Below are 144,179 nucleotides of genomic sequence, written 5' to 3' on the forward strand. Positions count from 1 at the left end.
ACTGAAGAGCCTATTTCAAGTTCAGTATTGATTTCTCAATATAAAAACACCATGAATTTAAGTTTATTCCTCTTTTTCTGATCTTACCATTCCCCCTAGCATGTAAAGGTACTTTTCCTTTCTAATAAGTTTTTCAATTACCTACACCGAGAGAGGTTTTCAATCTTTAATTTCTATTTTCATACCAGTCACTTGAGTTCGTTCTAATAGCATTATGGCCATTCGGATGTTTCGATTCTATCCAGTTCACAAGTCTAATAACAGAATTACATTCGTTAAGTTTCACTCATTCTCTCTAAATACTTGCTGATACAGGATGCTGCTGAACCTGTTCTATCTTTACTCATTTCATCTAACTTTTAAAACACAGTTACATATTTCGAGGTTAAAAAAAAAGAAGAAATAAAGTGAATCAGCAATTGTCATAAAACAAGTTATTGTGGCGTTGGTTCATTCTCTGAAATAACTTAACAGTACTTTGTGCTTGGCGGGGGGAGTGGCAATTGACTCTCGACATAAACAAATTTAACGCTTTGCGAATGTATGAATAGAAAGACCATCTTAGGCTGGGACCACTTGAGCAGAATATTTGCGGAACGTCAGCTGCGAAGTAAATGGATGCGCCGGTATGGCCCATGGTGTAGATACAGCTCTCCACACGATGCGCAACGTCTGCAGGTGGGGAATTTCGCCGCTTTCCAACCGGATCGCCCATAGCGACACGGCAGCCGCAGTGCTGTAGGCCACGAGAATCAATTGGCCAGTTCACACGTGCGGTGCGGTGAGTGTGTGAAGAAGAGCCAGCTGACGGGAGTTTTATGGTTATTGTTCAGTGTGTCGGCAACCTATGCAGTATATACTAATGCGTGCAGAAAGCCCAGGACATTTTGAAACGAAATATTTACAACCATGGTTCAAATGGCTCTGAGCACTATAGGACTTAACATCTATAGTCATCAGTTCCCTAGAACTTAGAACTACTTAAACCTAACTAACCTAAGGACATCACACAACACCCAGTCATCACGAGGCAGAGAAAATCCCTGACCCCGCCGGGAATCGAACCCGGGAACCCGGGGGCGGGAAGCGAGAACGCTACCGCACGACCACGAGCTGCGGACTACAACCATGGTGCAGCTCCACAATTACAGCAGATGCAGTCTCAACAGTATCGGCCTGAGAAAACTGATATCTATAGAACAATGGCATCCGGTTTCTCCAGCATTCTTTGAATCTGCTTCTGAGTTAAGTATTTTTACAGGAAAGTCAGCTAACAGAAGTTAGTATCCTTCTCTTTCTCAATATACAATCTGTCAATTTAATGTAAAGTTAATTGGTGTTTCTTATCTAGAAACAAGACAAATTTAAGAGTAACTTCAGTTAGTATCAGCAAAGAAAAGAAAATTCAACTTGCAAATTTATTTGCCTAATCGCTACCTGTTTCAAAAAACTTATCGTGAAAGTGTTATTAAAATAGTAATAGATATTACTGTGTTCTTTACGTTTAGCTGCGAAAACTTTTGCCAGAGGCAGAACAAAAAAGCACTAGAATGCGCTTACCTTAAAGTTATAGCTAACATTTTCACTGAAGGTACAGCTGGTCTCACGTTAGTTTCTTGCTTCTGTAAAGCATTTCTAGGCGTCTGATGCGGTTTATTGAAGCTCATGAATGACATTCTGCGGTAGTTGTAAAATTTCAGTTCATCCTCTTGTAGCGCGTTAAACAAAACATAAAACGCTCTTTGACGAAACGATCTATTCACTACTGAATGCACCCAATTCTTTCGGTGTATTTTTCTTTTTACAAAAGTTTTTAACCCTGCGAAAACCATTAGTGGTACAGTGTCCAGCATCCATTGGGGAAAAATGCAGCTACTGTTTCGCCTTCTTGCGGTTACGAAGTGAGCTGTGTTAATTCTAAGAACATTTCTCGCCGTTCTAGAATTAAAAGAATATTTTTCTTTTCGTGCACTGAATTTCTGTTGCCATTTAATCAGAAAGTAAATTATCAGGCCATCATTCTCATTTTTTCTTTAAACTTCCATTTTTAAACTTTATTATGAGTGTATTTACTGAGTGTTACACAAGTAAAACTGTTACTGCAGAGAGAAAGAGTGACACACAAAGTATATAGCTATCTCTGCCCCTGGAGCTGCGAATGTCTAACTGTAAAATGAAAAACTGTTAATGCAACGTTAACATAAAGTGTGACTGTAACTGACTTCATAAACGACAAGCGAAAGAGAAACATGGCACAACAACGCATAGCCAACAGCCATAGCCTCGAGTATGGCTCATCTTAGCCCGTAGCGGCCAAGCGCCAGTACACATCACTCATTTACTCGATACAGGAAAGAAGTATGGCTCTCCGTCCAGAGTTAATAATAATTTCAATATGTTAGCTGCATATCACACGAACCAACATACACCTAAAATGCACCGAAAGTGAACTGCTTTCACCGCAAACTGTTCGAAAGACGCGCGACACTTATTTTTGGAGTATCACGATGACAATGAACAATTACGGAAAGAAAACCAGCTCATTATCATGCTGCGATATAATGCTGTAAGGTGTGAAAATATAAAACAGAACACACCCGACTCCCAAAACTGCAGTTTTTAATTTCTTGCACAGGAAGTAAGAATTTTAATGACACTCTAAATACCTAGAGTAATGTAGCATTACTTCATTTACACAAAACGAACTTTTTAGAGGCACAGTAGACTTCTCGATATTTGGCTTTCCGTATGTCGTTCCGCAGTTAGCTGCATGGCTACAAGACTGTGTGTCTCGCCGCAGCACGTCTTCCGTTGTGGAAACACAACGATCATGTGGCCCCAGCTTACACACACTTCAAAAAAAGTTTTGCATCGGCCTCGAATCCGCGAGTTCCGGAATCTGTACAGAAAATTGGAATAGAGATCAACATAAACATCATTTCCTCCCATTTTATTGCTCATGAAAACCACACATTGCATGTTGTACCACCATACAGGGAGATCTTCAGAGATGGTGGTTCAGATTGCTGTACACACCAGTACCTCTAATACCCACTGATGCGTGCCTGTATTCATCGTGGCATACTATGCACAAGCTCATCAAGGCACTGTTGGTCCAGATTGTTCCACTCCTCAACGGCGATTCGGCGTAGATCCTTCGGCGTGGTTGGTGGGTCACTTCGTCCATAAACAGCCCTTTTCAATCTATCCCAGGCCATTTCGATAGGGTTCATGTCTGGAGAACATGCTGGCCACTCTGGTCGACCGATGTCATTGTCCTGAAGGAAGTCATTCACAAGATGTGGACGATGGGGCACGAATTGTTGTCCATGAAGACGAATGTCTCGCCAACATGTTGCACTATCGGTCAAAGGATGGCATTCGCGTATCGTGCAGCCGTTACGGTGCCTTCCATGACCACCAGCGACGTGCGTCGGCCTCACATAGTACCACCCCAAAACAGCAGGGAACTTCCACCTTGCTGCACTCTCTCGACAGTGTGTCTAAGGCTTTCAGCCTGACCGGGTTGCCTCCAAACACGACTCCGACGATTGTCTGGTTGAAGGCATAAGCGACACTCATCGGTGAAGAGAACGTAATGCCAATCCTGAGCGGACCATTCCGTATGTTGTTGGGCCCATCTCTACCTCACTGCATGGTGTCGTGGTTGCAAAGATGGACATCGCCATGGACGTCGGGAGTGAAGGTGTGCATCATGCAGCCTATAGCGCACAGTTTGAGTTGTAACACGACGTCCTGTGGATAAACGAAAAGCATTATTCAACATGGTGGCGTTGCTGTCAGGGTTCCTCCGAGCCATAATCCGTAGGCAGCAGGCAGCGGTCATCCACTGCAGTAGTAGCCCCTGGGCGGCCTGAGCGAAGCATGTCATCAACAGTTTCTTTCTCTCTGTACCTCCGCCATGTCCGAACAACATCGCCTAGACACTTCCCTTGTTGAGATCCCTTCCTGGCACAAAGTAACAATACGGACGCGATCGAACCGCGGTATTGACCGCTTAGGCATGGCTGAGCTACAGACAACACGAGCCGTGTACTGCCTTCCTGGTGGAATGACTGGAACTGATCGGCTGTCGGACCCCCTTCGTCTAATAGGCGCTGCTCATGCATGGTTATTTACATCTTTGGGCGGGTTTAGTGACATCTCTAAAGAGTCAAAGGGACTGTGTCTGTGATACAATAACCACAGTCAACGTCTATCTTCAGGAGTTCTGGGAGCTGAGGTGATGCAAAACTTTTTTTGATGTGTGTAGTACGATTGCAGAATTGCAGACCATCACTGGAAGCAATTTCATCAAATATTTATGAATATGCCTACAGAGCGATCTGACGGGCAGCTACCACATGAAATTAATGGCAAGTAAAGCAGATTTCAGAACGATATTCATTGGATGTATCCTGAGGAACTGTAGTTCATCAGCAAAGGAAGTAGCTCACAAAACACTCATTCGACCTATACTTGAGTATTGTTCGGCAGTATTGGATCCGTACCAGTTAGGACTGATAGAGCAAATACAGAAGTTCCATATAAGAGTAACATGTTTCGTTGCATGTTCATTTGGTAACAGTGAAAGCGTCAAGGACATGTTCAGCCAACACCATTGGTAGACCCTACAAGAGAAGCGTTCTTCGTTACTTAACTGTGTGCATTTAAAGTTCCAAGAGCGTACATTTTTAGGAGTGTTAACAAATATATTAATTTCTTCTACTTGTACCTCGCGAAAAGCCAATGAAGATAAAATTAGAGATTTGAGCCCATGCGAAGGCTTACCAGCAATCGTTCTTCCCCCTGTTCGTAGGCGACTGGAGCAGGAAAAGGTGTAAGTAACACTGGTACACATGGTATCATCCGCCGAACACCGTAAGGTGGATGTGGAGTATAGATGTACATTTAGATATACTGCTGAGGAAAAGAGATCAACTGCCATCTGTTGGGTAGTAATTTAGCTATGAAGAGAAAAAATGGTAGGCTAGACGTGATACAATTTTTATACGAGATTTAACGAACACTCTTCACCAACGATGCAGGTGAAATCAATTTTCAGCTTACATTTCTTGAATCATATACGTTCTATGGAAATGATAGAAGACAATTTAGAAAACCAGCATTTAGCTCTTAGAATTTGACTACCAAATATCCAATAAGAAACAGAAATTTACAGCTGACGTAGAAATAAATCTGAGCATTCGTTAAATGAAGAAATCATCTTCAGAGATAACCATGCACATGATCTTCATTTTGATTTATTGTAAGACATGTTTTTCTCTTAAGTTTTGACGGTTAATGAATACCATCTTGTTTTCCTTTTATAATGTTTTAGCCGACACATAGATAAGGTTTCTTTTAATAGCGAAATTTCCTGTATACATCTGCCAGTAACATACGCTGCAATGTAGTTGTAACAGCACGACAGTATGTGCTAGTACCTTCACATAACGACTATTCTTCTCTGGTGGATCACTGAAGTGGCTGTTATTCTACCACAATGAAAATTTCCGATAGTCACTGGAGCGTAGATCTCATGTTTGCCACGACTTAAAGACACTGGTTGTTCACCCTAGATAAATCAGGAGCATCTTAGCATCGAAGATCTTTGCTTTATCTGTCACACACGTCCACAGCTGTCGGCACAGAAATCACTGAGCAGCAGTCTCATGCCCATTTTAGCCATAACCAAGCATTCACACTTACAAATGACAATATTTACCTTAGCGTTAGTCATTAACGACTGACGTCACCATGGTGTTGAAACAAGAACATGTTATGGGTCTTCGCTAACGTCACTAAGCAGAACACGCAGATGGCGTCTTTCCTGTCCTTATTCTCCCCTGAAAGCGTTGTGAGGTATCACACTTGTTTTTAGGTCTTTCATTCTATTTTAAAATTTAAGACGCTTCAATTAAATTGTTTTTATGTTTTACTTGTACCGCATCAGGCTCCTATGATATCTCTACTCCATAAGACGGTTCGTCTTTGCAGCTTAACTACATAAAAACCCCTATTCTTGTTTCTCGTCACCTATATTTTGTTTATTCCACGCAGCTTGTTAGTACCTAGTATAAGATATTATTAATTTTATTCTTATATTCAACAGTTTAACTGAATATCGTATAACTGAAACCTATCTCCAGGGATAAAGTAAAATGGGGGTGGAGCTATTTCATATTTAGACTTTTACACTCAGTCAACGTAGTTCCATAGAACTATAATATTAAAAATTATTGGAAGTTCAGCATTGCATTACTACGCTAGATACTCTACTGACGAAACAGAATGCTTAGGTCAAAATCAAATGGCCTCATTGCCTGCACACGCATTTGGTATAAACGGTGTATTCACTGTTCCACGAGTACTCTCCACACCATAATGAGAGTTTCACGGTCAGACAGTCGGGTCCTTCAGAATGAGGGCACTTGCCGCGAAAGGCAGAGGTCCTGGGTTCGAGTCTATGTCCGGCATACAGTTTTAATCTGCCAGGAAGTTTCATGTCGGGTCCTTGTTGATGAATATTCCCTCTACGACTCAACATCATCCTCTCAAATTCTTTTGTGCAAAGAACTCTATGGCGAGCATATAGATGGGCACTTCGTGACTTGGACGACTCACCCGGGACTATCCGAGCGGTCTCAGGCGCTGCAGTCATGGACTGTGTAGCTGGTCCCGGTGGAGGGTCGAGTCCTCCCTCGGGCATGGGTGTGTGTATTTGTCCTTAGGATAATTTAGGTTAAGTAGTTTGTGAGCTTAGGGACAGATTAGCGTAGCAATTAAGTCCCATAAGATTTCACACACATTTGAACATTTTTGAACTTGGACGACTCAGTTTGTCGTAAGTTTTTGCCCATGCTGATAAATTTCCTTTAATTTGAGTGCTTCGTGTAGTAGGGTACCAACAATTTTTTTCGTTCGCCACCAAACCTATTCACTGATAGCCGTATGGAGGGGTGGGGGTGCAAGTGAATGCATTCATCGGTTTCCCTATTAAATTTCGAGCATTCAACCACGCCCGCTCGGTCTTTTATGTCCGAGGATCGCGCCACAGCATACCCTGGCACAGATACACACGCGCCAGAAACGTTGACTAGAAGCAAAGAAGTGCACTACATATACTCTTGAACTGAAGATGTGGCTACGCTGTCGGTCCAGGCTGGGAAGTCGATATACCACTGTGACCTACACTATGGAGACGTATTTGCAGGTTTATTAAAGATCGCCGGATTCCATTACTTGTCCAAGCTAAAAGCGCTATCTCCAATAATTAAATTTTTCACTGAACGAAATTCAACTGCTTCTTTCATCACCGCGTCTCAAAGAAATGAAGTAGGGGCTAAAATTCCGGCATTTTTGTACTGCATAGAGTGACCGATATCAGTGGATTGCTCCGTCACAGGCGATTTATTGAGTTGTAAGATCCGAGTGCACTTACAGGTTCCGTGCATCGTTTCCGGAATGTACATGTCGCATGTCCGAAGTATGTGAGGCCACATCCACAGTGAATCTTGTTGGCGCCAAACTTCCGGAGCATCAAATTATCTTTAATGGAACCCAAGAGTGCTGCTGTCTTCAGCGAAGGGTGAAAAATCACTTTTACATGGTGTTTGCCTAGGATGTGTCCTAATTTTGGCAATAACTTTCTCCCTCATATGTCAGGAACGCCATGGATTTAAATCTCTCTATCTCATCTTTTACATTCCTTGTATACAATTTGGTTTATTCGTAGCGCCTTACATATCTGCTATGGAGAACACCCCACCTGCTTCAAAAACCCGTTTGCAGAATCTTTATCTCTTGTTGGCAAAAGTTTTGATACAGAGGGCCGGGCGATGTGGCCGAGCGGTTCTAGGCGCTTCAGTCTGGAACCGCGCTACCGCTATGGTCGCAGATTCTTATCCTGCCTCGGGCATGGATGTGTCTGATGTCCTTAGGTTAGTTAGGTTTAAGTAGTTCTAAGTTCTAGTGGACTGATGACCTCAGATGTTAAGTCCCATAGTGCTCAGAGCCATTTGAACCATTTTATATAGAGGTTTCAACATAGTTCAAACAGTTTATGACCTCAACATACTCTTTATTTAACAATGAATTTTTTAACTGACTGACGATGGCCCATTTGGTTGTGGCAAATTTTGAACAAAATGCGTTGGTTTCTCATAGTTTGAAGATTACAGTATTTTGGGGATATGTTAACGGCACATTTGTAATGTGACCTCATGGTGAAGATAAATCAGAAGAATTTTTAAACCATTAAATTCCATCTACGGACAAATCAACTTAGCATTCAAAATCGAAAAGTTGCGTTGCCTTCCATTTTAGTATGTTTTGGTTTGGTGCAAAATGATGAAACTTCGGTACATGCAGTATAGCGGCAGCCGACGCATATGGATTTACATTTACATGCAGATAGCTGCAAGCATCCTTACCAAAGGATGTGTGAGTAGCAATGCTATGAATGTTCTGCGACAGGTACAATCAGCACAGTCTCACTGTCTTGGCGTACTTTTGTGCACTTTCACCTTCAACACACTCATTGACCTTCAAGGTCATGGTGTAATCATCACATGATCGTCAAGGTCATCCATGACCGTCACTGAAGAAGTTGAACTCATCATACCACCATCGTGATCAGTGACATCATCATCCTTATCAGTGGGAAAACCACACACATTTCTCTCCTTCCCTCCTTATCTATAATGAGTCTTAGCACAGTATTAAAATGAAAACACAACAAAGTTGGCGGAAACAGTCCAAGTGTGTTAACGGAAAATTTTAAATCCACCCCTCCTCCTCCCCCTTCCGCCAATCTCGAGCCAATCATAGGGCAGTATTAAAAAATGCAAGAAGATGGAAACAGGTGAATTCTGAGCTATATCCCCGTTTCCTCTTCTCCTTCCATCCAATCAATGTGTGGTATTACAAAATGGCAGCAGACATGTATTAAAAAATGATGTAATATCCACTTGAACGTCAAAGATATGCATTATTTTCAGCATAATAAATGTTCATATTATATTATTTACACATACATATACACATCTCACACAATATTAAAGAGAAGCCATTGTGAATGTTATGCATTATTTACCTACACATGTATAAATCTGGAATAATGTTAAAATTACTCCAACGTCTAAGATACACATCGTGTACGTGCACACGCATGTCTCTGTATTTAATATGTCAAATAATGTAGTCTCTAGTAATCTTTTCTCTTTCTTTCTCTCTCCCTCTCTCTCTCTCTCTCTCCCACACACGTATAACTGTATTTCACAGTGTTCATATAACACACATGTAATCCCCCTTTATTTCTTAGTTCAAATATACTCCGCATGCCTGTGATCTCTCTCATGCAAAGTAAACGTTTCCCTCTGTTTCCTACCTTAAATTCTACACTTATTACAAACACGTGATCTCCCACATGCAGAGTAATCATTCTCTCTCTCTCTCTCTCGCTCTCTCTCTCTGTCCCTCTCTCTCTCCCTCCCTCTCTCTTCCTCTCTCTCTCTCTCTCTCTCTCTCTCTCTCTCTCTCTCTCACACACACACACACACACACACACACTCCCACACACACACACACACACACACACACACACACACTCCCACACACACACACACACTCCCACCCCCATCCCCACCCCACACACACATATGCAAATACACACAGTAATGAATAGTGTACAATGCACTGTAAATGCTCAATATTGTATAATATTGTAAGTTCATTCAGCAGGCTATGTGGATATGGTGTGAGAAATGTGTTGCAAATAGAATTGGTAGCAAAGAAGTAATAATTTCAAGGTCATGCATGACGGGGCAGTTTTTCACGCATTTCTGTGTTTCTGACGTCATATATCCTGAAACATGTGTAGTACGATACAACTTCCAGTAGTATACGTAAATACTATTTGCAAAATGTGTTTGGAATACAGACAGTAATAAAGAAGTAATAAATTACACCTCATGATTGGTGCGACAATTTTTTGAATTAACAGCAAAAATGTAGTTAGGAGTAAACTTCTTTCCTTACATAATTTTGCGGGCATTGTCTGCGATGGAAGGATTCGTAAAGGTTTGAAACTGTGTGTAAAATTTGTGGCAAGTCACTAAATGCTTCCATTTTCAAATACTGTATGAATAATTTCTGGGTATTCACGCGTCATGGGCTACACTTCTTTTTCACCACTATTTCCATTCCTTTTATAGGCAGGTGGTTCTTACACCCACAGTATTGCGTGTCAAGTTTGGTTGGTACCAACCAAGTGGTTTAGGAGGGGATGTGGTACGTATACTATTATATCCACTCGTCTAATATAGACTACCTAGGAAGCTGTTTCCTCGGATCGCTAGACAACAGTTCAAGCAAATCGTATTAATGGAGTTAATTACGCTAAGTTAAATTGACAGTACATAGCTTTGCGTGTTCACAAAGGTGTGTCGTAAGCAAATGGCGACATTCAAATAATCAATATCCTTTGGTATATTCAATTTCAATCAAGCAAAACAGTTCAGTTGATAAGTCACTGCTGTAGAGTTTGTATGACGGCTCTTCTTCCACTCCGGCTGCGGTTAGGCTGCGCGGTGCTTAAATTCTCTTGGCGGAGGTGACGCTCTTGTTTTGGTGTCGTCCTAGCCAGCGTACTATTGGCTGAGGTCGTCTCACGGCCCTCTCTGCTCTTCCGTTCTTCATCGTCGTACCGGCGCTTGTCGTTACGCCGGAACATTCCTCCTCACCCCTCACCCCCCCCCCCCCCCTAAAATCGACGGACCGTCGGAGAGTAGGGACCGCGACAACGGGAGGCGGGAGTGTGGATGCTTCGCTGGACCGGAAGCTGTGGCTGCTGGGGGCGTCTAGCTTCCGGTCGTATCCCGCCACGCGGCCTTCGTTCTGGCGGAAACGTCCCACGGAAAACGACCAGAAGGGTACGCGTCCATCTCCTGAGGGCGATAACCAGATGTAGAAGGCGTCGGCTGCTGTGGTGTGGGTGGGTCCAGCTTCATCGGTAGGACGAGAGAAGGCGGAGGAGGCGAAGGCTCCGTCTCCAGGGATCGGCCCGTGGCGTTCTCTGGCGGCTGCTGCGGCCGCAGTGTCCTTGGGATCGTGAATCTGGGGGAAGAGACACAGATGGATCACCGTGCATATTACAGTGGCGGAGGCGTTTGTGATGTCGGCGCTGCATTCCGTCTCTACCTGAAATAAGATGTATGCAAGCTCCAAGTCGACGGACGATTTCGCCTCGCGCCCATCGTCTACTGCCACTAAAAATCGTGTAAAACACAATATCATTTTGCGCGAAGCGATACTTGAGGCCTTCCTTCTGCGCCGTACGCGTAGGAGGGTGGAACAGGTAGAACAGTGTCCGATGGTGGTGGCCGTGGAGCAATTCATCCGGTGATGGTCCATCTCGTGGGTGCGTACGATAGGAGGCGAGAAACAGTTGAATGCTTGATCCCTGGTGTGTGCGGAGCAAAGTTTGGCCATCTGCTGCTTGAAGGCTCTGACAGAGCGTTCCGCTTCGCCGTTTGACTGTGGATGGAACGCTGCACTAGTCAGATGCTGTATGCCATTGCGTTCAAAGAATGTTTCAAATTCATGTGACGTGAACTGAGGGCCGCTGTCCGACACTATTAGTTCAGGTAGAACTTCGAGGCAAAAAATAGAGGACAACACCTGGAATGTGCTACGTGACGTTGTAGAGTTCATTGGCAAAGCAAAAGCAAGTTTGCTGTACGAGTGAACCACAATCAACCAACGAGTGTTCCAAAAAGGTCCTGAAAAGTATATGTGCACACGTTACCTTGGTGATTGCGACTTAGGCCAAGCAGTGAATTTTTGTGGCGGAGCGGATTAATTTTCCGCACATGCGTGACACTGTGACGTCATGTGTTCGATTTGGGTGTCCAAACTCCGCCAAGTACAGTGTCGAAGCGCTAGCTGTTTCGTATGAACAATCCTCCAGTCTCCTTGGTAAAGTTACTGCAACACTTCATTTTGCAAAGCTTTAGGGATCAATACACGTGACCGTCCACTGTTATTTTTAATAAGAATCACACCTTTCTGTAAAGCGAAGCTATGCCGACGTGCAAAGTATCGGTGCACTACAGAGTTCTTATGCTATGCAAGGAACGAGGCCAAGATGTGGGAATGTATTTTAGCAAAATGTTCAAATCTGAATCAGCTTTTGTGGCCTGTGCTGTTGTCTTGTAGTTCAGCGGAAGGGATTGAAGCAATTCAAAATTATGAGCATCGATGTTACAACAAGATGCAGCAGAAGCGTTACAGTTTCTATCAGGGCCAACCGGAAAACGTGAATGTGTGTCCGCATTACTATTTTTAGCTGTAGGACGATACGCAATCTCGTACTGGTATTCAGCAACAAGAAAGTCCATCTTTGCAATTTTTGAGCGGTTTGTACAGGAACAGGTTCCGTCGGAAGAAACAAGGACTGAAAAGGCTTGTCATCTGTTACTAAGTAGAATTTTCTGCCATACAAATAGTGGTGGAATTTGGTGACACCATACACAACAGCCAAAGCCTCTTTCACAGTCTGTGAATAGTTACACTGAACTTTGGACAACACTTTTGATGCAAAAGTGATAGGCCTGTCTTTATCACCAATTCTGTGCGAAAATACTTCACCGATTCCGTAAGAGGAAGCGCCAACTTGAAGTAAGACTGGTTTGTCAGGAGCAAAGTGAACTAAGCGCCGGTGACTGAGCAATGCATATTTAATCATACAATGTAAGCTTTCACGGCCGGTATTGTCTTCACTTAAAACTTCCGGGCTGAAAGGCCGTGGTCGAAGTATAAAACTGTCTCCTGATGTTTCGTCTCCGACTGTGGGAGACATCCTCGGAGGTAAACCGGCGAACTGCGAAGAGAACTCGAGGAAGCGCTGATTATATAGGCAATACAGAGGGCGCCACTGTCGATCACGTGACGTCGGCTATGAGATTACCGTCATAGCCGATGTCACGTGATCGACAGTGGCGCCCTCTGTATTGCCTATATAATCAGCGCTTCCTCGAGTTCTCTTCGCAGTTCACCGGTTTACCTCCGAGGATGTCGCCAGCAGTCGGAGACGAAACGTCAGAAGACAGTTTTATACTTCGACCATGGCCTTTCAGCCCGGAAGTTTTAAGTGAAGAATGCATATTTAAGTGTTTGGAAAGCTACTTGGCACTCATCTGTCCAAACAAAGGGGACGTTCTTGCGACGCAAGCGATGCAATGGAGCTGCGATTTGTGCAGCATTCGGTATGAACCGAATACAGTAGTTCATTTTCCCTAAAACTGACTTCATCTCTGGGACATTGCGAGTAACTGGCAAATCTCGTATGGCCAAACAAAGAGACTGAAGAGGATGTCCAAATAGTTTGAACATTTTGGCACTTGTGCAGTTCGCTGTTCCAAGTACCGTTGGAAAATGGCGGCCAAAAGGCAAGCACAAATATTTAAACAAGCTCAAATGAGTAATCAGTACACACACATTTCGAGATTCTTCATCGAGCTGTATTTGAAGGTACACGTCGCGCAAATCAATTTTTTAAAAGTAGCGGCCAGCGCCTAGTCGGTCCATGAGATCTTCTGGGCGTGGCAAGGGGTAAGTATCAACCACAGTTTGTGTGACTTAAAGTCAACACAGAGGCGAATGCGACCTGAAGATTTGGGGAGAAAACCAGTGGACTTGCCCACTGACTATCTTCTATGGGCGCAATAGCTCTGCTATCTTGCAATTCTTTAAGTTCAGCAGCGACTTTGCGCCATAATTCATTGGGAACAGTCCTCGCCCAGAAAAATTTCGGCTGAGCATTGTCTTTCAGAGTAATACGTGCAACAAAACTGTTTACCTTGCCTAATCCTTCAGAAAAGAAATCTGAGAATTCTTTCAGCAAGCTTTCTACGCTGTCTTTTGCAGTGAATACAGACACTGACAACACATTGTCCTGAATGTTAAAGCCAAACAAATCAAAAGAGTCAAAACCAAATATGTTCTCACACTCGCATGAATGTAGCACTAGAAAAATCACTGTTCACATATGCGAGCGATACATGGCAGGCAAAGTACATTTTCTGAGAATGGGAATGTCTTGTCCATTATTAGCTATCAAGTGAGTGCTAGTTTTAGATAGGCTTGTGGAGCCTAACAGTTCATATGTATTACGATTCAGCAATGTAACAAAGGCACCCGTGTCCAACTGAAATTTCACACGTTTTCCACAAAGAAGCAAATGAACAAAAAGTTAGTGGGACTTGCGTAGCACTGAACAAACTGCTCAATTGCTACTTTTGAGAATGCCTTTAGCAGACTTTGAATATACTACATTAATGACATGGTACCTGTAACTGAATTTTTGTGAGTGGGCCGAATTCTTATAGTTGTTCCATTGCAAATACACGTATCGTAAATGTCTTTTCTCACCACAAGCGTAACACTGTGCTTGGTGAGAGGGGCCGTCTTGGCGTTTGTGCCGTGTATAGTACTGAGGGCATGGCTTAGTTCTGTTCGCCCGCATAGCCGCTTCTGTAGCGAGCTGCTTACACTGCGTGGATAGTTGTTCATGCGGCGTGGCGAGCGCAAGCTGCCTCTGCCGAATGGGCCGGTCGCTAACAAGGGACGCAACCCAACAAATTGCTGGCTGCTCAAATTTATCGGCTGACAGGGCACCTGAATCATATTGATCTAGTATTTGAACTCAAAAAATGTCTCAAATGACTTTGAGCACTATGGGACTTCTCGTCTGAGGTCATCAGTCCCCTAGACCAGAACTACTTAAACCTAACTAACGTAAGGACAGCACACACAGCCGGCCGAAGTGGTCGTGCGGTTCTAGGCGCTGTAGTCTGGAACCGCGAGACCGCTACGGTCGCAGGTTCGAATCCTGCCTCGGGCATGGATGTGTGTGATGTCCTTAGGTTAGTTAAGTTTAACTAGTTCTAAGTTCTAGGGGACTAAAGACCCGAGAAGTTAAGTCCCATAGTGCTCAGAGCCATTTGAACCATTTTTCAACAGCACACACATCTATGCCCGATGCAGGATTCGAAACTACGACCGTAGCAGCAGCGTGGTTCCGGACTGAAGCGCGTAGAACCGCTCAGCCACAACGGCCAGCGTATTTGAACTACTTGCTGAAATGATGGACGGACTCTTTCAAAATCTGTTCTATGAGACTGACATCAGTGACATTGTACACGACCACATCATGCAACGTAATATCTGAACACAACATCTGAGCACAACAAGCACATTTCCTAGACATACCCTGCAAATCTGTTACCCACTTGGGATAAGTTGGTTGTGACAGTTTTTTTGCAATTAAAGAATTGATACCTAGCTATTACCACATTCACTTGTAGGTCATAATAATTAGTTAGCGAATCTGCAACCTGATCATACGAAAGTGCACTCGGAGTAGCGTTAGGAAATAACTTCTGTAGGTGGTGGAACACTGCACCTCCTACTATAGACAAGATACAGGGGAGTTTCACAGCATCTGGTACAATGTGAGCAATTTTGGGGGCTTCAAACTGTTGCAACCACTCGAGCCATTTCTTGTCTTCTTCGCGAAACTGGCGATAAGGCGGTATAGCACTGGGAGTGGGTGTTACTTGTGCTACATTAGTAGTTTGGTTCTCCAGGAGCTGCTGTAGCATGTTTAGGAGCGAGGATATTTGCTGGCTCTGAAACTGAAACATCTGCATTAGCTGCGTTGCATGTAATGCTTGCAGCTGTGACGCCTGAGCAGGGGGGTGGGATAGGTGGTATGGGCATGTTGGAAGAGACAAATGCAAGAAACAGACAAGGCAAGCAAGAAAAATAAGTAGAAAAGCAAAGTAAATTTCTGCAACGCCCATCTGAAAACACGGATTAGCAAAACCACAATAAAAGACTGTTAAGGCAAGTAAACACCCCTGTAAAGAAAAGACAAGAGAGAATTAAGGCGCCAGCAAAACACAAAAGAAAATTCCGTGGCCGCCAGGCACTGGGTTCTTCTTATAACTCATCGCCAATGCAGTGTCCTGCCCACTCGTCTAATATAGGGTGCCTAGGGAGCCGTTTCCTCGGATAGCTAGACAACAGTTCAGGCAAATCATATTAATGGGGTTTATTAAAGAAGTTAAATTGACAATACTTAACTGTGCGTATTCATAAAGGTGCGTCACAAGCAAATGGCGACATGCAAATAATCAATGTCCTTTAGTATATACAATTTCAATGCAAGCAAAACAATTCAGTTCATAAGTCACTGCTGTAGAGTTTGTATGACGGCTCTTCTTCCACTCCGGCCGCGGCTAGTGGGCATGGTGCTTATATCCTATTCGTGTGGATGCCGCTCCTGTCTTGGTGCCGTCCCAGACAGCGTGCTATTGACTGACACCGTCTCACAGCCCTCTCTGCTCTTCCATTCTTCATCGTCGCGCCAGCGCTTGTCGTTACGCCAGAACACTACGTACATACATATGTGTATGAATGTTTGGTGTCAGAAGAATATTTAAGACCCATTAACACGTAACACTTAACGCATAATGCTTAACGCATAGCACCTAACACCAAATGCTTAGCGGCTAATGTTGTGAGGAGTGGTATAGTTATAGATGTTTGCTTGTAATCGGTTCAGTCGTGACTGAGCACTGGAGTTGTCGACATGTCTCTCAATTCCATTGGACAGAAGACAACTTTTAAGAGAGAGGTGTTGAAATTTCGAGACAATATCCATAGCAAAGTGGTACTGCAGCCAAAAAGACAAGTTGAAACTACTGACTCTTGCAAAATACTCCAGTACAAAGTATTTATTTAAACCATTCTGTCAACCTCTACAGGATGTTAATCAGAAAGAAGATAAGTCAATCTGAAGCCGAAGAATCACTGTATTTATGAAAGCAGAAGAAGAAGGTGAATACGATGAGAAAGATGGTGATGGGGGTGAAGAAGGGACGGAGGGTCAACTGACAGTATCTTTTTTTTGCTGATGCAACAAACAAAACGCGTGATACTGCATACGACACTAGATTTGACCGAATGCCAGAGTGTGAATAAGTGATGATTCTCTGGCGAATGCTGATGGAAATGATTTAATAATTTACAATGTAAGCTCTCCGGGAATGAGAGGATTATATAAGCTATTGTTTAAAATTCAGTCTCCTGAAAAGAATTACACATCACGAGATTTTCAAGCCTAACAAGGCTCATGACAAAAGTTATCTCGCCTGCAGACAAGTAAATTCCATTAGAAGCTATGAATGTACGCATATTGTTAAGAACAAATTATACAGAATTGGTGGGTCATTATTGGGAGGTGATGATATACATAGCAGCATGGGAGAGAACGCAGTTTCAGACTCCAATCCAGCTGTACCTTATATTCGATAAAGAAAATTGGGCCAGATTTAGTCAGAGGACAAGAAGGAGAAGCGATTCAACACACACTCACTCCAAATATCCATCTGACCTGTTTCTCAGAGATTAAGTCAGCTATTCCGAAAGGAGTCAGATGAAAACGTTGAAAACGATGTGTTTATGAATTCGGAAAGTAGAGAAGAAGAAAGGGAAGGAGGAAGAGAAGGAGGAAGAGGAGGGAAATAAGAAGAAGAGGAGCATGCTTACGACGAGGAAGATGGAGATCACGATAGAGAAGAATAAGAGGATAACGATTGCAAAATGGTCTCCATCAAATCGATATCACAGTTAGACCCAAATGAAGGGATGGACCGATTAGTGCTTTTGCTAGCTTCGAAAGAAGCAAGTAAAAATTCACACGATACTAAAACTTTCTGTTGAAGTAGGACATCGCGAAGCATTGACTGTTGGCTGAAGATTTTCGATGTCTGACGAAAATATTACAGTGAAAGACTAAATTCGGAAACATCTCATGTAATTATTGCTTTGGATTTTGCAGCACACATTGGATTTTGGGGGAAAGATCATATTCGATTCTGCTGAAAACTGAACGACTGCAAAATATATCTACCGTCAAGAATCTCGACCATTAGTCCCGCTGAATTCAATGTTCTCGAGAATTAAATGGTACAGACCAGGTAACATCCTATACAACATTTTACAGGAATCGTTATGCACATCATAAAGGATTTTAAGTTTTACTTACAATGTTTTATATATACCGAGTTATATATATATCGAGGGCTGCAATATACTCTACGGGGTGTTATCCGGCCTGGCTGATTCAGCGGTCATGCTTTGTACAGTTTCGGCAAACATATTTTCGGCGTATTCAAATTTCTTACGAGAGCCCACAGGAGTGATATTACTCTTAACGTCGATAACGTTCCGAATACTGGTACTCTTTAATTGTGCATCTATATTATGAAAATGTAACGATTATGAGTATGAAGATGCGTCTATACTGACGTGAAAGTGGTAGTTGCGAATGAAGCATCTTCATTTAGCTACGCAGCTTTTGGAAACACGTGATCGTTCTTGTGTTTCTTAATTTTTATGATTTTTCCGATAGTTTAAATGCTTTTTGAGTGTTGAGCGTTTTACTTTCATCCACAATAATACATTCGCTGCCGCGAGAGTGCTTTACAGATACCAAACACTATGTTGTTTTTGAGGTGCTCGGTGGATATGACTATATTTACTACACACAACTATTTATTTGCCGCTATAGAAGCTAGTCGACTGCTACGTTAAAGATACATTATTCATAATGTACGATGTTTCTAGCAAAATACTATGCAATGCCCTTTAAATTTCATTAATGCATATTCTACATTTAAAATTTGGTTGTGTAATGGAGGTGTTTCTTATGTCTACTGAGATTGCAAGGAATACTATTTGCAACAGACAGATGAAGCTGAAAGATGAAGAATGTGCATTAAATTCATATGTTTCCACTGCATGTAACAGTATAAATTGTGAAACTTACCTGCAAAAGTTTTATGTAATGACATTACAATTTTTTTATGTGTTGTACATTTTTCCTTTCATTCCCTCAGTAACTAATTATAATGATAAGACAAATGTGAGGAGACGGCCGGTGTGGCCGAGCGGTTCTAGGCGCCTCAGTCTGGAACCGCACGACCTCTACGGTCGCCGGTTCGAATCCTGCCTCGGGCATGGATTTGTGTGATGTCCTTAGGTTAGTTAGGTTTAAGTAGTTCTAAGTTCTAGGGGACTGATGACCTCAGATGTTAGGTCTCATAGTACTCAGAGCCATTTGAACCATTTTGAACAAATGTGAGGAGATAAGACAGACAGAGAAAGAGAGAATGATTACTTTGCGTTAGAGACGGATCACATACGTGTACAATATTTCTAATGTAAGAAATACGTAGTGGTTATATGTTTGTAAGGTTTACGGTATTTGGCGAATGAAATACAAAGATATGTGTGTGGTGAAAAGACAGAGACTGAGGGAGGGATGATTACTAGAGATCACAGCGTTTGACTTATTAAACACAAAGATACTATATATTTCTGTACCTGTGTAATGCATGTCTTACACCTTCGAGACATTTTTCAGCTTGAATAACTGATACAATCTTGCACTGTCTTTAATGAAACCGTAAATCTGTCGGCACAGTGCACCTCACAATGATACATTGGCATCCCACCGTGGATCTATCGTGTAGTAACAGGTTCAGCAGATGCATATGTGTACTTCTTTGCCCCCGATCAACGTCACTGGCGCTTTTGTATCTATGGCCACAGGCGCAGCGGCCCATTCCGTCAGTATCAAAGGACGGAGCCAGTGCTGCAGCGTCAGTCTTCCGGCTCGCTGAAAATGGCCGAAAGGTGTACAACCGATATATTAGAAGAATAAGTTTAATATGTGTGGTTTCAAGCTCGAAATATACTTGAGCAGCCAATACGCAGTGCAAATATCAGGGTCATATTCACTGGTTGTTGTGGTAGGATGGGGGAGAGGAGGGCAAGAAATGTTCACACGTCGTTCAGTGAAATTATTAAACTAATAAGTATATCAATAGTGTTGTTCTATAAAGATAAATAATTCAATAGTACTAAAAATCATAAATATTGACCAAAGTTGATAACTCTTGCTTCTTGAAAGCAAACTCGACCCTTTAATTTTGATAAAAACTTTGCATAACTGAGAATTTATTTCCTCTAGTTTTCTCGGAGGCAAATTAGAATAGTAATTTTTGATTTACTGTAGATCGGAAAAAAATTTGGCTATTAATAAACCTCTTCCTATAATTATAATTATTATTGTTTTAGAAATAATGTGCTTCGCATTTAATAGGAAGAAGTATCCCAAATTCTTTGACAGCGAAGAAGGCATTTATTCTTGTTTCTTTTTAGACTCCCAAAATTTTACATACAATTTCCGAACTTAACTTTCTCCCTACAGATATGGAAACAAATTCTTACATGATAACCGTCAGATTAATTTTTCCAGTTTTTTCTTGATGAACATGAAGAAGGAGTTTGTGGGTGAGTCTCGGCGATGATATTGTTGATCTCAGGAAAGTTTTAAGTCGTCGCAAGGCGGTGAAAAGAACATCTCAGAGAATGCTGACTAACCAGGAACTGTCATAATCAGCATGATCAGGTAAATAACTTCCTGAAACATTTATTTAACTCTATCACGTTCAGCAATGTGTTCGTTTCCAATATTTTCTGACTTACATTGTTATACACCAGTGGCGCATGAAGCCTATAAAGATCGAATTGTACTTTGTGTGTACTCCAAGTAACTTTTCTAAACTTCGAGTAGGTGGAGGATCTGTTGGAGAAGACGTAACAAGTATTTGTTCCCTATGGGACACTCGCTTCGGATCCTCTTAGACGAATCTTCGATCAGACTCATTCAGACATATATCAAGAATTTCGAACACATCTTTCTTCTAACAACAAATCAAACGCTTCGGCAGTCCTATGGTTCACAAGTGTCGCTTTTAGAACGGTTAACTAAATATGCAATAAAATTTAGGTTCTGTAGCGATATGACCAGTGCTTCGCGTAGTCAAAACACTTTAGTAGCGGCCGTCATAATAGAAATAGTCTTCTCGAACCCCCGCAGGGCTGACTCTCTTTTGTATGTAACTGACCACTGTGCATCCTACACTACGGTTACTGTTTTCTGGAGCTGGTCATAGTTTTCCCTGAATCGTTTCAAAGATCTTACCCTTACAGCTTATCGAGTCGACACACTGATATCAGACGTTGAATTTCGGCCTGAATACGTGTTGTAGACATTAGATTGTAGCACGACATCAGCATGCACGTTGTTCCTTTTTATGGATTCCAGGAGCATACACTGACGGGAAAAGATCGCAGCACCACAAAATAAATAACGTAGAGTAATGAAATTTTGGGCATACATTTATCTAGGTAATATATTCAAATGATTAATATTGCAAGATCACAAGTTAACGTAAGCGCGAGATAAGCTATTGAAAATGTGAAATGCTGGTACGTTAATAAGCTGCATTACTACCAGAATGTGGAATGCAAGCATGCAAACGTACATGCGTTGATTTGTACAGAAGCCGGATGTCAGATTGTGAGATGGAATCCGATGCCTATTACACGTGGTCGGTGGATAAAGGGACGGTTCATGCTGGTTGCGGACGACGCTAGAATTGTCGTCCGACGGTGTCCCATGTGTTCTCGATTGGAAACAAATCTGTTGACCGAGCAGGCCAAAATGTCGACATTTTGTAGAGCATGCTGGGCTACAACAGTGATATGTCGGCGAACATTATCCTGTTGGAATACATCCCCTGGAATGCTGTTCAGCCGGCCGGTGTGGCCGAGCGGTTCTAGGCGCTTCAGTCCGGAACCGCGAGACCGCTACGGTCGCAGGTTCGAATCCTGCCTCGGGCATGGATGTGTGTGATGTCCTTAGGTTAGTTAGGTTTAAGTAGTTCTAAGTTCTAGGGGACTGATGACCTCAGATGTTAAGTCCCATAGTGCTCAGAGCCATTTGAACCATTTGAATGCTGTTCACGAATGGCAGCACAACGAATCGAATCACCGGACTAACGTACAAATTTGCGGTCAGAATGGGTGGGATAACCACGACAGTGCCCCTGCCGTCATACGAAATCACACCCCAGACCATAGTCCGCTGTAGATCCAGTGTGTCTACGAGGCAGACACACTGGTTGCAGGCGCTGAACTGGCCTCCTTCTAATCAACATATGGCTATCAGTGACACCACGGTGGAACCAGTTTTCATCAGTTTTCATCACACCTCCACCCCGCCCTCCAATAAGGTTTCGCTTGACACCACTGAAGTAGCAAACGGTGGTGGTTTGGGCTCAGTGGAATGCACATTACAGAGCGTCTGAATCGGAGTTGTCCTTGAGGTAACCACTTTGTAACAGACCGTTGTGGAGCTGTGGCCCCAACAGCTGCTCACACTGCTGCTACAGATACTATACAAGCCATACGCCGACCACGTTAGTCTTCCCTGTCGGTAGTGCCACGTGGAGTCCGGTCTTCTTGCAGCCGTACTTTTCCGTGACCATCGCCGCCAGAAATAATGTACAGTGGTAACATTTCTGCCAAGTATTTCTGCATTGTCGCAGAACCAACATAAAGCTTCTTGTAGCCGTATTACACGACCTCTTTGTGATAATGGCGTCTTTGTCGCCTTGAAGGCATTCTTGACTAACTTCAAGTAACCAGGTAAAATCTCAAAGGTAAGTAACGCTCACGAACGGAACAGTGTGTTTTTAAAGCAAACATGATTTGCATCTTCATGATGGCGGTGCTAGCGCCATTCTTATGCGACTTGCGTGGTATTTAAATAGACATCACCTTTCCGACGTAGAAATACGCCTATCAACTTGCGTTTAGGTCGCACAACTCCTTGGTTTTATGATGTTTCTCTCGTCAGTGTATTACAGACCTGTTTCACAGTTTCCAAGATATAGCACACTGGATCTCAGCTTCTAGAAACTTGCAAAATGCAAACTATGCCAACAGCTCTTAGGCTGATCTTCACACTCTTATTCCAATCGGACACATTAATTGGATCATCGAAAGAGTGGGTGCGTAAAAACACGATTCTTAGTGAAATTCATAGAAGGATGTATTTGTTTCCAGAATGTGTGCCCTTGAGTCCGCTGATCAGTATGAACACAGAAAAAGTTCTTTCATTTCGAGCGCCTCAGTTCGACTCAACGTACAGATAGAGTTTGCCGGTCGTTGTCAGCCATGTATAGTCACTGAATCTGCCATAATTCCATAAAATGGAGAATTCCTTATTTCCTGCACAGTGTCTCGTGTGAGCCATAATTCCTAGAATTGCGTTACGTCTCGCTGGCTCCAACCAAATGTCGCGGCGATTGTGCCGGAGCTTCCCTTGTGGTAGATCGCCCTTCCTCTCATCTAGTTGCACCATGTGGTTTCCAGAGAGCGTTTAATGACCTTCCGGTGTTTGTTCTGTTCGACCAAGAATCCTGAGTGAACTGATAATCAATACTAAAACAGTTCTAACTGATCGGCTAGCAACCCTCGCGCGTGATGGCCTACCAGAGGTGTGCTATTTTCATGTTGCTGCCATTGCGAAAGATCTGCAATGAAAACGTCTCTTCTCGTTTATTGATAACTTATATATAGCTTCTAGCCAATCTTCTTTAATAAAAGCCGCTTCTTTCTGTGTTCTTCTATAGGGCACTGTAGGTTAGACCTAATGAAACCACAGCAAGGAACACTGTCACGGCTTTCTTCGTAAAGTGGCCACGAATAAGACATAAAGAGATCGGGTAATAGGGCTACAAGGAGCTGGATGTTGGTTCTGCGATACTGCAGAAATACTTGGCAGAATTGTTACCACTGTACATTATTTCTTTCATTCGTTCGCAGATATGTATGACAGGATCAGACAGAATATCGTTGTAGTTATGACAGCTTCGAGGATGCGACAGTTTGGTTCAGGTACAAGCAAAAATTTCCATCAACCAAAACACTGTTCACTTATTAGCCAGCTTACCTAAAGTAAGTCGAAGCGTAAATAATAATTATAGAGTAAATGTATAAGGGTATGCTGCTTAGGAGTCATAGGCAAGCCAAGAACAGCGAGTACCTGAGTGGAAATTGCAGTGCAGAATGTGATGCTAGAACCTACGAATTCAGCAGTAGACATTGGCAACACACTTCTACTGCAGAACTCTAAGGGACGTCATGGATGTCAGCCGAGTGGTTTGGTGGTAAATGAGGAGCAGAATCTTTTTCAAGGGACTGTGGGTTCACCATTTAATGTAACTGAAACAGGTAATCAGATATTTATTAGTGAGGATATAAAAACAGGGAACGAACTATCAAAAGCAAATGTTCAGAATTTAATCTGCAGAAAATGCTGCAAGCTTCTATTTTTAAAATAGATGAATCTTCAAGGTTTACTAGAAAAAAAGAGGTATCTGCTAAGGGTATCATCGAGAAATGTAACACCAAAACAGATACAACTAACAACAAAATAGAGCAATCTCATAGGGATTCTAACGCAAAGCTTCAGGACCTAACAAAAGCCATGTAGAAAGGTCGTGAAGGGACTACGAAAAATCTTGCTAATGCCATGAGGAGTTGGTCGACAAGTAGATCGAATACAAGTGAAACGATTCAGGTGGAGCTTCTGAAAACGCCAGTCACAATAAATATGCTATTAACATTCAGCAAGCTACTGTCAGTGATGCCACTGATGAATGTAACACAACAGACTCTGATTTAAACGGTAAGGAAGCCCTAGATGAACACGTTCATTTAGAAGTAAATGTTACAATCAATTTAGATGTAAAACTGAATGTAAATGATAACTAATCACATATAAGCAGGTCCAAACCACACCATGTATTAAATTCTATTAAGAAACTGGGTGTTAGTATTGGAAACGAGGCAGCTGCGAAACTAGCTATTGTTCTGCAAGAGATCAGTGACTGAGGTAACATAGACATGGGATTTTCTGTTGAAAACGTAAATGTAAATTTAAATTAAAAACTGAAAAGTGGGGCTAAATTAAATAATGATCGTGAAATTGTCAACCAAATGGCCACTATAAGAAAACAGATGCTCTTTGCAAATTTGTTACTAAAAGAAAGGTACATAACATTAGGAACCATAGGAAGAAAAATGGAATTCATGCAGACGCTGCATCAGGGGATTTCTTCGTCAGAGAAAAGAACGAGAGGTAAGATAGAAGGTAAACGAAAATGAGAACGTAATCCATACCTAAGTAAGCAACGTCCCTACAAACGTGAATGGAAGGTACGGTGATGTGTGCCCCAGGAAGGAAAACAAAGGAGTTAAAATTTTCAGGACTGTAGACAAAATAATGATTGCGCCAAAGAAAACACTGATAAGAATTTATGTTGGCATGATGAGAAACAGTATAATGATCATGACAGAAAACAACTTGATGAGAATTCAAAATTTCCTCTATTAAATATTAAGACATAGCAAATACTAGGAGGAGCCTATAAATGATCAGAGTGTTTAATACAACAATACCTCTTTCAGTAAACCAGTTAAATCAGTAGGTAAATGAATATTGTTAAGCTACCGATTATGTGCGAGCAGCTAGCAATGTTTACAAAGTATGGAAAACATTTCGGCTGCGGCCCAATCTCGCCAGAAGGTGATACGACGCACTTAGATCTTGTTTTCCTGTTGTAGACGGTTTTCCAATGCTCTCGAATTTCACTGATTTTTTGAGATGAATCATTTCAGAGTATTTGATTGTAATTGTTTTCTGGTATTTACTAATAAATGCGTCGTAATGGAGTCCTGGGACTTATTTCAAGTAAATCACGTACGCACAGTTGCACGTACAATCAGAAGTGCCCTGCTTCTATCTTCTAAACAATCCAGTGCGCTATAATAAATTCTTCAAGATACATGGACGAGAGATTCACAGAGAACATGTAGGAGGAAATCCTATATGCCGATTCATTACGATAATCCATGAAAGAGTACGCTTAACTAGCGCAGTCTCGAGTGGGAACGCATGACCACTTCACATCACCTACACCATGTTTTATAGGCTTGTGGCTAAACTGAGAAACCTTTATGGAAGATTGGTACAGCTAAGGGGCTTGCACAGTGGATACTGTATGCAATCTGTACTCCGAATAGAATCGGTAGTAAAGAAGCAATAGGTCAAAACGTCATGAATAACCGTAGGGTATCGCTGCATGAATAGCGAAAATGTAGTAAGCGCTAATCAATTCTCCTTTCATCATTTTGTAGGGGATGTCTGCGGAAAAAAGTTTCGTTTTGAAATTACATTTAATGTTAGTTTGTAGTCGCTGAGTGCTTTCATTCTCAGCTACTCAATGAATGAACTCCAGGTTTTTGCGATCCATCAGTTACGCTGCCTCAGAAACACGGAATTTATAACTGTAGTACTGGTCGTATTGTGTCAAATTTTTAACATAAAATTATACCTCATAATCAGTAGATTGTAGCAGTATTTTATATTTCTAAATGCAGTCAATAATTACGAAAGCGAGAAAATCATATCTTCGTAGCTCCTGGAAGCTATTAGATAGGGAACGTACAACTGAAAGCGGGTTCCGGATTTTGAGCTAGTTACCTAGTAGTATAGAAGCCCTACTTTTAGACAAATCATTTGACCTTCTTCCAGTTTTCTGTTATTTGCAAGTTCTGTTCTGAAAGCATGAGGTATGATATCTTTAAATATCGACCGGTGTTCACTTATTATTAAGAGCACATACTCGTAGATGAAGAGAAAGCAGAGAACTTTCAGCGTATGTTATAATTTGAAATTTATTTTAATTTTTTCATTGTGAAACAAGGAATTCCACAATTTTTATAACAATGTAACTTTTTATGCCCAGAATACTAAGGTCTTCAAATGCGAACTTTCTGACACTCCATTTGCGTAGGCAGTGGCAGCTGTTCTTGGCATATTTCAGTGTTTCTTCTAACCACTAGCTATGAGTTTTTAGGTATGCTGATTACTTTCGAGCATTTAATCTGTGTTTTGCAAAACTAGACCTCATGTTGGCCACTTTCATATTCCTTTTGTCGATTATTCACTTTTCGTATGACTATAAAAAATCGGGCAAATATTTTCACTCGAATCAGTAATTACGTTTTTTCTTGATTATCCTGATTACTTTCAAGAAATTATTACTTTTTTTGCAGAATTAGACTTCACGCTCGTCAGTTTGATACCCATTTGTCTATTTCCACTCTTCGTTTGGCTATGAAAATTGGAACAAAACGCTATTCCTTAATTTCTATGGAGTCTTGTTTACGCTCCGCTCAAACATTTGACAAAAATATATAAATTATGGAAGTTGCGAAATTAAGGCAAAACATTTGTCGAACTACTTATTTTTAATGTAATTCAAAGAAGGCTTCTAATTTGGAATTTTCTGTTGCCTTGATCACGCGTATATACGCAGGATTACTAGTTTCGACAGGACGAAGCTGTCATCTTCAAATCTACAGAGTACAGGTTATGAAATTATGCTTTGCCATAAACCACAAGTTTTTGTTCGTGCAATGGCAACGGGCTCAAAATAAAAAAAAGAGTTAAACATTAAAAAAACGTATCTGTGTCTTAGTTCCAAAACAGTGTCACACAAGTGTTGCACATCAAGAAATGCCACATGTGTCTGGATTGGCTCTCTGGTTGCAGTGTCAGGTATTTATTTCATTATATTTAAAGGTTTCGACAGTTTAAATGCCCATCCAATTTCGTCTAAAGACAGAAATTGAAAAATATAGGACAACAAACGGCTTAAAATGAAAGGCCACGTTCTGGCCTCCCTATGACAAAACGGCGCGAGCATGTCGACCGGTGCCCAGCACGAAAGCACTCTGGAGAGGGTTTCTGCCACGGAAAGCAAAGCCATATCGTCCCACTGCATTCAGAGAAACGTTTTCGCATTTGTGGTCGGTTCTCGCCTCCCCCCGGCTCGGTGAGCTTATTACTGCTAAACGGCGCCTGTGGCTTCCCACCTCGAAGAAGGTGTCTGGCAGCGCACCCAGGCGCGCCCGAATGGAGGGGGAGTGTGTGTGGTGTGTACTCGCAGCCGCTGCGAGGGTGGTAATGGCCAGTGACGGCCGCGTGTGTGCTCAACAGCAGGGGCGGGTGCGGGTGATGTATCACGGTGAATCACTGGGCGCTCTCGCTTCTTTACAATCACCAGCCCGCACTGGCCTCGGGAGAGCCATTCCTGCACCCTCGCACCCAACGCCACGCGTCAACTGCCCGCCCCATGAAAAATGCAATTAACCTAATCAACCTCAGTGGTGGCGTTGGAAGAAGGGCGAGAAAGCCGGAGGAAGGAGAGGAAGATGCGCAACTGGGGAAAGGGAAGGAGATTCGCCCGCTGCCCCTACCCGCCGCCCGGAGACAAACGGCGACCCGCCGTCGCGTTTCCGATGAAATACATTCGTCTCGATCCGCGGACCACACCCTAATTCGGCTCCTTACTTCCATCTGAGAACGTAATTTTCGAGAACGCGTGGTGGAACAGGACAGTCGTTCTCCGTGAAAAACTTCCTTTGTAACACTGCTAAGTGAGTCGATGCACGAATGATTTGCTGCCATCTTGGAAAAACGATAACCTGAACGTAAAACTAATTCATACCTACACAGAGGAGGCTACACAAAAGTTTTCATTGATTTAAGAAGCTGATCTCCAAAAGAAATTTGTTGTGAGGAAGCTATTGGTATATACTCTTGGAATAAATCGAGCCTAGTCTCTTTTTAATCGCTTAATTTTTATTCAGACTGGAATTCCAGCTCGAAGATACACTTCCGAAAAACTCAAAACATTTTAAGAGAAGAGAACGGAATTATCATACTTGAAAGACGACGTAATTCTCACTGTGACTGTATATGTGCATAGAGTGATGTTTACTTAAAGCACTGTTAGCTGTTTTCAGCTAGAAACATACATTGATATGACGTTCAGAGAACTAATAGGGCATCTAAACGTCCAATGATTCGACAATCGGCGAAATATGTGTTCATGAGTCCTGAAAACTTGGCGTAGTACATGGTCTCGCTTCTTCTCACGAACTGTAGCGCATTTAGGTGTGAAATTCGACAAGAAAATATAATTAAAATGAGAATACGTTTTATACAATGAAACTGGGCGTACAGAATAAGAATTAAGATAGTTTAAAAATGTTAAAAATGAGATAGCATTGTCATATTAGTAGAAATTATTCCTACATTTGCATAAAAATACGTAAATCAGGTAAATTCGAATTTAACGGAACATCTTCAGCTAATTCATTGCAATTTATACCTTTATTTGATGTACTGGACATGTCAAAAAATTTCCGTTTATTATCTAACATTTTCCTCCCAAAATTGAAAGACGTATTTCATTACATCGTATTAATATACTAATTGTAAGGGGCGGTAGAATTAAATGAGGGAATCACATTATACTTGTTACATCGGCTCGCAGATGTTCTTACGTGCAAATCTCGTACTGGAATATAAGGAAACCACTGCATACAAAAACGTGTGTATACAGAAGAGTCCACATTTAATTACATCGTAAATAGCCCTATATATGTACGTACCCATATACAGAAGCTGGGCTGTGTATCATAAAAATATAAGCTGGGTATCACATACTCAATCCTTTAGATTTCATGAGTTACATATTTTGAGATGCCGTAACTGAAAAAAAAATTGTATCATGTGACAACAGCTAATCCACAGTGTGTAATATACACGAAAGACCATGATCGTTCCATTGTTTGTAACCTGCTGGCTAGATGAAGTGAAAACGTAATGCCTTGCCTTACAGCAAAATCACCATTTATTCACACAGCTAAAATTAAAAGTGTTATTTTAAATTACACGTGCTATCGACACATATTACATTTTCTGGGACGAATTTTAATCCACTCGTTTTACCTCTCAATTCTGATGAACTTCCAGGTCGTCTTTGTGAGGCCGGTAACGTTGTTTAACCATTTATTTGCATTTTGTCCGGGTGCTCTGACCACAGTTTCGTTAAAAAAGTTCATGATCGCTGCTATTCATGAATTATGTAAGGAAAAGCTTTAATCCTCTTCGTATAAGCAATGTACCTAGTTTTCGATTCTTTTTAGTGAACAAAAATTTTCGTAATACAGCCAGACCGACAAAGGATCCATATACTCGCTGCTATGCCTAGTATTCTGTTAATTTCGATCAGTGACTCTCTCTTAACAGGAAATAAATTTTAGCAGGAGAAACCACTTCAACATGTTTTTGTAAATCAGTGGTTCGTTATTAGCAGACTTCAACTGTTTTGTAATCCCGAAAAAAATGCGTTTTACAGAGCGTTGTACGCATTTTAAGTGTACATGGTTGCACCACACAGAACATGGTCTTCTTTTACGCTTACTAAATAGCTGCTGCTGTTTCTTTAATATATTTATATAAGCTAAGAAATTACTAGTATTTAGACTATTCAGTACCCTTAATGTGGCCATATTTTCCACTCCCCCTTCCCGCTCCCTATATGATGATACCACATAAGCGATAACTTCGTGCACTGTCGCGAGATTTCCTCTTCCCCACCGCAGCATAATCAGCCACTTGCAGTATGTATAAAATGGCAGGACATACAAAATAGCACAGTTATGCTACTGTGTTTCCCTCAACCCTCTGACGTCATAGGCCCTTGCGCTAAGTAGAGAATTGCGGGAGATTAAAGGACATAAGAAATAGAAGGTGGACAATTCTTGTGTTGGTGGGAAATTAAAATGTGATCCATGGTGTCAGGCCTTTCGATATGGGTGCATCTACCTGCTCAAAATGGGGGAGGAGTTATTGCACTAAAGCAGTTTCTGTCCGATAAAATTAGTAATGTTTTACATAAGCTTAAAATCTACACTGAAGCGCCGAAGAAACTGGTATAATGGTATAGGCATGCGTATTCAAATACAGAAATACGTAAACAGGAAGAATACGGCGGCAACGCCTATTCAAGACAACAAGAGTCTGGAGCAGTTGTTAGAGTGGCTGCTGCTGTTACAATGAGAGGTTATCAAGATTTAAATGAGTCTCAACATGGTATTACAGTCGGCGTACGAGCGATGGGGCACAGCATCTCCAAGGTAGCGATGAATTAAGGATTTTCCCGTACGAGCATTTCGCGAGTGTACTGTGAATATCAGGAATCATGTAAAACATCAAATCTCCGCACATTGTTGCGGCCGGAAAAAGATCATGCAGGAACGGGACCAGCGACAACTGAAGAGAATCTTTCAACGTGACAGAAGTGTAACCCTTCCGCAAATTGCTGTAGATTTCAATGCTGGGCCATCGGCAAGTATCAACGTGCGAAGCAGTCAGCGAAAAATCATCGATATGGGCTATCGGAGCCGAAGGCCCACTCGTGTACTCTTGATGACTGTAGACATAAAGTTTTACCTGGTCAAACGACTCTCGTTTCAAATCGTATCGCCCGGATGGATGTGTACGGGTATCGAGACAATATCCTGAATCCATGGACCGTGCATGTGAGCAGGGGACTGTTCAAGCTGGTGGAGGCTCTGTGATGGTGTGGGGCGTGTGAAGTTGGAGTGATATGGGACCCCTGATACGTCTAGATACGACTCTGGCAGGTGACATGTACGTAAGCATCCATTCATGTCCGTGTGCATTCCGATGGACTTGGGCAGTTCCAGCAGGACAATGCGACAATCCACACGTCCATAATTGCTACAGAGTGGCTCCAGAAACACTCTTCTGAGTTTAAACACAGTCGCTGGTCACCAAACTCTACAGACATGAACATTATTGAGCACATCTGTGATGCCTTGCAACGTGTTGTTCGGAAGATATCTCCACTCCCTCGTGCTCTAACGGATTTATGGACAGCCCTGCAGGATTCATGGTGTCAGTTCTCTCCAGAACTATTTCAGACATTAGTCGAGTCCATGCCAAGTCGTGTTACGGCACTTCTGCGTGCTCGTGGGGCCCTACACGATATTAGGCAGGTGTATCAGTTTCCTTGGCTCTTCAGTGTAATATGTATTTCAATACCAGTTACCTTAAATAGTTTGCGCAATGAAACTGTTTCGAAATGACATAGGAAATACTAAGTCATTCTCCTCGCATATAAAGTATACCAGCGGCAAAACACAACCAATTCGATCACTGCACTGTACGACTGGTGATATTACCAATGACAGCGCCACTACAAAGGGGTTGCCAAACACGGTTTTCCGAAACTCCTTCACCGAAGGAGATGCAGTAAAAGTTTCAGAATTCGGATCAAGGACGGCTGCCAACCTAAGCAACTTAGAATTAGATACCCATTCAGACAGAATTTTCATAGACTGCTTTATTCTGTGCCAAAAACACACCAAAGTTGCTGTCGTGGTCAGCGCCCACAGTCGTTCCCTTGCCCAGATGGCCGCCAGATATCTTGGTCTCGGAAAGAAGCCTCTGCATTGCAGTCGGGTGTGGTTTAAAACAGGCTGTAGCAACATCATCCCCTGTCAACAGATGGCAGGGAGGACTGTCAAGTCAGGACTCTGGCCTCGGCGGTGGGAGGCTGTGGTGGCACCGGGATGGACGCCCATGCTGCTGTACTGATGCGGTGTACCAAGGTGTGCACAGTAGAAAAGGGGCTCCAGTATGGACGGCGGCGTCAACGTCTTGTGGCGGTGAAGTGTGTCTGCAGAAGAGATGGCGGACGGCAGCGATGTTTCCCTGTACAGAGCAATGAACTGCAACAGAGTTCGCCCAAACAGGCGATGACGACTGAGCAGTTAAATGGAACAGATACGAACAATGCCCCTCGAGGCACACGGCCAGTACGAAATGCAAATCAGCCAGAAGGTGGCCAGCTGTCCACAAGGAGCCAAGTAAACAGCATACAGACTTAGCGCTGACAGCGGACACACAACCACAGGAGGCAGCATCCGTCGGCAGCAGTTTCTTGAACCACTTCTGAGCGATGTCTGGAGTAGTCTTCCCACCGTTGCTGGTTCCTGTCACCGGCTGATGATGCCTGTCTAGAAGTGGTGATTACATACAAGCCTGGTAAGCTAATGCTTCTGAATCGGCAGCGCTTTTGCTCTCTAAGTCATAACAAGACCCAGACGCAAAATGAGTCCCTTGAGCGGGCATGGCATCAATGCCCAAGCTTCTCTGTGGTACCGGCAGCTTCGCAGTTCTGGCTGAGTGATAATTTAGGCTCACAGGAACGGTTTTTACAATGTCGGCATAATCCGCTTACAGCGTCTCACGCAAAACTACCTAACAGGTAGCTTCTTGTTTCTGCCTGGTGTGGTGTCCACTACAAAGTCGGTCATCGAATCTTTGTGCATGGACAGACGGAACGGTGGCACAACAGTATTATCGCAAAATAGTGGAGAGAACGTCAGGGATATTATATGCGAGTTACGTTACCAATCACTAAAACAAAGGCCAAATGATTGTTGCAATAAAATAATTGAAATCAGAGCTCGCACGGCAAGATTTAAGTGTTCATTACTCCCACATGGTATTCGTTAGTGGAATGGTCGAGAAATAGTCCGGAAGTGGTCGTATCAACCACTTCCAAGCAGTTAAGTGTGAATTACAAGGCCATGTTCTCATGCTAACTCCTACGCTCGATAGTTCTGTCCTTCAGATTTAAAGTATATCACAACTTTTCTCGATGAATGTGGCGCTGCATACCTTCAGCAGCCTTCAGACCGCACCACAATCACCGACAACTGAAATGGGAACATACCTGTTAACGTGTAAAATGGTTCAAATGGCTCTGAGCACTATGGGACTTAACATCTGAGGTCATCAGTCCCCCAGACTTAGAACCACTTAAACCTAAACCACACACATCCATGCCCGAAGCAGGATTCGAACCTGCGACCGTAGCGATCGCGCGGTTCCAGACTGAAGCGCCTAGAACCGCTCGGCCACATCGGCCGGCGTTAACGTGTACTTTATCCACAATGACAGCACTGACGCGTCGTGACTTAGACTCACGACAGACCTGTGAATCATCCAGATCCATGACCGCTTAACGGTCGCCAACGATTCGGGAGATAATTGCAGGCAACCAAAGACTCGTGTGATAGTTGTTCATTAAATAAGGCACGACAAGTTTTTCTCGCAATATATTAATTATTAAGAGAATTTATTCATACCAATCAACATTTCTTTTACACGTAATATTTTTCTACATAGTCCACATCACGATCAATGGCATCACGCAAGCGTTGTGTAAGAGCATGTATTCCTTTTTGGTAAAAGCTCGTTTATGATCTCGTAGACATGTTTTCTCAAAGTTCCAACAGCCCAGAAACGGTTCCTTCGCTTTTTCAGAGTCTTCACATGTGTCACTGAAATAATGGCTGACCCTTCCGGAGACACACACATGAGAATGACACCATCCCAATCCCAAAAGTCTGTAAACATGTTTTTTCCAGTAAAGGGAACTGTCTCTAGTTTTTTTAAAATTTCGGTGATAGTGCTTGATACCACTCCAGTGACTGCCTTCTTTGTTTCAGGCTAAAAGTGAAGCATCCAGGTTTCGTCGCCTGTAACGAACCGTGGCAGAAAGGCCTCTTCATTGGCCTCAAATTGCTGTAACACCTCAGATGAAATCGGTACTCTTTGTATCTTGTGGCTTGTTGCGAGACTTCGTGGAACCCACCTTGAGTACACGTTTGAATATCCGAGAGTCTCAGCCACTGCACACTCACTTCCCTGGATCACCGATAGCTGTAGAGCCAGTGTGACGATCAGTACGATAACTGAATCCGCGTGATTCACCATCTCGGGAGCAGTGGACAGGACGTCCCGAACATGGCCGACACTGGAGCTCTGTTTCTGCATCTCCTGACGTTTTAACCCTTCTTACCAGTCTCCCAACAGCAGTCCTATTAACAACATCACCATCATACACTGCAAACTAACGCGTAAGGATGATCACCACGTTTCCTTTTTCCACAGTGAAGACTCAGTTGCATCACGTTGCTTGTAATAAGATTCTTACGTAGCCTTCACTTGGATAGTTTACTACGGCTCAATCATCTGTCGGAATTGTTAGAAACTTCGCACACATGCAAACAAAACATCATATCTGAAGCACCTAAAAGGACATTTTCCTGTCTATATTAAAGGCTGTAAAAATATTTGAGGCATTACTTATTGGATGAACTTCATGGGTACCGCTGGATGGTGTTCTAGATGTTGCCAACATGATGACCAAGGGAGCAGACCAGTATCATCATGTACCCAAAGACAAAATTCAGGGACGATGGAATGGTGCATACTCTAGCACATGGTATCCGGGAAGCTTCAGGTGAATAAATGGAGGCACACGATTGGACAGAACGTTCCTATATTGTCCGACTAGGTGAGATGATAGCAGTTGGATAAGGTCCAGCAATTAGTTCTATGGAAAAGTCCCTAGAAGATAATATCTTCATCACCTGCCAGAGATGTGACGCTTTGAAAAGTGGGATGCATTGCCTCATGTAATTTTCCATGTTTCCCTACGCCATCTAAACCATACTGAAGTGTATCAAGTTTCATCAATTCAGGCGACTCCTTTTCCTTGCTTCTAACACCCGTTGGCTATGTTCCTGCACCCATGCTAATCTCTGTGACTTGTGACGAGCAACGTGCAAGGCTACGTGGATATGGCGGTGGTTTCTACTACGATCGCGAGTAGGTGTTTCTGGATGGAATGGTTGCACAAAGACTGTTTTTGTCCAGTATCAAACTGATGACTGAATCGTTCCGCTGTAGCTCTCTCATACCGAAGTTACAATATGCGGAAGTCACTGGAAATTCCTGATATCGAAATTTTGTTTCACACCGTGAATGACAACGCAGTTCACCGCATTCATTATACATCCTTGATGCTTGAAAAGCCCGGATTAGCCGAGCGGTCTAAGGCGCTGCAGTCATGGACCGTGCGGCTGGTCGCGGCGGAGGTTCGAGTCCTCCCTCGGGCACGGGTGTGTGTGTGTGTGTGTGTGTGTGTGTGTGTGTTTGTCCTTAGGATAATTTAGGTTAAGTAGTGTGTAAGCTTAGGGACTGATGACCTTAACAGTTAAGTCCCATAGGATTTCACACACGTTTGAACGTGTGCCTGCCCAGTGCCTGCAAACCCCGGAGATGGAGTGGTTGACAAGTCGAGTATTAATGGTCTTACACCGATCATATCACTGATACAGCGTCGGTTGCCTGTCGTGCACCAGTACAAGGTCATACCAAATCCTAGACAATATCGCAACTTAGCTATTTTTATCGCAGTTGAGGCAGGAGCTCTCTCACTCCAACGCGCTAACGGTTGTAATTCAGTTAACAAAGTGTGTAATTATCTTTTTTAGAGAACTATCCGTGGTACTAATCATTGGAATATTAGCCAAATGTGGCTCTCTCGCATGCGAGCCTATAGGAAACTAGTATATAATTGGTACAGGCTGCTTCACGTACGATGCTCGCGCTGTCTCCGGCTTTGAGCAGGAACCAATACTTCCACAGGCAGGCTATCGTCGCAACATGAGGCTCCGTTCGTTGCTCGGCCAGTGTGGTAGTTTGCATATTGGTCTTAACCAACAATGAACGAGACGAGTGAACAACACCTTTGGAATTAATTGTGAGAAAATTGTTCCCCAATCGAGCAGTTCATACTGGTGTACCAAACGCTTCCGCTCACAGAACTTTGCAACAAGTCAAACTGCAACCTTAGCAACATCTGAGCAATTAAGATTGCATATTTATAGAAAGGGTTTGACATGGTGCTCCACTGCAGATCTTTAATGAAAATACAAGAATATAGAATAGGTTCCTACAGACGGGGCTCTTAAGTAACAGGACTCAGTACGTCGTCCTCGACGACTAGTGTTCATCAGAGAAAAGGCTATAGCTGCGAGCGCTCCACGGAAGTGTGATAGGACCGCTACTATTTTCTGTGTACCGGTTGTTTGTTGATGATGCTGTGTTGTACAGGAAAGTGTCGAAGTTGACTGACTGTAGGGGCTACAAGATGAGTTAGACAAAATTTGAAGTTGGTGTGATGAATGGTAGCTGGCTCTCCATGTAGAAAAATGTAAGTTCATGCTGATAAGTATGAAAACAAACCCGTAATGTTTGGATGGAGCATTAGTAGAATCCTGCTTGACACAGTCACATCTTTTACGTACCTGAGCGTAACGGTGCAAAGCGATATGAAATGGAGTGAGCATGTGAGGATTCTGGTGGCGAGGGCAAATGGTCGACTTCGGTTCATTGGAAGAATTTTAAGAAAGTGTGGTTCATTTATAAAGGATACTGCACATAAGATGTTAGTGCGACCTATTCTTGATTACTGCTCGAGTATTTGGGACCCTCACCAGGTCGGACAAAGGGAGATAGTGAAGAAGCAATTCAGGGGCGGGCTGCTAGATTTGTTTCCGGCAGGTTCGAACAACATGTAAGTATTGCGGGGACGTTTCGGGAATTCATATGCGAATCCATGGAGAGAAGACGACATTCATTCCGAAGAACATTATCGAGAAAATTTAGAGAAACGACAGTTGAAACTGATTGCAGAACGATTGTGCTGCTGCCAACATACATTTTGCGTAAGGACCTTGAAGATAAGATACGAGAAATTAGGGCTCATACGAAGGCATATGGATAGTCGTGTTTCTCTCGCTGTATCTGCGAGTGGAATGAGAAAGGAAATGACTAATAGTGGAGCAGCTTACCCTCCACCGCGCATCGTACGGTTGCTTGCCGAGTATTTCTGTGCATGTAGATGTAGATACTGCGACTTGACGTCATTTCTGCACCTATACTTGTAGTAATGACGTCGACCAACAATAATGTAACTAGTCAGTCAATACACAGCGTTACTTTTTAACGTCTACGACTGAGCTTTCGGACACCTTTTTCAGCAGATGCTACTGTCACAGCAGTCTGAAATGCTAAATGGGGCAACAATTTTCTTGTGCATTTTTCCCAGTACACGCCTAACACGTTTTTTCTCGGTTGAAGCAGATACGCCAGCTGTGATCCTCGAGTAACTGTCCCTAGCTTCATGCAACGACTGCAGTCTGCCTACCGAGTATTTGGTTCCCATACAAAACGGAAGACTGCACCTGAAGCATCGTGTAGCTTTATGCGGCGTATGGTTAATGTGTGTTCCAACCTTGCCAGTGTGGATGACATCAGAATTTTGTGAGAGGATTCACTTAATCATTTACGAAGATGTGGAACATTCATATAACCTGTACACTCAATTACTGAACATTCTCAGTTTGTCCGAAATATCTGATTTCCACACATTCTATTGGTCATTTTTGCGGTGTAGGCCGACATCCCGTCGACTGCACTTTCAAATACGTGAGGCACCACTTAATCCGCCATGTCTCCCACAGTCAACAACGTGGCACGAGGGCGCTGCCACGGACGATTACGCCGCAGACAATGATACGCAAGCATCATCTCCGGAGCTCCAGCGGTAGTTCGAACATTTATGAACTGAGCCCATTTTGTGTGTTTGCCTGTTGAATAACATTTACAGAATTTCAGAGTGGCTAGGGCTTGTGATTCGCTGAATAGTTATTGTGTCGAAGAGTGATAGAATAATAAATCTTTTTATCTATATGTATTTCGGCATTCATATCTACTGTTAGCAGCTGACGCTACAACTACAGCAACAAATTAATGTATTATTTTTACTATTTGATATTAGATATAGAATAAATTAATATCTGAATGCTATGTTCAGGAAAAGCATCTGTTCCTCGTTCCTGTATCCACTGAAGGACAACACAGCGTGCAGGACAGTTGTAACAGACGGGCGACGAGAAAAAAGAAGTGGCACAAGGAGATTTGGACACATGAACAAGACAATGTTTTTCGTTCAATTGAATTCTCTTTTGTGTGTGTGCGTATATTAAGTTGAAATACACAAGGTGAAATATTTAAGCTCAGATGTTTGAGGAATCATGGCAAACAAGGTAGAGCTACATCCCAGTGATGAGCAACGTCTAACATCTCCAGTTCAGTTTCAGAGTCAACAAATAACAGAACTGCTGTCAGCAGTTTCGTGCCTTATACAGGAGCAAGCAGTCCAGCAACAAATGACACCACAAGCTAAAGAATGAATTCAGCTGCGCCTTCGCTCTTTCGACAGTTCGTTGAGACGGGTACATGAAAAGAATACATAATATAGCTGCATCAACATTTCGAAACCTACAAAATCACACGTGAGTCGCGTTGTGAATGTTTTTTTTTATGTGTACGAGGGTACAGCTACTGCGTCCTAGTGAAATTGATTCCTCTTAGTGAGCCCCAAAGACAGCCCTACGAGGTCATAATTTCAAGGTTAGAAGAATTTTTAAGGGGTAAATACGTGTTGCTGCTGTACAGTATAGCCGGCCGGTGTGGCCGAGCGGTTCTAGGCCACTACGGTCGCAGATTCGAATCCTGCCTCGTGCATGGATGTGTGTGATGTTCTTAGGTTAGTTAGGTTTAAGTAGTTCTAAGTTCTAGGGGACTGATGACCTCAGAAGTTAAGTCCCATAGTGCTCAGAGCCATTTGAACCATTTTGTACAGTATAAATATTTCCACACCCAACGTCGTAGTGTTCAGTCCAGTATAGAGTGGATTAAGGAATTGCAGGTATGGCTAGACACTGAAAATTAAGTAATGTCAGTGGCACAACTTATCAGAATCAAATGCTTCTCAGTGCTGAAACTCGGCATCTATCAGACCAGAAAGTGAGAATCGAAATCCTGAAGCACCGCAGCCCTAGCCTCACTGAAGTGCTCATAGTTATCGATGGATGCAAAGTTCAAGAGTTAGCTGAGCAAGATTTGTGTACCAGCTATCGCTCCACTTGAGGCAACAACACGTGCCGCAGCTCTCGCAAGCCAGCACCGCCTAAACTAGGCTGGACACACTACGTACAGAGTTTGCTGCGCCGGCGCAACGCTAATTACACTGCCTCAGCTCCCCGCAAAGTGAAGTCATATGTGAAATGCTATGTCACCCAGGACCGGAAAAACTGCTTCTTCAGACAAATTTAATGCAAGTTTTGTCATCGCGTGGGACATACGAAATCGCTCTTCCTGCAAAAGACTAGAATGCCCTCCTCCGTTTCACGCGGGAATAATGCAAATCACGAACGGATGTAAATCAGTGACATTTCATGTTCAGATTCTGCGCCTCCTCCTGCTCAAAAATCAGACAAGCGAAGACGCAGAAAACGCACACACCAGCATTTAATGCCAATACACACACTTCAAAAAGGCTCTCCCAATCTCGAAGTTCACGAAAACTCTCTGATTCGCATGTGGAAACAGTAGACGCAGAAAATGCACACACACGCATTTAATGGCAGTACACAAACTTCAAAAAGGCTCTCCCAATCTCGAAGTTCACGAAAACTCTCTGGTTCACATGTGGAACAGTAGGGCGAGGAGGCGTTCGGCATTTGCCGCTATCTGGTCGGCCACACTTACGAATACGCGCGCCGCCAGTTACGCCGCCGCGTTTCCTATAGTCACCACCGCGGCAAGAGGCATTGGCAGCGGGGCGGACGTCCGTGGCAGCGCCCTCTTGCCGCGATGGTGACTGTAGGAAACGCGGCGGCGTAACTGGCTGCGCGCGTATTCCTAAGTGTGGCCGACCTGATAGCGGCAAATGCCGAACACTTCTTCGCCCTACTTGAAAGGTACGGGGGACGGCGTTGGCGGCAGCGAGTCAAGGTGGACAGGAGGAGACTTCCATCGATGAGACGACCGCTGGTGGAGGCACCAGCTCGGTAAGCGGCGTGGGAGGCTCGGTTGCGGCGACGGATGTGGCTGCGTCACGGCGGGCGGACGTCGTGCAGTGAAGATATCTGAAATAGTTTTATCTACGGCGGGATCACTGCATTCACGGATCCGTAGCTGATTTGGTGCTGCTGATGCGTACCTACGCTGTCGCCGGTAGCATATTGAGCCCTGCCAGTGGATATGAGAACAACGTCGAGTTCCCATAAATGTGGCTTTTTGAACACTCAACATTGATCTCTGACTTTCGGGAGAAGCTTTGTGGTGAGGGACGAAGAAAATGCAGCAATGTCCGATGGCGTCTCCGTGCAAACGTTCTGCCGGTGAAACGTCAGCAGCAGCCAAAGTACGATGTGAACTAAGAGACATCAGTAAGGCATCGTCACGTGAATGTGAACCTGGAAGTTTTGATACTTACGTCTTGAATGTTCGAAATAAGCGTTCAGCCTCGCCGTTAAATTGAATTGTTCTGTCCTGACCAGCTGTATTCCATTGTGTTTGCAAAATTGTTCAAATTCCTTGGAAGAGAAAGAAGATCCATTGTCAGAAGCAACTGTTTGTGACATGCCTTCGAGAGAAAATACTGAAGCGAGAGCCAGCCATGGCGACATTAACGTTAAACAGGCTATCCCTAAATGTTAGGACTAGAATTACATTAACAGTCGACAGTCCTAACTGAGTCCTTTGTGATAGAAAACCAATGCTCAAAAATGAAAGTTTAATATCTTATTTTGCCATAAAAAGCTTGCTTCTAATAGTAACAACTGCAGGCCATAGCTCCAGTTCTAAAGTTACAACTGCCAGTCGCAATGCACACAATACAGTGGCACATAAAAGCTTACGGTACCGACCTGTTCTTGTTTCCAAACGTGCAGCATGGTAACTCGATACTGAGGTGATCCAGGCTCGGAACCAACCTACATGGCGGGTTAACGATGCTTTTATGGTACACTAGACTACCATGCATTTCGTTTTAGGCGGTTTTCTATGCTCGTTTAGACTATAACAGTTAAAGAACGGTTACATAGGAAAAACAGATTACAAAATTCAGAGATATATGTCGCTCACGACTTCTCACCCGTAAGTAAATCAACGCTTGAGGTGACAGGAGAGACCCCCGGCCACAAAAATAAAATAAATTTGTCACATCACGAAAAACACTGGACCCCATGCTATGGGGAGAGAGGTAAAAGGTAAGTACCTTTTCTCAAACACCTCCTTTTTCTTTCGTACACTGACATTAGAAGTTAGACCCTCACTGACCTGATCCTCTTCAGTTTCTAACTGGGCTTCATCCTCCAACGAAGTTACGTAACCTCATAGGACAAAATCATTAGTACTGAGAACCAGCATCAAGTTTCCCATGGGAGGACCTCTGCTTCAAATCCAACGATTCCGTTATCTGTTGCTAAGGTAATCACAGGTGTTAATATCATAGGGAGATTTCGCACTGTTGTGTGGAAACCACATCCTTTTGCGCACAACAAGATGTACAGTCTCCAACAACTGCAGCTGAAAATCTCTAACAGAACAGTATGTAATATACACCGTTCGAACGGCGTGGCGGCAAATAAGCTTCTATTAGTTGACCTTGTATATTTCTGGATAAAAGAAGATAGAAAATCGATGTCGCTGATTTCAGATGTGGGTTTATTATTTTTCAAGGCAGCACCACCGACGTCTCTCGCCTCCGACATTATTCGTTTCTGACAATACTTTATTTGAATTGGTTTTGAGTATTGCAGAGCTACTCTTGTTTACTCACACATCAAAATTTTACATATTCGAGCTCTCTCTCCGCCTCTTCTTATATCCCTGCCTCTCAGCATGAGTCATTTCATTACAAATGAATATGGAGAGTTCGTCTAGATGTACGATCTGCTTACGTTCATAATGTATTGTAGAATGATATTAAAACATACAAAGTATAAATACGTACCATATGTTTTATACGAAAAAATCTTAATAAACTAGTAAAGATACAGTCTCTCTGTTGTGGGGGAACTAGACATCATCAGATTTACACCATAATCGTCGAAATGAAGTTCGACGATAATTTCTTGACCTTAATGCCGTGTTCACACTGTATGGTCCCTTATGCTTGCCCTGCTAAGTTTGGAGATGGGTTGCCTGAAGTTTAATTCCATCACAGAGTCCAGCATAGCTAGAGCTGGCTGCATTCGCGCTGAGCTGTCCAGGACCATATCAGGCTGTCAGCAATGAGTCCCAGTCGTCCTTTAATCGTACAACCGTGCACCGGCGACAATTCCAAGCAGAGAGACACCACACGGGTACTACCGATTCCATAACATAATGCGGAGTGGAGTGTAGAAGTTCCGATTCCCAACGCTAGTATGCTGTTGTGACGGACTGCAGCCTCAGCCCGTATGACATGAGTTAAACTTAAGGTAAACAAGAAACACGCAGTTAACACACTTGTACTTTATTCATAATTCACCTAAGCTAAAAGTAATCCACAACCCCCATTTGCGTTCTGCATGGAAACTGAACAATAAGGACATGCAGATTCGTCCTTCTGGTGATGAATACTTTGGAGCGACCTCTGAAGTAAAAAATAAGTAGGTTGAGCTACTACGCTAGCAAATTCATCAGAAAAATTTGTTGTGAGATGTGTGGTCGCTATTTTACTGACTGTAACATTACCAGCCGCCCTAGCACTATTGTGAACTCGTCATTCTTTTATGTAGCAGATTTGTACCAACAACATTTGAGCTTGAAACACCCTAATACTTAGTCCACTAAATTTCGGGCATACAGCCACACAAATAAAATTTCTTCCACTGATACTTCGGCTGCGTATAGTCCGGCCATGTTCAGAGGATTGCCGGACGATACGCGGCCGAAATATCAGTGGAAAAAATTTTGTTTTCGCGGCTGCTTGCCAGAAATTTAATGAGCTATCCATTACGCCGCAAAATGATCGTGAAAAATGCACCCTTATACTTATTTACAAGTCGAATTTTAGCCATCAAAAACGCTACAAATGCATATAACGAGAAAGTGTGATGTACTTACGAGAGAAGCGGTTAATAATTATTTTTGCGCAAGGTACTGTATGACGAGAAAACTCAACTACCTTCACAATAGACTGCAGCGCCAACTGACGGCACATGAATCTAGCCATTGCGTGCGGCACAGCAGAGACAGTTACCTCTATCTGGTGGATGGAATATGAATGCTATACGTCGTGAGTACAGCCAGAGGCCTAATGAGAATGACATGTGAAAGCTCTTGCTGCTGAATAAAGCCGTGTATGATTCATCCGCTTATGCCACTTCAAGTCGCACTCCAACTCATATCACGAGTCGCCGTTGCATAAAGGCTCACTTAATGGTGTCTACTTCTTTCTTCCCGCCCTCTTTGCAGTTGTCCTGGCCAATGACTTCCACAGGTTAATTATATACAGTATGCAGAGAAAAATAATAAAAAGGGAAAAAAATTCCTGGCTCTATAGAAGGAAGCAATAGTAGAATCATGTGTATTGCTAGCATACCTTACGGAGGTGACATTTCTCAAAAAATAGCAAAACTTACTGTGGTCACATAAAGTGAAAGTAGGTTTATCCACAAACAGCAAGCTACAACAGTAATTAGTCAACATATTAAACGATAAAAAAGATAAATTCTCAGACTCACGAGTATACAAAATAATTTGTAAAACTGGGTGAAGCTACTAAACAGGACAAACTGGCAGGAATTTTCAAAATTAGAAATACTGACAGCATCAACTGTTACACACATAACCAGTTTACAAAGTTAGCAATATCCACACACTTGACATACATTCGAAAATTTAGAAGGAGATCGTAACACATTCTACCACTTCCAAAAATCACTTACGCTGTATTAATGAAAGAACCTGAAATTATTGTACACCACAAAAAGGAAGGGGAAATATGATAAACTAAACAGTGAATCAGTTAACTTCCTCAAATATTTCTCCTGCACATAACAACTGTATTTTTCATAAATATATACATTTTCTCACTAGAAAATATCATCGATGATTCAGTAGTTAATAGTGCAAAAATTCTATTTATAAAAATAACCTACAGCACCTCTTTTCGTATGCAAATGCTTTCCGAGACCATACTACAGTAAAATGTTTCTAGCATGATTTGACTACTAAAACGTGCAGTGTAAATGATGGTTTGTGGGTGTGCGGTATTGTGTGATATTCTGTGTAATGGAGGAGGCACAATACCTGTAATTATACGAAGGTTGACTGAAAAGTAATGCCTCCACCATCGTAACTCTTCAACAGTTGTCAGCATTGGTATGCGGCAGGTACTGGCTTGTTCCGTAGCCTCTTCTATACAGCTGTAGTTTGCGGGATGCCTTAACACTGAACGATTATGTTGTTATAGTGTAAAGTATGGAACACCGCGCAGACGGTCGGTCAGTGCCATTTAAGCAACGTGCAGTCATTGAATTCTTGACAGCAGAAGGTGTCACCCCAAAGGGTGAAAGCAGTTCATCGTGATTGTGTTGATATGAGTACTGTGCGTTGCTGGGCGAGTAAGTTTAAGGATGTTGAGGGGAGAACATCTGACCTGCGTGACGAACAAAGAGATGGTCGTCTTGTGACAGCAACCTCCGAGTTTCACAAGCAAAATGTTGACAGATTGATTCAGGACAATCATCGTATTACTCTGAGAGAAACTGCAAGCCCAATCAGCATTTCACAAGAACGTGTTGGTCATATTATTGCTTTGTTTGGCAAACCACAGACTTCACATGCCACCACAGCAGAACGTCACAGACTGACCCTCACCACCGTACAGAATCCTCCATACAGTCCAGATTCAGCACCGTCTGACTTCCATCTGTTCCCGATAGTGAAAGATGAGCTGCGGGGACATCATAGTGCTTCTGATGAAGACGTTGAGGGAACTGTGAGACTGTGGTTGCGGAAACAGAATGTAGACTTCTTCCGTGACGGCTTCAGAAAAATTGTTCATAGTTGGCAGAAATGTATCCAGTTGTATGGTGATTGTGTGCAAAAGTGAATATTCGTAATTATAGATCACATTCTCAGGATTATTTCTGCATTTGATTTATTAAAATATTCCGATCCAAACACAATTAACGAAGGTGGAGGCATTACTTTTATTCACCCCTAGTACAAACAAAAATACCTTTTCTAACATTAACATTTAAAAACACTCAGAGGTACATTTTGTCCGATTCTCTGACTGAATTATAACCTAAAAAGACGCGAGAGCCGGAAAATCACACACATAAATATCAACAAAAATATCCATGTAAACAAATGAAATTGAAAATGAGAATAAATTCTCGAACCATGTTGTGATAAGCATGAAAAAATAAGTAACTTGCGCAGTTTTTGTTATCTAAATCATGGATGATGCAGTTGAAGGCTTTTCTGAAACATCGAATATGATGAACTAATTAAATCACTGAGTGTATTTTGAATGATATGTGGCAGTACTATCCACCGAATTATCACGTTAAGGTGTTCCCATTTCTGCTACACATCCGAAACCACAATTCCTAAACTTCGAGTTCCACATATATTTTTGACGAATACTCTTGCAAGTGATACAACCGTTTTTTAACATTTCCAAGATATCTAATTCTGCTGTCCGCGTCTCCTGTACTTTACGAGGCCAAAGAATGAATCAGCTCTAGCTGGAATGATCATAATCGTAACAGTTTGATATATTTCACGCAATTTCGATGTTTAGCGGTACTACATCTCTCTAGTACATTATGTTTACGTGTTTAGCTGTTGTCAGTTGTCTGGAAGTCTCGGAGTTAAAGTCCGAACTTGAATAGTGTGCTGCACTAATGTTGTGAGCAAGAACAGAGCACTGGATCCCCACAATACCTCTCTCTCACACACACACAATCAATAGAGCAGTACAGCACTGGTGTGTAGGACAATTTCAGTCATCCTTCTGTACAGGAAAATGTTCTCTAAAGTTCACACAGACGTGTGAGTCGCTGTAGCTTAGTTGTTATAGTACTGGCGATTGTAGTAGTAGTGGAAGTGGTAGTAGATTCAATAAATGCAAAAAGTAAGTCTCATGGTTATTCCATATTGCAATAGGTTCCTAACTAGCAGCAGGATTCTCAGCCAGTCGCACGAATACACACACACTTTTGATTTTCGCTGCAGGAATGCCTTGGTGTAAAGGAAAATTGGTATCGATGTACACGAAACTTTAAACTCCTACCATCCCTCCTAAAATCAGAGTGTGATATAAAGTCGCATTTTTAAGAGACTCCTTACACAATCTCTATGTGCTTTACATTGTACGTACGATATCTAACATTTCTAATAAATTTCCATCCACCACTCATGCACAGCGTTCAGATTTTCTAGCCATCAAGGAACACTGGAGAGGCACACAGAGCTGTTTCCAGACAAACTCCATGATACACGCACAGCTGTTTCCAGAGTTTGCGTTACCACTACATCCATTACGAACACTGCTAGAATAGCATAGCGCAGCAATGAATGTAATGCTACTCTCTGCACCGTTAAATTTGTTGTTGTAGGGTAGTTATCAGAGTGAGAGTTCAAAGTAGTGTTAATTTATGAAAATACATGATATCCCAACATGAAAGTGCTGCTGTCGATTATGGCTGATATTATTTATGTTAGAATTCAGCCCAATAACGTTAATGTTCAACTCTCAAGTGCTGATCGTGTTAGTGGTGTGTAAGAACCATAAAAGAACAGTGAAAATATACATCATCAACGGGAATACCATACAGTGCACTCAATCTCAAAAGCCCGGTGCGTTTCAGTAAAAACATGCAGCACATAATATCCTTAGGTCTACAGATGTTATGAAATCGTGTGGGGAAACCTTGTAGAGTTCACCCATCTGAAAACCTGAGAGATCTCAACCACAAATTTCTAGCGTGATACTCACATGTGACATTCCAACCCAGAATACAACTGAGCAGCGTAAAGTTATTTATATGACGTCGCCCTACAGGTACTAACCCGCATAGTGCTAGTTCTGAGTATAGAATATAAGATGGCGTTCTATACCGTCTTCGTCAATGTTAGAATCCAAGCTGGCTGGCCTGGGGATATGAGCACAGTCCAGAATAGTTGTTGCAATTGCCGTGGCACTGCAGTCGTCTAGCACAACTCTCATCCTCAGTGTCCAGTCTTAGCAGCCATCAAGCAAACCCACCACCTGTTCTCTGTAAATCTCAGTGAAAGATTGACCATCATCATGAGGCATTATCAGAGATCTTCCACCTTTAGGCCGGAGAAAATGACTCGCACACTCGATTGAAGGTATTGAACCATCCCTCTCCCAATGTTTACTTTTCATTCTATGTGTATGTGTTTGTATGTGTATTTCGTGGTTTTCTTTAATTTATCCCTCAGTTCAAAAGCTCCATGATGCAGACGATGCAGTGCCTCACACATTTGAACAGCAGCAGCAGATATAAAGCTGCTCCCTCATGCAGCTCTCAGCACGTTGTACTGCAAGTCAAGTACATTTGGGCAGCAACAGAAATCAAGTGAGCATTCGGACAAGCTCTCTGACGCAGATCCTGAGACTCTGGTGTGGACATCGAGTCAGCCCGGAGAACTCATTCCAGACATTGAGTTTCCACTATTTCCATCGCCTCCACCACCAAGTCAACAAGCAGACAAGCTCTCCAATGCTGTGCACAGCCTATCAGAGCACGACATGGAATAGTTTCCAGACATTTTACTCCTACTATGTCCAACATCTGTACCACTCATGAACCCTCAGCTAAGTTGTTACAGCATGTTGTTTTTCAACACTACTTATCAGCTGACTAGTGAAAGTTGCAAGACTGTTAATTTCGATGTAGTATCTGACACAGACAGTGAGATCAATAATGCAACGACCTGAAATACATTGTGGATTGTATGACAGCTACTTACAGTCCATTCCCTTCAGATATCAATATCTTCAGCAGCAAAATTGCATTCGTCGCCAACTTTTTTGGAGGCTATACGATGAATTTAACGTCTTAAGATCCAAAACAATGTGTATATCTAAAACATAGAAGTGTCATAAACCTGTGTAGGCTATACGATGCAGTATGGATCATCACATAGAGACTCAGTCACTGATGAAGGTACGGTAAACCGCTCTTAGATGGTATTGCCAAGCATCTATTGGAACATGAATTTCACGATAAGGATGAGTAATTATATGTGTATGCAGGGTGTCCCATTTATCTTGACCACCCAAAATAATTGTCTGTCCAGATGCAAATTACAAAATGTTTCAAGCAAATGTTCTTTAGCCGTCAGGGGGACATAAATCAGCATGTTTGCCTTCGTTGCAGCTTTGTTTTTTTACAAAGACAGGAAGAGCGGTATGACTTATTTAAATGGGACCCTGTATTTTTAATTCGGTAATTCATTTCCTCTCCTAAAGACCTGTTCAAAAATGTATCACAGTGTACCATCCACTGAAACACAGCGTTATTAATTACATAACACAACACTGACTTTGAACCTGGGATCACAAACTAGTCCACATGCTGGAGTTGTCAGAAAACAAATGAAAACCAAGTAAAAACGTAACGTAACTCTCCTGTATCATTCCCTAGGAGTAGAACATTCAATGTGCTCAAAGTTGGACCCTGGAGACCGATACACTGGTGCACTCGTTGAATGACTTCTAGTGTTGCCTGTTGAATAGAATTACAAGCAATAACGGTACGTTACTGCATGTCCTCTGGAGTTGTTGGAATATCGCGACAGACAACGTCTTTAATGCATCCCCAAAGAAAAAGGTCCAGAGGATTTAAATCAAGAGACCTGGCAAGTCAAGTAACTGTTCCTCCTCGACCAATCCATCTGGCAGGATACCTTCAGTTCAGAACACAACGTGCGCGCAAGGCATTATGTGCTGTACATCCATCATGTTGATACCACATAAGCATTCTGGTTCTTAGCGGCACTTCATGCAGAAGAGGAGGAAGAATTCGTTTGACGAAGTTCGCATACGCCGTGCCGTTTAAACTACTATTGATGAAATAAGGGCCAATAATTGTAGTACCAAGTATCCCATACCATGCGTTAACCCTCCATTGACGCTGATGTTCTACCTGTCTAAGCCATCGTGAGTTGTCGCTGGACCAATAATGCATGTTCCTTGTATTTACCTGTCGTTTGTTTGAGAAGGAACATTCATCGGTAAATAGAACATTTGGAGAAAAAGTGCGGGTTGGCTAGGATTTGCTGCTGTGCCTACTTACAGAACTGTACACGATTCTGGAAACCATTCCCATGAAATTATTGAAGTAGGTGTACATGGTAAGGATGGAACCGGTGACGAGTAAGAATACGATGTACACTGGTTTTAGGAATGCCAATCTCGTGTTCAAGCTGTCGTGTGCTCACATGTGGATTCATAGCAACGGAAGCGAGAACAGTAACTTCGACAGATTCGTCTGTGCGAGTGCTACGACGGTTGCGTTGTCGTGGGTTGAAACTTCCCGTTTCCTGAAACATCGTAACAAGACGAGAATAAATCTGTTGAGAAGGTGGATTCTTGACAGAATATCTCTCTGTACAGTTCCGCTGCATGCCTAGCATTTCACCTACCTTCAACAACAACAATAATAAAAGAAACGGTATGTCGATGAGTTTGTAGGAAGGACAGCCTTTACTGTATGCCTACTCTACACAACTCTATTTAAAAGGACTAAATTACTGTACAGTACCGCCCAACATTGAAAATAGGTACGAAATTCTTGTCAGAACAACACATTTTTTGTGTAAAAGTAACTCAATTTCAATTAATACAGCGAAGCCGGATACCAGTGTGGGAAAGAATGACAATTTATTTATTTAATTGATCACATGTGCACTCCCTCAAAATAAATCCCTACATCCAGTTTGGTGAGATCTGTGAAAGGAATGAATGTATGGTCGTCTGATAACCACAGATAGTAAATCGGAATATATTATCATCTTTGAGTCGATCCTTTGGCTACCTTTGGTGAGACCAAAGAGATGGAAGTTACCAGAGCTTTGAGCGTCTGAAATGTGGCTGACCAATAAGGTAGCAAGGTGCTTCTCCCACTTCGAGAGAGGTGCGAGAGAATCAGAATACGGCCATGTTTCAGCACTCTGCCGCTGAACCTTCTGCTGTAAAGACCTGTTTTTTTTGTTGTGCTCCGGAATGAAAGAGTGGAGGCATGGTATGGATGTGGAATATTTAAGAGTAGTTAGAATTAATAATTTCTCTTTCACAGGACCTTTTGTGGGGAAAATTACAAAGTGAGGCAGGTAAATTTAAGGGGATTGTAGTAAACCAACGGTCACAAAGAGCCCACGTGTAGATATAAGTTGAGATACTTCCGTGAGCTTAAGCTGAAATATTTAAGAATTAATAGCGTGTGTACAATAAGCTGAAATATTTAAGAATTAATAGCGTGTGTACAATAAGCTGAAATATTTAAGAAATAGCGTGTGTATCATAAGTTGAAGTATTTAAGAAATATCATTCCGTGTGACGCTGAATTTAAACTCTGAGAGAGAATCAAGGTGAGTCGGCCGTTTTTCCAGCAACGCCACATGGCTTGCATTGCACAGGAAGACGTGCGTTTATCTCCAGAGTTCACATTAGGAAAGTAGAAATTACAAAGTGGGGCAGTGTCGTGTGAAACTGGGATAAATATTGATTGAAGTGGGAAAGCGGAAAGTGATGAAGTTGTAACCGTTCTTTGTGTAATATTTCATATTGTTGTGTTGTGTATGTCTTGTAATTTGGGTATGTGTGTTTTGCATGGGAGTAGCAAGGTAGTTTCGAAAGATTTGTGGGTATGCCTGTTCCTTCTGTATCGCTCGATCTGGAGGAAAGTTTCGTGAGGATTATTGTGAGAGGCGAAGTGTGAGGTATAATAAAAGATCCACCATCCGATCCAGGGAGTGCACTGTTGCGGTAAATAGATTACGAGACCATAGTATAGAGATTCACTAACGTAAAGCCATGCCCACTGGGCGGAATTTCTCATGTGATTTTGTTGTAGGTTGTAGAATTTGTGTGTTTAGGAATAAATCAAATAGTGAAAAGAAAGAGATTGGTGGCCTTTTTTCATTAAATTGCATGTTATTGTAATGTCCCGAATTTATATAAAAGCCGTTAAATCAAAGACAAAAGGTAAATGTGGTATTGCCAGTGCGTAGTGTACAGTCAGAGTTCTATAAATCACTGATAGTCAGATGCGTGTTTCCGTTGCGTATTATTCATACAGGAGGATAATTTGTAACTAAATAGTAAGATACGAGAATTCATGTTGCTCGATAAATTAAGGAAGATTCCACTCGCTTGGCAAACCACTCATCTTGCAGGCCTGACTGCTTGATGCCACAGTATGAGAAAGGCAAGTGGGTGCCTCTCATAATTTCGACCCTGCCAGGATTCCGTTTTTTGCCACGATAATTTTGTTGCCAGGATATTTAATTTGTTGCCAGGATTCCTTTGCCAGGATCGTTTTTGTTAGGATATTTTGTTGTTAGGGTTTGCTGTTAAGATTTTTTTTTATGGAATGTATTGTGATACCGTTAAGAAGTAAAATTTTTTCTGTTTGCAAATTCTTTCTGGATTGGTGAGGATCTTTGATTTTATTTTATGTAATTAATTGCTATATCGCACAAGGCTGGAAGATCGTTTCATAATTTTTTTTTTGCGTAATGTCCGTAGTAACTAGGTCGCAGTCAAAAAGTGTAGCCACCATGGAGAATAGCGATTCTGGGGTGGACGTAGCAGTGCAGCAGGAAGTAACTGTTGACCATGGGTTAATGAGCGAGAAAGACAAACACTCCGAAGGGGCTGTATTGTTCAGTGGACCGCTGCAAGGGGATCCTATATGCGGCGGGCTTTGTCCACAAACGCGGGCTTTTCCCGACGACGCGGGCGAGCCGAGACTAGGCCAGGTGTGCGGTGAAAGTGCAGCTACCCTTAGCGAAGCTACGGTTTCTCAGGCGAACGAGGTGAGCGCGTCGAAAGTAAGAAATAACGATGTGATACTGCAGTTTTTACAAGCGATGAGTAGGGAGACTAACGAAAGATTAGAAGCAATCAATAGAGATAATAAGGAGAGAGATAGGGAGGCTAAGGAGAGAGATAAGGAGACTAAGGAGAGATTGGAAGCAAATAAGGAAAGATTGGAGGCAATTGATAAGGGAAATAAAGAGGCAATGAGGAAGCTACACGCAGTTATCGATGAGCGTCTGCCCGCAGTTAATAATCGGTTAGATGAGGGGGAGGAGAATCTGGGTGCGTCGAAGCAAGTACAGGATGCTGTGAAAGAAAAAGCCAATAATTTGGAGGTACGAATAAGGGCAATAGAGAGCGATATTACAGAACGTAGGGACGTGTTGCCGGATGAGCGAATCAAAGAAGTTGTGGTCAGAATGAATACGATTAGTGCAGAGGTAGAAAAGATTAGTATAAGAGGCGAGACAGGCTCTGACAGTACGCAGCGAGAAGTTTATGCCAACCAGGGGGAGATACAATCGCTATTACAGCTTAAAGAGGCGGAATTAGTAATAAGTAGGAAACATAGTGAAGAACTAGCACAGTTGCAATTAGCGTGCAGCAGCGAAGGTGACACATCACCAGGTAGAGTGGAGAGGGAGATTGAGATAAACTCGAAAAGCGAAAATAGGCAGAAAGAGCAAGACGAATTCACAGAGTCAGAAGAACGGTTGTGTCGGATAAAACAGGTGGTAGACTCAACTGGGTATAGTCCAAGGCTGTCTCAATTTCAAGATTCATTACCTTCATCGTGGGGACTGCTCCTCAAAACGAAGTTTGTGTATAACCATTTGAGGGACGAGGCTAGAGCGAAAATGCAGGAAGTTATTAAAGACTGTAGTAGCTATTTAAATGAATTCTGGTCGCAAAGTAAGCAGGACCAGGTTACGCAAAGCATATTGATGATGCGAAATGGTAACGAAGGTGGTATAAGAGATCCAGTGTCGTGCTATCAGGAAATCCTGAGACGAAATAGGTATTTGGATGTGACATACGAACCTGGGGAGCTCATTAGGATCTGTAGAGCGAAGTTGCCAGTGAAATTGCGCAGAGATATAGTGATAGCAGGCAGAGGCTTAGACGATTCTGCGTCATTTCAGCACTTGTTACAAGAATTGGGTAATGAGAGCAATATCGTGAACGGAGACACGACTCATAGGTCAGACAGAGTCGAGGATAGGAACGGCAGAAACTATCAGAATGACAGGAGAGCATGGAATCCTGGTATTTCTTTCTTGTCGTAATAGATTGATGGATAGGAGAAACAAATCCAACATATCAGCCCTTAGCATCTTGCCTTAAAACACATGCAGCTGGCACTGAAAATTGTCTATGTAGCAGACATACTCTACTGATATGTAGGAATGCAAATACCATACTTCTGATCAGAGAATAAACCACCAGTAATGGCATCTGTTAGGCTGGTCTCTCAGAGCAAAATTTGCAAATTTTTATTTCGAACTGTAAAGTAAAAGAACTGTTTCTTCAAAGAAACCAGTTGCTAAAATGTTATGTAATAATGCCAAGGAGTCCAGTATAATTACTGCGATTTTACTATTGCAGGTACTTAACACGTAATGTAAAAAGTAAACATTGTGATCTGTATGGAATAGGGTACGTTTATACTGCTGTTACAGGTAACATCAGTAATGTGATCGAAGTTTTTAAATTAGATGCCATCTGATCTATAGTATGTCATAGTCGTGGTGACAGTTATAATTAGGTGCTGTGTATGGTTGTTCGGATTCTGGTGTTAGTGAAAGAGGCTACTAGCACCAAAGTTTCTAACACTTGGGCTGTCCCATTTCTCCCAGCTTGTATATTCTCTGCATACATTTAATTTTCATGTAAGCTTAGATTCCTAACTAGCAAATTCTTTATAGTGGACCATTCAGAGCGAGGCGGATTGTCCATGAAAATGCTGTACTGATTGAGACGATCAAGGGAAAACAGTCTCGTGGGCTTCATCACATTTCTAACATCAAATTATGGAAAAGTTAAGGATAGATCTAAAGTAGGCAATTTATGGTAGATAGTCAGTGTATTTATTTGTGGTGTGTAACGTTGTGCAGGGTCAAATCGAACATAAGAATTTTCAGGCGGGATGTCAGGAAGTATGACGGAATAGACTGGTCAAATGAGTCATGAACAGGAGTCGACAGAGTGGTGTATGTACGTATTTTTTGTCGTATGAATAAGGATCAAGCAGAAACGACGTGATGATTTGTGAGGGAATAAAGATGGTAGATAGAGAAGCGACGTGATAAATAGTAGTGGATAAAGGTGATAGGTAAGGGAAGAAGCGGCGTGAAGCAGTGTGATTAATAAATAGAGATTCGACGTGATGAAACAGTGGTAAATAAAGGTGAGTAGAATTGAATAATGTGGAGATGTCTTAGATGTATGTTACAGAGAGACCTGTGTATGCTGCAATAGAGATTGATGCGAATGGCGAAGGAAGACCAGGAAATGATGGAGTAATGGACGGACGGAGAGCCGAAATACGAATGAAGAGATGAGGACAACTGCACAATGTGAAAGGACATAAAGGGAGTATGAGATCCAGATGATGAACGTTGTGGAACACTGACGTAAGATGTAATATAAGTGTAAGATCTAATTCTTAGCATAACATTTGCGATTTGGCAAAAATAATATTTATTGTTGTTGTTGTTGAAGCCTGGTACCAGGATAACTAATCAAAACGGTACCAAGAATGTGTACAGTTATTTTGCAGGTTGAATAATTTGTGTGTTTTTGTTTCTTAGATGAAATGTCGCAATTCTAAGTTGATATTTAGCATGAAGTGAATGCGGAGGTAAGCCGATGGAGAGAGGTGCCAGAGTGAAAGGACGAATTCGGAGACTGGGAAGCTATCTCCGGAACAGCTTCATGTGTTATGTGGTTGAGTATAAGGGAGCAAAGGTATGGTATGTTGTCGTGAGTGTGGTGGTGTTATAAGTATAAGGGAGCAAAGGTATGGTATGTTGTCGTGAGTGTGGTGGTGTTAAGGTTAACTGACTTCTAGACCTATTCTGTTAGTGTATTAATGGATTGAATGAGAAGGAAAATGTGATGTCTGGTGAGTGAGAGTCGTAGTGTAGTGTGATCAATGCGCCCACTCCTGTAAAGGGGATCCTACCGATCTGTAACTAAAACATTATTGTGTATTGTTTGATTTGGATGAACCTCGATGGCAGGTCAGGATTAGACATCATGTGGATGGTTCATACATGTCCTAGAAATGTTGTTATATATAATAAAATGTAAAATGTATAAAGAGATACTAATTTCAGTCTGTCACAAACACAAGGGTGCATTGTATGTTGTAGATATAGAGTCACCAGTTTCTAAAATGTTTGTGTTAGGAGGTTAAAGTAGTTTAATATTTAATAACCTGTGGTAGGTAATTGTGAGCTGTATAGATTATTTCTTATTTTTTTTGTTAGAACACTTTCAAGTGGTATTAATTTCAATCTGTCACAAGCACAAAGGTGCATTGTATGTTGTAGATTTAGAGTCATCAGTTTCTAAAAATGTTTGTTGTGTTAGGATGTTAAAGTAGTTTAATATTTAATAACCTGTGGTAGGTAATTGTGAGCTATGTAGATTATTCTTATTTTTTTGTTAGAACACTTTCAAGGGGTATTAATTTCAGTGTGTCACAAGCACAAAAGTTCATTGTATATTGTAGTTTTAGGATAAAGTTTCTAATACTTTCACTGTGATAGGATGTTAGAGTAGCCTACTATCTGCTATTGTAATTATGAGCTGTATAGATTGTTTATTATTCCTTTTGTTTTTTTTTTTACACTTTCATGTTTTGTATGAGGGACGACAGGTACAATGAATAGCACGAGTATGGGCTGTCTATAGAAAAGAGATAAATGTTGATGTTGTATGTGTAGAAAACTAGGGTGTATAATTTTAATGTAAGAATTTCCTTTTGTCTGTAATGTTGCGAGATGCACGGAAGGCTAACTGATTGGGTGTCGTAACGCCCATACCGCTAGCGGGCCGAGCTGACGATGCCATGGCGACAGGCGACAGAGCCGCGGCACTCCCCACTCCACTGTCGGACGGGGTACACTCCACGCGCCCGCTACAGCAGGTCAACGGCCTGGGGCGACACGCACGTACCACTGGCCATTCATGAGTTCCGCCACCCTTACGACTGGGGAAGGTATCCCGCGGAGGCAACAGCGGGTGGTTTCTTCTGCTCAACGGCGCGCGCAGCGGCGCTACTGCAGAATGGACGAGGCGCGGCAGAGCCCGGCGAGCATTTTTTTTTTTACCAGCAGCTAATAACTAGTACTGGACTGTGGAGCCGTGAAACAAGATGAGTGCGACTTTCCATAATGTGGAAAGTGAAGGACTGGTGTTTCCACGTTGTGAGTGGTGGAAAAGATTTTGTCTTTAGCAGACAGGAAGATCGTTTTGTTTTGTCTTGACCACTGAATGGTGGGATCCATAAACTTTTGGCAGTGACTTGTTAAGTGTGCTTTGTGAATTGCATGTGGGACACTTGGTATACTTAGAGGACAGTTGTCGTTTGGTGAACAATTATAGTATGAAGGCAAGAAACTAGAGTGGGACATTGACATTTGCGTCTGTAGTAGGAGACATTTCTTGAACTGGTGCGGGAATAAGTGCTGTTTGTTGAAACTTACGACTTTTAATTACACCATGAACTGAAAGGACAGAACCGTGGGTAATAGTTAGTTGTAGGGCCATTTTTTTTGGACGAACAGAATCGTGTGGATGGCACTCTGACAGTGACTATGACATTTGTGTTTAATGTGAGATACAGTTTGCTGTCCAGTGCGTGTTCAAAATGCCGATTTGAGTGACTCAAAGACTTTCGTCCGGGTAACCATGGGAGAGCTTTGACACCGAGACAGTGGTTCTAGGAAAACTATCAGCAACTTTTTGACCACAAGAAAATCACAGAATGAAAGGTTTCCGTGTGACTCGCAAGATAGGAAATAATGTATTTGTAATTGTGTAAATGTTTTTTTTATGTGTTTCATTCCTGAAGGGACAGCAAGTGTAATTGTATTTCATCAACATTTGTCTTTAGAATAGTTAGTGTTTGTTTTTTGTCTGTTCTGGGTTATCAAGTTCACGTAGCATGTTTATTAGAATATTTGGTACAATGATGCTCTAATTATAAGCCAGTGGCGTAATACTAACGTAGCGGTTCATGTAGCATTGATCAGTAAGATTGTCACAGGGGACAAGAGTTTGCATTGCACAACAAATATCGGAATTAACTGATGTATTTTGATGTCGTCCATAGTAATAATCTTGTTGGTGTTTTGACTGAAGCCACTTATTTTTATTATCACAGTGGTGACATTTCACATTAAAGTGTAACGAAGGCTAGTCGAAATGCAAGTTCTTGTCGTCTATATATGTGACAACAGAGAAAGTATTTTTCTTTGTCTTAGAATTAGTGAAATTTGGATTACTCATAAAAATAACGAAGATCCCAGTAACTAAAGCAAAATTTTATCTCAAGATTATTTTTTCATTTCTATGATGTGATGTTTTATTTGTCATGTAGATTGTTGTAAATTTGTATGTGTACGTTACTCCGGATTGTGGAGAGTACAATAATGCAACAACTGCCAATTTGGTAAAGTAACAACATTTGGTCGTCAGTTTGAGGTCACCAGGGGCTAAGGTCTCCTCCTGGTTATTTAGATGAATTGCTACGTTTGTTTTAATACAGTTTTCTTAAAAAAAAAAAAAATGTTCGGAACTACCCTCGCATTGCAAGGATAGTACCGTGCCATTTTTTTCTGCATGGGTAGCCGGTGGTGAAAGGGTACAGTACCGCCCAACATTGAAAATAGGTACGAAATTCTTGTCAGAACAACACATTTTTTGTGTAAAAGTAACTCAATTTCAATTAATACAGCGAAGCCGGATACCAGTGTGGGAAAGAATGACAATTTATTTATTTAATTGATCACATGTGCACTCCCTCAAAATAAATCCCTACATCCAGTTTGGTGAGATCTGTGAAAGGAATGAATGTATGGTCGTCTGATAACCACAGATAGTAAATCGGAATATATTATCATCTTTGAGTCGATCCTTTGGCTACCTTTGGTGAGACCAAAGAGATGGAAGTTACCAGAGCTTTGAGCGTCTGAAATGTGGCTGACCAATAAGGTAGCAAGGTGCTTCTCCCACTTCGAGAGAGGTGCGAGAGAATCAGAATACGGCCATGTTTCAGCACTCTGCCGCTGAACCTTCTGCTGTAAAGACCTGTTTTTTTTGTTGTGCTCCGGAATGAAAGAGTGGAGGCATGGTATGGATGTGGAATATTTAAGAGTAGTTAGAATTAATAATTTCTCTTTCACAGGACCTTTTGTGGGGAAAATTACAAAGTGAGGCAGGTAAATTTAAGGGGATTGTAGTAAACCAACGGTCACAAAGAGCCCACGTGTAGATATAAGTTGAGATACTTCCGTGAGCTTAAGCTGAAATATTTAAGAATTAATAGCGTGTGTACAATAAGCTGAAATATTTAAGAATTAATAGCGTGTGTACAATAAGCTGAAATATTTAAGAAATAGCGTGTGTATCATAAGTTGAAGTATTTAAGAAATATCATTCCGTGTGACGCTGAATTTAAACTCTGAGAGAGAATCAAGGTGAGTCGGCCGTTTTTCCAGCAACGCCACATGGCTTGCATTGCACAGGAAGACGTGCGTTTATCTCCAGAGTTCACATTAGGAAAGTAGAAATTACAAAGTGGGGCAGTGTCGTGTGAAACTGGGATAAATATTGATTGAAGTGGGAAAGCGGAAAGTGATGAAGTTGTAACCGTTCTTTGTGTAATATTTCATATTGTTGTGTTGTGTATGTCTTGTAATTTGGGTATGTGTGTTTTGCATGGGAGTAGCAAGGTAGTTTCGAAAGATTTGTGGGTATGCCTGTTCCTTCTGTATCGCTCGATCTGGAGGAAAGTTTCGTGAGGATTATTGTGAGAGGCGAAGTGTGAGGTATAATAAAAGATCCACCATCCGATCCAGGGAGTGCACTGTTGCGGTAAATAGATTACGAGACCATAGTATAGAGATTCACTAACGTAAAGCCATGCCCACTGGGCGGAATTTCTCATGTGATTTTGTTGTAGGTTGTAGAATTTGTGTGTTTAGGAATAAATCAAATAGTGAAAAGAAAGAGATTGGTGGCCTTTTTTCATTAAATTGCATGTTATTGTAATGTCCCGAATTTATATAAAAGCCGTTAAATCAAAGACAAAAGGTAAATGTGGTATTGCCAGTGCGTAGTGTACAGTCAGAGTTCTATAAATCACTGATAGTCAGATGCGTGTTTCCGTTGCGTATTATTCATACAGGAGGATAATTTGTAACTAAATAGTAAGATACGAGAATTCATGTTGCTCGATAAATTAAGGAAGATTCCACTCGCTTGGCAAACCACTCATCTTGCAGGCCTGACTGCTTGATGCCACAGTATGAGAAAGGCAAGTGGGTGCCTCTCAAACGTACCCGTACATAATAAAAGAGTATGGCAATTACTGATCTGCTAACTTCCATCCCCCATAGATGAGTGGCGTTTCTACCTTCTCTTCGTTGATGTACGTTCTACACACACAACTCTTCAACTGACGATGGTTGTCGGAATGACGGGTGTGCATTCTACTTAAGTTTACATTTGTCCTCTGTCAACCTCAGCACGTGGATGTGTTCCATTACCCCGAGTACCTTCACTAAGTACTGGGAGCGTCAACGTCAGTGATGTGTTACCTAATTAATAACGTTGTGTTTCAGTGAATGGTAGACTATGATACATTTTTCAATAGGTCTTTAAGAGAGGAAATGAACTGACAAATAAAAAATACAGGGTGCCATATAAAAAAGTCATACCGCTGTTCATATCTTTGTAAAAGCAAAGCTACAACGAAGGCAATCATGCTTATTGATGTCCCCGTGACAGCTAAATGGCATTTGCTTGAAAATATTTGCATTTGGACAAACGGTTATTTTGGGTGGTCAAGATAAATGGGACACCCTGTATAGGTAGGTGTATCTGTGCTATAACTAAGTCTGCTAGTGTTACTCTTATAAACAGAAATTCCATACAAACCGAGTTTAAAGACGGCTTTTCTAAGTCCATTATGGCTCAAATGGGAGTGCGTCAAATACATGATGAATTTAAAGAATATTAAAACATATATCTGGAAAGTAATGCAGAGTGATGTAAAAAACGATAATGACAATTTTTAACGATGGGGATTTGTTTACCGAGTTTCAGAAAGTACAAATTGTGTGCTAACAACTTATGAAAGTTGTATCAAAACATTTATAATAACAAATAATATTTTTTACGAGTTGTCATAAGTTTTATTCATACAGATACAACATGAGACATAAGAGTTCATATGTTGGAGAGAGAGCCTTAGTAGTTCATGTATTTGCAATGTCAGAGAAACTTTAACTGTGCAGCTGGTGAGATATCAAAGAGACTTAACACCTTTCTGGCCTTCACAGTACCTACTGCTGAAAGATTCAAAGAAAATTTTAGTCTAATTTCAAACACTTACCAGACTCATACATATATAGTTGATGGTGATTTCAATTCACCATGGCGAAAATACATGTTTAAATTTGGAGGTACGCAGAAAACATCGTCCGAAATTGTGATAAACGCATTCTCTGAAAATTATTTCGAGCAGTCAGTTAATGAGCCCACTCGACTAGTAAACGGTTGTGAAAACACACTTGACCTGTTAGCAGCAAGTAATCCTCAACTAATAACGAGCATCAAATAGGATATAGGGATTAGTGAAAACAGGGTTGTCGTAGCGAGATTGAATATTCTAACACTCAAATCATCGAAATATTAACGAAAAATAAACTTATTCAAAAAATCAGATAAAAATTCGCTTTATGTCTTCCCGAGAGAAAATCTCCACTCCCTCCAAATTTACAATGTACCGATAAGTGGAGACCAGGTGTGTCTCGAATTCAAAGAAAGAATGTCGACAGAAATAAGAGATTTATACCAAGTTAATTAACAAACGACGGAGCTGATCCACCGTGGAACAGAATAAGGGGCGGAATACTGTTGAACAAACAACGAATAAGCATGCCAAGTATAAACGAACGCAAAATGTCCAGGACTGACAACCTTTTACAGAAGCTCGAAAATCGGTGCGGACTTCAATGCGAGATGCTTATAATAGTTTCCACAACGAAACTTAGTCTCGGAACCTCGCAGAAAATCGAAAGAGATTCCGGTTTTATGTAAAGTATGCTAGCGGCAAGACACAATCAATGCCTTACCTGTACGATGGCATTGGAAGTACTATAGATGAAAGTGCTGCAAAAGCAGAGTTACTGAACACGGCCTTCCGAAATTTACCATAAGTTACTTAGAAGTAGATATCCTCGGGGTAGTGATGCAACTAGAATCACTTAATAAAAGCGAGTCTTTCGGTTCAGACTGTATGCCAGTTAGGTTCCTTTCAGAGTATGCTGATGCAGTAGCTCCTTTCTTAACACCAGTATACAACCGCTTGCTCGACGAAAGATCCGTACCCAGAGACTGGAAAGTTGCACAGGTCACATCAGAATTCAAGAAAGGCACAGGGTGTTATCCACTAATTTACAGGTCCGTATCATTCACATCGATATGCAGCAGGATTTTTGGAACATATATTGTGATCGAGCTTCATGAACTGCGTCGAAGACAACCGTCTATTGACACACAGCCAAGGACGGATTTAAACATCGTTCTTGTGAAACATAGGAAGGTCTTTGCTCACACGAAGTGCTCAGTGCTATTACAAGGGTTTCAAATTGATTTAGTGTTTCTAGATTTTCTGAAGGCTTTTGACGCCGTAACTCACAAGCGGCTTGTTGTCAAATTGGGTGCTTATGGAATATTGTCTCAGTTACGTGACTGGATTCGTGATTTCGTGCAGAGAGGTAACAGTTCGTAGTAGTAACTGATAGGAAGTCATCGAGTAAAACAGAAGTGATTTCTGTCCTTCCGCAAGGTAGTGTCATAGACCCTCTGGTGTTCCTTAACTATATAAACGATTTAGGAGACCTTATGAGCAGCTTCCTTACGTTGTTTGCATATGATGCTGTCGTTAATCGTCTACTGAAGTCATCAGAAGATCAAACAAACTTCCAAACTACTCAGAAAAGATACCTGTGTAGTGCGAAGATTGGCAATAGACTCTAGATAATGAAAAGTGTGAGGTCTTCCACATGAACGCTGAAGGGAATCCGTTAAACTTCGGTGAAACGACAATTCAGCCTAATATAAAGGCCATAAACTCAACTAATTACCTAAGAATTACAATTACGAATAACTTAAAGTGCAAAGAACCAGTAGAAAATGTTGTGGTGAAGGCGAACCAAATGCTGCGTTTTATTGGCAGAACATTTAGAAGAAGGGAGCAGACCTACTAAAGAGACTGCCTGCAACACGATTGTCCGACCTCCTTTGGAGAAGTTCTGCGTAGTCTGGGGTCCTTACCAGATAGGATTAACGGAGTACATCGAGAGAATTCAAAGAAGAGCAGCACTTTTGTATTATCGAGAAATGGCGGAGAGAGTGTCACTGAGATGATACAAGGTTTTCGGGTGGACACCATTAACACAAAGGCGTTTTTCATTGCGGCGGAATCTCCTCATGAAATTTCAACCACCAACTTTCTCCTCCGAACGTGGAAGTGTTAGGCATACGCCGACCTACATACGAAGAAACGATCATCATAACGATGTAAGGGATATCCGAGGTCGCACGGAAAGATATATGTGTTCGTTTTTTCGGCGAGCTGTTAGAAACTGGAATAAAAGAGAATTATTGTGAAGGTGGTTGGATGAACCCTCTGCCAAGCACTCAAGTGTCATTTGCAGAGTATCCTTCTAGATGTTGATGTAGATATAGATGAACTACTGTCAGCTGGTGCTTCACTGTGTTGTGAAGGTAGCTGAGGTTTTTCGTCATGAAATATCTTGCGCAAAAATGCATACTGAACACTACTCTGACAAAAGCATCATACTTTCCATCATATGTATTTGCCACGTTTTTTATTGTTACCATTTGAATAGTAAGTGAGTATAAGCGTGTTTCATTCTCATATGTTGTTGGTACATGTCACTTGCGTAATATAATGCTGAGTTTATAGTAGTTCTGTGGTGTCTCACGTTGTTACTTTCAGTAAAACAGTAACCATCCATTCTATGCAAAAAATATTCGTAGTGAAATTTATAAACTTAGTGTCTCAGCCTACTTTTATTTGTTTCATAGCCAGCTCACAAGTGCACACCATCAGCAGGTCAAATGGAATCTCTTGATGTTTCAGTTTCCATGTCGTTTGGGTTAAAGTACATATGAGTTTCCTGCATTTTTCTTGTTTCCTGTCATTTTACGTCAGGTTATGTGTCTGTAGCTTTAGTACCGTCACAACAGCATATTAGCATTGGGTATCGTAATTTCTGCACTCTACTGTGTATTGTGTTATGGAATCGGTAGCATGCTTGTGAGGTCTCTGTATACAGGGCTGTCAACGGTTCACAGTGGTGTGACTCAAGGGCGACTGGTACTGAGTGCTTACAGCCCAGTCTGGTCCTACACAGCTCAGTATGAATGCGACCAGCTTACGGTGCCACACCTCTCGGCTATTAGTGTGCTAGACTGTGTGGTGTTATGAAACTTAAGGTTCACGAAGTCCTAAATTGTTAGTTTATACTATGATGTGAGAGGGCTGCGCAAGTGGAGAGAACGTAACTTACAATTCAGAGAAGCAGTGCTCAATGGTCACACACTCCTAAGTGAGAAATAGCTAAGGGGGAAACATTTCAAGAGGGCCAGTAGACCTTTGTCTAACGTTCTTTGTCTCAGATGGTTATCTTATGTCATAGTGCCAGCACTCCAAAACTTAGTTTCTGATGTCATAGAGGCAGGGCCAGAATTCAAGCTCTTGGACTATGATCTCATAGAGCCTGTCCAAGTATTCTAAGTAAACTATACTGGATTCCGACGCCATAGAGCCAGTATTCCAGCTCAGCCATTTAGGATTATGACGCCACTGAGCCTGTCCCAGTATTCCAAGTCAGCGCTCTTGGGTTCTAACATCATAGAGCCAGAGCCAGTACCCCATGGTGAAAACAGTGTATTCGAGGCAAAATCCGTCTTTGTCGCAGTGACAGCTGTATGATTTATACGGATCTCAACAGAATGTAAGTTTATTGAGCTGGGGGCTTATTAACTTAACCAATATTTTTTGGAGAGACTATAGGCACTAACATGCGCATACATTCTCCAATTTGTGAGCAGTTTGTGAGGTTTCTCGTGTGACTTGGCGAAGTAGTTCATCATATAGAGCAATACTTTTCGGTATAGGGGCTCTCTGAGTGGACTAAACGTGTTCAGGACTCTAGAAACAGATCCTGGAGAACGTACAATTGCACGTAATTGCGGAGAAGGTGCAAAATACTACGTTTTGTACGAAAATGAAAAACAGTGCTTAAACGTTATTGCATGTGCGGCAGTCACAGACAAAGTGCCGAAAGTGGGTCGCGCCACGCTGTTGGCGCCCGGTTGCTTGCGTGGGAGGGTCTGGTAGTTCAGCGGCCGACCGTTGGCGGCAATCACGAGCCCCGCGGGGTAGTGTGACGTAAAGCTCCCGCAGCTCAGCTGCGTGGCGGACAACTGACTCGCGCGCACGAACGGTGCGGAGCTCGCGCTGCCCAGCCTAGAAGCGCGGCGTAGCGGTTTGGTTACGGTAGTACTTTTGCATTTGCTATCCCTCATCGCTTGAAGTACTGACACAGTGACAACATAGCAAGCAGCCCAAAGATCCTGGATCGTGTACGGAAATTAAGTGCAGTAAACACCACTCCGGTGGCTGACAATAGGTGATGTCCGGCGGTATGGGGTAGGTCGCAAATAGCTGCTATGCGCAACCCAGCAGAAATGGCGTCCACAACTGAAGATTACACCCCGATGTCCCCTAGTCCAAAAGTGGCGGCCATAGACAGTATAATCTCTGAATTAGGGTCACATCTCAAAGCCAAGCATTAGTCGACAAGTATACTTACTAATTTAAGTCATAAACTTTTCCCCCATTGCCCTCCAGCTGACAGCTAAAGCAAAGGTTGAATTATTATAGGAGGAAAAAAGGCGACTTTGGTCCGACCTCCAAAAAGCATCAGAACGTGCCAAAGAGATGCAAAAAGAATATCTGAAAGAACAATTAGGGAAATCTGAGACTGAAAGTAATGAACTGAGCACTCACAATAAGATACTGCAAGAACGAGTTAGGGAACTTCCCACAAACACAAAATCAAACCCAGACTCTTGTATATGCAGCAGCCTTGACATGTTCACCCAAAACAAAAGAGGCAGAGCGTATCGAAGCGGCTAAATCTAAACAAGCCACAACACTGTTCATCAAATCAACAGCCAATCAAGATGCAAAATCAGTCAGGCAAATAATGACGTAAAAGATAAATCCCAGAAAAGAGACCTTTCATATCAAATAAATTAGAACAATACAAACTGCAGTTATGTAGAGACTGCGACTCAACATGACTGCAGAAAAATTATGGAGAAAACGAAAGAACTGGGCACCATCGTATGTGAAGGTCCCAGAAAACGAAAGCCTCTAATTATAGTCCACAGAGTCCCTGACAAAATCACTGACAACGAATTCCTCGAGAGTCTATGTGAGCACAACCTAAGAAACGAAATGTCTAGCGAAGAGTTCGAGCAAGGCCTCAAACGGCTAGGGCTATAACCATTAGGTTCTCGATGTGACACAAAAACTTTATTGGTACCTCACCAAAAAACAAAAGATCTGCATTGATTTCGAGTCACTTCATGTTAAAGACTCATCGCTGTGAGTCATTGTTATAAGTGCTGCGACTATGGTCACTCCACCAAAACATGTGGAACCGAGAGGCTATATGCGCCAAATGTGGCCAAGCCTGCCACAAACAGTTAGAATGCAGGACCAGGGAACCCGTAGAACGTATTCCATATACACTCCTGGAAATTGAAATAAGAAAACCGTGAATTCATTGTCCCAGGAAGAGGAAACGTTATTGACACATGCCTGGGGTCAGATACATCACATGATCACACTGACAGAACCACAGGCACATAGACACAGGCAACAGAGCATGCACAATGTCGGCACTAGTACAGTGTATATCCACCTTTCGCAGCAATGCAGGCTGCTATTCTCCCATGGAGACGATCGTAGAGATGCTGGATGTAGTCCTGTGGAACGGCTTGCCATGCCATTTCCACCTGGCGCCTCAGTTGGACCAGCGTTCGTGCTGGACGTGCAGACCGCGTGAGACGACGCTTCATCCAGTCCCAAACATGCTCATTGGGAGACAGATACGGAGATCTTGCTGGCCAGGGTAGTTGACTTACACCTTCTAGAGCACGTTGGGTGGCACGGGATACATGCGGACGTGCATTGTCCTGTTGGAACAGCAAGTTCCCTTGCCGGTCTAGGAATGGTAGAACGATGGGTTCGATGACGGTTTGGATGTACCGTGCACTATTCAGTGTCCCCTCGACGATCACCAGTGGTGTACGGCCAGTGTAGGAGATCGCTCCCCACACCATGATGCCGGGTGTTGGCCCTGTGTGCCTCGGTCGTATGCAGTCCTGATTGTGGCGCTCACCTGCACGGCGCCAAACACGCATACGACCGTCATTGGCACCAAGGCAGAAGCGACTCTCATCGCTGAAGACGACACGTCTCCATTCGTCCCTCCATTCACGCCTGTCGCGACACCACTGGAGGCGGGCTGCACGATGTTGGGGCGTGAGCGGAAAACGGCCTAACGGTGTGCGGGACCGTACCCCAGCTTCATGGAATCGGTTGCGAATGGTCCTCGCCGATACCCCAGGAGCAACAGTGTCCCTAATTTGCTGGGAAGTGGCGGTGCGGTCCCCTACGGCACTGCGTAGGATCCTACGGTCTTGGCGTGCATCCGTGCGTCGCTGCGGTCCGGTCCCAGGTCGACGGGCACGTGCACCTTCCGCCGACCCCTGGCGACAACATCGATGTACTGTGGAGACCTCACGCCCCACGTGCTGAGCAATTCGGCGGTACGTCCACCCGGCCTCCCGCATGCCCACTATACGCCCTCGCTCAAAGTCCGTCAACTGCACATACGGTTCACGTCCACGCTGTCGCGGCATGCTACCAGTGTTAAAGACTGCGATGGAGCTCCGTACGCCACGGCAAACTGGCTGACACTGACGGCGGCGGTGCACAAATGCTGCGCAGCTAGCGCCATTCGACGGCCAACACCGCGGTTCCTGGTGTGTCCCCTGTGCCGTGCGTGTGATCATTGCTTGTACAGCCCTCTCGCAGTGTCCGGAGCAAGTATGGTGGGTCTGACACACCGGTGTCAATGTGTTCTTTTTTCCATTTCCAGGAGTGTAGAAACCGGAGAAGACAGTCTAATAAGTCAAAAGGAGGAGAGTGTCAGACATACAGACAGTTACTAGACAGGCTCATAGACAGTACTGATTACGATAATTAATCAGTACACAGTGAACAACAATGAGAATGATAATACACATGACACTACCACAAGAAAGCACAACTCTCCCTCCAGTAGAAGCAGAAACTTCCGGCGTGGCATCTCATGAGGCGGCAGCTGAGCCGGCTACCAGACAGCACATACAATTACGATCACATACCCGCACTATTACGTACAACAACACTAGCGGATAGTTACACAAATACAATGGAATATATTGACGACGTGACTTTAAATGGATCGATACATAACGAGATAGCAAAACTATTAAAGAAACAGATGTTCTACTGCATTAACTTTCAAACCTCGTTAATCCAAAGAACTGAGGAATTAGAGGATGAATTCATAAATGATCCAGAACACTCAGATAAAGGCAAAAATCATACCGCTGTATCAACAACAGCCTTCAGAAAAGACAATCCAAACACTAGACCCAATGCAAGACAACAGTCAAAAGACACAAGTATCGAAAACCAAACACGTGTAGAAACATCAAGTAAGAAGGGAAGTAAATACGATACAACCAAGTGTGAGCGCTACATAAAGCCTGTGGCTTTTGTATCAGATGGACTACTGAACCCGGGCACAATACCACGAATTCCTCTGACCAGACCACATATTACAGAATGCAATAACAACAAAACTGGCGAGAAACAGAAGGCAGAAAAAGGAGACACAGATATAAAAACATCCTCGCATGAAACCCTACTGATCCCAAAATCGCAACTGGAGACTATGAATACAAAGAAGATAATACATTATGAAAGCGAAGGTAGTGACGATGAAAACGTAAATGATGATTAAAACAGGTGTCCAATTGATACCTATAACATACATAATCAAACCACGCCCACAGGTGGAACCACTGCCACAGTAGCCAGTACTTCCCCAGTAGGACAATCTGCAATTGCACAACCCAACAATGACACCAAAGAGTAAAGCAATAAACCCCAACCAACATCCAACTCTTCTCTTACTCTTACAACAACAAACCGAATGAGATGCAACCTACACCAATGCAAGTGATTGTATCGTAACACCAGTAAAATAACAAAGAGTCTTGTACAGAAATAATAGTCGTCTACAGAAGATACAAAATATTTTTATTAGCGTTTTACGTGTGACAAAAAAGGTGATTTATGCGTGTGACGTAGTGAGGGTAGTGCAACACCAAGATACACGGCACAGGCACACGCCACAAAACGCCGACCACAACACACCACCCGGCGCCACAGTTACTTCCTAGGGTGCAGACATGAGGTCCAACGCACCCACCACGAACGGCGCCATTGCAAAAACAACCACCTCAGTGAAAGACATGTCCTCACCCAGCACCAGCCCGATGACATCTAGTACCACAAAAGCAGCCCCCATCGCAGCCAACAATACCTTTAATTATAAAGACTTAGAACTTAACATTAAGCTAAGTAAATTAGAAAGAAAGGAAATTTTACTGATAGCTCAAAGAATGCTGCTTAGGCAGCTGCATCCAAAGGGTGACTGTCTGTTTCCCAACTACGGAGCAAACAGACAGAATAACCCTTAAGACAGAAAACATACCAACTGGTCACCATCAGTTGTTATACTAAAGGATGGAAGTATGTATACGAAGTGAAGAACCATATGACATGGATAAGATTTATGCCGACCATGGCAGGACACACGGACCGACGTACTTCGACTATGCTCAAACTGGTAGCAAATGCTACGCACCCGTTAAACACCCATAGAATCAATAATAAACATTATTCACCTGAATCCAGTGAGGAGCAAGCAAGCTTTTGCTGAACCCCCCAAAATAGTTAAAGACCAAAACCAAAGATAATACTGTGTGTACAAGAGCCACACGCCAACCAAGGCAGACTGACACGATTCCCGACAAATGTGATAACCGTAACTGGTAGTTAGGACAGCAATGCAGCAGTTTACATATTAAACAAACATTTATTATATTGTTACAATAACGGAATTACGTAATGAACAGTTGGTAACAACTGAACTTTTATACCAAGGAGAAATATGGATAATTACTTCATTGTGCGCCCAATACAGTTATTCCATAGCGCCCTATGCAAATTATATAAAGCTAATAGCCGAATACGCACAAGGTAAGAAGGTTCTCGTATGCTCGGACATAAACGCCAGGTCGACCCTGGGGAATTCCAACACAACAGCCGGCCGGTGTGGCTGAGCGGTTCTAGGCGCTTCAGTCTGGAATCGCGCGACCGCTACGGTAGTAGGTACGAATCCTGCCTCGGGCATTTATGTGTGTGATGTCCTTAGGTTAGTTAGGTTTAAGTAGTTCTAAGTTCTAGGGGACTGGTGACCTCAGATGTTAAGTCCCATAGTGCTCAGAGCCATTTGAACGGAAGCATTGACCTCAACGCACACATGCTTACCGATCTCCTCACAAAAGCACAAAATACATCCATACTAAAAACACACAGCACACAACGCACACAAACATCGTGGACAAATAAACCGACTAGAGCAAAACCAGAAATCCTAAGAGCGAGACGGCTATACCAACGGTCAATTGCATACAGAGATAGACAAAGAAGACTAGAATCATGTAGGCTCGTAAAAGAGCAATACAAAAACGAATTTCTCAAAACACGTAAACAACACTGGGACAGTCATAAGGCATCGCAAATACAGACAAACATATGGGGGGACCATACAAAATAACGACTGAAAAAATAAAGAGCCCACTAGCTCTGGAAACGCTAAGACAGGATGATGGCGCGATGACAAATGAGTGGAGACAATCAGCACAATTCCTACTGCACAAGCTCCAACCTGATGATATTGCCAATTCTGACACACACCAAAAAGTAACACATCGAGAGGAACTGAATACACCATGCAAAACCGCCACAGTGACCTCTCCTCTTGCGCAAGAAGAAGTGGCTATGGCGGCCTCAGAACTGACAAACAAATAAGCACCTGGACAAGACGGAATTCATTCAGAACTATTAAAAAAGATAATTCCACAGTCCACTCTATTCCTTACAACTCTGCTAAATGACTCTCTACGGCTGGGTCATGTGCCTACAGTTTGGAAGGTCTCCAACGTAATCGTAATAAAGAAGGAAGTTGACAGGGATCCATCAGATCACAAGTCTTATAAGCCCATATGTCTGATATATGCATTTGCCAAGGTGGAGGAAAAGCTGCTGTGGCGGCGTTTACAGGCGCACAGAGCTCTCCATGACCTACGCCGACACCCATTCGGCTTCAGAGAGGGAAAGTCGATTGATGATGCCATCAACCAAGCGTTACAGTTTGAGAACAACAGGGCTAAGTACGCAATGGCAATTACGACAGACATTGTGGGTGCCTTTGATAATCACTGGGGGCCCGTAATGTTCAAGAGCCTCAGACAACTGTAGGTACCCGAAACACTACGCAATAATCTACTAGACTGCTGTAATAATAGAGTGGTCGAATGGCAGATGGGCGGCCGAAAACTAATCAAACGATTTACAAAAGGCTGCCCCAATGGCTCTATCTGTGACCCCATCTTCTGGAACATCACTATTGAACCCCTCCTGCAACTACTGCAGGGAACAAAAACGACAGATGGAGTTGTTGTATACGCAGACATTTTGGTCATAGTGTCTGCTAACAATAGGTCCGAGCTACAAGAAAGAGCAATTGGAACACTCAAACCAATATGACAATAATGTCACAACAACAAACTCCAAATAGCCGATAGCAAAACGACGTACTCTTTGCTGAAAGGGTCTCTCCAGGGAACCCCTATTGTAAAAATAGGGGACACAAACATTAAACGAGCAGTCACCACAAGCCTTCTTGGGTACACATAGACGAAAAGCAAAATTTCAATGAACACATGCGCATTGTCACAAAAAAATGCAGAGAAAAATAGTACACAAACTGGCCAGACTAAATTCAGAATAATTTAAACTCCCCTACTCAGTTACACGGACATACCACTGTGTATTCTTCGAGTCGATACTTAGCTTCGCCGCCAGCACATGAACTGACAGGTTAAGCCTATCAACAAACTGGACCCTCGTCAGACGAGGACAAAGGAGTGGCCCACTTGGATTATCGGGAGGTTTCGGCACCATCTCAGTGGAATCAGTCTGTGTGGTGCTCATAATCTACCCAATAGACAATGGCTCTGAGCACTATGGGACTCAACATCTATGGTCAACAGTCCCTTAGAACTTAAAACTACTTAAACCTAACTAACCTAAGGACATCACACAACACCCAGTCATCACGAGGCAGAGAAAATCCCTGACCCCGCCGGGAATCGAACCCGGGCTCGGGAAGCGAGAACGCGACCGCGAGACCACGAGATGCGGACCCCAATAGACAGTACGATAAGATATAGAGCTGCCACGTACCGTACTGGCTTAAGGTGAAAGGAGCGACCAGGTTCGAAAGATCACTGGGGTACCAACTGACACGAAACGCAAAACTAAAACCTTGCAGGATGGATACCTGGCAAGGTGAGTGGGACACAAGTGATAAGGGCCACAAGCTACACCAGTCCTTTCCCGATGTAAGGAAGAGATTAAAACTCAAACATATAGATCCCAGCCGCGGTATGCTCCACTTCTTAACAGGACACGGCCCTCATACCACACACTTAAACTGAGTGAGTCTGAGTCACACACCAACATGCATGTGTGGCACATGTGGGGAAGAAGGCTCTCCAGTACACATCGTCTTTTTCTGCGGACGATTGCTAACATCAGACACACAATACACTGAAACCTCAACAATATTCAAGACACCATACATGTAATGCTCAGAGACGAAGACAATTGGACCATGTTAAACACACTCACTGACGATACGTCCAAAGCGACAAACAGAAAGTATGTCCGAGCCAGACAACGAGCCTATGTGCAAAGACAGGAAGGAATCAACGGGTTGGAAAATAGTACGGATTCGGACATGGAATCAGGTGATGACACTGATCCTGACATGACCGTAAATGAAAATGAAGAGGTATCCTAAATAAGCAACACAACAGACTAAAAGTAATTGAGGTTAAAGCTTAGTTATTAGGAAACCTAGAGTAGATGTTAGATTTATATTAGAAGCTGTGACTGGCGATCGGTGGCTTGATGGACAACTCCAAGACACTCACCGTCGTACACACTTCCTGAAGAGACATTATTCCACTATCATCTTTCCAAACTTCTGTTTTTATTCTTCCTAAAAATATGGTTATGGTTTACAATTCGATTTTCAAGAATTTTGATAGTTTCATAGATGTTTAGTATCTTTTATGTATCCATCTTAAATGCAAGAATCTTTTTTATTTGATAAAAATTTTTCCGAATCCATAATATGTCTGAAAGCTGTAATATGTCATAACTTTTTCTTAATCTTCCATTCGTAAATCGCTAATTTTAAGATTTTCGTTTCTTAATTACTTTTAAGTTTATATATATTTAAAGCTACAATAGTATTAATCCTTTTAAAAAATAAAAAAAATAACAAATAAGTATCAGATTCCGTACACGTACAATTCCGTATTGTGGAAGTGCGACCTCTCCTAGTAACAAGGTGGCAGATCAATTGTAAATGGCAGCAAATAAATAATAAAAAATTAAAAAAACAATTCCATGTCTTGGATTCTGACGTCACAGAAACAGGGGTAGTATGCCAAAATCGTCATCTGGAATTCCACTATGACAAAGCATAATCTTACAGTTTTTTATTTCCCATCGATTTATTCTTAGAGCAACTGTCCTACTGACACAGGAGAAGGAAACAATCCTACCAGTTTTGGAATTTCCGCCAAATTTTGACTTTCTTGCCATCTTATACATAAGGTAATTGGCCCTTGTCAGATGTGGGAGAGGAGGACTGTGGGGGAAGGGGGGGGAGGTTTGGAGAAATCCAGTGACTCATTGATGACGTCATCAGCGACATACTTTGGGCCAGAACTGTTCCAGAATATCTACTTAAACGAAGGAGGAAGTGTATATTGGTTGACTCTTGTAGGAACGTATGATGTCACAGATGTAACAGTACAACACACCATGTTGCAAAACGCCTGTCTTGTGGGGTCTGCCCCTGAAGTTGCCTGAGCATATCCGTCACGCTTTCGTGCTTAATAAATGAACGTGCAGCTAATGGAGCTGCTCATTTTTGGATCTTCTCTATTTCCGTACGAGCTCCATCTGATACGAATCCGAGACTGACAAGCAACATTCCAGTATTGGTCGAAATAAGGCTCTGAAGTTACCTGGTTTTTAGTTGGACTACATTTCCTGAACATTCTTCCAATGAATCTCAGCCTGGCAGCTGCCTTACGTGAGATTAGTTATATGTGGTCATTCCAGTTTATATCGTTGCTCACACATACTCGTAGATATTTTATGGAGGTGACTGCTTGCTGTGATTTTAACGGTTCGAAATGCCCTATATTTGTATGACAGAAATATTTCAGTATTGAATAAATGACCCCTAAGTAAAAACTAGGACAACTTTTAGATTTTGAGATATATTTCAGTATTGAATAAACGACCCCTAAATAAAAACTGGGACAACTTTTAGATTTTGTGAAGGGCTCAGTTTCTTTTACATATGTGAATGCATTCACTAGGTGGCACATGAAAATGTTGCAAGCGGGTTTAACTGAGGCCTGGGAAGCCATAAGAATGTCATATAACGGGTGACGTAGCACAGAGAGAAGCGGCGCGGTGGTGTTATATTCCACCGCACAGGTACAATTAATAGAATGGATGAACAAGTTAGAATGCAGGGACAGATGCGTGAGCAGTAGCGCTGGCACAAAGGAGCCGGCTGCGGCTGAGCGCCAGTTGTCCACCATTAGCTTCTGCCCCCCGGCTCATCACTTCCCGTCTCCGGCCGACCAGCCCCATCACCGCCAACTAACGAATGATTTATGGCCAAGGAGGCGGCTTCTACACAGCTGCTTGATATCTTACCTGAGGAGGAGAATTTCTTACCGCCGTCTGGCCAACAAGGCCATGTCGGCAGCACTGGACGAAAGAGAGTAACGTATTATGGATGCAGTTAATCACCCAAACATACTTAGCTTTGTTGTATCGTGATGAGACGCCCATTTGTTTCTTCTGAAGCCGGGACGCCCTTGTGATGCTGGCCCGGTATTACATCTTAGACGAACAAATGGTAGTCAGATGACCAGGTATTCCGGATGCGTATATATGAAGCGGGGTACCTATAAAACCAGCATAGCTGATTGTTATAACTGTAAAGGCAAATAATACCATAATCGATAATTCGTGTATCTCTTTTCGGGACAGTGATTATGATAAATAACAACAACGATTGCAGTTGAGCGCTGCGAAGGAAACCTCGTATCATGCAACAGAAACACAGAGCGTCAGGGGCGAGTAGAAGCTAGACCCCAACAGAATACGAGTGGAGTCTCAAGGTGCGTGGGAAGTTCCAGAAGCGTGTGTAATCGATAAGACTCTATCAATATTCGGGTTGCAGTCCATCTTCCTTCCAAGGCTCCAGAAGCAAGTCATGTACGATAGGAAGCTAAAATAAATAGACTGATAACTTCGCCACTAACTCCAAAAGAACTACAAAAACATTTGTAATCCAGTGCTGATAAAGATGAAACTCAGAGACTATCACAAGTCAAGTAACCATACGGAAATCTTGTTAAGTCAATGTGTGAAGGAACTTAACTTTGTTTTATGCACATGCTGTTCCAGTCGCTACTGGGGCAACTTCTGGACTTCTCGGAGAAATGATTTACAGCTTTCAGCAACTTCATAACTAAGTTAACTTATGTCCGAATAATGCTTTACTTTTTATGAAGTCATAAGATATTTGAAGGAAAAGAAGCCAGTAATTTTATGTTTTTAATGGATCACGAGAGATTTCTTTTATTACTGATAATGGCTAGATGAACAAGATATAAAATATACACCAGCAATAGCAAGGAAAGCATTTCGGAAGAAAAGAGAAATCGGTTAACATCTAATACCAATTTAAGTGTTAGGACGTTTTTCCTGCAGGTTTTTTCTGGGGCTTGTGGGTCTGCACGAAAGTGAAGGGTGGACGATATAGTGTTCCAACCAAAAATGGAATAAAAGCTTCTGAAATATGCTACGGAAAGTGTACTGAAGGTAGCGTAGATACATCGAATAACCGACGAAACGGTACTGAATGGAATAGGAAAGATAAAACATTATATCACAACGTGATTGAAGGAAGGGATCAGTTGATAGGACACATTCAGTATCACCAAAGACTCGTTAATTTGGTGGGAAGTACGCTGGGTACAAATTGTAGAGGGAGACCAAAGGTTCACTACAGACAGCACCATGAAGGTGGCAGAAGTTATTCGGAGATGGAAGAGGCATGCTCAGGACAGACTAGCGTAGCAAGCCGAGTGAAACTAATCTTCGGATTGAAGACCACAACAACAACATGTGTGCCCACATAGGTGACATCAGTATTAACGAGTACTAAACGGAATTTTTAGCGCTCCCGTCGATTTTTAACAGCGTGAGAGCGCTTAACTCTTTTGCGGTTGCCATATAAGCTCACTTTTTGTCGGTTGGTTCTTACAGCCTATTTCCCGAGAAGGTTGCCAACTGTTGACCTCTCTCCTTATTTTCTGAAAACTGGTGAGGGAATAATCGTTGCAGTTGAACAAAGGAGAACTATATTTACAAATAGTTTCGCAAATCTGATAGTAAATGCTGATATTCTGATCTTCAGTGACTTCCCCGATCTGGATGAGGAAGGAAGGAAGGTCGACAACTAAGCCACTGGAGCAGGTGCACAATCTCGGATTTAGGAAGGCTCGAGTCGGTAATTGACAGTGTTGTTTCTGATGAAATCCTACCAATATTTAACTTAATCCATACAGAGAAATAACGAAATACCAGAATATGTATGTTCGGACGGGGATTTGAACCAGTATCCTCCCGGACAGGAGTCCAGTGTGTTAACTCTTTCAGTCTGGTTGAAAACCATCATTCCGTTGACTTACGGCCCAAGATCTTTCCCAACAGGATTCCAGTGTGTTAAATTTTGCAATCTGGCTGAAATCCATCGCTCTGTTCAGTTGCTGACCAACAGAGCAATCCTTGTCTCCCCAAAATTTAACCTCTTAACACCACTGCCAATTATATCATTAAGTGTGATTCTTGGCATGACCTGTCCTCGAAGAGGAGATGATCCGATAACTGGAATACCTGTAATGCCGTTGCGGAATTTAAAAGCACCTGCATAGTGCAGTGGAATGAATATGTTCGTAAATTCGTTAAAGGAGAGTGTGAATGACAAAACCATTTTAATATGGTTTGTTAAAGAGGAAGTCATCATCGTTCTCAGAATATCTGCCCAGCACCAGCCTTCTATTTCATATTTAAACGTCTCTAGTTTCCAACAGAAATAGCTGTTTGAATTATGATAAACAAGCCACAGCACCATTCCTTCAATCGGTGGATCTCCACTTTCCTGCAGCGTCACCCTCACGTGACTTCCTCAAAAATATGAAATGGAAACATGTCTATACGTTGCCAGAGAGGGAGAAATTGAATAGCGCGTACACATATCTTCTGACAATAGTTTTCGATTGATCTGCTCAAAAAATTAATGAACGACGTACGATCATCTTCTTGTGCTCTTTCTCTGTTATCACGAAGTATTGTACACTATAATATATTTTTCCACCGATACGAAGGACGAGTACTCAGCTAGTATATTATACAGTTAAGTCGTTTGTTTATTAATCAGTACTGAGAGATAAAGTTAATGTTTCTCTGCTTATTTTCTATGGCTTTGTTTCGGGTCTTACGGGATCCGCACAGATTAAGCCTTCGTGTTTCTGCGGTAAAATTAGCTTCCTATTCCTAAAACGTCACCTTAACCTCTCTTAGTGTGATGGAGAAAGGGGGGGGGGAGTGGGGAGGGATGGTTGTAGTGGAGGGAGGATCTTTGACGCTATGTGTCAACGGGTCTTATGGTGTTTGTTTTCAGGCGAATTTAACTAGTTGCATTTTGGGCATAAGTAGTAAAATTATCAACGACTTCAAAATTTGTTTAAGTCAATGTGAAAACATCGTAATAACATTATTCAAACTGGCTGGTTTATCACGCCAATGGTCATTACCCGCGGCTTTATAAATCTGCTTGGAATAATGCTCACTTGATTCCTTAATAAATGCAACGGGAGCTTTCTTTCGTATTTTGTGCTAATGCTCTGTCTTTACTGCGTTATGCGTCAACGTGGATTGTCCAAAGTGTATGCTGGAAGTTTAGCTGCAACGAAAACGGCAACAAAGCATTAATGTCGACTTACCTATCGAGACGCAATTAAAATAGTTCAGACGTGCAATAGATACAAAAATGATTAACTTGGCCTCATCAGTCATATTCCGTTGGTAGCTTCACAGTGCTGTCATTTGGAGACCGCTAGAAACGTTGCATTAGATCAGTTGATGAAGAGTCAAGGAAATGTCTGTGGCTTCTGTAGGGCACCATCGAAGCATTTACACGAAGCAACTTAGAGTGGAACTTCAACGTAAATAAAACGCAAATAAAGGGATTAGGTTAGTGTGCTAGAATAAAGATCAAGTATCCGAATTATTGTATCAATCTGCTCTAAGCACTTTATAGAAGCGGATGGAGACCACGCTGGGAGAAAACGGAGTGGGAAATTGACTCTGCCCAGGCAGTACACTACAAGACGAGGATATCGTAGTCTCATATACCAGATCCACTACTGCACGAAGTTACACATAGAAGTCGTGACGATATCCTAAATATTATGAATCAAGTCGCAACACTGCACGGAAATTTTAGAAAAAGCTTAATGAGAAACTCATCGCCACTAGGACTCTGTCACTAACGTTTTCATTCTCCGTCAGAGTGAGAGAGAGGGCACGTGATACATTTCGGGATGTTCTTAAGTATTCGTGTATAAAGTGAACCTCATCAGACCATTTTCGTTTTGGAAGTATTTGCGGCACAGCACGAGTTTGGATATTAGAATATTTAAAACTTGAGCACACTAAATACTATTATTGCAAATATTTCTTGTTTCTTTGTGTGTTAGCCCTACATCTTTCCACTTATGAAGCTGGTAACATGAAAGTGCATGTCACAAATTAATGAAACGCAAGAAGAATACTACACTCTAATAGTTCCATATACTACTGGAATCCTTTAGATTACACAATAAATCAAGCAAAGCTCAAAATCCATCTATTATAGGACGCTGTTGCAACGAAGTGTCTTTCTTGCTGGTAATATAATCTATCTGCCGAGGATCACGTTACTGCACAAAATATTGCATGCACCAGTTGGCTTTATGGGAATACTCTGGGTATGACAGTTGAAAATTTAACGAATCCTTTGAAAAATAAGCAATCCAACAATATGGTCGTCGTATCGCGGCAGTACCACTACCGTACGAAGTTATTGAGCAGAGTAATGAAAGCAATAAAACAGCCGAAGTTCCAGGAAACAACGAATGGAATGCGCATCCCTCATGCAATAAAAATACCGGAAAACGAACAGACCATCAAAAACTATTTTAAGAAATTAGCAAGCTTTGGCAGCGATATTTGTTTGTGATCTGTACAGCGGTCAGTAGCATTCAGTGGTTATTAAAAATTTCTTTGAGGTGTAAGTGAAACAGCGAATGCTGGATTACATGAAGCGTATCATGCAACCAAACAACGGATGCGTATCAACGCGGAGACCAGATGGCAAAACAATAGAGCTGTTTCTCTTTCATTCTTCGAGTTCTATATTATTTCAGATAGATACGTAAAACGCAGTGACTGTTGCCTTCTGTCTAGGCATTAAAAGTCGAAGTTTCTTCAATGATTTTTCTGATCCAGTTAGCCACTAGCAACTTATTGTCAATCTTTCCCAATGCCAGCCAGTCGTACTGCCAACAGGTCATAAAAAAAACTACACATTAAACATTCGTCGGCCGAAGGTCTCGAGATGAAAGTCAACAGGCAATATTTTAAGTGGCTATTAAAGCCTCAGCAATTTTACAGAGAGCAATATTTAGTATTTCATAACTGCCGTTGAATAGAAATCGCAAATCAAATTTTACCCGTTGGATTGTGTACAGAAGTACGGAAAGTAATGCTGATACCTCAGATCTCCAAACGCAAAACACAGCGTGTAAAGAATAAACAAGAAAACAGTTGTCGCTCAGTCTGTACATTCTGAAAAGATCTTTTCTGGCTTAGCCTCCTGCGTCCTTTGGTACAATATACACTGAGAGGTGAGTCACGGATATCTTCGTTTCCAAATGTTCTTTTACAAAGGAAACTCAGGAGAATTGCCCCAATTTAATACTAGTGCCGCTGAAAATATGAGCGAAATAAGTCTTGGTGGCAGTGGTGTTGAGAAATAGCTGAAATCATTAAAGCTGAACGAAGTTCCATGGCCTGAAGGGAGCTCCCAGACCTGTCAGTTTCTACACTGAATTTGCGGCTGAGTTAGCCCCTCTTCCAAGAACAATCGATCGTAGATCCCTTGATCAGAAAAACCGTGCCCAGTTTTGGAAAAAAAGCATAAGTCACACCTGTCCACAACTAGTGTACTAGAAGTGATCAACAAAACTACCGTTCAGTATCCTTGACATCGTTTTGTTATAGAACCTTAGAACATATTCTGAGCTCAAACATGATGAGGTACCATGAACAGAATAACGTCCTCAATGCGAACCAGCAGGGGTTTTGAATACACCGATCATGTGAAATCCAACTAGCAGTTTTCTCACATGACATACTGAAAGCTTTGGATCAAGATAGTCAGGTAGATGCAGTATTTCTGGATTTCCGGAAAGCCTTTTACTCAGTGCCATACCTACGATCATTGTCAAAAGTACCATCAATGGAGTATTAAGTGAAATTTGTGACTGGATTGAGAATTTTTTGGTAGGGAGGACGCAGCATGTTATCTTGCGTGAAGGGACACTGTCAGACGAAGAAAGAAATTCAACTGAGCCCCAGGGAGGACTGCTGTTCAAGTTGTATATTATTGACCTTGAAGACAATACTTACCGCGGCCTGAGACTTTTTGCAGATGAAACAGTTATCTACAATGAAGTAATATCTGGAAGACTCTGGAGAAATATTCAGTCAGACCTTGATAAGATTTCAACGTCATGCAAAGATTGACAATCTGCTTTAAATATTATGGAATATGGAATGGGATGATTACATACGAGCAGTCGTGGGTAAAGCAAGTGATTGACTTCAGTTTATTATTAAAATACTGGAGAGGTGCAATCAGCCTATAAAGGAAATTACTTACAAATCATTCGTGCAGCCAGTATGGAATTTTGCTCAAGTGTGTGAAACCTGTACCAAATAGGTCTAACACGGGATTCTGAACGTATACAGAGAAGGGCAGCACACATAGTCACAGGTTTTTTTGATCGGTGGGATAGCGTCCCACAGGCTGAAGAAATTAAGAGTCTTCTTGAAGACACACGTAAACTATCCCGAGAAAGTGTATTAACAAAAATTCATGAATGGTCTTTAAATAATGACTCTAGGTATATACTACGATCCCCTACTTACCGCTCACATGGGGATCGTGACAGTAAGATTACAATAACTACTGGACGCCCAGATGCATTCAGACAATTGTGCTTTCCGCACTCCATACGTGAATGAAACGGGAAGAAACCCTAATAACTGGTACAATGGGGCGTACCCCCTGCCATGCACCTCAAGATGGTCAGCACAGTATAGATGTAGATGCAGATTGCGATACGCTCATGTACGGATAGCGACAGTATCGCGTGCACAAAGTACTGAGGTGATTTATGTGGAAAGAGGTGGCGTTGTGGTTAGCACACTGGACTCGCATTCGGGAGCACGGCGGTCCTAACCCGCTTCCGGCCACTTAATTTAGGTTTTCCGTGATTTCCCTCTATCTCTTCAGGCAAATGAGGGGATGGTTCCTTTGAAACTTCCTTCCCCATGCTTCCCTAATCTGATGGGACCGATGACCTCGCTGTTTGGTACCCTTCCCCCAAATCAACCAACCAACCATGTGGAAAACTTCCCGACGTGATTATGGCCGCACGATTGGAATTAACAGACTTTCAACGCGTAATGGTAATTGGAGGTAGAGGCATGGGACTTTCTATATCGGAAATCGATATAGAACTCATTATTCTGAGATCCACATTGTCAAGAGTGTACCGAGATACCAAACTTCAGGCACTACCTCTCACTACAGACAACGCAGAGGTTGAAGCCCTTCACTTAACGCGAAGAGCAGCGGCGCTAGCATAGAGTGGTCAGTGCTAACAGACAACCGACACTGCGTGAAATAATCACAGAAATCAAGAAACTTTAGCTGGCAGGACATCGCCTGCAACGACTCTCCTATGGTCGTGACCATGTCGGTTGGACCCACCGTGGCCTGGTCAGTTGGTAAGAGCAGATGGCAGGATTCGAGTGTGGCACTGTCTCCACGAAGCCAGACCCAGGTTGCAATCAAAGAACTGTGCTAGCTGATGGTGGCTCCGTAATGGTATGGACTGTGTTTACACGGGATAGACCGAATTATCCGGTCCATTTGAACCGATCACTGACTGAAGATGGTTACGTTCGGCTAGTTCGAGAGCGTTTCCTGTCATTCATGGACATCATGTTCCAAAACAACGATAGAATTTTTATGGATAACAAAACGACATATCACCGGGCCACACGTGTTTGCGATTGGGTTGAAGAAGATTCTGAACAGTTCGACCGAGTTATTTGGCAGCATGGCTCAATATTTCTGCAGGGGACTACCCGTGACCTGTTGAGTCCATACCACGTCGTGCTACTGCACTAAGCTCGGCAAAAAAAGGCACTACACTATATTAGGAGGTATCCAATGACTTTTGTCACCTCAGTGTATGGTACCACAGCATTTTATTTTTCTTTGCTCCAGCTGTGTCACTGCCGAGCTGACTAGCTGGTAGTGTATGCTATACTTCGTGCGTTTGCTGTCTGTCACTTGTTCCATATTCTCAGCAATCCCAGCAGATAGTCGGCCCCGTTGAGATGTAGAGTGTTTGGTACTACAACGTCATGTGGAACAACAAATTAAATGAAACAGCTTTGTCAATTGTTATTACTTCAGATGTTTTTAATCCCATCAAAGAAAGCTTTGCATCACCTCGGTTCCGAGTGTTCCAGAACATCTACAGAAAACTGGAATAGAGATCAACATAAACATCATTTCCGCCCTTTTCATTGCTCATTAAAATCACACAATGCATGTTGTAAAACCATACAGAGAGAACTTTAGAGGTGATGGTCCAGATTGCTGTACACACCGGTACCTCTAATACCGAACAGCACGACATCTTACACTGATGCATGCCTGTACTCGTCGTGGCATACTATCCACAAAATCATCAAGGCACTGTTGGTACAGATTGTCCAACTCCTCAACGGCGATTCGACGTGGATCCCTCAGAGTGGATGGTGGGTCATTTCGTCCATAAACAGCACCTTCCAATCAATCCCAAGCATGTTCGATTGGGTTCATGTCTGGAGAACATTCTGGTCACTCTAGTCGAGCGATGTCGTTATCCTGAAGGAAGTCATTCACAAGATGTGCACGATGGGGGCGCAAATTATCGTCCATGAAGACGAATTCCTCGCCAATAAACTGCCGATATGGTTGCACTATCAGTAGGAGGATGGCTTTCACGTATTGTACAGCCGTTACGCCGACTTTCATGAACACCAGCGGCGTACGTCGGCCGCACATAATGCCAGCCCGAAACACCAACTTGCTGCACTCGCTGGACAGTGTGTCTCAGGCGTTCAACCAGACCGGGTTGCCTCGAAACACGTCTCCGACGATTGTCTGGTGGAATGCATATGCGACACTCATCGGTGAAGAGAACGTGATGCCAATCCTGAGCAGTCCATTCGGCATGATGTTGGGCTCATCCATACCGCGCTGCATGGTGTTGTGGTTGCAAAGATGGACGTCGCCATGGACGTTGAGAGTGAAGTTGCTCATCATGCAACCTATTGCGCACAGTTTGAGTCGTAACACGACGTCCTGTGGGTAAACGAAAAGCATTATTCAACAAGGTGGCTCTGCTGTCAGGGTTCCTCCGAACCATAATCCTTAGGTAGCGGTTATCCTCTGCAGTAGTAGAACTTGGGCGGCCTGGGTAAAGCATGTCATCGACTGTTCCTGTCTCTCTGTATCTCCTCCATGTCCGAACAACATCGCTTTGGTTCGCTCCAAGACGTTTGGATACTTCACTTACTGAGAGCCTTTCCTGGCACATAATAACAATGCGGAAGCGATCGAACCGCGTTACTGACCATCTAGGCATGGTTGAACAACAGACAACACGAGCCGTGTAGGCCTACCTCCTTGCTGGTGGAATGACTGGAATTGATCGGCTGTCGGACCCCCTCCGACTAATATGTGCTGCTCATGCATGGTTGTTTACATCTTTGGGCGGGTTTAGTGACGTCTCTGAACAGTCAAAGGGACTGTGTCTGTAATGCAATATCCACAGTCAACGTCTATCTTCAGAAGTTCTGAGAACTGGGGTGATGCAAAACATTTTTTTATGTGTGTGTATTTTGTGTTTAAAATGTCTTTGAACTAACACAGTGCAAAATCCAGTGCTTGAAAATAATATTGCTGTTTCTAACAGAGTTGTATTCTGTTACTGCATGGTATCACCAGCATTATCCCGGGACTTACTATTGTTGCTTTTTTTATCGATACCAATATATAGGTGCACGCTCAGCTACTTACGGCTAAATACCATGAATTTCACATTAAAATTTTAAAACCATATTTTTGTCTTACGTCGACAAAGAGCATATGATATAATTTGACAAATACTAAGTTAATAGACTTTATTCTTTGAGGTTACATACATACTCAAGACTTTACGGTAAATGATGCAAATCTCTTGAATGAACAATGCTTTGAATATGAAGACGAAGCTGATTTAACTTTCGACTATGCAACTCCTCCAATGAATGAGACATCATCAGAAGCTGATGACGATTCTCTACCCCTAAGCGAAATACGATGAAAGGACAGCATGGAAACCCAAATGTGAGTGCGTGCCTTAAAATTATAGTTAATTGCGAAACTCATAGTGCACACATAAAAATACGTAAAATACAAGTATATATTTTATTTGTACCATTCTTAGCTCATTTCCAGGTTCCAAGTAACCCTGCCGGTTCCTCCAGCTGGTAATGTACCTGAAATGAAGACACCATTTCAGATCTCGTGCCACTACATTAGTAATTTTTTATTGTTTGATGATATGGAAAACAACATTAATGTGGGCCACATTATATTACTCTAAAGTCAGAGAACGGGAGCAGAGCTGAAATGCAGAGTTAGTATTGTTGCTCCATTTCTGGGTTTTCCAAAAAGGAAGGTGTTCTGCGAACGACAAATCCGCTATCCCCTAATAGCAGATAACATGACCAGAGATCGCTTTTTTTGTGTAGGAAATATTTTAAGTTGGTTGATGATAATGCCAACTCAGATGAACAGAAAGAGAAAAATAGGTACTGGAAAATACGTGCCTTTGTTGATGGTGAGAAGAATGATTGCCAAAAAAATGGTTTAAATGGCTCTGAGCACTATGGGACTTAACAGCTGTGGTCATCAGTCCCCTAGAACTTAGAACTACTTAAACCTAACTAACCTAAGGACATCACACACATCCATGCCCGAGGCAGGATTCGAACCTGCGACCGTAGCAGTCGCGCGGTTCCGGACTGCGCGCCTAGAACCGCGAGCCACCGCGGCCGGCAATGATTGACAATCTCATCCCCGGAAAACCCATTGCTCATGTCAAGAGCAGTCAATATGTAAAGGGTAAGCCGCGTCCTGTCGGAGTCAAAATCTTCGTAACGACAGCACACTGTCGTTTATCACTTAATTCCACGCTTTATAAGGGAAAAGGAAAGGAAATAACTCCTGAAAAAGTTCCTTCTCTAGAGAATCTAGATGGAGATGGGCGAGTTTTGAAATTATCGAATGCCATGCCACCAGGCTCATTGCTATACTCACAGTTACTTCACGTCTGTGCCTCTGTTAGATTCTCTTTTGAGTTGCAGATCTGTTTTACTCACGGGGGCGGAAATCGTCTGTCCAAATCTGTTCACTTCAAAAGAGACTGTGATGTGGGAAAGGAAAGCGTGGTTTCTTATCATGTGGTAAGGAATGATGATAAAATATCTCTCATAAAATGGTTTGACAACAAACCAATTTTCTTGCTTTATCTGCCAATGGTACTGAACCTGAACTACAGGTTCAGCGGCTTTTATGAGAGGATTAGGTCTATCAGACAGGACTATAGAGAATTATGCAATGAAATGGACAATGGGCAGTACGAATCATTTTGTGCACTCCGCAGTAGCTGCTGCACGACCAGAATACAGACAGGATATTATCTAAAATAAATGAGCAAGAAAGAATATCAACAATATTACGTATTTAAATATGCTACAGCTCTACAGCTCTATTAAAACAGGCCTACTGAACTAAATGAGAGCAGCTCAGAAGAGGATGGTGGGCAGCAAGAGGCCAGACATCCGGAAGTGCCTCAGACGCTGCCACAAGTTCAGTCCAGGTCATCAAACGCTTCACACGTGCCAAATGTGAGAAATTGTCACCAGAAATGGAAATCCAAAAGTAGGTTCACAGGTTTTAGGATCTCACTTTCATTCGCTGTACGGAAAGCAAGGTATTTTTATGCTTCACAAGTGAACGTAACGGTTTCTTGAAGTTTCACAAGAAGTAATCGAAAATTACGTTAGCTGAAACTTATTTTTGCAAAGCTTGGAACGTAATTTGCGCCTTCTCTTTCACGTACGTTATATGATAGTTAAGTCCCATGGCATCAAAAAAATGATACCCTCTGCAAAAATTAATTAGAAATAAAACTTTAAAAAACTGTTTTGGGATTATTTATGCATACAGTAGCCCATAAATAGACGTTCATTAAAGTAGGAGATTACATGTGCCTTCAAGACACATGAGGTTCGTACAACTAGAAAATTTAAAAGGAGACTGTTCTGTCTGTATACAGCTGTGTCTCATACTCTGAGGTAATTCCCTGCCGGGCCATTCTAACGTAAGGTTACAACTGGTACCCCTTAGCAAATTAGGGAGGTGGCTGAGAGGGATACTAAGTGGCGTATCTTGGTGGTTAAGACAAGAATTGTGCCAAGGCTTTGGCGAGATTGGCCCCCGCCAAGTGCTCAGGCACAGGGGTTGGGGGAAGGGGGTGCAAAAACTGACAAAAGAAAAAGCGCGGTCGAAGGACGGTTTAAGATTTAACAGGGGGAGGTACGTCAGTCCACTTGTCCCACGTGTGCATATCTTCTGTCTGCTAGAAGACGTCATTCCCTTTACCTGAGACAGTAAATGAATACCCTTGTCACACTGTCATTTCGTCCTAGTAGCATCATAAAGAAATTACCACTGAACATGCGTTGAGTGGATTATGCACTAGTAGTGCACTTGGTTCACACAGTTAGCTTCTAACTCCAGTTTAACAGTTGAATTTTTGCTGCAACTTCGCCACTGTATTGGGGAAGCAAAAAAGCTACCTCTCAAAGGATTACAATTTCTGTTGATTTTGGCCAACTGCGGACTGGACTAAAACTGTTTAAACTACAGTGCTTTAAATTATTTAACAGAATAAAAACTGAAATGGATAACAGATCTCACATATAATACACCATTTCAACTCACTTTAATTTCCTCTCAGGAACGCCTAAGATGATTGCTCTTTATCTTATGCATCAGATTCTGGTGTCAAATATAACAGAAATATCAGCGCAGCTTAGCTAGTTAACGAAACAGCAGCTTTCAAATTCTAGTAGAGAGTGCTAATGAAGAGCACTGACACGGGCTTCTGTTTGGATATTTTAAAGTTTTTTCCGCAGTATGGGTTACGCTATGATTGTCGATGCACCGAAATAGCTTTCAGTACGTTTATGAAAATTCCAGTTAGTGCACTGTTTTGTCAACGGGAGTTTCAGACAATTATGAAACATCATAAAAAGCTACTTAAGGTCGAGTACAGGTGAAGCAGACTGGCAAATACAGTTATCTTGTCGATAGAATACGAGGTAGTTGCTACATTTTACTTGAATAGCAACAAATAGAAGGAAATGGATATTACAGTTATAAATGGAACGGAATCTTTGAAACGAATGACGTTCTCAACACTTATTTATGCTCTTTTCGTTTTATCTCAAACTAATAATTTATGAAGAACTAAAAAATCCTTATTTATTATACATCATACAAAAATCAATGTGCAGTTGTCGACAAAGAAAATAAATCTTAGATTATGATTTACTTCGTATTATTTTTACGTGAAATATTTTTCATCTGTTGTTGGTGTTGCGGTCTTCAGTTGGAAGACTGGTCTGGTGCAGCTCTACATGCAAGACTGGTTCGAGAAGATTTTTCGACACAAGCGACTTGTCATTTGGTGGCCTGCTTTTTCTATGTACGCTTTCATCCGTGTCAACTTTCGCATCTAACTGTGATATAAATGTATACAAATCTTGCACTTGGGCCCCACTATCACCCCTCACAGCACACAGAGGATGCGATTATTTAACCACACAGTATCGCAGCATGCCCTTGGCGAAAAAGTAACGGCCACACTTTTTCTTACTTTCAGCTGTATACAGTAACAGCACAGTAACGCCACGTTGGTTAATGTTACAAGATCAGATCAGTCAACCACGAAGAGAGTTGCCCCTGCAATTGCTGAAGAGGTTGCTACCCCTCTTCAGGAAACAGGGTAAGTCTGACCCCTTTGCCGATGTTCCTCCGTTGTGGTTGTACCTACAGTACAGTTATGTGAATAGTTTCGTCTATCAGGGTAAATCGAAAAGACGCGACCCTAAGGCTATAACCTGAAAGCCTATGAAGGGTTCGTAATGCCACTGCCTATGGCAAAAGTTGTGGTCACTATAAGAGCACTGAGACCCCAAGCTCACCGCTAGAGGACTTGGGAGAATACCAACGTGACGACACAGCGAGCTCGTGCACCCGCCGATCGTCCACTGCACACAGTGGCGCTGAAAATAGAGAAACGGAACCTTCCAAACAAGAGTGAAGGGCTGTGGTGTGTTTCGTGACAGCAGAAAGAGTGCAGCGAATCAAAATGGGTCGAGGAATGGCACAAGTGTAGAAAGAGCACTCAATACCCGTTGCAATTCCGATGGTCAATCACAATTTTCGGGCAATGGCTGCTACCGTAACTCGCCGTTCTTCAGTACGATGATATCGGCAATGTGGTGCAACGTTCCAGATTGCCCGTCGTCAGCCAATGACATCCGTAATTCCTCGAATGGCTTGTGCCACACCTTGACCCTTGCAACTGACATGTTGCGCACTTCGCATACATGCGCCATTCTTCGATGAATTTCCGTTCCTCGTGCTCTTTCCGCTGTAAAAAAACACAGTACACCCATTTGTTACCCTTCAGAAGCCTACAATTCTCTCTCTCTCTCCCTCTCCCTCCCTCTCTCTCTCTCTCTCTCTCTTTTTTTTTTTTAGTGAAGTGGTTGGTCAAATGGCTCTGAGCACTATGGGACTTAGGCTTCTGAGGTCATCAGTCCGCTAGAACTTAGAACTACTTAAACCTAACTAACCTAAAGACATCACACACATCCATGCCAGAGGCAGGATTCGAACCTGCGACCGTAGTGGTCACGCGCTTCCAGACTGTAGTGCCTAGAACCGCTCGGCCACACCGGCCGGCGAAGTGGTTGGTCGAAGCGTGCACGTCTTCGCCGTGTCGTACGTGGATGTGCGCACGCGTCCCTCAACGGTATGTATGGGGCCTCAGCACTCGTATAGGGACCACAACTTCCTCCGCCAAGCGTGGCATTTTAATATCCCTTCAGTGGTTTTCATTTTACAGCCTCCAGTTGATTTCTATTTTAACGACGTTAATACACTACTGACCATTAAAATTGCTACACCAAGAAGAAATGCAGATGATAAACGGATACTCATTGGACAAATATATCATACTAGAACTGACATGTGATTACATTTTCACGCAATTTGGGTGCATAGATCCTGAGAAACAGTACCCAGAACAACTACCTCTGGCCGTAATAACGAACTTGATACGCCTGGGCGTTGAGTCAAACAGAGCTTGGATGGCGTGTACAGGTACAGCTGCCCATGCAGATTCAACACGATACCACAGTTCATCAAGAGTAGTGACTGGCGTATTGTGACGAGCCAGTTGCTCGGCCACCATTGACCAGACGTTTTCAATTGGTGAGAGATCTGGAGAACGTGCTGGCAAGGGCAGCAGTCTCAATGCGAACAAGAGGTGACCGAGACGTGTAACCAATGGCACTCCATACCATCACGCCGGGTGATACGTCAGTATGGCGATGGCGAATGCACGCTTCCAATGTGCGTTCACCGCGATGTCGCCAAACACGGATGCGACCATCATGAGGCTCCTACGGAGCCGTGATTATACGCAGGCGTACAACCTTTCGCCTGAAACAAATCGACAACCGCGAGTGCCTTTCTTCACGGCACCAAAATTATGGAAATCGCGTGGAGAGAGATTGGGACTGTACGAAGGTTGAGTAAGGGCTTATAAGCGAAACATCTGTAACGTAGTCGAACAAATCTCGTCACCACGTGACATGCCCACATTCCTCACAGTGGGATAAATGTATTAACAGTTCCGGCTATTACTTTTGAAATAAACAGTTTACTTACTGTTCTCCTATCTGTCTCGTTTTCATTTGACTGTTCCTGTTATACAGCTCATTCAGATAATGTTTTTCGGTAACACTTAATTTTTACTAAACCTACGTGACAAGTTACAAAACAATCAAACCCAAACCTATGTAGACAAATTTGCAGAAAGACATTTTTGTGGGCTTGTGTGTGTGTGTGTGTGTGGGGGGGGGGGGGGGGGGGGGAGGGTAGGGGTGGAGTGCCATTGGCAGTTCTGCCGACGGCGAAGGACAGCTTAACTCTGGTTAAGGCACATAGCATGACAAGAAAAACTATACTGCTTGTATTTCTAGGCAAGTATGTATTACTCATGGTGTTTCATAGCATGGCTCTTCTTTGATCTTGAACTTTGCCCCCAGGGTGAGCAATGTCTATTGAAATCATCAGGTAAGTGGCAGTAGACGAGCAGTGTACTACGTACATCTGACTATGCTCAGCTGGAGGTGAAAAATTGCGTGCTATGTCCGGCATGGATGTAAAGAGACTGATGCTGCAAATATGTGTCATACAAGTATACTAAATTTGTGGTAGTCCAGTCAAAGTAGGACTTATTTGAGTTTACACACGTCTAAATTCGAACCTTTCTCTGTTGAAAAGATACTGACGGAAGTGGAAAGTGTTAAGCCATGAAGAACCTTTCTAGTATTTATCAAACCTGGAAGAATTGTTCATCTCATAACAAATATTAAATGTTTATAAATTCACTAAATTCCGAATTAATGTTCGTCATCAACACCAGTGTGAGGTGTGCCCCCCACGACACGAATAGACTGTTGTGTACGTTGGTATACGGAAGAAACAGCAGTCGAAACTCATCGTGATAAATTTATTGCTATTGCTGAATCAAATGCTGTGTCAAGTGATAAGGACCTCAGCCTCGCGGTTTTTATCAAGATATACATCTTCTCACCGCTTCCAGACATCCAATACGAGAAACCAATCAGGATATCCAGGATTCACATATTCCCTAATATGTTTGTGCTGTGAACTGTACTGAGGTGTCATGCATTTTTCTGCAGGAAATTATTACCCTTGTTATAAAGGGTACGACGACAGGGTTTACCATTTTTGTAACATACTGGTTAGAATTCAGTTTCTAGTCAACAAGTACTAAATAATTCCTGCTGTCATAATCGATAGCTCCCCGCACCATGATTCCAAGGGTTGGAGAGAGGTGGGTCTCAAGATACGCTGTTTTCCGTGGCCATTCACAAACGTCGCCTACAGACCAGTTCGAGTCAATATGATCACCACAAACAGAAGTAAGACTCTTCGATGAACCACATAGGATACCACTCAATGTCCTAGTACATTACAGCAGTAGATAAGCAGGGAGAGAACGAACGTAGACGATAATCTTATTTCAAGATCACTGTAAGGACTCCCAGTGTCAGGTTACACACTTGTGCTAGCTATACTCAAGATTAGCCCCCCACTCCCTCCCCCCCCCCCCCTAGGGCACGCCAGACAACTGATCAAGGTCACCTCTAATAAGATTAAAGCACTCCCTCCGCCATCTTGCTTTTATTATTGGAGTAGCTGAGTGGGTGGGATCATTCTGTAGCTGTACACCATAGGGAGCGGGTCAAAGTGTGCTTATTTTTAATAACAAATTAATTTTATTGTAATTACGTTAAGTCATATCAGTTGAGCTTTAGCGTGTGACTATTTATCTATAGCAAATTAAATTTAATAATAAGAGATTTTCGTCATCCGAGGGAAGACGAATGGAATATTCCAGAATTTGAAACACGAACAGCTGTTAGCATGAGTTTCTTATAAGTAGATACCTTAGGGGTTGCGAAGCATCTCAAATCGCTTGATACGGGCAAGTCTTCAGGTCCAGATTGTATACCGATTAGGTTCCTTTCAGATTACGCTGATACAATAGCTCCCTACTTAGCAATCATATACAACCACTCGCTCACCACTAGATCTGTACCTACAGATTGGAAAATTGCGCAGGTCGCACCAGTATTTAAGAAGGGTAATAGGAGTAATCCATCGAACTACAGACCTATATCATTGACGTCGGTTTGCAGTAGGGTTTTGGAGCATAGACTGTATTAAAACATTATGAATCACCTCGAAGGGAACGATCTATTGATACGTAATCAGCATGGTTTCAGAAAACATCGTTCTTGTGCAACGCAGCTAGCTATTTATTCGCACGAAGTAATGGCCGCTATCGACAGGGGATCTCAGGTTGATTCCGTATTTCTGGATTTCCGGAAAGCTTTTGACACCGTTCCTCACAAGCGACTTCTAATCAAGCTGCAGGCCTATGGGGTATCGTCTCAGTTGTGCGACTGGATTCGTGATTTCCTGTCAGGAAGGTTGTAGTTCGTAGTAATAGATGGCAAATCATCGAGTAAAACTGAAGTGATATCAGGTGTTCCCCAGGGAAGCGTCCTGGGACCTCTGCAGTTCCTGATCTATATAAATGACCTGGGTGACAATCTGAGCAGTTCTCTTAGGTTGTTCGCAGATGATGCTGTAATTTACCGTCTAGTAAGGTCATCCGCAATCTTTTCTGGCATGGCCGCTCTTGCTCGCCTAGCCGGATCTTCAACAGGCTTGCTGCTGTGTACGACGTGAGTTCCTAGAAATTTGTTTTAACATGGTTTACGTTCAGAAGTAGCAATACTGCGACCAGTCACTCCTTTATGGTAATTTATTTTCTCCTTACCGGTTTTGTGATGATTTGCTTGTCTTCTAACGGAGAGAGAAAGTATGGGTTTCACTGCATATCATTTGCGTCAGTTTCCGCTGCAAGGATTTTGTATACTACGTCTGCCCACAACGATTATGATTGTAAGACCACCTCAAGGCAAATGCTGCGATTATTCCCTAGAAAAGGCTTGACCTTGTCAGTCTTCATTAGGGAATATTCTACAAATTTCAAGAGACATTTAGTCGCCTTTGTATTTGTTTCCAGGGAACACCACAAGGAGGTAATCTCTTTTCGTCCCTATTTAAATTTATTTACAGTATTTACAATATTTACAAGATTGCTAATGATTACATTAAAACTGATTGTTGTCTGCGAGAACATACCAATTTTTGGAAATCTCAGAAGGTGGGGGATGTGTAATATTTCTGGCTTAGCAGTCATCATATTCAGGTACAAGAAGCTCTTCTTAGAGCAGTTGAGAAGGCAGCAGTGGGAAGATGACGTAATGTGGTGTGAGGTACCGATGACTCATAGTTTGTTCGGTACGGGTATCGTGAGGAAGATTGCCTAAATTGTGGTCCTTCTCCGCGACTGGCTGCTGTATTCGGAAGTTGCGCGCCCAAATGGCAGTCTTCTGTTGTTATATTAGACAAACTAGAGAGCATTTTTCCTTGCATTTCACATTAAAGCATCTCTCAATAGCTTGCTATCAGTCCATTATTTCATATGTATTAATAACCAGCTGAACAATAACCAATTGTTAAACGAAAAGGCAGACGAATCACTTCGGTGATCTTCAGATCACGCCTAACTTGGATGGCGCATGAAGAGTATCGGCGGTAAGGCCAGAGCTGGTTAGGCAGTGTCAGGGGACAGACATGACCACCGTGGTGCCGGCCGCTGTGGCCGAGCGGTTCTAGGCACTTCTGTCCGGAATCGCGCTGCTGCTACAGTCGCAGGTTCGAATTCTGCCTCGGGCACGGATGTGTGTAATGTCCTTAGGTTCGTTAGGTTTAAGTAGTTTTAAGTCTAGGGGACTGATGACCTCAGATCTTAAGTCCCAGAGTGCTCAGAGCAATTTGAACCCCCCGAGGTCGGCTTCAGTTGAAGGGGGCTAGGACGTCAAACGGGCCGACTTGGAACAGGAGAGGCACCACAGGACATTTTAATTTTCACTGTCTATATTTTTACAGATAAATCCATAAAACTTTGTCAGCATGACCAGGAAGGATTCAGAATTCACACTCATAGCAGTGGAAGTTCAAACACACAACAAAATAAATCTTTTTACATGTGAAATTTCATATTTTTTCATTTACTATTGGCTGCATTAGTTGCTACATGTATACTTTTCTTCACAAGCAAGAGAGATCCTTCGAGGAATTTTACGCAGCATACAAACCATACTTACAGATATATTAAACTCCATAATTTATTTAATTTATGAAAAAAATGAATGAGCTGTTACATTTTAAACTTCATGTTCAGAAAAAGAACTCAAATTTTATTCTTAATTATCTCCATTTTTACCACAGTTTTTAATAGATTTCAAAAATTGTAGAGTTTCGCATTAAGGAGTTTGTGTTTAATAAGCAGTGTGAGTAGGAGAATCTCTCCCACTTGTGAAGAAAAGTGTACCTATAGCAACAAATGCAGCCATAGTAAGTGAAAAAATGATGAAATTTCACATGTAAAGGAAATTTGTTTTCTTATGTTCCTGAGCTTCCAATGCTATGAGTGTGAATCCTGAAGCCTTCCTGGTCATGTTGACAAAAGTTTTATGATTTTATTTGTAAAACTATAGACAGTGGAAATTAAAATGACCTGTGGTGCCTCACCTGTTGAAAGTCGGCGTGTGACCCCCCCTCCCCCCCCCCCCCCTCGGGCCCGCCGCCCATTTAAGACATTATTAGCAGTGTATGGTTATTTGGACATTTAGACATTTAGTTAAGAACAGTGTGATAGTAATTACGGAAATATGCTGTTCATCATTTTGTTGAAGAATGGAAATTATTTTTGACTGTAAAGTGGAATTTAATTGTGCAGTTTCCTGTGTTCTGCTGACAAAAAGCGAGTAGTATCCCTTATAAACAAACTAATTGAAAATTTAATTATTTCTAAAAAATCAGTTCCTCGCTAAGATTTTGTTACTTTCTCAAGATAACTGATTCAGGACCTACGTGCTGTATCCTGCGCCGGGAACAACTATAGAAGACTTTAGGTTGGTGAACATTAATTAGTGCTTATGCATTCCACTCAAGGCGGTGAAAGCAAATTGGCACCTCGCGTGTACTGTAATCTTAGTACAAATGAGATCTATGGAAACACAGAGGAGTTGTGAAGGAGAGAAATTTCCGGGGGAAAACGTTTACAGTAAGCACGTATATATCATCCCGCCTCTCTCTTTTTCAACTTGTCGTACATGGCATCCCTCGAGGGAAAAATGAGTTTGAAACTGAAGTGCTTTGGAATTATGAGGCCAGATTTTATTAACGAGAGCTGTGAACCGAAATCGACCAGCGAACTTTGTAAGGTTCTAATGGTTCAAATGGCTCTGAGCACTATGGGACTTAACATCTGAGGTCATCAGTCCCCTAGAACTTAGAACTACTTAAACCTAACTAACCTACGGACATCACACACACCCATGCCCGAGGCAGGATTCGAACCTGCGACCGTAGGGGTCTTGTGGTTCCAGACTGAAGCGCCTAGAACCGCTTGGCCACACGGGCCGGCGAACTTTGTAAGGAATATGAAAAGTGTGAACTGTGAATGACCAGAGAACAGCATGAGAACTGTTGTAAGTAGGCTTCGAAATGTGTTTGAACTGTTTTTGAACTTCAGTTGAACTACTCGTATAATATCTGATGTCGTAAAATCAAATTTTCCGTTAGAATGAAAGTAGTGTCGGTAACTGAGGAATAGGAAGTGCTGAAGTGACATGAGAATAAAAGTTAACGATGTGTGTGCGGTCCATGGGATTACGTTATTAATCATCACTTCAAGATTCTTAACGCTCCAGACGGCGCCGACTCAAGTAGTTGCAGCCAGCGGCACGGCCCACAGGTACGGGAAGTTAACAGCATTTTCGTTGTAATCATCTCTGATGCAATTAACCTGGCTGCCGGTGGAAACACCAACATTATGAAAGCAGGCATTGTAGGCAGAGCCATCCTCCCCGAACCGATCTGGTCGTATCCTGTCGACGGAAATACATGGGCTATTCGGAAAGTAAATTCCGATCGATCGTGAAATGGAAAGCACTGTTAAAATCAAAAATGTTTCATTTTAAATAGTTAGCTACAACTTATAGCTGCTTCTCTACATAGTCACCGCTCCGACTCAGAAATCTGACGTAGCGTTGTACCAACTTTCTAACAACCTCGTTATAGCAGGTAGACGCCTGTGATTTCATGAATTTTCTACGCTCGTCTACAGCCAGTTGCCTGTGGCAAAATGTTGTCCTCATAGCCAGTGGTTCATGTCAGCAGAGATGAAACTCACTCCTAGCCAATTACCGGCTGTGATGTGTGTGATCGAACACTTTCCATAGAACACGCTACAGGAGCATCTTCATTGCCCCTGCAGAGTGCGGCTGAGAATTGTCATGAAGAACAAAACGTATTACAGTTACGTTACGTGGGCTGCATAAAATAAGGCCAAATCTCCCACCAGGCTGTCATACTTGGCGGGAAACACTACTCTCTAGGCATGTTTACGTTTTCGCTGTGTGCTCAGATCTGAAAAGAGCGACGTGGCGTGGTCGATTGGCATACTAACTACATTACCAAGCACATTTGTGCAAAACCTCGTAAGATTTTCACAGTGCTTTCCATTTCGCGACCGATCGGAACTTGCATTCCAAATAGCCCTCGTATGTCAATGGTTATGCAGGTAAGAGCCAAGAACTCCGCTCCTTTCTCTCTGGACCAGTCAGACTCAAGCTGCAACAACCATCATACTTTCAAAAATATCGCTGATGAATGAGCGAGCCCATTTGGAACCTGGTAGCCCTCCCAAATCTAAAGAGGACAGTTGTGATATCCAAGCAAACATACCTATAGTACTCTTAGTATACGTGTCTCTGTTAGAAGGCCCGTAAATCACTATGAAAAAAATCCGAATAGAAGTGCTACCAATCCTTCTGTAGCCATTACACTAGTAAGGCTAGTCTGGAATGTACTTCAAACGTGGAGAGGGGTGGCGCCATACGATTAAACTCCTTTAACCACCTACATGTGTACCATACTGGACATATCGGGAACAATTTAACGACAAATACAACATTCAAGCACGATGGCGAGATCTGCCACTTCTCCCAGGCCGAATATATACGTGTAACACGAAATGAACTCATTCAGTAATAATTTGTGACGATATAATATGACTCCTAAACTCATAAGGAAAACATCCGAAGTAAATACACCTCCCCCTCATATAAATGAAGTTGAACAATGGCCACACTGTAGCAAAGTTAAATTATTTCTGCATACGAAGTCATCGACTCACACAGGTCGCGGCTCTGCTGTCGCCAGACAACAAAATGTTACGTTAGAGAGCTGCAGAGTTCGCACGCAGACTGTCGATAATCCAAGATGAATAAAAATTTTACCGAGTCTCCAAAGATGCTCAAGGAATCGAACAATTACCATTCAAATAATAGATTCGTACTACTTGGACCTGCAACCGGAGTTAACCATCCTGGCCGCCACAGGCGCCGACACCCAGGCTGCGAACAAGAGAGCTCACATGTCTGCCCAACACTTCGCTAGTCATCCACCCATCTTACTCCGGAAGGGAGGAGAAATTTCTAGAATGTATGTGTAATCGTCTCTGGTGCATTCAAGCTGTTGCTGACGGAAAAAACAGTGTTACGAAAGCAGGTACCCTAGGAGGACAATCCCACTCACGTAATAACAGTAAACACATCCCAACACATCCGTAGAAATACGTGGGCTGCAATGCGGGTAAATACCAAGGAACCCACTCCTCCCTTTGTCTCTCTGCTACCCCAACCATCCTGCTTTTTCAGTACGAGAGAAGCTGCGTGAGCGACATTAGTCTTCATCATCCAGCAATTCCAGGTGTAGTAAAGAGATTAAGCCGAAGACAATAAACCTATCGCATCACATTATTAAAAAAAAAACAAATAATGGAATATTATTATTTTGTGCCAATTCTATAACAATCGGAAATAATTATGGAAAATACGGGTATATCCATTACTATTAACGTTATTTCGATACACCCATAGAATGCCAAACAGCCACACTTGACACCTAGCGCCCAGCATTTTTAAAAACTAAACTGAGGAAACAAAAAACATGGAATACCTCGAAATATTGTGTTGAACGTCATTTGTCCGATGTAGCACAGTACTCGACATCGCATCGACTCAACATGTCGTTGGAAGTCCCCTGCAGAAATGCCAACTGTCTACAAGTAGCCGGACGTTAACATTTCCAGTCAGCGGTCGGCTCAGTTGGACCAGAAGACCCATTCTGTTTCATATAAACACAGCTCACACTTTTATGGAGCCAACACCAGATTGCACAGTGCTTTCTCGTCATTTGGGGTCTGCGCCGCACTAGGACCCTACCACCAGCTCTTACCGACTGAAATCGGGACTCATCTGATCAGAGCCGGCCGGAATGACCCAGCGGTTCTAAGCGCTACAGTCTGGAACCGCGCGACCGCTACGGTCGCAGGTTCGAATCCTGGCTCGGGCATGGATGTGTGTGATGTCCTTAGGTTAGTTAGGTTTAAGTAGTTCTAAGTTCTACGGGACTGATGACCGCAGAAGTTAAGTCCCATAGTGCTCAGAGCCATTTGATTCATCTGATCAGGCCACGGTTTTCCAGTCGTCTAGGGCCCAAGCAACATGGTCAAGAGCCCAGGAGTGACGCTGCAGCCGATGTCGTGCTCTTAGCAAAGGCACCCACGACGGTCGTCTGCTGCCATAGCCTATTAACGCCATATTTCGCGGCACTGCCCCAACGGATCCGTTCGTCGTACGTCCCGCATTGATTTCTACGGTTTTTTCACGCAGTGTTGATGTCTGTTAGCACTGACCACTCTACGAAAACACCTCTGTTCTCGATCGTTAAGTGAATGCCGTCTGCCATTGCATTGTCCATGGTGAGAGGTAATGTCTGAAATGTGGTATTCTCGACACACTCTTGACAGTGTGGCTCTGGGAATATTGAATTCTTTCCTGATTTCCGAAATAGAACGTCCCTTGTTTCTAGCTCCAACTACCATTCCGCGTTCAAAGTCTGATAGTTCCCTTAGTGCGACGATAGTCACGTCGGACACCGTTTCGCGTGAATTACCTGAGTGCAAATGACAGCTCCACCAATGCAATGCCATTTTATATCTTGTTTACGCGATATTTCCACCATCTGGATCTGTGCATATCGCTATCCCATGACTTTTTCCACCTCAGTGTATTGCTACGGATAACATATCTATGCATTAATAATGAATAGCAACACATATATATGTATGCTCTAATAGTGGATAGACGATGAATTAATGTTAACCTCCACAAAAACGATGCTGTACACAAATAAACCCTTTACATGACTATATTGTCAGACTATTATGAGTTGTAAGTATCGAGAGACAGATACGCGTATGTTCTTACACAACACATCGATATAAACACTTACAGTGACTCAATGTAATAACAAAAAAACAATTTTCCGCAATGCATTAATTAACAAGAAAATGCATTCCTTAATGATGTTCCAAAGCGGTACCCATGATTGCAACCAACCCACCACCAAAGGTATTAAAACTGAAAACAACAAAAGCACATCGACTCTTGGAAAACCATTCTACGCATACCTGATTAACCATCTATCGATTTCTCCTCCGACAAACACAATGCTTCTGTACCTAGAGCGTATTGGAGCCGTTTACCTGGGATGAGCCGCCATACGGTAAACACTGCGCTCAGTGCCTCCTATCTCGGGATATCTTCCTACTCGTCTGACCTTCCCCACCCAGTGCCCCTAGCGGTAACAGTCGAATTCCTTTCTCCTGCCCTCGAATTGCTGATAGCAATGACTGGATCAGAAAGACCACTCTGTAACCAGTTAAAGACACGGGAGCTAAGTAGTGGTCATGCGCTTCCATCGCTTGATAAGGCGGATTGTGTTCCACCTACAGAAAACACCTTCCAGCCAACGGGCGCTGAATGCAGGCAGCCGTAGAACGTGGTATAAAACATTTTTTACCATACATCTTTATAAATATCGAGAATAATTCCGGTATTGACACACTGCTACTGTGAACATTAATGAAGTCGACTGTCCTAAAGAAGAGAAAGCATTCTGAGACAAATATATAGAAAAACGTACCACGCTAAGCACAGAAATGAGATCATTACATATGTGTTTTGTTTGCGTATAAAAGGGGAAGCTATTATCTATTGCATCCACACTTTGATTTCTATAATGTTTTATCAAATCCTGTTACGTACGAACAAAAACAGCATCCAAAATAGTTACATTCACCGTGTGCAGTCTGTAAGGCGGCACTTCACAGCAGTAAATTTTTGCCAGTGGGTTTTATCAACACGTGACTATTACGTGAGCTCGTACTGCGTGACATACTTTTTGCGAAAAAATTTGAGAACTAGCATTCCTAGCCATCGTACATATTGCGTCAGTTAAGACACATTAGAACTTGCAGAGAGAGACGATTTCCTCTCTATATTCATCTTTTGTGTGTAGCACAAGGCACCATATGGCGGTTAGAGGATTATTTGTGTGTTTTAAAGAAATTTATAAACAGACATCATGATCATGCAACACTCTTAAGCAATAAGCGACCTGTTGTTCGGATGAGCATTAAAAAAAAAAGGACAGGAAAAAACTGTAGGCAAGTGTTTGTCTAATATTTGTTGAGACATATACGTATGTAAACAATGGCCTGGTTTTAAAAGACGCTTATATGAAAAAGTTACCACGTAGTTCTCATGATAATTGTAGCCCACATTTAATGATCCAACATGGCGATGAGCAAACTTCTTAATTCCTCATTTTCTCGTAACACTCGATGAAAATCCTAAATGTATTGTACAGGCGATAAATAATTATAGATTTGCTGGGATATCGTAGGTATTATTATACGACACTATTCTGACATTAGGGCAGTGTGGATGAAGAGCAATACATTTCCACATACACATCTATCTGTTGTTGTGGTAGAGCATTATGTTAGCACAGCAGTCAACGGGGAAGCAGATGTTCAACAAGTCATAGTTGTTTGTTTGTTTACAACAGGCTCCATTATACACAGTTTGTGCTATTGCTACACCAAGGAGAAATGCAGATGATAAACGGGTATTCATTGGACAAATATATTATACTAGAACTGAAATGTGATAACATTTTCCCGCAAATTGGGTGCATAGATCCTGAGAAATCAGTACCCAGAACAACCACCTTTTGCCGTAATAACGGCCTTGATACTCCTGGGCATTGATCCAAACAGGGCTTGGATGGCGTGTACAGGTACAACTGCCCATGCAGCTTCAGCACAATACCACAGTTCATCAAGAGTAGTGACTGGCGTATTGTGACGAGCCAGTTGCTCGGTCACCATTGACCAGACGTTTTCAGTTGGTGAGAGATCAGGAGAATGTGGTGGTCAGGGCAGCAGTTGAATATTTCCTGTATCCAGAAAGGCCCGCATATGACCTGCAATATGCGGTCGTGCATTATCCTGCTGAAATGTAGGGTTTCGCAGGGATTGAATGAAGGGTAGAGCCGCGGGTCGTAACACATCTGAAATGTAACGCCAAACACGGATGCTATCATCATGATGCTGTAAACAGAACCTAGATTCATCCGAAACAATGACGTTTTGCCATTCGTGAACCCAGGTTCGTCGTTGAGTACACCATCGGAGGCGCTCCTGTCTGTAATGCAGCGTCAAGGGTAACCGCAGCCATGGTCTCCGAGCTGATAGTCCATGCTGCTGCAAACGTCGTCGAAATGTTCGTGCAGATGGTTGTTGTCTTGCAAACGCCCCCATCTGTTGACTCTGGGATCGAGACGTGGCTGCACGATCCGTTACAGCCATGCGGATAAGATGCCTGTCATGTCGACTGCTAGTGATTCGAGATCGTTGGGATCCAGCACGGCGTCGCGTATTACCCTCCTGAACCCACCGATTCCATACTCTGCTAACGGTCATAGGATCTCGATCAACGCGAGCAGTAACGTCACGATACGATAAACCGCAATAGCGATAGGCTACAATCCGACCTTTATCAAAGTCGGAAACGTGATAGTACGCATTTCTTCTCCTTACTGCTGTTCTCCTCAACTGCTGTTTGTGTATGAGAAATCTGTTGGAAACTTTCCTCATGTCAGCACGTTGTAGGTGTCAACCTTGTGTGAATGCTCTCAAAAGCTATTCATTTACATATCACAGCATCTTCTTCCTGTCGCTTAAATTTCGCGTCTGTAGCACGTCATCTTCATGGTGTAGCAATTTTAATGACCAATAGTGTATGTATTCCGCGTGTTGTGTAATGTTTGTGTTGTTTGATGATAATGATGATGAAGAAAGTGAGAGAGTGAAATCCAGTGCCAGCACATAGCCTGTCTCTCGCGAATTGCACCAATTGGGCTGGCAAGCTTGACGTCCCCATCCGACGGACGGATCACCATCACATGCCCTCGTGTCATGAGACACTGCGGAGAGGTGTGGTATTTAAACCAGGACTTTGGCGCTAAGCCAGTTTGTCAGGAACTTTACGTCGTCACCTTTCCTCCCCTAGCCGGCCAGAAACTCGCAGAGAGAACTTTTTTAATCACTGGGATTCGAACCGGCTTACCCCACAGTCGAGCGCCACCACAGAAGCTTGCGTCAGCGACCTTGGTCACGGAGGGGGGTTACCAACCGTCCACGAACGAAGAAACAGCGGTGCTGACGGTTCTGCTGTTGACAATACTTTGGTAGTATTCCCTGTAGTTCATCTGGATTACTGTCTATTCGTTATCGTCAGCAAATCATATTTAAAAATCAGTATCGGATACAATACCTACCTAGATGTCTTTTCTTCCTTTTTTTATAGCATTAAGGATATGAAAAGTTTTAGTGCCAGTAACTCTGAGAGCTATGCAGATTAACAACCATCTACCATAGTTTTCTTCATCCCCAGCCACATGCACCTCGAGAGGCGTGATATGGGCGACACCGAATGAACTCAATGTGGCAAAAATCTGATCAACCAGTGTATATACTGAAGGAACCGATCGATTTCCTTTTGTTGATTATATACTTCGTACCTCTGATGCGAAAATAATACTAGTCATACGTCTCTAGGAGCCTGACTGCCTTGCTAGCAAAGATATTGAACAAATTATGCCTTCCTGGTACATAAAAGAGGCAATGTGCTGAGCAGACGCAGACCATTACTTATGAAAGTTTTCGTGTATGTAGTTCTAATGTCATTTTGCAATTTGTTTACAGGGGTGTAATACGAGCTTCTATGTTGATCACTTGATCACGAAATATTTTACGGTTATGAGTCCTAAAATTAGAATAAATAAGCGTTATATTTTAGGTGTGTGTGTACATGTTGTAGAAGACTGTAGTTTCAGTGGATGATTCAGTAATAGTGGGATGCAATAACCTACACTGATATTTTACTTTAAAAAAAAAATCAGGAATAATAACGGTTTATAAAAACATGTATCGTATGGTTACAATTATAGTTTCTTATAGTAAACGGATTACACAAACGGTGTTACTTACAACTGTTTTGAAGACTATCGATTAGTGTAATTCTACGTTACTCTGCACGATTACTGACTGTTCGTCAAATCAGTTCGTCAGCCACGGCACTTGCCTCGAATACTTCATGTGGATCCAAGACTGGGAAATATGTTTTACCATGCACTCCCGGCTTTGGCTGCCAGAAACTACACATAGGTGTTGGACAACGGAAGAAACCCGCCAGCACGATAGACGAAGCAATAAAGATGGAACAGCCCTGGCCCCACAAAAGCCCGAAACTTGCCAAAATTAAACTTAATTTCCATTTGGCGTAGTTTGCGCGCCAGCGCGCCTGATAAAAGCTTAATGTGAGTCGACTACGTAGCCGGTGAAAACATCCGATAATTAACATAGGTTGACTTAGCCCTGCTACTATACTTCGGGTTGAAGCCAGCACTCGGTTTCGGATTATGGAAGAAGACCGGTATGTGTTGTGGCAGTTTCTGTTTCAAGTTCATTCACTGTCAGCTGCTCCGCGGGACTTTGCCGCTTGATGCGAGAGATCTCCACATACCGTTCCCGCTTTACTGTCCAGTGGCAACACCCAACGCAAGTTTTACGAACTCAGAGAGCAACCATCTCGCAGGTTTAAACCCGACATATGATTCTAATTTCCATCAGTGCAGTGTCTGTATTTGACAGTGTCTGCATAGTACAATGAAATGTTCCTTCAGACGTGCATGCCTGTCCAGAGCAACATAGCATCGAACTGTACACACACTATCAAATACATGCATTGCACTAATGTATTTCATGTCAAAACCAAGGCAAACTGTCGAGAAAAAGTGCAAGCACCATGGGAAGCACACACTGGAACATTTGGGTTGGTCCTGGAAGCATGCTCAAATAGCCGAAGTGTTTAAGGCGACAGCTTGTGACAAGTGGGAAATTTGGGTTTGAGTCCCGGGTACAGCACATATTTTCATACGTTTCCAGCGAACAAAACATCTGTCGTTATACCGTATTGGCAATCCACGAATACATTTCATTACCAAATACAACTATCAACTGTCAGCAGCGCCCGTTCCTTCAGACATGCATGTATTTCTGGAGTAACTCTGCATCGAGCTATACAGACAATGCCAAATATAGACATTGCACTATTCTATTTCATGCTAAAGGCAAGGCAACCTGACGAGAATAATTAGTGAGTTCTCCCTGTTCAGGAATCACACAAATGTCGGCGCTACTGGAGGAAGACAATGGGACATATGGAGGTTTGGTTCGGACCTGAAAGCACGTTTGGACAGTCGAGGTAGTTAAGGAGACTGTTTGTGACAAGCGGGAAATCCGCAGCCGGCCGGTGTGGCCGAGCGGTTCTAGGCACTTCATTCTGGAACCGCGCGACCGCTACGGTGGCAGGTTCGAATCCTGCCTCGGGCATGGATGTGTGTGATGTCCTTAGGTTAGATAGATTTAAGTAGTTCTAAGTTCTAGGGGAATGATGATCTCAGATGTTAAGTTCCATAGTGCTCAGAGCCATTTGAACCATCTGGAAATCCGCGTTCGAGTCCTGGTTGGTAAAAATATTTATGTTTCCACTAAATTCTATAGCTGTTACCATGATTAAGTATGTCTATCGATCGTCATAAATGTCTGTTCTTTTCGGATATGCATGCCTCGAACTATACAAACACTCTCAAATGCAGACACTGCACTATTGCATTTCGTGCCAAAACCGAGTCAACCTGGCGGGAAAAATGAATCTCTCCCTGTGCGGAACTCACAGCTGTGCGATCAGTATGGGAGGCAGACACTGTGATATACGCAGATGTGGGTCAGTTCTCGAAGCATGCTAAAATAGCCGAAGTGGTTAATGCAGCTGCTCGCTGACAGCAGGAATTCCAAATTCGTGTCCCGGTGTGGCACAAATGTTCAGTGTTTTTAGTAAATTGTGTAGCTGTGAAACTTCCTGGCAGATTAAAACTGTGTGCCCGACCGAGACTCGAACTCGGGACCTTTGCCTTTGGCGGACAAGTGCTCTACCATCTGAGCTACCGAAGCACGACTCACGCCCGGTCCTCACAGCTGTACTTCTGCCAGTATCTCGTCTCCTACCTTCCAGACTTTACAGAAGCTCTCCTGCGAAACTTGCAGAACTGACACGCCTGAAAGAAAGGATACTGCGGAGACATGGCTTCGCCACAGCCTGGGGGATGTTTCCAGAATGTGATTTTCACTCTGCAGCGGAGTGTACGCTCATAAGAAACTTCCTGGCAAATTAAAACTGTGTGTAGGAGACGAGATACTGGCCGAAGTAAAGCTCTGAGGACCGGGCGTGAGTCGTGCTTCGGTAGCTCAGATGGTAGAGCACTTGCCCGCGAAAGGCAAAGGTCCCGAGTTTGAGTCTCGGTCGGGCACACAGTTTTAATCTGCCAGGAAGTTTCATATCAGCGCACACTCCGCTGCAGAGTGAAAATCTCATTCTTCTATAGCTGTGTTGGTACAGTACTCGCAGTTTGCGAATACATTCCATGACTTAATACAGCTATCGACCGTCGGCAGTGCCTGTTCCTTCAGACATGACTCCTTGTCTGAAGGAACATTGCACCGAGCTATACAGATACGGTCAAATACAGACACTACACTAATGGTTTTCATGCGAAAGCCAAGACAACCTGACGAGAAATATAAATAATCCTCGCCTCGTGCAGGAATCATGTAATTGTGAGCACAATAACGGAAGCTGTCACCGGCACATACGGACGTCGGGGGGGAACCGCAGCAGTGGTCGATCGTGTGTGCTGTGTACTTGTAGCAGCTCTCGCCGTGCGCTCGCTGTTATAGTCAGCTATGGAATTTGTGAGTTCCGTTCTATACGTTAATAATGGAGTCTAAACATCGAACGCGTAAATTGAAAAATGTGTTCTCATTAGAGTATGAAGGATCAAAGTGATAGATATTGACGAGTGGTTTTTCAATCATTCATGTTTGCCAGTACAAGAAGTTAAGAGTTTGTCGTCGATTTCTTATCACATGCTCTGTATGTCAGTCCGAAAGACAGCCAAGTATGTCACAGAATTATGACGAAAACAAGAGTTTCCTCCAAGTTTCGTTCGTGGAAAGGAGAAGTTTGGACGTCGGCATTCGTGACGCTGAATTAGATTTGCGAACAGTTGGCATATTTAATCTATAGTTCTAAATGGAATATGGACACATCAAAGGAACTTCTGAACCGATTGAGACGTTAATGAAGATATATGATGAAAAATGGCAGGCTTCACAACAATTCAGTGCCAACAATGACGTAAGCAATGTAAAGACTGACGTGGTGCAGGGATGTAAGGTACTAGTCGTCTATGAAGTTTAACTCCGGACGTGTGTTATTTGTGGGTCCCCTTATCATATAAAAGCTGGATGTCCTCGCAAAATTCCGCAACGCATGCGATTTGAAGCGAACAAGTGACAAAGCCACTCCAGGATGACCAACCCCATAATCTAAACGAGAAGCTCAGAAGCAAAGCCAAGAAAAAATTCAAGAACTCTAAAAAAAAAAACAAAAAAAAATCAGGAGAGGCTGACATTAGCAGAAAGGAGAAAATACGGTGTCAGCGACAAGAACACAGTGTCCTCACAAAGGTCGGCAGTCCCTTAGAGGATGCTATGGAAATTACTAAAACGTATGTGCCTAAGTCGGTCACTCCGAGGTCGGAGGACGGTGATCAAGATTAGACGTTTCAAAGACGATGAAAGTGTTCAGGATAGTGACATTCAGTATCAACATGATTGAATGTGGAGAAATCTACGTTATTAGCTGTACGCTGAAGACATTTATATAACCATGCTAAGGAAGTGGTATTAAACAAAACAACAGATATAATGGGATATGAAGCAATTTAATGTGACCCTGTGCTACTATTGTGGGATGGCGATAGTGTTTAAATCAGGTATGGAATGTTAAGTTGACACTATGCTCGAAACTGCACGAGGAATCAACGCGACGCTACACGACTTGCCTTTAGTCAATACATCGGATATCTCTCCTAAGAGTCGTCGTGCAGATTTTCTCTGGTGTTTCGGCAAATATTTGCAATTTCGTTTTTGCACTATGTGGCTCGAGTCAGCTCAAAACTTACTGCTTGCCACGTCCTTCAGGCGAAGCCAAACGTCAACCGAAAGCGTCGGTTTGTTTCCCATTATAAAGAAAATTATTTTTAAATCGGAATTTTAAATGCCAATTCGATACAGCGCTCCCAAATTAGTCCAGTCTGACACTCTTTTTATCGACGTGTATTAACATGAACAGTAAAACAATAACAATATACAGCAGTCCAGCAGCGAGCCGACAGCGGTGCATCCTGGCGGTTAACAGTAGGCGCTGACGAGGGCAGTGCTGTCGCCGCTCTAGTACTGGTTATTCATCGAGCTTTCCTGTCCCTGTTAATACATATCGATAAAACAAACATGTCACTAGACTGTTCTGGGACCGCTCTACAGAATGGGAACGTAAAATACCGCTTTAAAAATCATTTTGTTTGTAACGGGAAGTGATGAGTACTATTAGTTTGGGCTTACTCCAGCTGCACCATGCAAAAACTAAACGACAGTTATCTGCTGGAACACAACATAAAAATGCGTCTTTAAGGAGGGACGTTTACCACACGCTCCAACAGGGACCGATGGCGTAACTGTGTTAACACTCATTAGCAGAATTTCAATTTCGATTAAAAATAGCACTTTCATCGCCTTCTGAAGGTTTCTAATTAGTAACCAGGAGCTTTGGGCTTGATTGGATTCTCTGAGTAAAGAGGTGTAAAACTCAACAAATACCCTTCGGGAAAATAACGCCAGAAACCATCCTAGTGGTAGACGCCATCGTGCCGAGAGAATAGCGGACTGCATGTGTGGCTGGACTGGTCCCCAAGGATAGATGCATACTTTTGTTGATCCATTGTGACTTCCAGAATGAAGAGATCGCCCAGGGAATGCCATGGAAACATTCCTCAGACCGAACAGCTCCCTCCTCCGGCCTGGAGATTTCTGAGAGATGGTTCCAGGGTTCACATGTCAACGGCTGTCTGTCCGAAGGAGCATGAAACCAGAGTCACCTTAAAAGTCATCTACTGCCACTCAGTGAACGTCCAGCTGTGGTGTTGGCGTACAAATTCTAGCTTTCGTCCCTGATGAACAGCAGTCAGCATATGTTCCTGAAACAGGCCCATACGCACCACAGCTCGCCCCAACTCTGCCACTTCTACCAGCTTCTGGAAAACAAAACACTCGAATTTGGTAAATCTTCCCGAAACGCCTCTTGAGCGGCACGCACGAATTGGGGAACTTCCACATGCTCGTGACAGGCCAACTGCACAATCTCGGCAAACTCTTTCAAATCTGAACGGAGGGAGTGCTCGACCTCCAACACTATTTACAGTGTTCGTGAGGAATATTGTAAAAAATAGACCAACGAATAAGGTACGCAAAAAAGTTATAAGTAACACAAAGATTTTATCACAAATTTCACATATAAAATATTTCCTGGAAATAAATTCTTTTCTTTTATCTTACATTTTATCCACGGATGCTTGTATAAACACCACTTTAAAAATTGTAATTTGCCAGTTTCAGCATATGAGTAAATCTTCACTGTTGAGGCAAAACATTTTGACCGTTACCCACCGCGACACTGGATGCCGCCTGGAGGTGTTGTGCGCACGTGACGCCGTAACAGAAGTATGTAAGCTGAGCAGACACGGACGAGGGTCATCCTAACTAAGAGATGGGCTTCAAATGGCGAAATCCACTGAGATGAGCGACTTTTACAGAGAGCGGTTTATATTTTCGCAGAGCCTGTGAAAGAGTATCTCGTAAATGGGGAAGCCGCTAGAATTTTCACGTGCTACTTTCGTGAGCAGTAGGAGGTAGGACAGTGAAACTACCACTAGACACTAAATGGTTGGACGTCCACGACACTCCACAGAACTTTGTGTTTGGAGGCTTGATCATTGGAAACATTTACCTGCGCTTGCGTGGGACCTGTAGTAGTAATGGAAGACACGCTGACAGCTGCGAACCACCTGCATCCCATCATGCTTGAGGTCTTCCCCGACGTCGATATCATATTTCAGCAGTATAACTTAGCGTGTCTCGATACCAAAATCGTTCTAAACTGGTTTGAGGAGCATTATATTGAACTCACGTGAATGTTTCAGCGACCATATTTGCCTGATGTAAATCCTATGGAATCCATCTGGATCGGCATCGGACGCCATCACCGTGTACGCAAATCAGCGGCCCGTTATTTACACGAAGTACAGGGCTATTACAAATGATTGATGCGATTTCATAAATTCACTGTAGCTCCATTCATTGACATATCGTCACGACACACTACAGATACGTAGAAAAACTCATAAAGTTTTGTTCGGCTGAGGCCGCACTTCAGGTTTCTGCCGCCAGAGCGCTCGAGAGCGCAGTGAGACAAAATGGTGACAGGAGCCGAGAAAGCGTATGTCGTGCTTGAAATGCACTCACATCAGTCAGTCATAACAGTGCAACGACACTTCAGGACGAAGTTCAACAAAGATTCGCCAACTGATAACTCCATTCGGCGATGGTATGCGCAGTTTAAAGCTTCTGGATGCCTCTGCAAGGGGAAATCAACGGGTTGGCCTGCAGTGAGCGAAGAAACGGTTGAACGCATGCGGGCAAGTTTCACGCGTAGCCCGCGGAAGTCGACGAATAAAGCAAGCAGGGAGCTAAACGTACCACAGCCGACGGTTTGGAAAATCTTACGGAAAAGGCTAAAGCAGAATCTTACAGTTTACAATTGCTACAAGCCCTGACACCCGATGACAAGGTCAAACGCTTTGAATTTTCGGCGCGGTTGCAACAGCTCATGGAAGAGGATGCGTTCAGTGCGAAACTTGTTTTCAGTGATGAAGCAACATTTTTTCTTAATGGTGAAGTGAGCAGACACAATGTGCGAATCTGGGCGGTAGAGAATCCTCACGCATTCGTGCAGCAAATTCGCAATTCACCAAAAGTTAACGTGTTTTGTGCAATCTTACGGTTTAAAGTTTACGGCCCCTTTTTCTTCTGCGAAAAAAACGTTACAGGACACGTGTATCTGGACATGCTGGAAAATTGGCTCATGCCACAACTGGAGACCGACAGCGCCGTCTTCATCTTTCAACAGGATGGTGCTCCACCGCACTTCCATCATGATGTTCGGCGTTTCTTAAACATGAGATTGGAAAACCGATGGATCTGTCGTGGTGGAGATCATGATCAGCAATTCATGTCATGGCCTCCACGCTCTCTCGACTTAACCCCATGCGATTTCTTTTTGTGGAGTTATATGAAAGATTCAGTGTTTAAACCTCCTCTACCAAGAAACGTGCCAGAACTGCGAGCTCGCATCAACGATGCTTTCGAACTCATTGATGGGGACATGCTGCGCCGAGCGTGGGAGGAACTTGATTATCGGCTTGAAGTCTGCCGAATCACTAAAGGGGCACATATCGAACATTTGTGAATGCCTAAAAAAACTTTTTGAGTTTTTGTATATGTGTGCAAAGCATTGTGAAAATATCTCAAATAATAAAGTTATTGTAGAGCTGTGAAATCGCTTAAATCATTTGTAATAACCCTGTACATGACCTGTGCCCGATATCAAATGCCACGTATCTCCACAAACCCACCACCAAACTGTCAGATCCCTGATACGCTAAATCAGTGATTTATTTCGTTCCAAAGACGAACAGACAAGCCATTAAGCAGATGGTGATCACGTTTTTGGCTCATCAGCGTAATTTATTTTCTGGGAAAGCTTAGTTTTTCGTGTTTTTTGAGTCGGTTTTGATTATGTGGCCATATCTTGCAGAGTTAGTGTCAATGTACGTATCAGTTGGTTCATGCTTCAGACTTTTCACAAGTTGGAAAATGCTTGAATGAGGAGATTCACAAGAAGCGTTGAAACAGGAATGAAAACTTTCAGAATTCGTTAGTCGTTCTCCACTAGGACGCGCAATCTGCTGCCCAAAAGTGATTAGGAAATAGCTCACCTTCCTCATCAATGTAATCTTCAGTTACATGATAGGCAAATTTGGAAATTTTTTGGTCTTGTGGCTGGTACACTGACAATTCAGGAAGGAATCAGGAACATATTGAAGATTGAAGTAACTACGATCAAAGAAGCAGTGCAGCCACTGGCTGTTTCCATTGTTCTGGTCTTTGTATATTGAAGCCAAACGAAATGAAATATGTGAAAGAATATAATGCTTGTGGAAATTTTGAACGCAAATTTTTTTTAAGGTTTGTGACTTAACAAATGCACACAATCCTTTGTACCGTGAATAGTTTATTACTAATATGAAGAAAATTTAATTTCAGGAATAACTGCGTTCTGCTGTGTTTTGGAAGAGGAAGATAATATTCTATACAAATAACGACCACTTATCATTCAGCAACAAGGCTGTTCACTTAAAATAACAATTACAATTGTGCTACCAAGTTTGAGCAAGGTGAGACCGACAGCCACTAATCTTGACTGGTGGGAAGGCACCATTAGTACACTCATGGATGCACTGTTCGAAGTATGTTACCACCGTTTCTGGATTAAAAGACAGTTTCATCTTCCTGCATTCGTCTTGAACACGCTGTATAATTTTCAAATATGTTTCTTTCTTTTTGTCTTTTATAAGGCTGAACGCTTACGATGTCCAAAAACCTCCAGAGAAACTGTGGATCTGAATAACTGGAGAAAGTGTCACACTGCACATTGAAATATGGCTTATTCGAGGCATGCTGCCATTTGATGACGGGTCCGCAACAGTTCAGCAGTGAGGAAACGGGATTTTTTATTTCAGTTCGTTGCAGCAGACTCATAGGCAAAGATCAGTTAGGGTACTTCTTACCCATTGTACACATACGTAGCGTCGAACCGTGTTGAGAAACTGTGGAACGTGAATAACTGGAGAAAGTGTTTCACTGAACATGGAAATATTGGTTATTCGTAGCATGCTGTCACGGGATGGTAGGTCCGCAAATGCTCAGTACTGAGAAAATTGGACTTCTTTATGCCGAGTTCAAGAGTGAGATTACCCGACCCTTCAGTACCCTTCTTTTAGCCCGCCCGGTTAGCCGTGCGATCTAACGCGACAGTCCGCCTTCGGCGTTGTAGCGGGTCGGACGTGCCTAGCGCACCGGCCGCGACCCGTTTAGTGCGAGTTTTGTTTGCATCCGTGAGGCTTCGCATAGCGGTGTATTGATTACTACAAATCACGATGGCTCTTGCTTACTGGAAGGCGACTACCAAGTTCACGTTCGACGCACAATATACAAGACCAAAAGCACACGAAATCGGACGTTTCATGCACAAAGTGGTAAAACTAGATCCCCGGGAGCTGATAGGAATTCACCTATCAATAGTGGACAGCGTCGTTCACGTAAAACTCACAGACGAGGCAGCGTGCGACAGACTTATCCGTCGATCCACCGAAGGTTACCGCTTTTGCCACGCCGACGGGTACGTGGGTGTGGTTTCTGTTGAACATTCCGGTCTCGGAGTGAGAATGGTACGCGTATTCGAACTCCCGTTCGAAGTTACTGCGGACATGGTCCTTAATCATGCTGCGGAGAAATGGACCAGCTTCGAGACGTATCTCGTACTCAGCGGAGTGCGCCAAATAAGAGTTGAACTCAAGAAGCACATACCATCTTATGTGACAATAGGTGGCTGCCGACGTATCTCGTACTCAGCGGAGTGCGCCAAATAAGAGTTGAACTCAAGAAGCACATACCATCTTATGTGACAATAGGTGGCTGCCGAGCCATCGTTATATACGATGGTCAACCGAAAACCTGCTCTGGCTGCGGGCAGGAAGGCTATGTCCAACTGACTGTTTCAGCGACGTCTAGTACAGCTATCTCAGGACAACCAGCAGCTGCCACAGCAGATATCACCGCTGCCTATTACGTACGTGGAAGCGCTACGGAACGACGTGGGTGACGCGCATGATAAGCCGTTACACGTAGAATCGGCGAGTATCGCCCCCAATCCCACGTCACTGACGGCGCAAATGGCCTTTGTCACACCACCAGCCAGACGCCCCACAACAGCTGCGGAGCCACCGTTCTACCACGCTCCAGTTCAGCCCATCTTCAGATATGGAAGCGGATCGGCAAGAGCATCACAATGAAGAGCATCCAACCGAGGCGACGAACAAGACAGTGGGAACGATCAAGATTCGTTTCCACCGCCACGCCAGGACAAAGTCACATCCACAGCATCGGTGCTACAAACCGTGGAGAAGTCGCCACATCAATCAGACGCGATGGACATAGATATGCAACAGGATGTGGTCCCACCTGTAGATGAAAGCCCGTCAACAGCGAGAGTCCTCACCAACGCATTAGGAGATTAGGCACAAGAAATGAAAGAAATTGATGAGATGCAGGAGGGCGACGTTCAGTCGTTGGCTCCCACCCGACAACGAGTCGAGAGGGAACCTTGTCCGTGGCAGTCAATGAGGCCGTGTCGTGTGGTCCCTGTCCAGGAAGAACGCTCCATCGACGGCCGAACAGTAGATGCGTGAATCCCCAGCAATGTACAACCGATAAGATGTCACATGTCTACCGTACTGGTACAGTTAACATAAATGGTATTACCACCCCAGTAAGGATAAAAATGCTGCAAGATATGCTGCGGGCAGCGGACGTCGTCATAGGTTTTCTGCCGGACGTAAGAAACGATGCCCCAGTTGAGTTTTACGGTTCTGACGTCTATCGTTTACCAGGTTACGACGGTAGCGGTGGCACATCCGTACTGTTACGAGAAGGAATGGTGGCGGAAGATGTGGAATACTTACCATCGACCCGTGGTGTTACCCTGACTGTAGGGGATGTACGTTTGGTGAATGTTTACGCACCGTCTGGCTCGACCACGAGATACGAACGCACAACCTTTACACAGAGCAAATGTCGCCGCTATTTCGAGGACGTCAGGAGAATTATATTGTAGGTGGCGACTTCAACTGCGTTCTGCGGCCCGAGGACCAACGACCACATTTCGTTCCTTGTCCGGCGTTACACACACTGGTCCGGGATCTTGAACTGCATGACACCTGGGAAATGACGCACGGTGACAGCCGCGGATATACGTACTTTACAAGCCACTCAGCTAATCGACTAGACAGGGTGTATGTGTCACGTGGGCTACGCAAGGCGACGATTGACGCCCAAGTGTGACCTACGGCCTTTACAGACCACCAGGCTAACATCAACACCATCGATCTGCCACGACAGAAGTCATGGCGCAGTAGTGGCCCGTGAAAGCTCAACGCTACCCACCTGCAGGATGAAAACTGTTTACAGGAGGTTGAAGTCACTTGGCGACAGTGTAAACGGCGTCAACGTTCGCACGATTCAACGATTAAATGGTGGTTCAGACCGGTTTTACGCAGAACGTTCACAAGATAACAACAGAACGTTGACAAGATAAGTCACATTGGCAACGGGCGACTTCCGATTGTTATTTCACAGCCCTACGTGAGTTGGCGAAACAACCAGCTTCTGCCGACCGTCAGCAGGCTGTCTAGCTTATCAAAGCACAACTGTTGCGTCTTACGGCAGTGAAGATAGAAGCGGTTAAAGTGCGTGCGAGGATGTTCGACGGATTACGCAACGAACGGCCGTCATTCCACTATGAACTGAGAGAAAGAAGACAGCGGCGACGTACACTTATACGGTATGTCGAAACGGCCAATGGATCGCGGGTCACGTTACAGAAGGATATTGCACGTGCTTTTGCTCACCACTACCGCAGTTTCTATCCGGAGGACTAGCTGTACGGAGCAGGACTGGCTGACGTGCTTCGCGAAATGCCAGCGGACGAGCATACCACTGAAGTGGACGGACTTACGGCTGATATCACCGTAGATGATCTGGACGCTGCCCTAAAGTGTGGCGCGTTAAACAAATCCCCTGGACCGGATGGGCTTCCTCTTGAGTTCTACCGCACCTTAGCTTATGAGATGGGACTGACGCGGGTACAGGTGTACAATGAACTCTTAAACACCTACCTTACGTGTCCCTACCGAGTTCACAGAGGGTATCATCATACCCGTTCCAAAACCAAGTGGTGGTCGTAGACCACAAGACTACCGGCCTTTGACATTATTGAATGGAGACTACAAATCTTTGCACGTATCTTCCGTGCTCGCCTTCAAGCGGCGATAAGGGACAAAATACATTTAGATCAAACGTGTCTAGGTGTGATGAGCAATATGTATACAGCGCTAGGGGCATAGGGATGTCATTCCATTGATGTCGACATGTCGATTACGAGGATCTCTCATGGTAGTGGATTTCGATCACGCCTTAGACCGAGTGGACCGTGTGTTCCTCCGAGTAATCATGGAACATATGGGAATCCCCCTCCAGTTTGTGGACACGATCACGAGATTGATTAATGGCGCAAACTTGAGAGTCATGGTGAACGTTGTTAGCTTCGAACCTTTCACGATGCAGAGCCCAGTGCGGCAAGGTTGCCCCCTTTCAGTCATCTCATTTGCAGTCGCTATTGAACCTGCACTGCACGGCCTCCGACGACGACTTGGAGGCGTCGATCTACGTACCGCATCTTTCCAGTGCGGTGCATACACCGACGACGTCGTTGTTTTGCTCAAGTCAGGAGACGAAATCCAGGCGGCACTGGAATGGCTCCAGCAGTATGGAGCGGTGGCGGGTAGTGTCATGAAACTGCGAAAAACTCGATGTATGGAAGTGGGCAGAGGGCTGCCACCAGTGACAGCAGTGCCCATCACTAAGGTCCCCACACTCAAGTGTTTGGGAGTGGTATTCCATGGAAACATACGATGTACAACGGCGGATAATTATCGACGGCTACTGCGACAGATTCGCGCATTGGTACGAAAACAAGCACTGCGCGCCATAGATGTGTTCCAGCGCGCATTATGTCAACGTCTACTTGGCACCGAAAATAAGTCACTTGGCACACATACTGCCGTTGCCCACCACGAGCGTGTCAAGACTACAGTCAGTCTTCGGATATTTCGTAAGTGCTGACCTCCTCTTCAAAATCCACTTCGATACCTTGAGCTGGCCGGAGTGGCCGAGCGGTTCTAGGCGCTACAGTCTGGAACCGCGCCACCGCTACGGTCGCAGGTTTGAATCCTGCCTCCGGCATGGATGTGTGTGATGTCCTTGGGTTAGTTAGGTTTAAGTAGTTCTAAGTTCTAGGGGACTGATGACCGCAGTAGTTAAGTCCCATAGTGCTCAGAGCCATTTGAACCATTTTGATACCTTGATGCTGCCACCGAGAGGAGGAGGCATCGGACTCGTAAGCTTGAAGAACAGGGCGATTGCGATATTTCTTAGTACGATGCAACGCTATTGGAGAACCGAGCACGTCTCCTTAATGGGCGCTGTGAACAGTCAATGTAGGCCACATCACGGCACCGCTCGCACACCTTCGGGCATTCTTCGTCGATTACAGTAACGTTCAGGGCAGTTTGCCAGTCCGCAGCTCGTGGTCGCGCGGTAGCGTTCTCGCTTCCCGCGCCCGGGTTCCCGGGTTCGATTCCCGGCGGGGTCAGGGATTTTCTCTGCCTCGTGACGACTGGGTGTTGTGTGATGTCCTTAGGTTAGTTAGGTTGAAGTAGTTCTAAGTTCTAGGGGACTGATGACCATAGATGTTAAGTCCCATAGTGCTCACAAGGGAACCTCCCCATCGCACCCCCCTCAGATTTAGTTATAAGTTGGCACAGTGGATAGGCCGTGAAAAACTGAACGCAGATCACTCGAGAAAACAGGAAGATGTTGTGTGGAACTATGAAAAAATAAGCAAAATATACAAACTGAGTAGTCCATGTGTAAGATAGGCAATATCAAGGATATAGTCAGCTCAGGAACGCCGTGGTCCCGTGGCTAGTGTGAGCAGCTGCGGAACGAGACGTCCTTGGTTCAAGTCTTCCCTCGAGTGAAAAGTTTAATTTATTATTTTCAGACAATTATTCTGTGAAGCTGCACAGGTACACAGAGCAGTATTGTTTACGTGATCGTGTGTCAATTATCAAAGTTCAGGCACTCACACATAATCAACTTCACTCTCCAAAATTCCAGGACATGTTCAGATTTGCTTGGACATATGCGGGGTTTGACGGTCTACACACGGAGAAATTTGAAAACGTTAAAAACATAGTTTTTGACAGAGCACAGGGAAACTGTTTGACTGTGAAACTGTTGCATTCATTTGTTGCAGTTTATGTGACAAACTCTTATGTTTTCATCACTTTGTTGGGAGTGATTATCACATCCTCAAGGAAACCTAAATCGGGCAAGGTAGAAGAATATTTTTACAAATTCGCCAAGTGTACAAGTTAGGTGGGTCGACAACATATTCCTGTCATGTGACGCACATGCCGTCACCAGTGTCGTATAGAATATATCAGACGTGTTTTTCTGTGGAGGAATCGGTTGACCTATGACCTTGCGATCAAATGTTTTAGGCTCCCATTGGAGAGGCACGTCCTTTCGTCTACTAATCGCAGGTTTTGCGGTGCGGTCGCAAAACACAGTCACTAAACTTATTACAGTGAACAGAGACGTCAATGAACGAACGGACAGATCATAACTCTGCGAAAATAAAGAAAGTAAACTTTTCACTCGAGGGAACACTTGAACCAAGAACCTCTCGTTCCGCAGCTGCTCACGCTAACCACGGGACCACGGCGCTCCTTAGCTCACACTAGCCTTGATGTTGCGTATCTTGCACATGGACTACTCAGTTTGTATATTTTGCTTATTTTTTTCATAGTTCCACACAACTTCTTCCTGTTTTCTCGATTGATCTGTGTTCAGTTTTTCAATGCCTATCCACTGTGCCAACTTATAACTAAATCTGAGGAGGGTGCGATGGGGAGGTTCCCTTGTCAGAGCCATTTGAACCAGTTGACAGTTTGCCGGACATAAGGTTGCCCACAACGAAAGACATATATTGAAGCTTCCTTCAGCAATCATCTCGCAATGTGGCCGAACAGAAGTGCCGGGCGATACAGTGGCAGAGAATATAGAGAGCGGTTCATCTTCCCTCTCTGCCTACAGAGGTACGCGCATTGTGGTATGTAGTGGTGAACGGAAAATCCCCAAACCATCAACGACATGCGCGCTCATCATCTGGTCGACACGCAGACATGCCCCCATTGCGTGGTAGTCGACTCCGACGAGCACCGATTGCTTTGTTGCACGGCAATCGACTACTGGCTTCTAACGAGGAAAATGCTGGCCCTTTTACTGCGTACGACGCATACGGCGATCAAAGCTGACGACCTACTGTTCCCCGACAAAGTATACTTTCCCACCACCAGGACAAACGCCGTAATCTGGATAAAGGGGATGGTGACGTATTATTTGTATCGCACCGATGACAAGAACGTCATAGACTTCTCGTACGTAGTGCAACAGCTACATGATATTTTTCGGCGAAACGTGAAATATAGGTCACGTTTTCCCAATTACTTGGGTTCGTTATTCATCGACCATCCGGCTAGTTGGGGTGTGCCGGGTATGAGAAGTGAAATGAGGAGATAGCTCAACTTTCAGGAACTAACGTTCAAGTCTGATGTATTCAGGGGACTATAGATAGTTTTTAAGTTAACGAGGAGCCGATCTGAATACAGGCCAACAGGGCCGTTGCAGGGTCCCGTTTTCTTTTCTTTCTTTTTCTAGTGGACTCTTTAAATCTAGACAGCGTTAGGAGCAATTTTTCCGTTTGGATGTGTTGAATGGCACCTTTAGTTTCTGTATGTTGTGTTTAGCACCTATGAAAGACAACAAAAACCAATAGACATAAAAAAAGAAACGCACTGCTTTCCGGACGGGAAGGCGTTCCAGTCCCCGACATGAATTCGCCTGGCGGATTAGCGTCGAAGTCCGGTGTGCCGGCCAGTCTGTGTATGGTTTTTCAGGCGGTTTTCCATCTGACTCTGCGATGCGAGCTGGTTCCCCTTCTTGCGCCTCAGATAAACTATGTCGGCGATTGCTGCCCAAATACTTTCTCCATGTACGCGTGCACCGTAATTACTCCACCACGCAAACATTGGGGTTGCACTCGTCTGGTGTGAGACGTTCCCGGGGGGTCCACTGGAAGCCGCACCGCACAATAAGCCTGGGTTCGGTGTGGGGTGGCGGTGGGGTAAGTGGAGCGCTGTAGCTTGTTGTGTGGTTGTGTACCACTGAGGCTACGGCGGGGACGAAGCCTCTCCGTCGTTTCTAAGTTCCCAGTTCAATAAAATACAGTACAATACAATACCGTTCTTGTGGACATTAAAAGTACCGAGTGCGAGTTTGCCCACGCAGCAACGCTCGCTGAAAGGTTTTTGAGGAGACACCACGCAGCCGTCGTTCACCGCTGTCATCTGTGGCCTGTGGCGCAGCACAGTTGCCTCGGCGCCTGTTTTGAACGGCGCCATTTTCTCACGCACGGTATACTTTACCCAGGCCGCACGCGAACGGTTTACAGACTTAGTCGTTACGGAAATGCTTTCATGCTTGGCCTGAAAGCCACTGCTGATGGCGCTTTGGACGTTAGATAAATCGCTCCGTCTCTGCCTTACGACAACGACTGCACTGTAGGTCGCATTACCCCTCTCACACTCCTACCTGCCTTAAATGCCCTGCTCTGTTAGTGCTTCCACCTACCGTCTACCGTCTGCGAAATGCGTTGTGAATAGAAGTACTAGTCGAGACGTAATAAATGAAATGTCATGCATGATGCGGCAGTTTTTCACGCTACTCAGTGTTATGATATCATATCTGCTGAATTATGTGGCATACAGTCACGTAATTATGTAATTATTATCAGTGGCATATGTGGATACTGTCTGCAAACTTGTTGTGAATAACGACGATAGCGAAAAATATACATCAAAACGCCATATCGAATGCTGAAGTTTAGTTTTACTGGAGGATGAGCAAAAATATTGGTAGCTATAAACATTTTGTCTTTCATCATTGTCCGCAGCTCGAGGTCGTGCGGTAGCGTTCTCGCTTCCCACGCCCGGGTTCAATTCCCGGCGGGGTCAGGGATTTTCTCTGCCTCGTGATGACAGGGTGTTGTGTGCTGTCCTTAGGTTAGTTAGGTTTAAGTAGTTCTAACTTCTAGGGGACTGATGACCATAGATGTTAAGTCCCACAGTGCTCAGAGCCATTTCAACCATTTTTTTCTTTCGTCATTTTGTGTGGAATTGACAGCATGAAAACAATTCCTGAAGGTTTCAAATTATGTGTAACATGTGTGGAAGGTCGCTGAGCGCATTCTTTCTCAAATACTGGGTAAATAAAATATGGGTATTCAGGTGCCGTGAGTCACACATACTTTTTCACCCCTACCTCCACTCTTTTGATACGTACGTGGATCTTCTCCCTACAGCGATTCTTTCCAGACAGTAAACCGGCGAAGGGTTAGATGTGGAACATACACAAAAGCATACATACATTTCCATTATATATATATATATATATATATATATATATATATATATATATATGTGTGTGTGTGTGTGTGCGTGTGTGTGTGTGTGTGTGTGTGTGGCGTATATATAAACATGATGAAGCACGCCACAGCTTCCTCTCCTGTGGCAGTATCTTTATATTACAACACTAGTACCTGTTGTACCAGGAAAGGTATTCTTTAATTTCTTAAGACAAACCCTATCAATCTGTCTCATCTAATTAGTGGTATGCACATATTCCTTTCCTGCAGATTATGCGGAGAACTTTATGTATACTGTCTTGATAGATCAATAATTTTTGTACGTCTTCCTGTAACGTCACACCTCAGACGCTTTGCTTTGCCTTTTCCGGTTTTCTCGAATTCCACGTTTCTCTTCCATACAACATTTTGCTCAAGACAAACATTTTCAATAATTTCTTTCTCAAGTTAAGGCCCATGTTTTATACCAGTTCTCCTAATTAGGCGAGAAATAATCTATTTATCTATGTTAGACCGTTTTACGTTCTCAAGAAAGCAGAATTTCTTCGCTTAATTACTACTGGTACCCAATATCGATGTTAATATTGTCGCCAGTCTCATTACTGTTTGTCCATGTTTCTTTCGTCTTTCTCTGGTTTCTTTTCGATTCAGATTCTGTGTTCAGTAGACTTCTCACGCCATTCGACAGATCCTGTATTACTTCATCATTTCCACAGAGGATTGCTTTATCTTGTGTCTTGAAAAAATATTATCATTTACGTGATTTCACTCTGAGTTCTATCTCCACTTACGAACCTTTGTCTTATTCTATGAGTTTCATTTGTTTAAAGGCTGAAAAGTTTAGGGGAACACTGCGTCTCCGTCGTTTTAATCATATTATTTTTCTCTCGTTTTTCCAGTCTTATCCGTACCAATTGGTTCTTGTACACATTGTACATAGTCCGATTTGCCTTTATGAATGGACTAAGGAGCTCTTTTGGTAATCTCGATTACTTGTTGTCAAGTAAACGTGAGTCATTCTATGACTGCCTCACGAAGTGAGATAGAGGGCGCTGCACTGGCGATGTGGGGAACGAGAGTGGTGAGCTGCAGGAAGTGGCGCAGCTTGCACCTGGCGCGCTCTTTTTGTGGCCCGGAAGTTTCGCAACAGTTGGGTGGTCGCCGCGGGCTACGGTCGGTTACCGCTGTCCGCATTGTCCTAGGCCGAGATATATCACGGCGTTCATCCTATTCATCGCCTGAAAGGCACGCCGCGCTTTGAGCCGTCCCCACAGAGTCGCTCCCTTGTTGTGTACCCTGTTTACGGTTCGGTCAGAACGACATTTCTTTATGTGATTCAGTCCTGTGCCGTCTAGTGCCGGTCTCGTCACAAGATATATATCTGACCGGCCTCCCTGGTCCTGTAATTTCTAGAGGGACACGTATACGGAAACCTACACAAGCTTTGGTACAACGCAAACAAGCCGCTAAGCACAATAGTTTCTGTTTCTCTTACAGACAGCATCTGATGTTTGATGTAAGCCGCCGCAGGGAAAACTGTAGCTTCGTATCTGTCTCCGGAAGGACATCCGCGATACAGACAGCGCAATACAATAATCTTTGGGAGAACGACAGATGCTCATCCGACGATTCTCGAAAGTAAAGCAGAAAACTGCTGTGGGCTCTTATCAAATGGAACACCATTTTCTTAATTCAATAATTTACTTTCAAATCAGAAACGAAATGTCACACATAGAAACGGCATCGGGTTTCAGTAGGAGGAGTGAAATGGTTTCTCAGGTCTTTCTTTGGTTATGATACTTCTCAGCTTTAATGGCATGTTTTTCTTTCTGTTTTTTTTTTCTTTTTTTTCCCTCCAGCATGAAACACTTGGGTGACATTATTAGTGGAGACTATTTCAGCCTTTTCTTCTGTTATTACTTTTTATTTGTATTATTCATTTTTCGAGGAAGAAAATTTATTGGACATGTGTATTCGCTAAATACAAATACAACTGCCCCCTGTTTGTTTCCCAAATTCCTTCCTTAAAAAAAAAAAAGTTTGGACTGGTAGAAATACGTACTGCGCTAAGTGCAGCGTCATTTGCTCTTCACGTAACTGCTATTGTGGGAATAATACATGTTCTTTTCTTCGGTATGTAGAATGGTTTGATGCAGGCCTCCACAAAAAGTATATGTATCAACATTTATGCATATTTACATTTCTAGATGTATTATACCACAAAAAATTTTTACAGTAACTGATCCCGCAAGAAGAAATTACTACTTGCACGAAAGTGAAGAGTGAGAATAGTATGTTGTATTCATCCACAGTTACCCCGTAGGCGTGTCTTCAAGAAGGTAGGCATTCCAAGCCTACCTTCACAATTAAATCATATGCTAATTAAATACTTGCAAACAATCCATCGCAATTTGAGAAGAGTATCAATGCCCACAGCAACAGCATTAGAAGAGAAAGTGGCCGTCGGTACCCATTACTAAGGCTATCTCTGGCTCAGAAAGACGTTCAACGGTCAATCACAGAAATCTTTGATCACTTGCCCAATAACATAAAATATCTGACAAATAGCAAAGGTATTGTAAATGTAATTTGAAATTACTTCATCTGGGTGACTCCTTCTATACCTTGGACAAATATTCTCTTAATGGTCGTATGGAATCACATCCATATTATTAAGTCGAACACACACACACACACACACACACACACACAGTCAGTGATGAAATGGATTGGTCTTTCCAGAGTCCCGATCTGAAACCTAGGGAACACCTTAGGGATGAGTTAGAACGTCGACTTAGCTCTAGACCCGAGCGTACAACAGCACTAACTTCTCTTTTTGCGGCTCCTGAGAAGAATGGGTCGCTATTCCCCCACAGACATCAAACACTTCACTAAAAGTGACTCCTGTATAGTTCAAGCCGTCATAAAGCGGAACGGTGGACACATCCGAACTTAATTCCTCTAATAAGTGTCCGAATACGCTTGATGAGATAGAGTATTCTTAACTATTGTGAAAAACAGAAACACGTTGTAGCCCAAGACCTTTAAAACTCATAATTACACATAATGGACCTGAGGCACTCCCTTGTAATTGCTCAGAGCTTTTTCCCGTACTTTTTAACCAAAAGTCGTGTGTACAACTGTTGTACTGATACGTTTCTGATCCAAAAACATTTGCTTTTGCGTCTAAATTAAATAAAAATACATGCAATAATATTTGCCTTACTTGAGTGAAGACATTCCACAATAATTGTGTAAAGGTGTGCATCAAATCTGTTCCAGTGTCATAATATAACAAGCCCTATATCTTAAAAAAAAAAGACTGCGCAGTGAATTCCGCAAGATTAATCACGTTTCCAAATGCAGCTTAAGCGTTTGTGGTAGCAGTTTATATTTGTTTTGTTTCCTTCAGGTAGTGTAGTTTCGAATTCTGTTGCATATCTCCTGTTATACAAACATAGGGAGAGACAGAAATAAATACTGGTGTTGGTATTTTATTTGAGGTTAAAGAAAAAATTAATATCCGCAACGCGGAATGAAAAATATCACAGTAGCAGCTTTCTGAGACGTACGTGATCCACCAAGCCGAAAAAAATTTATAAATTATTTGTCTAGTTGTTGTAACGACACTGTAGTCAGTGTTTATAGCCGAATAATTTTTAAGCGTTGTCTCTATAGGTGTTGCAGTCAGCTGAACACTAGGTGTCAGATGTCATGAAACAAAACGATAAATAAATACTGCAACGGGACATTCACTAGGTTGTGGTTTTCATTTCTTTAGAATAAGGCTTTTCATTATCTGCACAGTTTGTTCAACAATAGCCTGAATACACAGTTAATTCTAAAATACTGTACTTGAACTAATTGCAAATAGTACATCACGACTTTCGTTGGAAGACAGGGTGGTTCACAATGTGTAAATCGGTACCATCCTGAAAGGAAGAAGATACATACGCATGTGAGCTGTTCGCAACGGCCTCTAAAACAGACAATTGAAACTGTCACGAAATACAGCGTACATGCCATATTACATCTTCACGACATTACTTGTTGATATATGTTACTAGGTTACGTACCTTTACAACTCGTATTTACAGATGTAATCACGAACTATAACGTATTTCACAGATCTGCAGGCATGCTGCGTTGTTAACTGGAATTGGTGACTGTCATCCTCTCCAACGGGTGCCTAAAAACCTTTATATACCTAGCAACAATTTTATCAACGGTTAGCATTATACCGTGTAGTGTACGAATTATAAAACTATAATCAACTCCACACACAAAAGTCTAGAGAAGAAATTCTAAAAATCATTCTAGTGAACGCCATGAGTTTTCAACAGGTTCCTGTTGAGAGAGGAGTAGCTGTGTGTATGAAATTTTCCGTTACCATTACCAGTGCCACGTATTAGCAACACTGCCTGCTTATCAACATCGTCCCGAAACACCCTCTACTTCGGAGCTTACATGATTTTCGCGTCTTCGTCTATAGCTATACTCAGCGAATCATTACAAAGGGGATGGCACAGAGGAATATTCATTGCACCATATATTAAGAATTCTGCCCAGTCTTCTGAGGAATTAAGCATGAAAAAGTTATGATCTGTATGCCTCTGCTGGGACCTGTTAGCAATCTAATTTCATCTTCAGTATTTCTACGGCAGAGATACTCAGGGCAGCGAGTTCAACATTGAAAACCGAATATGGGAAGCATGTAAGCAGCTTTAGCGATTTTAGAGTATACGAGGTTTCTATTTCAAGTGCCTACTAGTTTAGAGTTTTCAGCATTTCTGTTAAACGCTCACATGAAAGAATGAAATTTATAAATATTTCACACTCTTCTTTGTCTACAATAGCTTTTCCCTCTTAGTTGACCTTATACGGAGCTCACATACATTATTTGCACTCTAAAAAATTTTTTCATGTTTCTTTTTTTCGTTGAAAAACTGTAGTTTCTTACGAGCCTATGTTAAATTTCATTTTATATATCGACCCACTGTCACCCTCAGGGATTTGTATGTATTGTATGACTCCAGTTGCAGCTCATTACACTGGTGTCTAACAAGGAATCTCTTGAGTGCGCGGTCGCAAGTTCAGTCTTTGGTAAGGCTCATTTGAAAGTGTTGTGTTACCATTTATGACAGGAAAAATATTAGCTACTAATGACTCACCATATGCAACGGGAGGGCGACAGAAAATAAGTGTTCGGGAGGTGCTGAGATCAATCTTGTATGTATGTATGTATTACACTTCACAAAATGGACATCATCGACATTCAAGACATGTTCAAAGCAAACCATTAATCTGCACCATGAACAACAACTTCATCTTGGAACTCTTCCATTTGGTACGTGTTTGCGTAGAAACGCAACGATAGGAATTGAGTCGGGCGTGATGCAAAACACCTTGTTATTTGTTTGCTAACAGCCGCTCACATGGTTGCCGATGACATGATTACGTTGAAAAAAAAACGGCAACAGAAAAAAGCTCAGAAAATATGCCGCAAACAGCGACAATAATTCTTAAAAACTTGCCATAATATACAATAAATAAGGTAGTACGGAAGCATCCATAGAAAACTATATTTGAAAAAAAACGAATAGTAAAAATGCAATTTGTTACTATGTTTGTGTAACTATGATATTTTCTGTATGTTTTAGATTTAGGAAAACCAACTGATGATGGTGATAATTGTCGCCGAAACTAGTTTGGAAAATAAATAAGTAAACAATTAACAAGGTGTTTTGCATAAAGGCGGGTTCAATTCCGATATTGTTGTTTCTGCACCATGGACACCGAATGAAAAATGGCGCGCCTCAGTAATTACAAAGGAAGCATCAACAAGATCGAAGGATAACTCCCTGGAAGTTACAACCCGTTCAGGAGGTTCACATAGGTATCCACTCTCATAGACCGTATATAGACTTATATTGGTGTAAGGGGGTAAATAAATGTCGTCTGACTAGGGCCTCCCGTCGGGTAGACCGTTCGCCGGGTGCAAGTCTTCCGATTTGACGCCACTTCGGCGAATTGCGCGTCTATGGCGATGAAATGATGAAGATGAGGACAACACAACACCCAGTCCCTGAACGGAGAAAATCTCCGACACAGCCGGGAATCGAACCCGGGGACTCAGCATGGACAGTTTGTCGCGCTGACCACTCAGCTACCAGGGGCGGACGCTGTAACGGGGTGATGGCGTGCAACAGACTGTGAAACAGTCTGTCGTGGAGATTATCATGAAACAGCCTATCCTTTAAGGAGTTACTGTAGATAGTGCGATTATATGCTTTACAGGCAGGGAAGAAACAATTATCCAGAGGCCGAATTTGTCCAGTGGTACCAGGTGGTGTGAACTGCAATATCACACACTTTCAGGAGGGATACTTTGCTCTAACGGAGTATGATTTTTATTCGCAGACCAGAAATCAAGGAAAGCAAGTTACTTTGACCAGTTATTGCCCAAAACAGTGCTCATACCATAATTGTAGTACTATTACACCCACTTTCCTACTCTTGCTTACTGTGACGTAAAAATTCCCTACTTCCCTTGCAAGATCACGCACATGAGAAATAATAGTAGGGGCAGAGAACCTCTAACTTCTTGTAGCACAATAAATACTTTCCAGCCAATTTACCATCCAGATTAAACGTCGGCATAATTGTATAAGAATGCATTGAGGCATTGATGTTAGTTTATGTTGATACAACTCTCTTCGTATCTCTAATTTCCAGGGTTCGTTTCATATGAATTTCTTCTTCAAAGCCTGATTGGTCGGAGTTGGAAACAAATTCCTTACTGAACGATGGGAAAAGTTTGTTTTTCTCATTTACAAATTTTCAGACCGGTTCCTCAGTTTGCTGTGAATCGCCAAATTGACGCATTGTTTGAAATTACGTTATCTCACGTGTTCTACTTCCGTAACACTGCTTGAAGCTATGCAGCCATCCACTGCTTCCATTGAAAACACTGTAATCTACACTCCTGGAAATGGAAAAAAGAACACATTGACACCGGTGTGTCAGACCCACCATACTTGCTCCGGACACTGCGAGAGGGCTGTACAAGCAATGATCACACGCACGGCACAGCGGACACACCAGGAACCGCGGTGTTGGCCGTCGAATGGCGCTAGCTGCGCAGCATTTGTGCACCGCCGCCGTCAGTGTCAGCCAGTTTGCCGTGGCATACGGAGCTCCATCGCAGTCTTTAACACTGGTAGCATGCCGCGACAGCGTGGACGTAAACCGTATCTGCAGTTGACGGACTTTGAGCGAGGGCGTATAGTGGGCATGCGGGAGGCCGGGTGGACGTACCGCCGAATTGCTCAACACGTGGGGCGTGAGGTCTCCACAGTACATCGATGTTGTCGCCAGTGGTCGGCGGAAGGTGCACGTGCCCGTCGACCTGGGACCGGACCGCAGCGACGCACGGATGCACGCCAAGACCGTAGGATCCTACGCAGTGCCGTAGGGGACCGCACCGCCACTTCCCAGCAAATTAGGGACACTGTTGCTCCTGGGGTATCGGCGAGGACCATTCGCAACCGTCTCCATGAAGCTGGGCTACGGTCCCGCACACCGTTAGGCCGTCTTCCGCTCACGCCCCAACATCGTGCAGCCCGCCTCCAGTGGTGTCGCGACAGGCGTGAATGGAGGGACGAATGGAGACGTGTCGTCTTCAGCGATGATAGTCGCTTCTGCCTTGGTGCCAATGATGGTCGTATGCGTGTTTGGCGCCGTGCAGGTGAGCGCCACAATCAGGACTGCATACGACCGAGGCACACAGGGCCAACACCCGGCATCATGGTGTGGGGAGCGATCTCCTACACTGGCCGTACACCACTGGTGATCGTCGAGGGGACACTGAATAGTGCACGGTACATCCAAACCGTCATCGAACCCGTCGTTCTACCATTCCTAGACCGGCAAGGGAACTTGCTGTTCCAACAGGACAATGCACGTCCGCATGTATCCCGTGCCACCCAACGTGCTCTAGAAGGTGTAAGTCAACTACCCTGGCCAGCAAGATCTCCGGATCTGTACCCCATTGAGCATGTTTGGGACTGGATGAAGCGTCGTCTCACGCGGTCTGCACGTCCAGCACGAACGCTGGTCCAACTGAGGCGCCAGGTGGAAATGGCATGGCAAGCCGTTCCACAGGACTACATCCAGCATCTCTACGATCGTCTCCATGGGAGAATAGCAGCCTGCATTGCTGCGAAAGATGGATATACACTGTACTAGTGCCGACATTGTGCATGCTCTGTTGCCTGTGTCTATGTGCCTGTGGTTCTGTCAGTGTGATCATGTGATGTATCTGACCCCAGGAATGTGTCAATAAAGTTTCCCCTTCCTGGGACAACGAATTCACGGTGTTCTTATTTCAATTTCCAGGAGTGTATGTCGCGCGCAGTTGGATGTGCATAACGCAGTAGGTCAACATCATGCACATCCCGTAAATTGTATCGAGCATCCTTGAAACGTGCAAGCACCAGTTATTGTAACAAATGCGCCTTGTCCTCCCTTGAATATCCGTAGTTTTTCTTATGCGCTACAAGGTCGCATTGCTGCAGACTTTGCGGACTTAATTCAAATCTGTTCATAATAGTTTTTTTCTTTTTTAGTATGCTGCGGATGATCTTCCATGTACATAATTATGTTTAGTACCTGTGCCTCGGACAACGATTGTCCTTTACTATGTTCTGGTGGAGACGGCGTTTGTGGCTCCCTGTCCGACACGTGTGATGAACTACATGGCTCGACAGCTGCTTCAATATAATTTTCACTTGTTAACTACGTATCGTTATCACCGTACTCCTCATGTACACTGTCCGCACAGTCGAGTGTATATGACACCATACTTTACTGTGATTCATCTTGTAGAAATGCTAATGTTTCGTCTGTCACTTCTATCTCACTCTGTGAAATTCCTTGGGCTTATTTGTGATCGAATGCAAACTTCGGCAAATGTTGTTGTATATATAATGCAACGTTTGTTATGTTCATCGTTGCCATTGCTCTGCTTTGTATCAACACCACTAGGACTGCAGCAGTGTTGTGAATTACTCGTCGATGACACTGTAATTCTGTCAGAGACGGCAAAGTACTTGGAAGAACAGATGAAAGGAATGGACAGTGTCTTGAAAGGAGGAAATAAGGTGAACATCAACAAAAGGGAAACGAGGATAATGGAATGCAGTCGAATAAAACCAGGTGATGCTGAGGGCTTTAGATTAGGACGTGACACACTGAAAGTAGTAAATGAGTTTTGCTATTTGCTATTTGTGCATGATGGCCGAAGGAGAGAGGACATAAAATGTAACTGCAAATGACAAGAAAAGGTTTTTCTGAAGAAGAGAAATTTGTTAATGTCGAGTACAGATTTAAGAGTCAGGAAGTATTTTCTGTAAGTATTTGTATGGAGTGTAGCGATGTATGGAGGTGAAACATGGATGATAAACAGTTTAGATACGAAGTGAATAGGAGCTTTTGAAATATGGTTCTGCGTAAGAATGGCGAAGATTAGGTGGGTATATCACGTAACTAACGAGGAGATACTAAATAGAATTGGGGAGAAAAGAAATTTGTGGCACAACGCGACTAGAAGAAGGGATGGGTTGGTAGGACACATTCTGAGACGTTAAGGGATGACCAGTTTAGTACTTGAGGGAATCGTGGGGGTAAAAATGGTAGAGACAGACCAAGAGATGGATACAGGAAGCAGATCCAGAAAGATGTAGGTTGCAGTAGTTACTCGGATATGAAGAGGATAGAGTATGATGGATAGAGTAGCATGGAGAGCTACACGAAGCCAATCATCCGGCTGCAGGCCGCAACAACAGCAAAAACAAGAACTCGTCGACTAAGCTATTCACCTACGCTCCGTAGCCTGGATATCTCCTGACCTGCCCCCTCTTGCCATTAGCAGCCAATAATGTGGCAGTAATGCCGGCCGGAGTGGCCGTGCGGTTCTAAGCGCTACAGTCTGGAACCGAGCGACCGCTACGGTCGCAGGTTCGAATCCTGCCTCGGGCATGGATGTGTGTGATGTCCTTAGGTTAGTTAGGTTTAATTAGTTCTAAGTTCTAGGCGACTGATGACCTCAGAAGTTAAGTCGCATAGTGCTCAGAGCCAATGTGGCAGTAAGGTAGACAATATGTGAGTCGTCGAATGCCGTAAACATCATTGTTATTTTGCGACCTCGCACTGAAGGGGTTCCTTGTAAGTCTACTACGCATTTTATCTTTCACGAAGTGTAAATTTTAACCTATTATGTGCAAAGGGCTAGTGCTCCGATTTTACACCGCTTGCTATTTTGTGGACCTCTAACCGGAAATTTTACCGGATACTTTTTGCACACAGCAAACCACGTCATCAGAGAAAAGTCTAAGTTACTAATAATGTTGTCTGCTGAGATGTTAAGTGGAACACAGCGGTAAGCGTCCCGTCAAGCTCCCTTAGGGAAATTATCCGTGTGTGAAGCACTGGAACCGGGAAATGAAAGAGAAATAAGTAAACCCGGGCAGCACTGGTTTTCCTACATTTTCCCTCAAAACTGGTTTTTGAATAGGTAGCCTGGGCTATATCTTTGACAGCAATATTCATCTTAGAAACTGCTAGAAGATGAAATTTATAGCTGCACACTTTGCTGAAAAGGCGTCAGTCGTCGGCTTTGTACCGTTCTGGAGCTTGGAAAGTACCTGGAAAGAATTATAGCACACAGTGGCTACAGTACAGAAACGGGAGCTGCCAGGCGAGGATCCTCCTTAGAGGAGTGTGTGTGTATGTGTGTGTGTGTGTGTGTGTGTGTGTGTGTGTGTGTGCTGTGAGGGGGAAGGGGCGGGGGGGGGGGGGGTCCTTGAGGTGTGACAGCCTGCACCCTGAGCGAGACAACCACCCATTAGAGATACGCCGCTTCTCGCTTCTCACGAAATGCATCATACGTCGCCAGCTGTGCCGTCGCAGGTGGCAGACGTGTTGGTCATTGTGAGCTGCGGTTTCCGCAACAGCCGCTTCTCGTATCATTAGGACTCTATTGCAACGGTACAGCCTGCTCACAAAAAGATTTCACTTTCCTGCACAGGATAAAACACAACCCTCTGTGCCTCCGGGCTGGCAACTGCGTAGATAACTGATCTCATCGGACAACGGGCAGAAATTCAATAGCATTCTATTTGACCTGTACATACAACAACGCATGTGCTGCAATGAAAGCTACGTCTATAGGGGAAAGTGCACTATCGTCAGGTACGGATTCTACATTTAACGTCACCAGTAAACTAGCAGTCATTGAACTACGGAAACGTGCTGTATATTACTAGGGAATATTTAAACACTACACTTGCAAAAACCTCCCGATTATTTTCACATTCAGTATTACCAGGGGAAAGAATTAGGATATTTAATTTTTACTGCCGGAAAGTAGGATTTCTTATTACGGTTTGTAATTAAACACTGAAGTTCAGTAAATTAATAGCAAAGCCTCTATTCGCGCCACATTTTTGTTTCGAAAGTAAAGATTGCTGCATAATTGTCGGTTACTCTGCAGATATTTCACTCGTAACAAGGAAAATCTTCAGGCTTTCTGCTTTTTGATACAGAAGTCACATTTAAAAACTTCCCGAGTATCATCGTCGACACATAAACAAAGCTCGTGACACCAGCAAAACCAACCGATGCCCTCAATCCAGGTGTATTTAGAGGTGCCAGATGACCACAGTACGTCACAGTAAATACACTCCTCGTTATATTCCTAATCAAACGGTGAGTCTTTCAACGTGGTTTCATCAGGGCTTGAATAGGGATCTTCCTCACCATGATCGTACTGTCTGGTGACTCTGTTTCTTTCTTACGAACAGCTTCCTATTGGTAGCCTCAGATTTTGAAGGTCTATCAGATGCATCAAATGAAGATCCTGGAGTAGGTTTGACGAATGTGGTGTCTTTCTTGTGTTCTTAGTACGAGCTTTCTGTTTCACTTTAGTCAGGGTCTGCTCCAGAACGATTTTAAAAGGAGATGACGTCAACACTGCTTTATTCCATGCTCTTGGTGTTGGGTTTGATGGTTGAAGTAGAGGAGCGGGCTGATTTCAAAAGTAGAAACCCCTGTTTCTTGTGCTCCATTATCTGCTGTTGACAATGGCAATAATGTAGCTCCTGAGCGCTTAGCAGCATTTACTACAGATTGATGAGATAGAAAATCCATAGATGAAAAAACCGGGTGGTCATAGGGATAGATTCAACATTTTTTTAAACCGTTTACAGCTGCTTCCATTGTTGCGGCTCTGCAACATGCACTACCTACAGTATCAATGGGCCAACGTCTTTGTCTCTCAAATACCGGAAAGGACGCACAGCGAACAAAACTTTTGAAGGGTTCCATAAGGACACTTAAAGAGGTTGTAAGCGATGTGTTGTATGAGATGGCAGGAGGAATAGGTTTTACATTGTTTATAAAGTGTTGAAATCACTCAGTGAGAAGTGACAGCAGCATCCAACCACATTTATGAGACACTGTCACAGAGAATATAGCAGTTCTATAGCCAAGATTAGCGTCTTTGTTCTTGTGCGGAAAAGTACTGAATGGAGTTACGAAGCGGCTGGTTGGACTTATACTTGTAACAAAAGTCTTAAGAGCTTATCTTTCTGCCGCAGATGTATTTGGGACTCACTTTTTGCCTTTCAGACTTCTAATCTTACTAGATCTACCCAACACAACTGTGACTCCAGTCTCGTCTCAGTTGAATATTCGGTGAGCAGCAAGTTGTAGAGCTTTTGCATCATGTTTCAGTAGTTGAAAGGAGTGTATCCTCTAGCTCTAGCTACAAAAATGTTCTCAGGTGTCCGAAATTTTAGTTCAGGATGTCGTTTTTTAATCGCAGTATCCTTATCTTCAATGAAGACATTCCGTAATTTATTGTGGACTGCAAGTCAGAATGCCATATATCTGATATCTGTAGCCCTAAGTCCATAATACCTCGGGTCTGTAATCCTGCAGTACCACGCAAGATCATCTTCTGTAGGTACAGGTTTTCGGCCAATGCTCTCATTAAGCACTTCGTTTATATCTTGCTCATTGCACTTCTTCACAAAGGCTTCTAAAGTTTATTGACGTAGGTTGAATCTTTTGGAGAATTTGGAATAGTCCATTTCCTTCTGCTGGAGAGCTTCCACGGCTTTCCACACTGTTTCCGGTTCCTACAAATGTCGCTTTCTTGGACGCATCTGCAATAAAATTCAGAATATATGTTTGTATAAACTAACGCCAAATTACGAGTGCCCGAAATACAGCAGCATATTATTACCCGCTATAAGGGGACCATCCCTAACTTTTATTTAGACACAACCTAATCCTTAAGTGATCGATGGTCGACATGTTTTACCAATCAGATAGGAAGGAGCGTCTCCAAAATACCGTCTTACATGAAATAGTTTGAAAGTACATCTTACCTAGCTTGAGGAATGACTTCCAACTGACCTCTGCAGAAAATGTTGACCACTATGCAAACATAGCTGTGAAGAACGAAACGTCAAAGGCGCCGGCACCAAACTCGCCCTGGTGTATCAGGGCCTTCGCTACTGGCTGTCTGAGCGAGCTAGAAAGTGCGGCACCTTTGAAGACAGATATTTGTTTACCCAGAATTAGGCAAGCAGACAGAATATGAACACTTTACCCTACACATCACACACAAAAAAACTGTTCAGTGTGTGATGGAGGGTGGTTTCTACTGTTGTTAATCACTCGCTGTCCAACTCAATACTTTTCTATAGAGAGCCAGAACTAAATTTAATATGCCACCATACATATCCTCGTTTCTCAAATTGTCATGGTTCCTACGCTAGATGTAAGATGGAGGCAGCAGAATTGTCACAGGGTTTCACGAGAGGAGCTTCGTCTTTCATTAAATAATACCCGTGTTAGTTTCCTCTTCACACATTTATGTGTGAAATATAGATCCTAGCAGGGTTTCCCTGAATTCTCACAATACACAGTTTGAAGCCTGGCCTACTTCAGAGACATCTGAAACACTGGAGCATTACTCTACAGTAGGCCACATAAACTTCTTGAATGATGATTCCTTAACAACTGAACGGGGTTTTTCTATAATCCTCCAAATAAATTTAAGCCTTCTACTCCTCTTCTTTCTGGATTAACATTTTTGTTGCAGATTATATCGGTTTTTAGTCTCATCCTTTGCTCTAACTTACGACCACGCGTTCGGGAGGCATCGCACTATTTCTGGATCCAGTGTCCGGCTCCAATAGATCCTGAAAAATGTACTGGTTTCATCAACCCCAAGGTTGGTTAAAACTCGACTGTGCTTTACTATGAATGGTCCCGCTGCAGGCGGTATACCACTGCCTCCCGCCGAACTTTGAGCTGACTTTTCCAGTTAGTTTCAGCGAAACCTGCAGTTTAACGTGCACTTTGAAACGCAATGCACCTCTGTATTCACCACATTAGCAAACATTGCCATAGATGAAAGAAATGATAAAAATCCTAGATTCCCAATATTCAGTTTTGTGCTGCGCAAATTCGTCTATGCTCCTTCATACAGGGTGTTTAAGGTAAGGTGTTCTTCTCAGTAACTTGCAAAATGTTAAGTGAAATGAATATTTATTTAGATGTGTGAAGTTAACAGACATTACTCGTGGTGCGGTCTAATGAACATACCTTATTTACTTATTTTCCAGATAGTTGCTGCAACTTGTTATATTTATTTAAACATAATTTTGTTTATTTTATCATGCAGCTCACGTATTTAAACCAAGTACAGGCAACTCAGTTTAATCACATTTTTAACAATTTTTTATTTTGGAAGCCAGAATAGTTGACAGGTTTAGCACTGTGGTAATAAATAACTCTACAGGTAAATACTTCAAGTCTGACGATGAGAAACCAAAGATTCACAGAAGTTGATTTTCCTGCTGGCTAAGCTGAATTATTAATTTTCGATCTGGATAACGGACGTGTGTCAGCAGTAACGTCGGCAGTGACAATATTTTTTGATGCAGTGAAGACTAAGGGTAGAGCGTTGTAGTTTGGAGCACCATTCAGACCTTCACCTCTATCGAACACTGTAGTAAAAGATTATTATATTTTATTATTCGAATTTGAAATAATAGCATTCATTTTATGTTTGATGCAGTCTTTTTATCAGTTAAACAAAATTTCTCCGGTAAAGGAAGGTCTTTTGCAAATGTGAAATGCTATTCCAACGTACAGCATGGCTATGTACCTAGGAACACATATTATATTCAAATTTAAAAGTGTGTCAATAGAGAAAATATTGTCAGTACCGTATTTAATAGTTTATGTGATAAATTGTTACTCTGCTACACACCAATATTAAGCAAGTAAAATGAAATTATGAAAAAGTATTATCAAAAACCACCTACAAGTAAAAACGTTTTGAAGTAGAAGCTATGGACAACCAACAGAAATTCCCATTTTTAGCACATGGATGGTTCAAATGGTTCAAATGGCTCTGAGCACTATGAGTCTTAACATCTTAGGTCATCAGTCCCCTAGAACGTAGAACTACTTAAACCTAACTAACCTAAGGACATCACACACAGCCATGCCCGAGGCAGGATTCGAACCTGCGACCGTAGCAGTACCGCGGTTCCGGAATGCAGCGCCTAGAACCGCACGGCCACCGCGGCCGGCTAGCACAGGGAAAACCATTAACACATTGACACATAGTTCATCTGCAGATATCGCGTAATCTATAGTAGAACACCTTCCGTTTCAAGGTACAAGGTGCGACACGACCGAAGAGGTATGGCTTAAACGTCGACACTATTTGTTACTATACGTGTGAATAAATTTTCTGGTCATAAACTCTGTAACTCAAGAATTAATAATACCGTCCAGATAGCTTTAATATATCTTAGAGTACTTACATATGCAGAACTCATAATTTGTACATATGCTGCATCAAACACAGCCTCGTGTCTCACTAGACAGGAAACGATGGAAGCTGTTTGTGGCGGTTTCTATTGTGCATTCTTACATGACATTCTAAAATAGGTTACATACAAACCTAGATAAACTATGCAGTAGAGAAGATTAGAAAAAAGTGTTATGAATATAAGAATTAGTGAAATGGAGAAAGTACTAAGTTTAACTAAAGACATCTACAACAATAAATGAATTTCTAGACATGCGAAACTAATAAGTAAGGGAATGCTTAACAATGAACTATAGGCTGAACATAATAGAGAGGCTTGAAAGACGGCTCATTAGAAAAATAATGGGCTCAATAGAAACAACAGAAATTTGAAAAATGGGAAGTATACAGAAAAAATCAGAAGTAGTAACAAAGCGAAGACTGAAATTGTTTGGGCTATGAGCAACAGGCTAGCTAAGGAGCATTCCTTTATCTGTAGGAAATGAAATGAATGATACCACTATATCAAATAATCGGTAATAACACCAAGAAACTATTTTAAGAACAAAATTCTGAATTTAGAAAGATTTCACAGTAGGTAAATGAGAAATCAGGAGCAACTAAGCCGAAGAAAGAAGCAGTGAACGCGAGGACAGATAAAAGAGTACTTCAAATAGTGGGAAACAATAAAGAAAGAAGAGGAAATGGACTTGTTTTGTGATCCCAGCTGGTCAGTGCAAAGATTAAAAGAAACGTTCCGCCACAGAATGCACGCAGGTATCAGTTTTGTTTTTCTAGACAACTTAATAAACGGATCATCTCAGAAAATGTTTTCCGTTTAGCTCTGTTGATCTCCACTAGTGTTGGAATAATATAATTATTTTGACGCCGTTGGCGAAGCAGTCGGGAGGTAGCTGTGTAAAGTAATATAATAAGCTCGATCCTGGTCGGGGAGCCATCGCAATCTTGCTTTTGTCAAAAGCGCTAAATCCAGCAGGTCTTTCGGGTCTAGCGAGCTATGTGGTTCGCTAGTTACGGCAGTTTGGAGGAGCAGTACTCAGATCGTGCGAGTTTCGTAAATCGATGAAAGCGAATGTCGGCACGGATCTTTTGAAAAGGACATAGTATGTCGGTGGGGAGTCCAAGCGGTACCATTCTACATCCACATCTGTCCCTGTACTCAGTAAGCCTACTTTCGGTATATGCCGGAAGGAACTTCTGATACCAGTATCATTTCCAGCCTTGCGTGTTCCTTTCGCAAATGACAAGCGGACAGAAGAACCAGTGGTGGCTGTTGTGTAAGAGCACAAGAGCACGTGGACACCCTGACTTTTGACACCTTGCGGATTTATTGTTATTTTTCTTTGAATGCTGTTAACGTAATATAGACGTGGTAATGTAAAATACACGGCACTAAATCTACCGCGCTGTTTTACATTGTTCCTCTAGATTTGATGAAACTTTGCATCAAGGTCGCGAGCGCGTCTTCACTTGTGCACATTTTAAGGAGACTCTGCGTATGCGCAACTAGCATGACGTAATAGTCTTACATGCTAAATACAAACTGATTTGATAAACAATGTGCATAGTTCACGGTGTGCACTGCTTGCTCTTACCACTGAACTACAAGTTTACGTCAATGCCACCAGGTGGATGCACACTCCAGGAGGCTTATCCATGTTCCACAGATTTAGCAATTCACTCACTATATAGTAAAATTAGATCAGAAATCAGTATATGTTACGGTTATACTCATAGAGAAACATATTTTGTGGAGTTCTGAATGAGATAAGTACATTAAGTTTAGGATTTTATCATGCAGTAATCTATTTGAAGCGCTGAGAACCATAAAGCACATCATCGTCGATTGTGAGACTGCAGCATTTATTCATGCTTTTGACGTCTGTTGATCTTATGGTGTGTCAGGTTTATCTGCAGTGTAGGCCCATATTGTACGTATATCTCGTTTCTTAGATATTCACTTAAATATGGGGTCGAAGATGGTGCGCTTTCGGCCCTTACGGCTCTCAGCGCCTCATTTGTATTCTAGTCAAATGACTTTGTTGGTAGATACTACTACCTGAATTTAATAATTCCCGCAAATGGCAGTTTGTGTTTGGAGTTGGTTTTTTACTGCACATGAACTCTGTTGAACCTGTATTAAGGGCTAACATAAAAGAAAATTTAGCTGCAAAGGAAGTAGGACTTCCCAGACCAGATCCGTTGTCTGAGAAAGTGACGAAATAAAATGAGAGTGACTACGAGCGAACATTTAACAAGGAAGTGTATAACAAGTCACTGTGAGGGTGCAACGTAAGAACGCCTGATTATCAGCCCGGAACTTAGTTCGATTACTAACACATGTATTAGGGATCTTGCACATTTCTCCAAAAAAAAAAAAAAAAAATGTAAAAGCACTAAAACCCCTACTACACAAAAATTCTAAACGGAAACGACTGAAAGCTTACACATTATTTCGTTCTTGCCATAAAATGTACTTAATTATGTACAAAACAACAAAATTCCACAAAAACCATTCTTCCTTTTTTCAGACAAGTTTTCCATATTGTTATTATCATTGCTGACAGTGGGTGACGTTGTATAAATATGTTGATGAGCGTAACTGTTATACAACAGATACTATTAATTTCGCACTCTCATGCTTATCTGAATTAAAAAATTTGCGAACATCCAGTATGTATACCTACGAACCGCCACTGAGTATAATCGTCTGCAAACCTCCGTATGAACCTTTATTTCTCTGATTTTCTTGTCGTAGTCATTTCATTTGACGTATATAGGAAGAAGTATTCTGTTGACCGAGACTACTTGGATTGAATGCTTCCAGAATGTCAGTAGTAAAACTATCCGCTAAGCAGAACGGCTCTCCTGAAGCGTCTGACACTGGATTCTGATGAGCATCTCCGTAATCTTCTCGCGCCTACCAAACGAAACCTGTGACCAAACACTCTACACTTTGTTGGAGCATCTCCATCTCCTATTGCTCCAACGTGATAAGAAATCAAGACTGATGAGGTAAACGAAAGAACGGATCAAACTAGCGTTGGTCACTTCTTTCGTGAGTGAATTACGTGTGAGTAGGATTCTTCAGGTGAATCTCCGTGTGTCTGCTTCCTACAACAAGTGATAGGTGGCCATTCCATCTTGAGGTGGCTTCGAATTATTAATCGTCGGTACATTACGTCGTTGCCGTTATCAGCTGTTTATCACCAATAGTATTATCTAACAGAACTGGATTTCTTCGCTTATTTAGATGCTGAAATTTTCATGTATTTACATCAGGGTCAATTGGCAGTCCGTTCAGCTTCGCCGATCCATTACAGACCTTGTATTTCGGTACAGTCTACTGGCGTCGAAACCTTCCTATGGAAAACACAATCTTCTTTAGATGAACTTCCGCAGCGTTTCGGCAGAAGCGCTTAAATTTTTTCGTATACCAATTTCCGAATTTCACAACTCGTAGAGAATAAAGAACTGTGGAAACTAAGAGACTCGAATGTGGCGAGGAATTCTGTGAATGACAAGCAGACTTTGGTAGAGGATGCTTTTGAGATGGTAGTGTAAGCGACTGCCCTCATGTATGGGCTCACCACTTGACCAATAAAAGCGCACATTACTATGCTGTTATTAATGACTTATTGACATGCAGGTTGAAGTCAGTCAGCGCTGAGTGACCTTAGCCTGCAGATATACCCAGCCATTAATAACAACCAATGCCTATATTACCATCAAGGCAAACACAGTCCTAAGAGATCATTATTTCAAATCTACTTTATGTCATAGCAGAACATCAAATCATATGCTAGAAAATGGCACAGTTTCCGACATTACTACAGCAAAATAAAAAAAAAAAAATATAGGCTAAAAACTAACGGTGCGTCATCCAAAAAACTTATAGAAGCTGTGAGCCCATATTGCAAGGAGTTTTCTCTTTTGGGTTTACTTCGTAACGTAGAACTTTATATTGAGATAAATGCTACTCTGAATTGTGTAAAGACAGTGCTACAAATAATAAGTTGAAAACAATGAACAACATTCATACTTTGCACGTGCTTTCTGTGATTTAAAAAAAAAGAAAGACCGAATGAAAAGCGATACTCCATAATGTTTCCACAGAGCACCGTACTGGAAGTACGCATTCAGATTATCGTAGCAGAATTACAATCATGAAAAAACCATGATTATCAGAACTCCTCTACGTTAAATGCATGTATCGCCACTGAAGTTCGGCGAAGACAGTTACAAACCGATACGAGCAAATAAATGAGCAAAAGAAAAAAAATAGTAACGGTATTTCTAAAAATTTCATTGTAGAGTCACCGAGTTCCCACCCTCTGTTGTAAGTAAAACATTTAACTTGTACAAAGAATATTGTCTTCCCAGTCATTTTATATCATGCCCAATATCGAAGATATCTTTAGTCATGCCCGTTAATCAGTTACAAAGCGATACGAGCAAATAAATGAGCAAAAACAAAAAATAGTAACGTAGTTGTGAAACTGTTTAGTTATTCTGGAGGTATTCACCACTGAAATTTTACCCATTAAAGGTAAGACGTCTCTTTCTGTTTATGCGTGTTCAAATTTTAATGTACCATTAAATTTCCTGGTTAGTTGTCCTCAATATTCTTTCTCCTACCTTTCTCCTCCAAAGGTCTTCTTGAGTATCCTTCTTCTCTGGACGTCTAATCTGTCTGTCAGCTCTTTTTTGCTCATGTCTATTGCTTCAGATATTTATAGAGTTTCTGGAAGCATATTGTTTTAACAGTTCCAGAATCTGATGTTTAGGGCCATATCCTTGTTGCTGTAAGCGTTTCTGTTCATTTCTAGCTTACTTATACGACTTGTTGTAGCGATATTTCGTTCAGTCTTTTCCCAGATACTAAAAGCTTTGGGTTTTCTTAATTTTTGCCTCTTCTGTGTGTAGTTGTCTAGTAACTTCATTTATATTATTGGATTTTTAGTCGACACTGGAAACACATACAGTCTCTTCTTGACAGCTGGAGATCATGAATATCGAGTAGTTCTGCTGTCGTTTGTATTAAGCTCAATGTGACTGTCAAGGCAGTCTGAAACGTGTTCCTGTCTTTTGCGTCCCATATGGATCCCTCAGAATACACTCAATTCACAGTCCCTCCCCTCATTCCCTGCTAGACATCTGCTACTCAATGTGACTCAGTACCGGGTGTAACTCGATGTGTGCTGGATAAGATTTAGTATTCCAGTATTTCAATATCTTTTGCAAGAATAATTCTGTGATGAAGGAGTCTGGTGGCACACAAAAATAGGGAATGCTAACTGGTGGTTGTGTGAATTGGTCACGATAAGAAAGCAAGCTGATACCCTGTGTATGGTGCAACGAATTCAGGTCAAGAGAAAAAAAGTACTACTTGTGATTACGGCCGCCGGGCCAGTTGTATAAGGAGCAGTCGCGTGAAAACGAGACGAATGGAAAATGTAGGTTCAAAATGGCTCCGAGCACTATTGGACTTAACTTCTGAGGTTATCAGTCCCCTAGAACTTAGAACTACTTAAACCTAACCAACCTAAGGACATCACACAAATTCTTGCCCGAGGCGGGATTCGATCCTGCGACCGTAGCGGCCGTGTGGTTCCAGACTGTAGCGCCTAGAACCGCTCGGCCAGAAAATGTAAGTAAAATGGTTATTATTTCCAAAGTAACTGATGTAACTGTTCACACATTTATCCCACTGCGAGAGAAAACGGTCGATGCCTTCATGGAATAATGTTTGCTGTTGTATACGGAACCATGATTGTGCACTACGGAGTGCACATGTGGAGGGACCCACATGTTGCCAAGGTTGTTTCATCTACGTTGCAGAAGTTTCGCCGGGAAGCCCTTACACTCCTACAGACAGTCTCGATCTCTCGCCGTCCCATTTCCATATTTTTGGAACCTGAAGAAAGACATTCGTGGCCGTCGATTTGCTTCGGAAGAAGAAGTGCACGCCTAGGTGCAGTCATGATTCCGTAGGCTACCGCAAACATTTTTCCAGGAAGGTACAGACCGCATGCCTCACTATGGGATAAATTTAGTAACAGTTATGGCGATTACTTTTAAAACAATGAACAGTTTACTTTAGTTTTTTCGTCTGTCTCGTTTTCATTTCACTGCTCTTGCACAGCATCCTTAGGCTACCAGGGACTTAAAGGAGGACACGATTACAATCGTGCCAGACTTTCGTTCACCGTTGACGTCT

The sequence above is a fragment of the Schistocerca piceifrons genome, chromosome X (genome assembly GCF_021461385.2).
Source record: "Schistocerca piceifrons isolate TAMUIC-IGC-003096 chromosome X, iqSchPice1.1, whole genome shotgun sequence".
NCBI classification, from domain to species: Eukaryota; Metazoa; Arthropoda; class Insecta; order Orthoptera; family Acrididae; genus Schistocerca; species Schistocerca piceifrons.